At 39.1% G+C, this 130,699-nt stretch overlaps 2 long non-coding RNA genes across 4 annotated transcripts; both read left to right on the top strand.

Moving 5' to 3' along the window:
- The first annotated feature begins 10,366 nt into the window (after positions 1–10,366).
- On the top strand, positions 10,367–46,458 carry LOC125326371. Of its 3 annotated transcripts, none has more exons than XR_007203789.1 (3): positions 10,367–10,420; positions 18,498–18,560; positions 46,242–46,458. It is a non-coding gene; the product is annotated as an uncharacterized LOC125326371 (long non-coding RNA). The 3 variants fall into 3 exon arrangements; XR_007203790.1 differs by lacking the exon at positions 46,242–46,458 and adding an exon at positions 26,421–28,285; XR_007203791.1 differs by lacking the exon at positions 46,242–46,458 and adding an exon at positions 19,503–19,615.
- Positions 46,459–51,926: 5,468 nt separating this feature from the next.
- Positions 51,927–63,771, top strand: LOC125326807. Its single transcript, XR_007204011.1, has 3 exons — positions 51,927–52,132; positions 53,330–53,438; positions 61,081–63,771. It is a non-coding gene; the product is annotated as an uncharacterized LOC125326807 (long non-coding RNA).
- Positions 63,772–130,699: the final 66,928 nt, after the last annotated feature.

Consider the following 130,699-nt stretch of genomic DNA (forward strand, 5'->3'; position numbering starts at 1 on the left):
CGTTTACATAAATACTCGTTGGAATGGAAGAAGTAACTCACCCTTGTTTATGGTCCAGATGCTTATTATACTGCTGTGCTCTGTTTCTCTGCTATGGTTTACTTCTAAGGTACAATGGCAAGAGAAATACATGGGAAAATACATTTAAAAAGCTGTGTTTTTGTGATTTCTCTCCTAACTGAAACCAGGAAATACTAAAAATATCACGTGTATGAGGTGGTGTTGGAAAGCCTGATTCCTAGAAGAAATCACTGCAGATGTATGTGGCTGAGTTTAACTTTTGGGATTTCATCTTCAATTACTCACCCTTTATACATAAATCAAAATTACATGCATATAGTGAAACTACACAAAGACCATGGGCTGGGAGGCAGAAATCTGGTCCCCTGAACCCTCTTGTTTTCTTTGTATGTAATAATTACAAAAGCCATCTCCCTGTTTGAGTACATGAGGTGAATGAGCAGAATACTTGACATGAGCCTTCAGGCTCACAAACAGACTTTGAAAGACAAAACTCTTCAAATCCTTCCTTAAGGAGGTAGATTTGTGTGGCTGGTATGATGCATAGCTCTGTTTCTGGTGGTTTTCTATGATATTTAAATGATTAAAATCAGCCTGTTGGTATCAGGCTGGGGCCTTGCTGCCGAAATGCTCTGGCACGCTTCCTTCTTTTTCTTCTCAAACTCCCTCAAATAAGTTGGCTTATTCTAAAATCCAGAACATGATTTCTGAACTGAAAAATTTTTACCTCCTTCTAGAATTTATAGTCTGCAGATGCAATATCCATCTCCATTGCTTTGACTCGCAGAGTATCTTTTCTTAAAAACAATTTACCTTCAAAGTTTCTTGGTAGTATTCGTACCCAGGGTGTCTTTTATGGATCTGAGTGTTTTGTTTTGGCTGGTAGCTATTTCAGTAAACAATATAGTTTTTTGCCACCTGTGTCTTTGTTTCTCTGGTGATCATGCTTTCAGCTAGTCCAGAGATTTCCTCAGATCTTTGAGTTTCCAAGCAACCACTTGGTTAATTAATATTACTCAGCTGCACAGAAGGAGTAATTCTAGTAATTCAAAATCACTTTGCCTAACTGGAAGAAAATTGTCTGGCACATGAGTGTTACATCTTTGGCAAATAAAAGTAAACTTCATAAGTTTAAAAATCCTTATTCCATGTAAGAAAGGTTGAGGTGCTGTGATTTCATTTTGAACAGTAGGCTACTGTGTCTTGTCTTAAGATGATCTGACTTGCTGATGTTTTATATTTAATTCCCCTCAAAGCAAAGGACTGTAGTAAAGAAAGAGACTGGACTGGAATGACAGTACCCACCCTGTTCTTACTTCAGGTAAAAAGCATTTTTACAGTGAATTTGAAGAGAAAATGTAATGAAAGTCTTCAAGAACTTACCTATTTTTTCATAAAATCTCAAATATAGACATAAATGTTTGCTACAAAACACAAATCCACCCCTCATAGACTCTGCCTATATTTTCCTAGGAACACAAGTAATATATTATTAAATAACCCAAAATATATTTCTTGGAACTCATAGGAGGCTTGTTAGTTCAAAGACCTCTACAGAGCCAACCTGCACACTTTGTTGTTTCATGTTTTTCAATCTTAGGCAATGAAATTAATAACTGAGAATAAATTAAGTTACTAATAAATCTTCAAAACATCTCCACTCTTCTGATTTTAATTATGTAATTGATAGCTGTGCAGATCAAAGATTCCCCTGGTACTGATATAGTTTCTACAAATTAGTGCTAGGACAAGATATGCATATGTGTATAGAAGAACTAAAGACTTGTTTAAAAAATGGATGCAAAAAAGATTTATATTACATTTTTAATCTATTTCCTAAATCATGTTATTAACAGTGGAGTGCAAATATTTATGATTAAACATAATTTATTCTGCCAGATACCTGCTGATGTTTTAATTCTTGAAGGGAGTGATTTGTCATTTTCTAATATTCTGTAATTAGACAATTTTAGTGAGGAATTATATTTCATTACCTCAATTTGGAATTAAGAAATGTCCTTTATGTAAGATATACCTATGAAAACTTACCAGGTTATTAAAACTCAGAGCTAACTCAAAAAAGCAGGAGATATAGGTAGTGAGGTTGAAAGAATTGTTTGCTTATGTTAGGAAGATCAAAGAGAAGAGGCATTTAAAAGCCCTGTTTGGCTTCAGGTTTGCAGATGTAGAGACTGAGAGGGCTGTGTCACATACAAACCTTTCTAGCTGCACATGCAAGCCATAAACCGTGTTGCAGTTTGAACATTTAGCTTAATGTGCTGCAAAAGAGAGCACTTAGACATTGCCAGATAAGTCCTGTATTTTAGGTCGTACTTACCTCGCTTGGTTTTCTTCATTGTTTAAAGAATTTAATGGTTCTAGATGGCCCTCTCCCCAGATTATAGAATTTAGGCTTTGAGATTCATAGCTCTCACTAGTTTTGGGGTGCTTTTAGGTTCACATGGGGATCTGGGAGATCCCACTAAAAGTGTGCCCGTCAGACCATAATATCTTGTAGCCAAAAAAAAAAAAATTACTGTTTGGAAACTGGGAGCAAAAATTATGTAACACAGCATATAAACCCCTGAAGATAGTTTACTTAGGATTGTTAATGGTGTATCTGAGGGAGAGGAAATAAAATTTAAGAGATAGGAAGGAGAAGGATGTGAATTGCTAGAGCACAAACTAGACTTGGAACATGAAAGAGTGAAACACTGTGCCAAAGTAATTAGATGATATAAGCATAAGGCAGGAAAGTCAGCCAGCGCTTATCTTCATTTATAAATAACGCTTCTGGACACTTCTTCCCATCCCTTTTAGAGATGAATATTCTGCTGTAAACCAGACCTGCTCTAAACATCAGAGTCTCACTTAGCCTGGATTAACCTGGTGGTTCTCAGCAGGATGCAACGAGGTCAGAGCAGCACAGTATGTCTCCCTGTTTTGAACACTTCAGGTGTCAGTACTCTGGGGTTACATTTTTTGATAAAGTTTGAACAGAGAGCAATAGGAAAACATGAATCCTGGTTAGTCCCCTCTCATGAAGGAAACTAATCCTGCTGAAGTGAACACAAAATCTGTTTTTACTCAACTGTAGCAGAAGAGACCCTCCAAACATGAAACAGGAATTTGAACAAATACCCCTCATCAACTCTGAAATTTTCAAAGCTAATGTGGGGTCTGGATGCCTTAAAGCCCACTAATGGGAAAGGGTTATCTGTGGTCCTTATGAGGCTTTGGAAATGTCTCCTGCAGTGTTTAACTTGACAGGAATCACTTGTATTTGATGCAACATTTCAGCATGGCTCAATACCTTACTTTGCAGACAAAGTAGCTATCTTTTTCCTAAAGGATTAATACCACAGACATGATTCTTTATTTTGCAGACAAAATAGTTGGTTTTTTTTCCCCCCAAGGAATTAATACCACAGACATGATTTGGTTCAGAGATTCCCACATTGTGTTGAGATGACTGCTTGCTGGGGACTTAGCCCGGTAATCTATGGAGAAATTGTCTGGAGCAGCAGGATTTTCTAGAATTCCCTTTTGATAGCAATGACACAGATTGTTAAAGTGACTCTACATGTTCTTTGTCAGCTACTCCAGACATCTTCCCCTTGCATTTACCTCTGATTGGCATTTCCATGGCAGACATAAGTAATCTTCTGTTTGAAGTATTATTTAATGTTATTCATTTAATATGCCTTTATATTACTTTAAAACTGGCAATAGGAAGGAATCCCATGATCTAGAAAAATTTCTTTCTAATGGAATGTGGCTATGGAAGTGTGACGCCTCCTCAGCTTTTATTTAATGAAGATATTAATGGCTCAATCAGAAAAAATACAGTCTTTCAGTTTGGCATCTGTTTTGTAGGCACAAAAATGTGTACATAACATTATTTTATTTGACTGGTAATAATATTTGTAGCTTCCCTCAGAGCTAGAAAGAGACCTTCAAAAAGCAATGTTCTTTAAGTTTTCCACTGCCACCAAGTCAGATATATAAACCTAATGTTCCTAATTGTGTTAGGAGACGTACTTCTGTGTCTGGGCCTTTTGGTTTTTGGTTTATTATTGTTTTCTTCTTCCAATCTAAGAAGATTTCTGTATTAAGAAAATACACAAAGTATTGTAGCAGGGCAAAGTGTTATAACAAAATAAGAAATTCACAGAAATTCATTGCTATTTGTATCTTGGTTTTGATCTTCAAACTTGCTCCAAATCCTGCGAAGTGCTCAAAATTCAAACAGGGCATTTTTCCCAATGAACTGAGTTTCATAGAAAATGTAAACTGATAAGATGACTGATAATATGTTCCTACCTACCTGCTTGTTTTCTGAAAGATGTGGTTTTAAACCACAAAAGAATTTATCCCAATAATTAATTCTGGTAGCTAGAGAAGAATTTTTGTCTCAGTTAAGAAGGAAGATGAGAAAGAGATAGAATCTTAATATTAGGCTACTTTTTAAATAGAGACAAGACTTTTTTTTGTATCCAGCCCTTTGGCTTGTTTAATTCTATCTGATTTTAGCCAGACCATTCACCTGGGATGTAACAGCTTGAAGCCTATAAATTGGAAAGATGCAGGAGGTTCTAAAGGCCTTGAAATACAAGTTGTCTGAATCACCATAAGAAGGTGCTTGGAGTGGCTTGTCTTCCAGTGCAGCTGCCTAATCTGAGGTGGTAAGAAGGAGGGATAAAGTCTGTGCAAACCTTGTCTGATATAGAAATGCAGCCATAAGTTTTCAAATGATTTCTCGTTGTGGGATTACCAAAGTGTGTTATCCTGCAGATGCATAAAAAGAGTTGAAATAATCACGGAGAAATATATGACAAAATATAATCTCTTTGCAACAGTCCTGGTCAACCTTTAATTACTTCATTCAATAATTAAGGACTATCCTGAGAATCTGACAGAATTTTAATTTAAACTAATATTGATCTTTAAACCACAATGAACTCTGCTCATAACCAAATAGTTAGAAGATCAAGCTGAGAATCTCAGCAGCATTTCATTAAGAAAAGCCTAATGCAAAGAATTGGGGTTTTATAATGTCTATGATAAAACTGTATTTTATGCTTAAATGCTTGGCTTGATTTCAGGAGTGGAAAGAACCCAATAGTGTTTCATGATAATAGCATTTATTTAGAATGCCACTTTTTAGGCAGATTCTACTCAAAGTCTTAGTTGCAAATATTATCCTTTTTATTTTTTGGAGACGACAACCTAGAAGCTGTTGCTATTTCATTTTGACCTGTAGATGTTACCTTAATTGTCATAATTTCACATGTAATTTAAAAGGAAGAGTAATTTCTAATGGCAGAGAAGTTGGATTTATTCTGTATCTCTTTTTAAAGGAAGCTTACAACAGGAATTGTGTACCTCGGGCCTTCTTTCCTTATTTTTCTTCTCTGCCAGTGTTCTTTTTGATTGCTTGGATGCCATATGGTATTATAGCCCTTTTATCTTTTATATGACTATCACCTGCAGGCAGTTGCATCTGAGCTCCTGATCCCTGACCACAGCTTCTCCTAAACCTCTGTGAAGCATCAAAAAGATTTAACAAAAGGCCAGAGAAATGAGTGGGTTTTTTTGTTGTTGTTAAAGGATCTTCGTTGACTGTTCAGGTTATCACCGCGCTCATAAATGAAAAATGTATTTATTGAGTTTTGTCTAGTCTCTTGGGCTAGTGCTCCTTATACAGTAATAAATGTCCTCTGGATCAGACCACCGTGGTAGGCTTTCAGTTGGAAATCATTGATTCCAGCAACTCTCTCAGGTTCAATAATCTCAGTTTAGCTGCAGTCATTTTCTTTATTTTGTTATATCCAGCAGCACATACTGTACCGTGGTGCTTTGCAAGTTGAACTTGATGTGAACTCAGGGGTGATATCCTGCTCCTTTGGGGTGGAATTCTATTAGAAATAGTGAAATTCTAGTAAATGTGAGTTGCTATTAGCTGTGCTGGCACTTCCAAAACTAATTAATGTTCAGTAATTCTCCTGCATTCTTCAGTCATTAATGAAAGAGGGAGCAAGGGCTATCAATTGGAAAATTTGTTAGGACTCCATAAGGTTGACCATTTTTGGTTGACCACCTGACAACTTTCTGCCACTGAGCAAGTCTGGGTCGAAGTTGTATCTTAACAATGCTTGTTTTTCTAAAAATATCTAAGAAAAGTGTAGCAACCACGGTGTTTAATTGTCTCATGCCAGCTGGATCCAGTTCCAAGCTCAGAACTCTTGCTCCCTAGCTGAGCTTCAAGGACAGTTCAGCAATGGCTCGGTGTGATCAGAATTGTCTCTCACCTCCCTGGGGCAGTTCCCTGACATCCCTGCTCTGCTGGCTGAGTAGTCAGAGGATCAAAGCCCATACAACTGCAATTTTTGTAAATCGGGGATATGGACCAGGGTATACGGGTCCATCTTTTTTCCAGGAGAGAGGTTTTGAAATGTAATGACTAACAAATATTGGCAATTTAGTAGGACTGATGAAAGTATTAGTTAGACCTGCCTATCCTGCTCATGAGTTATACCTGTTTGAGCTGCTTGTCTATTCCAGTCATAAGGTATAGGCCAGCTTGTTTTGCCTCTAAATATTTGTCCTAAAACACACTACAGACTGCAACCATTTTGGAATCTGCATGTCTGGCAGCTTAGATTAGTGTGATGGGGTCAGGAATGAATTGTTGGGTCCCCACCTGGGTGCTTGGTCCTACTATTGCTGGTTTGCATCCTCACTACCCAAGGCTACTTTGAGAATTATCATTTTAAGTGATAAATTTAAGTACAACTCCAAAGATGGTTGTGCTGAAGGGAAAATTTTATGTTAATGAAAAATATGTTTCTAAGATACTTTCCCATTGTGCTTAGTGTTGGAACGTTCAGCACTGGAGGAAAAATGAAAATAGATATATTATTCTTACCCTAACCCTTCCCTATATTGCAAGGAATCTGTTACTTTTTCCACTTGTTCTTGGACTATATTTATAAAACTATCATATAAAGGTACCACAATAAAACACTCTCCAGCTGACAACAATCTCTTTCTTAGTATTATTGGAGATTTTCTCTGATATGTTGAACTTTGACAAGACTATAACTGAATAATACTGGTGACATTTCATTCTTCATTTACTAAAAGAAACAGAAGAGGAAGGGGGCCAAGTAATTATTTTATCTTGTGTGTTGAAACAATACATATTTTTATATGAGAGGCTCTCTCATGTGACTTTCTGCTTTGTATTATCAGAAGCACTGAATCATTTCCCTGGCTTTTCCTTTGCAAAGCATTCTTGTTTTCTTGTTTAGACCGTTCTCAGAGCAGTCTCTCAGATTGGAGATTCATCTTGGCTGGTATTAGTCCAGTTTTAATGCTGTATTTCAAGGCAAGTGTCCTGGTTTTTATGATATAAACTCTTGAGCATGTCCTTGGCAAAGCAGGTATTTCAAGAAACCAAAACCCTTTCACACTGCAAAGTTCTGTTTAGTTAATGACAATCCTCTCTTTGTTTCCTCTTCTGAACCTTCACTAGACACCAAACATAAATAAAGCTCTTAACTGAAGTTTATGATGTGGTGGTGGCCTAAGATAAGAGAGGCAGCTTTGAGTCCGTCCTGCGTGTGCCTGGTTATCTGAATCCAATGTGGAATGCATGCTGAAATGGAAGAGACTTCACAAAACTTATGTTGCTTGTTCCACAAAAGGGTGGGAAACAATCCCTGAGTTTTTTCTTCATCTGATTTAATGGGATAGCATCATGATTATTTCTTTGATATTTCCAATACTGTACTTTTCCCTGAGAAGCGCATGCCTAGACATTTCCACTGGTGTTTCCTTTCTTAAAGCACACCTACTCCAGTGGATGAAAACCTGCTCCCTATTGTAGTTACTATTGTAACTTTAAGTAGTTTGATTCCAAATATTATGGGGAAAAACATTTTTCCAACCTAAAATTTGATTTTGTAAAATGGCTAAATTCTTCATTTTAATGTCAGGAATAAACAGTCTTCACATACTTCAGACCCCTGTAGTTATTCCAGAAAACAAAAGTAAATGCGCAAAAAGACATGTTATACTGTAATTGTTTACAATCATTAAAGAAAAAAATCAAAATTGAATTGTGCCTTTTGAAGGAGGCTCACTGAACTAAAGCTAATGCTGGAGAATATTCATGTAGACAGGACAGTGTTAATGTGTCTGTGTAGGCAATACTGTACATCTATCTGTCTGGATATATGATCATGAGCTGGAGATTGTTTATTGTCAAAGGCTGAGTGGCTAATAAATGCTGGCAATGGCTTGGATTCACTGGAATGCTGCACAGCTGCAGCATTAGTCAGACTTTCCCTTTTCTGAATTCCGTAATCCCTTCAATATTGCATTAAATATGTTTTCAATATTTATCTGGATAAAAATGTGCTGAATATTGCAACTGTTTAATTCTGATGTTTGTCACGTAGAAAATCTATGTAAGGCAGAAGGTAACAACGTTTTTATTGCTAAAACCTAATGCAGCTGCTTCTTGTGTCCTTTGCTCACTTGGAGCCTTGTGCTTGGGCTATTTACAGCGCTTGGTAAACCTTTGCGATCCCTTGGAGGTGGAGGCATGTCAGAATTCCTGAAGCCAAATTCAGACCTTAGTGCTTGGCTGAACTCACTGAGCTGACCCGTCACCCTACACAAGAACCAAGAGTTCCTATAGATTTCAGTGTCAGTGGAATTTAGCAGATGGATTTTGGATTTGTTGTACTTTATAGACCAAATACGGGATGAGCCAGGAGTCAGAATGGTTTATTAATATGTCACTATAATTTTATTAGTTTTCCTAAATGATTAGCCAGTCTATTGTTAGCTGATCTATTGTCTTTCTCCCAGTGTTTTTTTGAAACAATTTTTATCTATGAACCAGATTATTTGGATAACAGTGATTGCAATTAATGATGTGGGAGCAGGCAAATATGCTCCCCTTATGTTGTGGGTTCAGAATTAAGGCAGGGAATCCAAACGCATGCAGTTCAAGTTAACCACATGGTCTAATGCAGTCCTGGTGGTGCTGAAGCTTACTGTGTCCATGTGTTTCCACCAGCAATTACTTTCCCAGCTGCTGTTGGAAGAAAAAGGGAAGCTCACCAAATGGAATGGCTTGTAGGCACCAAAGATAACCCATTGCTGCTTGAGATGGTTGCTTTAGACATTAGTCTGACCATGAAGCAAGTGGGCTTGAAAGCATTAGGAATAGAGAAAGTCATTAAAATATCATAATCATATTCAAAGTATTTTTTGTGCTTTTTTTGCCCAGCTGTGTTAGTAATAGCTTGGTCAGACTTAAGCAGAAAGCCTATTGAATCCATTAGCTGTAGGTCACTGATTCAGGCAGATTAACAGCAGCAGAAACACGAGTTAAGTGCGGGGTGAGTCACTGGTGTCTGTCTGGCTACTCCTGGCCTTCCCCTGGCACTTAAAGCCCATGTCAGTCACTTCTTGGCAGTCACACTGGCACCACTGTGTGAGGGGGTCATGGAGACTAAACCATCCATTCCTCCCGAAGTGCTCCCTTAAGGAAAAGGTGGGAGTATGTCTGGGAAGCTTGAAAGAACGTTGCTCCAGATCTATGGAAATGTGGAAAGCTTCAGGAAAAAGAACTGTTAACACAATTTGGGGCATAGAACAGACCATGTTTGACTGAATTATTGTAAGCAGACATTGAAACGAGAATCCTAGTATGTTGAAACTCCTGCATAACAATCTGCAACATAAACTTACATTGCTTTGTTACATTATCTCCTGATGATGAAGTTTTTTCATCTGGTCTCTTGACAATGACTCATTGATGAAATATCTTATGTGATTCAAATAACCAGAAAAATTGAATACTAGTTTCTTTGTTCAAGAAGGAAACCCACAAAAAGAGATGAAAAGGACATGAGCCTCGTTATCTGTGTTTGAATTTTGGCTTTCCAGTATTTTCAAGTACAAGAACCAGTTTCTCATCCCATGTCACTTCACAAAACATTGATATACAGTGTATCTTACCTACCCGGTCTTCGATCACTGTGTCACTATCTGGTCTCTTTATACAAACCAGTGATTTTTTCTTTTAGTAATACCTCATTATGGAAACCCATTCCGTTGCAGGCACTGCATATTCCTGCAAAGGAGAAGAATGGCGGCTGTAGATCTGCTCTTGGTAGTAAAAATGTATAGATATTTTGTTATATTCTCACAGATTTGAAAATCACAGCACAATCTAACACGTTTCTTGTCTGGCAGAATAAATTGCATATTAGTGGGTTTTTTGGGGGTTTTTTTTTGGTTATGTGGTTTGATTGTTTGTTTATTTTCAAGATCGGTGTAAAGAAAAACAAGAAGAAATCCAGGAAATGGAGAATATTAGGTAAATATCAGATGAGCATGACTACTTGTGTTGTTAATTTAGCCTCACCATAGCATGAGAGGTGTCTGATCAACTGGAAATCTGAGAGATTTAATGAATAATTATAATAATTAGAAAGATACATAGAATCTAAGTAATACACATATTTCCCCCCACCCTTGGCAGATCCCCTGTGCTGTCATCACAGTTGCAGCTTTTTGAGACACTTCTACATCACTGACCCCTCTAGTAACGTCACAGACCCAAATCCACACGGACTCTTTTGCTGCCATGTCACATTTACTTAATTGGTTTTCGACTGTCACACCACAGCTGCTTTTGATATTGCCCAACCAACATTTTTCTCACTCGGCAAACATGTTTCACATTATGTTTACTCCAGATCAACAGGCATTCATTTTTCTATCAGATGGAACTTCCAGCCCCTAGTCTCAAGTGCTGTAGGCTCCTTTCTCTCAGCTCTTGCTTTCTGGCTGCATAATATTTTTCCAATCAAACGTTGCTTCCGGCCTTTACTCAGAAGCTAAGTGCAAATCACTGTGAGATATGTGAAATGAAGTTTAGGTTATTACTGAGCATTGTAGCTTTCCTTAAGGCATCTCTTCCCTTCCCCACACAAATTTACATGTTAATATTAATCATTGTCATTTGTTTACGGTCAAGGAGACACTGACCTCCACTGGGGTTACAGTCCTTGTCTCAAACAGCCTGTTTGGCAGGATTTGCTGTTTTTCTATCTATGCTCCTATTGTTTGGCTCTTTCAGCATGTAGCAGAGGCTGGGAGGGGGCTCCTTCTATCCCAGGATGGTCCATGGACCCGGGAAGGAGTTCTCTGCGCCTTCCCAGTGTGGCCATGAGGGTGCCCTTTGGAGGCTCTGCTTAGGCAGATGTGGCATAGCTTTGACCTCAGCTGAGGAGCACACCAATTATTTAGTTATGGAAAAATGTTGCACAAGAATAACATGGAGGAATTTTGTGTCACAGAAATGCTGTTATTCAAAGATAGGTATCTGCAATGTTTTTGTTCAGTTTGAGGCCACTTTCACAGATACACAAAGCAGCTGGTCTGCACCTGGTTTGTATCTAAAAAACCCTTTGCTCATGAATAACTACAGGACTAAAAATAACATTGCAGGTCTAATCTACTCACACTCATAAAACCTCAGCTTTGCTATAGGTTCCCTGGAATAAGGGATGAAGCAATTTTGTCAAGTTTTAATGCAGAATAATTTTATATTTACATTATTAAAAGCAGAGTATAAGGCCAAGAATGTGTATAGCCAGACATTGTTTGAGGGGTTTGAAAACACAATTTCATGTTTATTTTTCTGTCTGGAAGGTGGTTGATAATCCTGACAATCACCCCACAGTCTGGCTGTTAGGTTTGCAATGGCAGCTGTTCTTATTGCCAGTCTGGATCTTCATTAGTTAGACTCAAGTTACAATTAAGAAAAAATAGAATATGTCTCATAGCAAAAAGGAGATTCCATGAAAATAAAACCATTAGGGTTAGATACCTTCCCACAGAGATGTTTTTGTAGTGTCTTATTTTTGGGTTTGTGTGTCTTCTGCTCTTCCTGACAGACGGAAGCAACAAGTGTATAGTCACTCTAGTCAATAATGTAGTCCTCCAATGATTCCATTTTCTGTGACAGCAATCAGAAATAAAATGCCTTTTTATTGGAGTCCACCTGCTTTGTTTAAAATTCTGATAGCAGTTTTGTTCTTTTTGCTTTTTTGCACAATCCTCAAAAACATCTCTTTCATCCTGGGTATGAGAAGGAAATCATGGACTTAAGCAGAGGTCTTTAATATGAGAACTACATTTTACTTGGGAGAATAACATCATGTGGCAGGGCTATGGCAACAATAACACCTCTACTGCCAGAAAACACTTAACCTGGGTGGCTCAGCTGGCCCCAAATATTTAAGAGCATTTTCCTTATACTGTAAATTCCCTGTGGTACATTATTTTCTACTGAGAGCTAATAACTACCCTGTCTGTAAAGCAACTGGTCTTAAGTTTATTAGCCTGCAAGACAGAAAAAATAACAGACACATATCACTGACATTTAACAAAGATATCTTTCATGGGTTTCTGTATTTTTTCATATGCACCACACGTTTCTCTTCAGTTAGAAAAACACATTTTGAACCACATTCTGAGTAACTTCTTACAAAGCAAAGCACATTTTCCAAAAAGTCCGTAATGCTTCACTAAATACTGAGTCCCTTTTAAGAAAGTTCTGAAGGTTTTTGCAAAAGAAATAACAGGTCAGCTTCCCCTGGGAAAGCTGTTTCACCCTTGCCACAGCAGCCATACTCTTCCTTGACATCACCCTGTTCCTGCGCTGAAGTGGAAATGGTTGCACAAATGACTTTTGTCTGAAAGTGATTTCTCCAGACAACATAAATCCCCATCTACACTTCCTTAAGTGCATCTTCTTGTGATAACAGCAAGTTACACCTGAACTTGCCAAGGTCACAGTAAATCACAGATACCATGGAAAAAATGAAGGAAAAAACATGGCATGTTTGGCAAAAAATATTTCTATTTTTAAACTGGACTCTGCAAGTTTTGGAATGTGTATTTCAGCGTGCAAAGAATTCAAGATATTGCCCCTCCCAAGTGAGTCAGCTTTTGGTTTGAGACATGTGGAACTTCAAAAGCTGAAGCTGAATGTTGAGAAAGTCCTCCTTGGGGGCCTGGCACTCTACGGAAGTCATGGCAAATGTTTTGTTACTTGAACGAGAATGGGAACAAGCCTGGGATTATTCTTTTTTAAAGCCCACAGAGAAGTCCAAATACTGGTTGCCCTGGCTAGTAATAAGAAAAATTCAAAGGAGAACAATAGTTGTACATCCTGGAATGCCAATATTAACATCATGGACTACAGTCCCAAGTTCTCAGTAAAATGAAAAGCAGAGGGTCTAATTTTCTTTTTATGTGACCCAAACACACACAAGGTTGCCCAAAAGCCTGACTAGTTGGTACCTTAGAGGACAAGGAACTGGGATAAAAAAAATCCAGAAATGATCTGAGCTCCACGCTAAAGGGAAGCTTTGACATGTCAGAACGTTAACTTTATTTTTCTGGATGAGTGGCTGTTGTTAATTTATAGAGGACTTTTTTGGCTGCCATACTTGTGGAAAAAGCATAGAACATTGGGAAATGTTTGCAAAATGTGGATGGTAGAACCTTGGGTTTTATTTGGAGAGTTTCCCGGGCATTACAGAAATGAAAGCTTTTATATCTTGAATTTGAAATAAGATGGCTTTTAATGAGCTATTTCAAAGTGCCACATCTAGAATTTAGCATTCAGGGTGCTTAGAAAAATTTGCTTGTCCCTTACAATCTGCCAGGAGAGCAAAGTTTCCAAACAGCAAAAAGGATTTCCTAAGATGTTGTGAAAATTCATGTGAGAAATGCAGAGTAGGATTCCACACGGAATTAACCCACTGAAGATGTTCCAGGCAGCCTTATAGGATATATCTGCCATTCCACATTCTTTAATTGCTGCCAGATAACACAGTACATCTGGTATTTCCCTTGTCTTGGGTTATTTTATGACAGCACCAATTTCAGGCTTTGGAGTATCCTGCGTCACAGATTCTGTTTTACCTTAAAACCGTCAAGGATCGTGGCGATGCAAACTGTTGTAATGAATAAACACTGTTGCTATTTACAGTATTTTATCTCTGGATGTGACCCTTAAATTAAGAATTATTGTCTGAGAGAACCCAAGGACAAATATGTACATATTCATAAATTTCAGATAAGGGCATGTTGGACGTTGAAAGCCTTTGCATTCTTTTTCCACAGAGAGCAGTAGCAGCAACAAAACTGTGGTGCCTGCAGAATTGGGTGGAGATGTGTTCCCAGGTTCATGGGTGTCTTGTCCCCTCCACTTTGCAGCAGTTACTTCAGTCAGTGGAGGGTTTCTTTCTCTAGCACTGTAGACTCATTTCCACCCAGCTCCTGACTCTGTGGCAGACAATGACAGGAGGAGAAAAAGGGTATTTGGGTATATAACGTATAAAGCTTCTGCCCACCTTTTTTTCCAGTTTTCTAAGAATTTCTCTTTTTTGTGGTTTTTCATAGGCTTTCAACAATAATTTTGAAGGTCTACTGATTTAGAATTAAATGTAACTGGTACTTTTTCCAGAGTGCTTTGAGATTATGGTGCCAAGTTTCTTCTGCTTTATGTAGTCACTAAATGAATGCAGAAGAGTTTGCATCCTTTGGCCCACTCAGGCAGAAGTAAGATCAACACAGCTGGGCAGGAGAAGGTGTCAAAAATAGCTTAAAATCTGAGGGGCTGGTTCTTTAGAATTGAGAGTTCATCTTCCATCTCTTTGTGCTTAGAGGAAACATTTGTGTGGTTGACTGGAGAAAATTTACAGATCGTGGAGGTAAACTTGGGGCTTCCAGTCAGCCCTGTGTCTGTCTGCACGTCTTGCTCACATCCTCAATCACACGTGATTGATGTGTGCTGCGTTAATTGTGGGTAAACAGTCCTGTATGTGTGGTTGGCCAAATAGTTTTGCTTCAACCAGTACACATCCTAGGCCAATAAAAAAATAACTTAATACTGCCACCAAGCACAGTGGTTTCCTGTAAAAGCTAGAGAATGCAGTTTGTAATTTGAAACTGTTGTGCAAATGCAGACATGTATTTGTTGAAGGGTTTTCCCATACCATCTGAAGGGGAAGAAAAATACAAATTTTTGGATGTTTCCCAGTTTGTTTTTAAAAATTTATCATAGTCTTACAGTCAAAACTCTGAACTTTAATAAAAATACAATTCAGAGTTCATAAATTTATTTCTCCTTTCAATTTTTAAAAAATTTTTGCTTAATTTATCCCTTTTTTAAACTTAAATTGATCTTTGATAAAATGCCACTTATGCTACCTTTAGTGTATAAACATAAGGACTACGGGCTTGAGTTCCAAAATTCTGAAGTTTTAAATATTTATTCAGATGAGTCTCTTTAGGAGAACATATTTTTAATTAACTTTTTGAAATGCTAACATATGGCAAAATTTACCCGTTGAAGTTCAGCAGTCTACTTCTATTCTTTTTTCACCCTCTGAGAAAACGAAGACATTTAAAAGCGCACTGTTATTTATATATATTTATACTATCCCTGGCCTCTGAAATGGGCCAAAATTCATGCAGTGCTGAGTGAGTGGTTATGGAATCCAATCTACATGGAAAAAGCCATAGAAAAAGCCTTTACATTTGAGAAAGGCAGAAAAAAGATCTAAAAATTTTAGTGATTCTGTCTTTTGGTGTCATTGGGCAGTAAGAATTTACACATAAACCCCTGCTGTGAGGAATCTATTTTCAGCTTTTAGCAGGACAAGGAAAATGGTGTGGGCTACAGTAATGTAATATTTACCTTACAGTCTGTATTTTGTGGCATTTAAAACATATTTGACTGGTTCTAAAGGAGCACTCTGGGTTCCCTCAATTTTATCATTACAGGAAAATAATTATTCCCTAAAATTGGGAAAGCTTCAATATCCAAAGACTCTTGCCTTGATTCTACTTGCAGTAGAAAAGTTTATAAAAATATGTGTCATAGTTATAACAATTTTCTTTTCCCACAGAATTGTCCCATAAATGACATTATCACTATACTTGGAACAGCAATTTGCACATTATATCTGCCTAAAACAATTTGGGACATTCATTTTCCCTCACTATTGTAGTCTGTAAATGGAGTGACACCATGAATGGGAGAGTCTATAAATGACTGCTAATTATGTGGCCAGACTGAGTCAATTGGGATGAGTTCTTATTTTACCTTAATTGATAACTTCAGTTCTTACCTGACACAATGAAATAATTCATGATGACAGCAACAATTAATAATAGGATAATATAAATTTTAAATGATACTTCCAGGGTTTATACATGTGATACATGAAATTTATATCATGATAAATTATCTAGGGGAAATGATTTCTTTACGTTTTTTTTCTATTTTTATTTCACAGACAGGAACAGCAAAAATAAGTGCATTATAGGACAAATGCTGCTGACAATGGGATAAATAACTTACAAATAAACTCTTTAGTCTCTACTTAAATTGGACTGGGTTTGAATTTAATTATACTTATAATGGAATATTAATATATATTTATTTTAAACTAAAAATGAAATAAACACATCATAACCTGTGCTTAAGATGAAAAGTCATCTATAAATTTTACTCAATACAGTTCAGTTTGTTACTGATGTAAAAGCCAAGTTGTTAATTTGAAAAGAAGAAAAAGAATTGCACTTTTTTGGATTTAATATGGTTTCAGGAACTTCAGGCTTGTTTATGATTTGTTTTTGTCTGATAAAAATCTAAAAATAAGTATGAAATAGGATAAAACTTTTCCATATAATAAACTTCATTTAGAGGTCTTGTGCAGGCTGTACCAAGATGAACCTATAACTGAGCTTCTTGTGATGACCAGTAAGGTAGAATATTTGAAAGGTTTAACACAAAACCAGAAGATGAGCAAAACAAACCTAAAGAAATCCTTAACTTCTAGGTTCCTAGTCTCCTGCTGTTCTCATTTAGGTGTGCTTCAGCCCAGGAAAAATGTCTTTCTCACCAGGCACTTTAAGACTAAGATGTTTACGAGTGCTAGCATTAGAAGTGCATGCAGGCAACACAAAATAGCTGAGATGAAATCAATAACTTTCAGAAACTGATAGTCATTTTTACACCAGTAATAAGATCAGTTATTTTTAGGATCCATTTAATACAGATATTTACAGGATAAAGATATTATGAATTGCAATGCATTACTGGTAAAAGCTGGGTATATTTTTTCTCAAGAAAAGGCTTCTCACAATAAGTAGATACAAATATTTGTATGCAAAGACATTTCAGAGGAATTGTAAATTGGATACAGTCTGTACTAAAGAAATTAGACTCTTCTTCCCGTCTAGGACTAATAGAGCAAATCCCTTGAGGCTTTGTTTGAACAAATTCATCTCGTGTAACAACTCTGAAAGTGAAATCTCTCGAAGTACAGGAAAAACACCATAGACACCACAGAGCTCTTTAGTCCCTTCACTGTTAGACCTTTCCTGATTTACTGCTGGACTAAACTCATTAACTGCTGGCTCTGTAATAGTCCCCAAACCAAATTTTACAACTTCCATTTCAACTTCCGTTCTTCAGCTCAGCGTTTGACCCACTGTCCTTGTTAAGTCCACATGAGTGCTGGCTTAATTTCAGGGGGAATACTGGGGCTTTTGATCTTGGGGAGATGGGGTGAGTTTTGCATTATTTAGCGAGCCTTACATCATCCAAAAGTATTAATGCAAAACCTTAGAAACAACAGATTCCTGGGAAAATAACAGTAATACTCTTCCGTCAAAAATCAGATTCATACCCACTATTTAAATAACCTGGTTTCTGACAGAAGGATTCTCTTATTAAAACACTGTAGCACCAGATTCCTCAGCAGTCTTTCTTCCACAGACCAATTTCTTTTGTGCTTGCCTCCACCTACGCTGCCACACCAGTGCAAATTATCATGATGATATTCTATTTCAGAATGGCATTTGTACCTTAGGAAATGGAAACCTAATGGAAAAATATTTATGGCATATTTATATGAAAATGGTCTGCAAAAATAACTGTAAACAAAATCTTCGAGCCTGGGTGACAGAATGATTTGCACTCCATTTAAATAGGATTTTTTTTTTTCTAAATTGATACATTGATATTTCCAGCTAATGGAAAATATGTTATTTTGAAAGTTATGTGAAAGTTAGGAGCGGGTTTGCCTAAGAAGTCCAGCTTTAGGACTAAAATGCAAAAATGCTTTGTTATTTTTATTTAAAATTCCTTAGTACTGACAAGCAGGACTTTGATAATGGATCTGGCATGTAGAAAATTATAGTAACTTTTGCTACAGAAACCATGAAACCAGATTACTTTGACCTGAATGGTTGTTCAAGACCTCATCCCTACCCATTTTTAGGAAATAAAGACATGGTGGTTTATATCATTAAGTTGGCTAAACTCCAAGGTAAAAACTTATATCTTAAAAATATCTTCACAGATTGTGACCAGAAGTTTCCTTTTTAGCAGTGGAAGCACTGTACAGAAAGGATGGAAGTAAGCGGTGAGTAAAACACTGGTTTGTGTTACACATTAACATATGTCAATATCAGGTGCTGAGAGGTAGATCTGAGGAGTGTAATTGAAAAATTGCCAGAAAGAGTGAGAGTAAAAAGCAAGAACTGTATATGTAACCTGTGTGTCTATCTGCATAAAGATAATTATCAACATTAAATAACACTAAACTTCATATTTCCATGCAGTGAGGGCACAGGCTGACTCCCAGCCCCCGCTGCACGTGCACAGGGATGCTTTGTATTAGAAGAGCCTTTCCTCCCCTTGGGAACAGTCAAGGTCTAATCTCATTTTCATTACAGAATTGCAGGGTTTATGTCCTCTCAGTCCTAGTCCTAAGCATTTTGTGCAGCTGGTGCCAAGAGAACTATTTGACTAGGAATTGTTACTGCTTTATGGATTTCCCCCTCTCCTCCCCCACACTGATAAAACTGACTCCATATAATTTATTAAATATTAAATAAGTATTAAATAAGCTGATAATTTGCAGTGATAGCTATACAATACTTAATGATACCTAAATCTCTTCTATCTAAGGTGTTATAGTTACTAAGAAAAAAATGAGAACACAAATAAAAATATTTTTACCAACCTCACCTTGACTATGCAAAGAAAGAACTTTGAAGCAGAGCTCAGTTTATTAACATAAAAATTTTGAGGGCTTTTGTCACATAATAATCCTCAGCAATATTTTTTTTTCCTTGTAAACAGTAGCAAGGCCCCTGGGGATCTATTACAGAAGTGAGGGTATTATACTGCATTTCAGTGCATCTATGTATCAGTTTTTGTCATTAGTGTTGGTCTTTGTTGGTTTGTGGCTCAACAGATTTAAACTTCTGAGACCTAGAATTAGGGTGTTCTCTGTAAAAAGTTCTCACCAAAATACACAATTTGGCTGATTTTGAATTTCTGGCTTTGGTTGCTTTGGTAGGGATACAAATATAAGAAGAAAAGACCACCAAAAGAAGTTGCATCAGCTAGAAAATAGTCACCAGTTCTCTCAATGCTCCCTCTTTTGAGAAGTAGGATAAAGCTCTGAAAGTGGAAGATCATCACGTTGTGTTTTTAGGTCTGTCTGCTCACTGGCAGTAGCTTAGGCAGCAGAGAGTCCTGTGATGCTTTCCAAACATCACTTTGTATGTCATCCACCCAACTCTTTCTCAAATAGTTGGTGGGGAAGTGGGTTATACAGTCAATTTATATGATGGTCATTAAGAAACTTATCTGTTAAATTTTCATATTTTCAAGGAACCAAAGCATGTCTGTCCAAAAACATAAGCAGACTATTTCATAGAAGACCTGACCAAGAAAATATTATTCCTAAGTTATGAATTGTAAAATGGAACAATGAACTTTGTGCATGAAATAAGATCTTGTCCAAGGTGGAAAATTTTGTGGAGCTGGATATAGATATAAATTTTTACTGTATCAATACCTACCACATCTCTCCTACCTATCTTTTAGTGGAATGCATTTATTTTATGTCCTAGACTTGGGTGGTTGTTTAAACCCCGCACCCCCCCAACGATTCCTCAAGAAATTTACACTCCAAATGAAGCCACCATAGGACATGAAAATAACAAACAAATGGGAGGGTAGGAAATTAAATACAGGAGGTAAAGTAAATAAAAATATAGCACCAGAGCTCCAGCTGCTGGAAATTAGTGTAGTCCTATTGAAGTCTATGCAATTACACTGACTGAGCAATTGCTTCACTACTTTTATTTATTTTACCCTTTGTTCTCTCCCTTCGTTTGAGCTTTGAGTCAATTTAAACTGAGCTGAATTAACATCCGTGAAGAGCAGTCCTAATGTGAATCCTGTTATGGGTCTGTGGGGAGAGGGAAGGGGCAGGGTGGGGAGCTTCTGAGGAAGCCTTTCAGAGAAGGGAGTCAGTGTGTCCCGAGACTATGGCTGTGCACACTCTCATGTTTGCTCTGTGTTTGCCTCCTTTTCACCTTTTTCCCCCCCCAGGGGGAGGTCTCACTTTTTGTGTGGGTAGGAGGATGCGACAGGGCACCACATTTTCAGGGAAGGCAAGCCAGCCATCAAATAAGGTATTAGCAGAGATGGTGGGGTCATAGCCACACTCCATAAAAACACAAAAATCAAGTGGTTTTCCCCTCCCCAAGGATTTCTCCAGCCTGGCCTCAACCCTGTCTCCAGTGAGCCTGAAAGCAGAACTCAAATGTCCATCACTGTGCAGGGTGGGTAGTGAGTGGACCAAATCTGAACTGTGGCATCAGGAGATCACCAAGAGGAAAAGGGAGATGAGCCCATAGGGAATGCATGGTGTGGGGTGGCAGCTGTGTAAATTATCACAATAGCGGGGAAATAATGGTGACTGCAAAGTTATAGTTTGTAATAAATGGAGTTTTTTCTGAGTTGGTTAAAATGGGTTTAAGGTAATGGTGGGATTTTTTTTTTTTTATAATGACTTTTCTAATTTTAACTTGGAAAGCAAAATTTATCCTTTTTGTTAGAGCTCCATGAATAAATTGATGACTGTTTTGGAATTCATTTCCAGTACAAATGACATTTCTTATCCAGATTTTATTTCCTGTAGTTGTTGTACAATAATTCTCTCCTGAGTCAGACTCGATCCATTGCTCATTCAGTGCTTAAATATATATAAGTTTGTACATCATTGCTCATAAATACATTAAAAGAACATTAATCTGTGAAGTTCTATGAAGCAAAGAGTGTTAACACTAAGTGGATTTGCAGTTCTAGTTCATATGCCTTTTGCATTAAGGTGCAGCCTTTAATTACATGTTCACACATACTCTAGACAGTTTCCTACTTTCGTCTTTTCATTATTCACTGCAGAGTCCTTTCTGTCTTTAAGGCTGGAATTAAATGTGGAATTGTACATTTACTTTTAGCTTCATTTAGGATATCCATCAATGTACCAGCGAAGTACCTGGAGAATATTAAGGCGTTTATCTCCTTTTGACATACAGGGCTGTTATTTCCATCTTACAGAGGGAGACCTTTAGGAGAGGAAGAAAGGTGTTTAATGATATCAAGGCAGATTTAACCTGGCTAAAAAAAAAATAAAGAGAGAGAGAGAAAGAGAAGATGCTTAGAGGACAGAGTATCTTAAATTCAGGACTGATCTTCATTTCCTGGGATGAAACAGCATCTATTTAGAGGTGTGTGTGTTTTTAGTAGAAAAAAAAGCAACTCAGTCTGAACAAAATGCCATTATCTGCAAATGTAACAATGTCACTACACAGCACTGTGAGGGATTTGGCTGAGAAGAATTTTTTACATAGATGTTAACCAACTGAGCTGTCAAGCTGCCTTTTCTAAAGCTCAGTCTCAAGGGATGTGGCTGTTGCTGAGGTTGGCCATGAGACTGAGGAGCTCATTGCCCTCCTGCTGATGAACACTAGAAATTGTGGACTTCCTGACTGAGGTCACAGCCCCATGAGCTCAGGGGGTTTTTCAGACCCAAATGAAATTTCACAGTAGAAGGGAAAGGCAATTTTGTGACCTGTTTGGCATGACTCTCTCCATGCCAAAAATTGAAAGGATTACTGCAAACAATGAAAGTGTTGAACTTGAAATAATTTTGTATGACATAAAGTATAAGACAACCCAGATATCAAGGTGTATTTTAACTACTAAAACACTTTTTCACCAAATATGTCTTCAGCTATGTGTAGTGTAATAGCCTTGGTATCAGATGCCTAATTCAAAATGCATTTCACTATTGGGACAAAAAGCAGAAAATTATTTATAATAAAGAATTCTAGAAAGCAAACCAAGATAATATTTATCATTAGTTGTCCTGTATGATCTAATAGTCTTTTTGACTCTTCAGATTTTTTATTAGATAGGTAATAAACAAGTATTTATTTTAAGCATCAAACACTCTAAATTTGAAGGGAAAACTTGGATATGCTGTTATAGTAAAAAGTGCTAGTTGGTGAAGTTTCTACTCATGTTGAAATATGAATTGTAAGCATCCTTCTTTAAATATATTGTCTCAAGATTTTATATTCCTGATGGTCTTGTGTTACTCTGCCCACCATATATCTGTGAAGAGGTTAGTATTGAAAATCATGTCACTGTAGAGGGTTCCGATTTTTCATTATTCATTCTCAGTTCTTTAGTATTACAGGTGGAATTATAGTCAGATACTTTTGTTGCCTCCATGAAAATGGAGAGATTTAATAAACCTTCTTTTCCTGTGATGTATATCTCTTGCAGAGAAAGCCACCAACTTGGTTGCACGTGTGATAATTTAGTAGAACATACAACAAATAGTAGCTATCGTGCATGATGATTATCAACACAACCTGGCAGCAGCTGAGGATCTAAAAGAGTGTCTTAATTCATGAAATATGTAAACAAAACATTGAGCTTTATTTTACATATGGATCCCCTACACATTATTTTCCCATTCTGTTGAAAACCATGATTATATCTGATGTGTACTAATGGGAAAGAAATGCATAATCTAACTGTAAAGCAGGTGGAGCCATGGGTTTTTCACATGTGTGGCATTAAGTAGAGAGGAAAGTGGAGCAGTGGTAAAAATCACAGAATCACAAAATTGTTAAGGTTGGAAAAGACCTCTAAGATCATCGAGTCCAACCATAAGTCTGAGGTTTTGGTGAGGTATGGAGTGAGAGAAAGAGAAAAAAGGTGAGGGAAAGGGCCTAGGAGGAAACTCAGGAAGGGAAAGTGAAAGATGTTATCTGGTTGTTATTGGTATATGTGTCCCTTTACTCCAAAGCCCTTTTTGAAGCTGGCAGTGATTTCACGGCTTTCACGGACCCGTGACTGCGATCAGTGACAGTCTCGTGCTTCTGCAGAGGATTTTCTTTCGTATGACAAAATACCCAGCGGGAAAATGGTACTGGAGAGCCAGGTGTCAGCTACAACAGTGCTCTGTTTTCATCCCACGTGGAGATCTGCAGCTCCTGCTCCTTGCAGCCAGCCCGTGGGCTGCCCTAATTGCTAACATGCTCCGGTAGCCGTGTGCGGCGTGCCAGGAGTGAAACCCTACCTGTGATCTCTGAGAGATAAAGTGCAAGGGAACAAATGCATGAAGTAAAGCTTCAGGAATTCTAGTAAAACCAGGTGAAAACTAAGAGAAGATGAAATGAGAACTAAAGTGAAATTGGGCCTGAACCTGAATTTTGAGGCACATGAAAATATATTTCTTCTCTCTCAAAAGCAGAGGTGTGTGGAAGAATATTCTGTGCCCCCCTCCCCCCCCCTTATTAGCTCTGTTCTTTTCCAATCAGAATTACAAGGAAGTGGTAGTCTTCCTGATTCAGCCTGGGAATTGGGAGAGTTAAACTTATTTTAAAATCCCTTGAGGAATATGCAGCAAATCTGATGCGCGGATTCATGGAGCAGCTGCAGAAAAGCACACTGCAGGCTTGGTGAGCCTGGTATCCCCAGCACACATAACATGCAGAGCTCACTTTGTACTTGGGTCAGCTGTGTGGGTACCTGGTGCATCAATCTGGCCAGGATCAAATCCTTGTATCAGTGGGAGAAGAAATATTCTGTAAAAGTCAATACTAGTTCGCATGTGAGACTAAGAGTGCCCTGATTCCCTGATGTGGTACAGGTTGGATCATGTTCTGAGACTTATAGTTTGTTTTAGAGCCCTAGCCAAATTTGGTTTTTCTCATTCATTACGAAGGTGACTCTTGGTATCTTTTAACTCTCCAGGCTTTTCTGGAATGCTCTTAAATTCTTAGTTTTGATGCTATCTGGCTGCAAATAAACACTAGCTGTGCACTGCTTTAAGGAGTGTTTACTTTTGTCTGTAAAGCTACATCATATGGGCAGTCTAATAAAGTTCTGTCTCCAAAACAGTTTGATTTAAAAAAAAAAAAAAAGAAAAAAAAAAAAGTAGTTATTGAGTTTTTGGTTGATTTTGCTCTTTTACGATCTGTAGGAAAATAGCTAAGAAAAACGTTCTGGAAGCACATAAGGGAATTGCTGAGGAAATTCTATACTATGGGTTGTATTTTTAATGTATCAACCCCAAAACACAGAAAAACACAGATTTCTTGGTTAGGTGTTGATATTTGCATCTCTAGTTCCAGTTTGTTTCTTTGCTCGTCTCCTCCTGTGGCTTATGGTGGCCCAGAACACCATTTGTAGCTTTCCTGGGAAGGAATTAGAAGAGCAGAAGCTTGGTTATCTTGCTCCAGTTTATTGGGGAAAATTTAGTTTAAATGTTTGGTATTTCATCTCAGAGCAGTATAGGAGAAAAATCAGCTCTCTTTGGCCTCTCCTTACCTTTAATGCCAGCACAGTGAAATACTGCAGTTATGTAGCATTAACATAATAGTAATGTAGGAAAGAGACATGGCCTTTGTACATAAAGTACAGTTCAAATTATTGAAATTATGTTTTTTCTTGCAAAGAAAGTGAATGTATTGTTGAATAGCTCTCCAGTATTTTAAAGAATTAAACCTCTCATTATTGTCCTCAATAACATTAAGCTGGAGCATTGATTTTATAATTAAGTGGCAAACTCCACTTTTAATATAATTTTTATTAACTTTTTTAACTTAAAACTTTGACAGTCCCAAGGGTACTCACGTAGGTCACAGTTAGGTTAATACAAATGATAAGTCTACATTACTTTTAAAGCATAAAATTAAAATTATTTTTCATTTAATAATGAAGAAGAATTGTATTGCTTTTTCCAACTGACACAGCTGCAGAGAGATATTCTTGAGAATAAAAGAGAGAAGAGCACATTTCCTAACATTTCACCTGTATTGTGTTCTAAATTCTCTTCAATGCTCAGTTACCAGGGATAACTTTGTAGTGTAGGCAGCTTTCATATTCACTAATATGATTGTAATCATCATCACTTTAATGAGATAGCTGCAGAATGAGTTTAGTCCTGAGGGAAACTGTCTATGTGACAGATATCAGAGTTGTTTCCATGGTGCAGAGGGAGTTGTGTATCAAAATATAGCATGTCTCTCGAGGAAGGCTTCTACTAGTGTAGGTGGTTGCATGAAACGACAAAAAGTTTGGACAGTTTCAGAGCTGTATTTTTTATATTAGTGACATTTGACAACAGTACGTGTTCCAGAAAATTTTATATAAGGTAAAGTTTGGCTGGTGAGTTCTGCCTTTCTGTCTGATGTAAGCATATTAATCCCATGGATTAATTATTTATGGTCCGGCCTTTCTATAAAACTACTGTTGTATTTCTATTTACTGGTTTTAGAACACTGTCTATGTGGGTGGGCAAAGTGATACCGCCGTGCTTACCTCCTGTGCCAGCTGGCCACCTAAATGTCTGACTGTGTGTGTGTTCAACTTTGTTCAGCTGTCACATGACATGAAGCAGGGCTGTGACCCTGCTGATACTCCTGCTTGTAAATGTAAGCTCAGCCATAAAAATTGCTGTGATTCCGTCAACAGTAGGCTCCTCTGCGATGTTTTCTGAGCTCCTCTGTTTGCTGAGAGTAGTAGAAATAAAGCTTTTCGCATCTAGAGGAGTAAAATGTATTTGGAATGGGACCAAAAATTGTCATGGTTAGAGCTGAATGTGAAAATTTTTATGTCTTGCTTATAGTGTACCTAAAGGGATAACAACTATTGTAAAGCCATGTTATTTTTCAAACCCCCCACTCCTCCTTTCACGTTTCATGTACTTTGCTTAGAGGTGCACAGAAATGCAGAGTTTTGGGGCTTCTTCTTGTTTGGTGTGATAATCTATGTTAGGCTTCTACTGAAATCCTTCTAGCTGGGGAGAAAGAACACTACGATGTGTCTAAGCTCCTCTAGCATTGAGTGCCAATGCTGCGTTCCAAGGAATCACTTTCTACTGGTGTTACATCCTTCTCTCTAGGAATGTTTGGAGGTCACCATCAAGAATTATGGCTTGTCTTCAGCAGGGACATTGCCCTCTGCAGAATACAGCAGATAAAGGACCAGAGGACAGAGAATGGAATGGGCTTTCTGAGGAACTGCTGCAGCACACTTGACTTGTCTACATACGCTTTCTTAAGCATTTGGTGTTTGGCTTTTCATACAACCTTGAACAAATATATTTTATGAAGACTGAAATAATAACATCTGGTGTGCAAGTACAACATTTTGTGACCAGATATTAGAAAGAACTGTACAGAAAGAGAGAGAACAACATACTGGCAAGTGTTTTCAAGTACTGCTACTCTTCAGAACCCTCAGGATTGGTTCCCCACAGCCTGGAAAGTTGGAACCTTAGGGCTGTTATCCTTGCTCTCACTGCTTCAGCCTCGTGGAGAAGGTCTCCAGCAGCAGCACTTGGAGACCAGCAGAAGGCAGAAACAGGAGGAGCTAGAGAAAGCATGGGATAAAATTAGCAGAGGTACCAGCAGCAAAACTTCTCTGTGCCTCTGCTGGCACTTGCACAGGATGAGCCTCTCAAAGGACTTCATGATACCCTGCTGAGTTCACCTGGTGGACTTTTGAAAATTTAACTTAGTTTGACTAGAGGCTCTGAGAATTGGTTCACAAAAGTATTTCTTCTTTCCCTATTCCCTTTTCCTTTCTCCATTTTCCCTTTTCCTTTTTCCCTACCCTTCCATTATTTCTTTCCTTCCATTCAAGCCACCACAGGGACAGATAGGGCGCCAGAAGGCTTGAGCTGCCTTGCTGTAAAGCTCACCTTTGACTTCAGCTCCACTTTTGGCTGCAGGGCACTCCTGATAAACTCACTGCACACCAGCACCTGGCCTCTCATGTGGGCAATAGAATCGCAGGATGGCTGGTTTGGAAGCACTAAAGTTGTTTACAAAACCTCCTGCTTATCTCTGCTGGTCTTTGTAGTCGATTACACTTAAATGGGTCTGACTGGTTACACCAGCACCAAACTGTTTCTGGCTGTTTGAGTCCAAATAAAATAGACAGCAGGCATAAGGCATTTTTTCTCAGAAAATAATACACAATTAAAAAGAAAAAAAGAAAGCTGAATAATCTAGAAGTGATGTCTCAATTTTGAAATGTGATGAAGAATGACAAAATAATCTGGAAAGAATTCAGGAAAGATATGCTCAAGTTAAAAGTAAAGTATCATGCAGTGTTTTAAGACTAACCTCAGGGTTCCTTGAGTAAAAGGTAGGGGTATTTATCAAAGAGAGATTTCACTTTATTTTGGATGTGATTTGATTCTCTGGCTTTGCTGTAACACATAAAAGGCAACTTTCTGTTTCGACCACAAAGGCCACGAGGTGTGACTGGAGGCAACAGCTCATTCCTTTGATTTCAGGGAATTGAGTCAAGGGATTTAATCCACTCCTTAAAGGTGTTCAGGAATAGTTTATGCCACCTGAGGTTGTGCTCGTTCCCAGCTGGTGCAACAAACAAAGGATGTACCTCCTCTTACAGATTTCTTCACTTAGATGAAAGTCATAGGGTGTTTATACATAGAATTACTGATCCTTCTCATTAAACATAGTTTTTGCTTACATCACTACAGAATTCCTGTTTTTGTTATCAAAGTCTTTTTATTCCTAGAATCAGCAGCGAAGCTTTCCCTTTGTATTCGTTTCTAGAGAAGTCAGGGATGTACAGGGTACTGGTATTGGCATAGCAGATATTCCTATTTATATTTATATACTTTTACATATATATATATTTGTATTTGTATATTGTGGTAAATCATCAGTGGTGAAAGAATATTTTTGGGGAAGCCTTGATATTGGGGAGCCACTTCATCTCCTGTTTCTATGTCTAAATGTGCTTGTTGCTGTATAAACATGTTAAGAGCATTAACTCTGGCATCTGTGTACTGATTTCATTGCACACTTGCATACAAATTCTACCAAGACATATAAAGATATGTAAAATATTTGCAAAGAAACAAAATTCCCTTTCTGTGGAGGTCCATTACTGTTTCCTTTTCCCAAGAGTAATAGTAGAGAAACTTCCATGTCTTTAAGTAGTAATCGGTGTCTCAGAGTCAGGCAGGAAACATTTTGAAATTTACTCAATGAGATTTTCCTCTCTTTTCTGTATTGTCTGCTATTTGCTTTATTTTACTTGTGTTTTCTGTTTCTCTTTTTTGGGAAGAAGACCAGACTCCTCCTGCCTAGGCATGATGACTCCTCATCCCTACTTTTTGCCCTCTGTTTCCCTTCCCTGCCCTTCCCAGCTCACCTGCCACCCCAGGGCAGGCTGCCACACTTTTGTCCCGGGGGCAGTTTGGTTTATGTCAGTCCCAGGTCAGATTTGGGCAATCAGTGTGTGACTTTCCGGTGGTGTTTGTGGATCCATGGTGACTGGATGATGCTGTCATAATGTGTTTCTCATCTGTTGGTCCTCTCAGACCCTTCTTCAGAGTTCAGGTCCTGATCCCGATTAGTTGCAGCAATCCTAAACATTCGGGTCTGGCTGATGATTGCTGCGGTTCTGGAGATCGGGGCAGCTCCTGGGGGAGTGCTGGGGTTTTGTGGTGCTGCTGCTCATGGCTTTAAACTCCTGTGGGACATTAGACATGGAACAGTGGGTGACTGCAATGGGCTTAGAGTCTTCTCCAGGACTTTTAAATGCTGTTTGGCATTAGGAGGTATATCCTATACACTTTTGGAGCCATAGCTCCTTTCCCTGCCTGAATTCTGCCTGTATTCTGTCGCTCAGAGTTTGATGTGAATTAATCACTATTATCTAGCAATGGAGAAATTTAAATGCAGACAATAGACCCATCTAGCTGCATTGTTTCCCAGTGTTGTCACTGGGCTGTTATTCCATTTTTGATTTCTGGTACGCAAAGAGGCGGCTGCCTGATCAGACTGCTAAGGAAACAAAAATATCCTAATTGAACATAGATTTCAGGAAAGCTTCCACTTGTATTTCTTGACATCAGCTCTTCCTCAGTGTTTAGCTTTACTGCACTCTGCTTCTGAGTAATGATCAATCTTTTGTGGGTGGAGAAATGAATCTTTCATATATGAGGTTTGAAAACACCTTTGAAATCTCTTGAGAGAAAAAAGCAGCAAGTAAGCATGAATGTATTCAGGCATTGGAAATTGAAATGGAGTTTCAGCATGTGTTCACAAGAATAAAATGGCTGAATTGGTAAGTGTTAAAGACAAATATAGCAGAAATGATAATGAAAGAAAAAATATTATATAGGGTCGTCTTAGATTATCAATGGGACACTTGGTGTGAACTGCAGGAGATACGTTCTTAAAGAGATTATGGAAATGTATGTCCCACCAGAGATTGCACAGAATCAGGCACTTCATTCTGGACCCCACAAGTTTCGTAAAATTACAAATTTAATAAACAAACCATTTTATGTCTCTGTAAGAAACTTAGAGGGGATTTTGAAAGTCAAACACTGGAGACCCTTGCTTTGACTGTGGTGGTAAAAGTAACATCTGCCTCAGACATTTTAACAACAGACTGTTCAGATCATTCTTTTCAGTTATGGTAGGGGACTTGACAGACATAAGCCATCCTACCCCTCTTTTCTACACTTCTATCTCTCAGCTAAACTAAACATTACATCAAAGCACTCCTATCAAGGGCATTTAGATTTAATTTTACCTTTCTCTTTCAGATGTCCAGTTCATTACAATAACTTTTGTGATTTCCTAATTAAAACAATAACACAGAAATAAAAGAAAAACAATCATTTTTTTCAGGCTCATCCCTGGGATGCAACAAAATCTTTTTTGTTCTCCAAATCTGAGACAAAAGGCCTGTCAGAAATTTCTGCCACATGCATATTTACCAGTACAGACCCAGGACCCTGTGAGATGTGGCTCTGAGTGTTACCCACAAGTAAGTTATCCCAGTGATTCTGGCATTTGTGCTGCCTCTTCTTGTGAAGAGTCTCCAAATCATCAAGGAAAAAGCATTTACCCCCAGGATGGGTAGTCAACACGAGGTCATAGAACAGTCTTTTTCTTTTAAAAACATGGGATTATATGTCCATGATGACATATCCCTGGGGTAAATGCAAATAAAAAGAACCAAGAATCTTCATTGCTGCTTCAGTCAGTGAGGCTCCTTCTTCTCCCACTGCTCTATTTCTTTGTCTCCTCTTGGGCATACAGCTCTGCCCAGTGTTAACCCACCACCAGAGACCTGCCATTTCTTCCAGGTTTGCTGATGTCCTTCGTGCCAGGCATGTTTGATTGTAGGATTCTTATGATTCACAAACTGTTAGAGGAGCTTTATCTTCTTTTCATGCTTTCAGTTTAATTTCATTAAAGATTTCAAGTTCGCAGTTGCAAGAGTTTTGTGAAAGCTCTACTCTACAGGATTTCCTGAGGAAAGTTAAAAGGCAAGTCTCAGACAAGGCATTCAGAAAACAAAGCCAAACAAGGAAAAGACAGAAACAGCTTGAGGAGCATCGAAAACTATGTTTTAGTATGTAAAGATAATAAACAATAGCTTTCAGGGTCTTATCATGATGTATTGTCTCTATGTCAACACATGGTCTTTGTAAAGTGGACAAAACTGGTTTTATTAAAACATCAATGACAACAAATAATGCATTTCCTCAAATCATCTCTTCTCCTTGTCAGAACTCATTCTGCCCGGCAGGTGTAGCCCATTTACTGCAACAAAAGGTGAAAGGTCTCATGTTGCGATTGTGGAATCTCAGGGAGACAGCACTCAGCTGAGCACTCAGTCGTCTTCTGTGAAAGTCTGAGAAAGTTTTCCTTGCAATCTGCTTCCCAGATTTCCTGCTGCATTCACAGCTGTATTTAGCATTATGGTGGCTCATGACCCTGTTTCATGTGGAAAATATCTACTCCACGACAAAGAGGTGAAGTAAAGAGTTTCTTTGGTGGCTGTGGGGTCCCTTGAAGTTTCAACCATTGGAGTATTTGTTTGTTAACTTTTAAACCTCGTGTTTGATCCAGAGTTACAGATGCCTATGCTGTGTCCATTTTAATTTATTAGAGAGACAGGCAAATACTCTGAAAAGGTCTCTAATCTTTGACATAGTTGATGAAATATTTATCTTGGTACCCAAAGTTGTTAGTGATATTGTTTCCAAGTTCCAGGGCATATATTTAGTGAAGCATCAAGAATTTGGTCCAAGAAAATGATTAATTATGGTCCTAAAGTAGTGCATAAAAGCCACCATAGGAGTTAATTTAAACTGGGTTCACAAAACCCCTTTAGTGGTCAGCAAGAGATTGCCTGGAGATACAGAGAGCATTAAGAATATTAAGAGGGTGATACTCTTAATATGATTCCACTCTGGAACTTAGGTTCCCTAAACTGGATCCCAAACCCATTTTCTGAGGTTAAACTGCTCTTTAAAATCCTCAGCAGCTTATACACTCTTCCTTCTTAAGCACATGAACTGAGTGATGCTGTGCTGGATGACCAGCAAATGGTCAGTGCCTCCCCCAGTCCTGTGCTCCTGAACTGATGTTCCTCACAGAAGGGCTTCACAGTCCCCTACTTTCCTGACCTAGTGGCACTGTGACAGCTGTGCTTTTCTCTGTTCTTCTCCTCTTCCTCTTCCCATCTCTTAGTCTAAATTTGAAGTACAGGTAGCTGCAGTATTTTATTTCTATTTCTCCCTACTCTTTGAGCTGATGTAAATATTTTCATTTGTATTCAGTCTCCCCAGTTCTTGGAATGACATGTTTTGCAGCCATCCGTACTCAGGACATTGGAACTGATCCCCTTGTTTTCTCATCAGGCTCATGTCCAGCCCTGGTAAAAAAAGGCAAGTGATCTGTGTGCCACTATTTTACCTTATTCATACTCCCGATTCCTCCTGAGTCCAGAGAGGTCCAGAGAGGAGTGAAACACATTCATACAGTGATTCATACAGTTTACTTTTCCCTCAGAATTACTGACTCTGGGGAAAACTAGCTATTATTTCAGACATCTACCAGATCATTTTATACAAGTGATGCAAAGCCACAAAGAAAAGATTTTCGTGACTCAAGAAGCCTTGATGGTGACATAAGCCTGCTGAGGGTTTTGCTGCTGGCCATCCTGATGGTGGTTTCATTTGATACCACAATTCCTCACATATATTAATGCTGGAGGGACAGTCAGGACCAAGTGACTCACACAGCAGAGAGGGGAGTTCAGCCTGGGAAAGGGTAAGGGGCTTTCTCTGAAAAGTGCTGATGTGGCAATTTAAGCTTCATCCCATAATTTTAGTTCTTTATTTCATGCTTTCACACTCTTTCATTTCTGCCATATCCAGTGATCTTGGGACAATATTTTCTTTATGCAAATTTTCATCTGTACAGAATATTAATCTCTGCCATTGGCATTGATGGACAAGAGTTAAAGTTTCATTTTAAATATAAAGCTCTGTCAGAGCACACTTAATTCTCTGCTGTGTTTATAAGATAGTTTTACTTAGTGAAGTAAATTGTAAAAGTTGCAAACTCCAGGCATGCTAGTCCCTTCCATTGTGTTGGTTTAGGAATAACCGTGTAGGAATAGTTACCTTTCTTCCCAAGATACTGTAATAGCGGGTATTTTGGTGCAAGGTTGTTTTACCTTATTGGATTTCAACTTGAAACAAGAGTTTGTTATTATCTCAAAATAAAGCAGTTATTTATTACCATAACCAAAATGAATCCCCTACAAACAGTAGCTGCCAGCTGGTACCAGGTTTTAAAACTCTTATAAATTGAGATTTCCAATAATTTTGGCAAAAGCCAAGGAGACTCTTATTTTTTTATATGCTACTCTGCCTGTGGGAATTCACAGGGATGCATTCCACCTCCAGTAGAATTTTACATTAGGTCACAGGTGTACAGCAGACACAACCAATAAAATAAAAATCAAAGCTTCACAGCTTTCAGGCATTATCCATTTTTCATAGCTTTCAGTGCTGGGAGGGAGGGTGTGTTTTAAACCAATATTGGGCAAGATATCCCGTTCACTTTCAGATGAAGAAGTGACCAGTTTTAGCTGATAAGCACAGGTTATCTCTTCTCCAATTGCCTGAGAGGGAGATGCTGCATCAATGCACAGGTTAAAAGGGCAGTGGGAGTCAACCCAACAGGCTCATCTCCAACACCATCCAGCCAAGTCCCACAGAGAAATAAATCTCTGCACAGAAAGCAGATACAGGCTCAGCGTTTCCTAAGAGACTGAGGCTGTGATTCCAGCTCGCCTCACCCCGGGAAAGGTCCGATCCCAATTTCTGCTAAAGGTTATGGCTATCTGAATACTTCCTAGCTCCAGAGTTAAGATAGTGAAAAGGGTTGTCTGCTCCCACTTTGTTGTCTTGAGAGGAAGGGTGTTAGTGTATTTTTATTTTCTGCAGTCATTTCACCGCTGTTTTCTCCTCTCAGTTTCCACACCGAGTACCAAAAGAGGGGCAGGCATCAGCTTTCGACAGCTTTATAAAAACAGGTCAGCACATATTATTTATAAATTGTTCAGTGAGAAACTGTAAATTAGCCAGAATTTTAAAAAGTAGATTGACAGGGTACCTAGATTTAGTGTCTGACTAAGTGAACAAAATTGGAATTAAAATTGCCTGTGAGTAGAAAAAAATCAACATTCACTTGACTGCCAGCTATTCAATGTTTGCTTTTTCCAAATTTCTTGTTTTCTTTAAGCTTCCATTAATTGCTTAGTTAACGTGAGCCACTTCCAATGAAATAATTGGTCAAGAATGCCCCAACAAGGGCTTTTCAGGTATTTGCAGGGGTTTGAGTTTTATTGTAGTTCATACTGTTTAGCAAATCACAGGAGAGAGAAGTGTGGCTGCTTTCTCCCAGGAAATGTCACACCAGTAAATTAAGCAGGGCTCTAAAAGGAACTGTGTTCTGTAAAAGAATATTTCCATCGCCCTTCATGGAAAGCCCAGGCCTCAGCACCAGGGAGGCACAGCCTGTGAGTCATGGGGAGCTGCAAGGAGATTTTCATTTTGAAAATGCACTCTCTCTAAGAAGCACAGCCTGGGAACTGATAAGAGCAGGAAGGGAAAAACAACCTCTGGAGTCTGGGGAGGAAAAGGGAAAGGAGGGGCAGGATTGGTGACTTTCACCTTTTAAAAACAGTATACTGAGATTGCATTGGACCGCTTTCTTTTCCCTGCTGTTGCAAATCTACACACAAGCGATTTTTTCCCCTACCTTGAAGTTTGCCCTCCTTCATTAGCATGGAAAGGTGATCATTATTCAATCTGACAGGGACACGGACCCAAATCTGATCTAAAACATTTGATAGTGGTCCTCTTGTAAAATACATGATCTGTAAAATAACAGCTGCAGTGATTCTACAACAAATATGTTAGTGTGTTAGAGGACTGGGACACAAGTGTGTTTAAACAAATCCAGTGAAGTTATCATGGGAAACTGAAGCAAGTGAGTCACCATTTTCCTGATAATAGTTACACCAATTCATAGATAAGAGGACTGGAAAGAAGGCCCCTCTTTCATCCATAGTTTATTCACATGGTTAATGCAGAGAGGTGAATTGTTGTAGGATAAACTCTGATGTGATGTTGTAGGATAAGGTGATGTGATATGCTAGCTTTGTTGCTCAGAGTGTGTGTGCAGAAACATGCATAATGGTGTGCAATTTGGGGCAAACACATGATGTTTAAGGTTCTGAAGGAGAGAAGTGAAGACAATGATAAATTTATATAACACGTATTCTGAAGGCAGAAGGGAACCTGTGAACAAAGAGCTTTGTGCTCTCAGATCTAAGAATTATTTGAAGTAGTTCCTCTGGCTCAAATGTGCAGAGATATCAGGCAATTGAATTCAAGATCTGAAGCAAAGATGTCCTGATGGCTCTGGACTTTGAAATGTTGTACTTTACTGTGCACACAAGTGGTGTAGATGCCTTCAGCAGACAAATGTTAATGTTAAGGAAAAGTAGTTCTAGTGCCAAATGTTAACTTTAAAGAGAAGTAGCTCTGGTGCCAATAGCAATAGAGACTGACATTAACAGTGGTGATTTTCTCCTTCTTTTCATATGTGGAGCCGTATGCAGAAGCGTCAGGCTGTGTGTGAGCAGCATACAAACCCCATTATACACCACACAGAATCTGAGAAGCCTAGGAACAATTTTAATGAAATGACAACAGTGTCCAAGATCCTAAAAACACAGATTTTTGCTTCCATAATGGAAATGAGCTATGGGCTGGGAAGTGGATGGCTCCAATTCTTCCGGACTTCCAATTCCTTCCACGTTTCCATGGAAACATGACACAAACTGTGCACATACCTTATTTTTGATTAGCAAAGTAAACAGGCACAGTTACTGCTCAGCTTCAGTGGGTATGTCCTACAAAGACAATTTCAGAAATGTCTAATTTAATGGCAGCAAAAGTTAATTAGGGGATAAAAAGGCCCTGATGCTGCTTGATCTACCTATTATTCTGAGTTTCGATAATGCAAGCTGGAGTCAGAGAGGTGGTCAGCTGGAGTTAGAGAGATGGTATAATGAGCAGTGCCCCATGGTGACGGTAGAGGGGTTTGAACTGCAAATACAATTTTTTTGGTCTCCAGTCCTAGGGATAGTAGTGGTGGCCTTTCTATGGGGAAAGACACTGGTTCATTTGTAAGGAATACACAGTGAAAAGGTAGGACACGAACCTCGTGTAGATTTCATCTTTGTTAACCCCTGTCTGCTGTGTGTTTTCATGAGTCTCCACGTGGTTTTGATTTCAGACCTTCAAAATATATTTTGAATTCCTTCCCTGGCCTCCTTTGCTAGACCTTGTTATGCAAAACAGAAAATATTTCCTGAGTTTATATCTTTGTCAGTAGCTTGAAGTGAGGAAAGTCCTATTCAAAAAGCTCAGCACTTGTAGGAAAAACAGCTCATTTCTGATTGTTTTCCATGCCAGTGTATCTCTTCTCTCTGCTTGTGGCCCAGAAAGTCTTGCACTTTTGTCAATGTTAATTGTTTTCCTTCATTGCTCTATTGCTTCGTTTAAACCGTTTAACCTACGCTGAAGTTGCATCTCATTAACAGTGGCCTTGTGTAGCCCATGGCAAAAGGCTTTGTGCACACGTGGTTAGCAGTGTCACACACCCCAGGGATGAGGAAGACCGGCTACCAAGCCTTCTTCTGGTCACCTGGTGCCTGCCCTGTCCAGAAGAAAATTTTTCTGACAGATGAAAATTGTGTTGTAAACCCAATTTTATTTCTCTCAGCCTTCTCAGCCCTTGCATGGTGGAGCAGGGAATGTAGTGGGAAGCCAGCAATCTCCTAGGGCTGCTCCATATGAGCTATTCTTGGCTGTCAGAGATGTCCCTGTGGCTGCCCTTGGTCAAGCTGAGGCATAAAGTAGTTCTCGAGTCATCCAGGGTTTGAGAAACAGCAAAGTCTATGTGAAGCCCACCATTTCCCCTCCATTCCACACTGAGAGTAGCTGGGGTGGACCAGAAATAACAGTAGCAGGTTGGGTTTCGGTGTGTCTCCATTAGATCTCCAAGTGAGCCACTGCTAAGTCAGAGACCCAAAATTTATTGCTTTAGCACTCCTATGTGACGATACATTTGGGGTAATTTTGCAGCTCCGTCTCAGTGTCGAATAAAGCCTGGAGGAGACTACAGTGACCTGAAAACTGCCCATGGGTGTGCTGCAGGGAGGAGAGGGGAAGCTAAGGTTTGGAAGAGAAAAAAAAAATGATGAAAGAAAATATGAGCCAAGACATAAAGTCTCATTTCGCTCCCATGTGCTAGTGCTTGAGCAGACTATTGTTCTGGACTCAGAGATTGGTTCTTAATTATGTTGAGCAGTGAATGGTTTAAATTACAGGCGCATAGTTTGGTGAGCACAGAGCTGTTAAGAATTTTGGCTGGAGAGCAGCTGCAGGGCTGCTCTGAGGTCTCAGGAGGTGGCTGTCGCTGGAGGTGCTCTCCAGAGTTAGGAGGCCTGCACGCTGCCACCTGAAGTCCCATGCTTGAATGCTTTATCTAAATCTGCCCTTGTCTTTATTCTGCTATTTCAATCTAAAACAAAACATCTTGTATTTATTGTATCATCGCATTTATACACTACCATTTTGGAATCTCCTGTGGACATCATCAGATCCAGATGTTTGCAAATGTCATCATCCATACACTAAAATGATTACAAATGGAGATATATTTCTGTAAGCTGTTGCTGCACAGTGAAGATTGCCAATTTCCACTGGCTTGGAGGAGACTTTTCTTTTTAATGGGGTAGGGATAGCCCCAAGTTCAATATTGCAGATTTTTAAATTACACATATTGTTGCATGAAGCACAAGTGGTTGCAGTCTCTGTTCACTCATAAATTTGGACTGATTTCCTAAGAGGTTACTAATTTTAAGATGTGGAGGACGATTTCAGCATTGGGATTACAAAATCTGATTACCTGTCTTTATCTGTAAAGAGTGTGATGTGAGTTCATTATGCTCAATTATGATCAAGGTATTAAAAATACAATTCATTTCCAGGGAAGAACTGTTTTTCCTTCAACACACTCCCTTTGCCTAAATTGTCTGACAACTGCACTGGTATTTATATGTACTGTACACAGCTCTGTCTGGCTTGTGAATGAATACTACTGCCCTCTGCTGCAATGAACGCACTCTCCAGTCTAAATGTACACAAAGTATGGGGAAATAATTTGTATGGATGCCCAGACAGAAGCAGAGACACACCCAGCACCTCAGAAGGGGCAATGGTTTGTGCTGACCTCTTGGTATTGCGCTGGATGTCAGGGCAAGATGGAAGACTCTACAGCAGGGAAAAGAAAACACGTATTATAACTTGGTCTTATTGTACCCTAATTAGTAAAGTCAAGCTCCATTTTAGATTTTCCCATCTCTTTACTGATTTGGAAACAACAATAAGAAGTCAGAGATTCTAAATTCATAGCTTTGGCCACCAGAATGATATCACAGAGCTAAAATTTTAGGTACTCTCTTCTGAAAATGGCAACTCTGTATTAGGTACCGCAGCTTTCAGACACAATTAACAAAGTTAGTTATGCACTCAAGAGTGAGACTCTTGATCCAGGATTCTGGGGGAAAGGTTACCTGGTTTGACTCTTGGGAACACAAAGGAAAATCTCTGTCTTCCCTAAAGCTTTGTGCTATGTGAACATTGTGTTGTGGGAAAACCCTTATTTTTGCTAGGGAATTATAGTCCTGTAGTTTCACTGGGATGGATATGTCTTGTTCTTTCTCCATTACAAAAAAAAAAAAAGAAAAGAAAAGAAAAAGTAATTTTTATTCAGGAAATAGAATGAGAAATAGTAATGTACATTAGACTTTACTTTGGAATTTGAAGAAGTGGTGCTTCAATTTTATTGAGTGGAATGGAAGTTTGGTTTAGTAGCCTGGCTGATGTTAACAATTTCAGTACCTCAAGATATGAAATTTTTTAAATGGCTGAAAATTGAAAGTCAAAATAGATCCAAATAAAGTTAATATAGAGTTAGATTTTTTTTTTTATTAGCACATATTATGTACTATTTCCAGTGTATTTTCTTATGAATCTTGTGATGAATCTATGGCAAACTCGTGCAACTTCAATAACTAAAAAACTCAGCAATATGAGGAGCTGCCAGATTCCAAAAGCAACTGATCCTTCTAAATTGGAAGAAATTGGAAATGGGGTGTAATAGTTATCACAATTATATGTGCCATAAAGATATTGTTTTCATGAGTACTTACTGCCAGGTCGGCCAAACTACGCTCAATAAACTCTGGGCCCAGGGGACTCATGAAACTATTCTTCATGAGTGGTCTTCATGTTGTTATTGGACAAGGTACTAAAGCTCTTGGGGGGGAATGGCTGTTGATACTGAGAAAAATATTTCATTTAGCATCATATGTATGCATCATACAGCGCTGTGAGAAAAGAGCTTGTGTCAATATATTGTTGAAGTAATACTATGAATATACTGAAAATCATATTCAAGGATAATTGAAATTAGGAGGATAAGAAACATTATATAATAATAAGAAATTATCCCTTGCTCAATTGGAGCTGAAGTAAGAAAAACAGAGGTTTTTGTGCCTCTAGCATAATTGATTAAGTCATCTTTTGGGGAGTATTCGTCATGTGACAAAATGAAATTGCCCGTCATGTCTTTGCTGGAGACTTGATTTCTTTCAGTTGGTCTTGGGTAGGAAAGAAGAAAAAAAAAACCCCAAAAAAGTTCGCTGAATCTCTTTGTAAACTCTTAAGCTTAAAGACTCAAGCTAAACCCTGACTTGGGTTTTCTGTTAATCCAGCACATGATTTATTTACTATAAACAAGCCTGAAGCATGGGAAATGGTTTCCAGAGAACAGAACATGAGTTTTCTGAACAACTTGAAAAATCTTTTTGTAGTGAAACCTGTGGATTGAAATTGTTAAAGGATATTTTGTTTCCAATTTAGGTATCTGGCTTGATGGGATCAGTCGGTCTTCTCAATCCAGTCCAAAAACACGAACCACTGAGCATACATACATTAATCAAGGCTTATGTGTTTAGTAGCTCAGAAGGCTGTAAAAGGAACATTTCTTTCCTTTTTGGACACTGAAGCACAAAAAGCAGGCGAACTGTGGTTTCCTCTCACCAGCCATGAGCTTCCTGTATTCAAGTAATAGTGATGGTGAATTGGGTACTGCAAAACTTGGCAGCATTGTTCTGGCTCTACAGGTCAGGAAAGCTGCAGAATTTGGTAGGTGATTAAGGAAAGGAAAATTCAAATTCCTTTGATTCCCCTGCTTTCTTTGAAAAATGCCGTCTGAACAAAGGACTTGAAGAGCTCTCTAAAAAAGACTAGTATATCTTTCCTTTATAACTATGCATCCAAGTTTTAACTGGAGAAGGAATTAATTTAACCAGCAGGCTCAATGACTCACAAAGAAATGGACGTGGACATTTTGAAAATGATCTGCTCAGTGACAATTAGATTGAGACATCGCTTCCTGTGGCACCAAAAATTGTAGTAAAAGCCTTATTCTGCAAGATACACTAGGATTGCACTCCAGGAGATGGTACAGTAGATTGTAAACATTGCTTTTAAGAATGAAACACTTAGTCTATGCTGATCAAAGTAAGATAAACAATGTACAGTTTAATAATTTCTTTTTAATGAAAAGATCTTAATTGAACAAGACTTTTTTCTGTAAGATCTACAGAGTTCTGCTAGGCAGTCTAAATAACCATCATAAGAAGGCAGCCTTGGTGGTTTCTGAAACAGTTGATAAAGTTTTTTAGCATCTCTTCTGTTGAGAGAATAATATTGTTTCTCTGCTGTAGTATTATACCTGAAATATTGCCAGATATATTTCCGCATGAATCAACGTTTTATTGTCATTACTAGGCAATGTAGAATTTTTAGTCTTCCCCTCTTTCTTTCTCTGTCCTTCAAATGCCGCCCTCCCAGTTATTTTGGACTATTTCTTGCACATAAATGCATGATTAGAAAAAACATCCAAGGTTGTGTACTAGTGCATAATCTGTTCAGTAGAACCATAATTCTGTTCCTTCCATTTCTTGTCCTGCATTGCTTCATTTATTCATGGAATTTTGTTGCCTAGCTCTGAAGAGCGTGGTTAGGAATGCAGATATAAAGCAAGTTTGATGCTTGGACCTTTCTTCTTTTTAAGTGACCACTACCTTAGAATTTTGAAAAGATTGCAGCTTAGTCTTATCTGGCTAATGAATGTGTGAAACCGAGCTGGGAACGAAGCACTAAAATTCACCAGTGGTGTACTCACCTGTGTGGGTCAGTAAATGTGACATGAAATGGAATGTTGGGTGTCACATACAAGGCATTTGGGACCTCAGGTGGCTGTTGGGCTGCTCTAGGAAAAATGTGTAAAGTTTGCACTGGCAGATGTATGTGACTCTAAATAAGTACCCAGACCTAAGCTGGGTAGAAGAACTTGAGCTGTTCTGAGAGTGGTATGGAGCAGAGAAAGCCTGTAAGTCCCACCACTCTGGACTTGCCCAAGGCATGTTGATGCTCACTGAGGATCAGTTCTGACTTCAGCTCCTTTTGTGATGCCAGCTGTTGCACAAATGCTAAACCCCCATGTAAGCATAGGGCATAAAACTGATAGATTCATATTTGAATTAAGGCTGTAGGGGGATTTCAGCTTAATATTTAAGATGAAGTCAAGTATTTGTACAGGAAGCTGGCCATTTACCTTCCTGTTTATCCCTCGTTACTGCCTGGTTGTATGCGGCAGACATCGAGTTGGCAAACTGCAGTTTTTCAGAATTTTTAAGTGAACTTACTTTGGCACTAAAATACTATATTGCTTCGTTTTGCATGCTTGAGTTGTACAGTTCCTGGCAGTAAAAATTGCACTTTGGGTTTTTTTGTATTCATTCTACTTAAGAAACTGAAATCATAAGTGGTTATGTCTCTCCTGGAAAACTGTAAGCCAAGTGCCTGATTTCCTCTTTTTCATACATCACCAGAAGGTCTCCACTGACCTCCAGTTAATAGGATTCTGTTGATGTAAAAGTGGTGCAAGAATGGACTGAATCTCAAATTTTTGCAAGTTTCGTTGAGATTCATCAGACTTGGGTCTAATGAACTAAAGTAATTACGTGTATGTTTGGCAATATTTGTCTCCTGATTAATATTTTTATGTTCAGATGTTAGATTACTTACAGATGCTTTCTTTTTGCTTATTTAGCAAGTTTCCATTTTTAAGTGATTTTGTGTAATTTTGCAAATATTTACTAAACATTATAATATTGTCATTTTACAGGTGGGACAAAACTGAAATGGCTCACTTAAGTTAAAATCTCACTGCACTGTAAAGTGCATTCTTTCTTGTTGTTTTTAATTAGCATAATGTTCTTCAATTTAAGGCAATTATGCATTTTCTTGCAGATCAACTGCACAGAAAAACCACTGCTAAGTTCTTTGCTTCCATTACAGTTTACAGGATTATTCCTAATGCCATAGGGTAAATATTTTAACTTTGTGTTCAGAAAAATGAAATAGTAATCATCAGTACATCTTATACAAATATTTGGATTTGTCCATTGTAATACCCTACAAAGTTTTACTAATGTCAACGTATAAATGCAGGTTGTTAATTTATTAAGATCTGTGGCAGCCTGGTTATTTAGCTGGTGCTTTTGTTAAGATATATTCTGTGTATTTGAGTGATTAAACCAGCACTAAAATCACATCTCTCTCTATCAAGCCTTTCAGGTTGAGATCATTTGGGATTCATTCCCAACTCCACCATGTTTTTTTCACTTGAGCATTAAAATGTCAGATAGGAAGAAAATAATTTGCAGCTGTCTTGGAACTTGATTCACCTGCCCCTGACATCAAATTTATGCCAGCGCAACTCTGTTGAAAACCATGATATTACTCTGGTGTTATACTGGTTTAATGGAGTTGCAAATCGGGCCTTAGGGGGGTTTCTTGGTTACTTCTAATTTTCTGATTAAAGCAGAGTTATTGAAACTCATAAAATCCATGGAACATTGTTGCTCTACTGTGGGCTATCTGCATCAGAAACCTCACTTCATTCTGGGCCTTAAGCAAATTCCCAGCTGGCCTTAGCTCAGTGAAGGTACATTCAGTCAAAGTTTCAGCAGGATTTTTATTTTTCAATTTGCATATTATTTTAACCACATTCCAGAGCCTTGCAACCACAGAGGTTCAAAATATTCCATAGATTCCGGATTCTTAGGCAGATGTGAGGCACCATCTCCAAATTCATGCTTCTCTTTCCTACCTCATCATTCCTCTTCATGCAGCCAACAAAACAGCAGATTGCTACCCAAAATATTTTACAGGATCAACCCTTTGGGCAGGAGAATTTCTTATTCACTCACTGTCTATGGCCTGTAGGGCTCAGCTTTCCAGCACAGCGTCCAAACCTCCATTACAGCAAGGAGATAAAGGAATGCAGAGAAACAGAAGTGGAGAAACAACGAGGGGAATGACTACATGGAATCATTTCATGTCTCAAAGAAGGTCCAGTCAGGTTTGGTCTGACTCATTGCTATGGTTTGTAGCCCTGTCTGTGCCATTTGGCAGAGGGAAGGGGTCTGAGGGTTCAGTTCTGTGTGCAGGCAGTCTGGGAAATGCTGATGGCCTCGAGTTCTGTAGATTAGTGTAGTGACTGGACCCAAGGAAACGGCAGGAAGCTGAGTCAGGGGGGATTTAGGTTGGATATCAAGAAAAGTTTTTTCGCCCAGAGAGTGGTTGGGCACTGGAACAGGTTCCCCAGGGAAGTGGTCGTAGCACCAAGCCTGAGAGAGTTCAGGAAGTATTTGTACAACACTCTCAGGCACATGGTGTGAGTCTTGGGAATGTCCTGTTCAGGGCCAGGAGTTGGACTCGATGATTCCAGTGGGTCCCTTCCCACTCAGGATATCCCATGAGAACAGAAGTAGTCTTGCTACCTTTACTGCAGGGGCAGAGAGGTTGTTTGCTTCAGGAAAGTCAGTCTAAAAGAACTCCTGAAGTGTGCTGTGCTTTCAGGAACAATATCATGCATAACTAAATGAGTTTTTTTTTGATTATGCTTTAATCAATATCTACAATCCAAATGGCAATCAGAGAGGTCTTTTATTTCCAAAGAGATTAAAATTTAGCAGTGCAGAGACCTAGGAAATACAGAAAAAACCCCTCCAAACAAAACATTTAGGGGGGAAAGAAAAAGAAGAAAGAAAAAAGCTTATTTAATTTCAGAATAATTCTTGGTATTCTTAAAGCTCTGAATGAAGATTTATGTTGGTCTTTCTTGATCCAAACGGGTTACCTCTCTTTAATAACAAAGCTTTCTTTGAGAATGTTTAATGCTTATTGCTGCTGCCAGATACAACCTCCCACTTTTTCAAGGTTTTGAAATATACTGGGCAGTTCCTAAGCTTTCTTTGGCATGTGGAGGTAATTCATGTGTTGGACTACAAACCAACTGCTCACCCAAAAGCGCAGGAGGCCCGGATGATGTAGATTAGGAATAAACAAAAGGAACTGGAAAATTCTGTAGAGGTAACATTTTAATAACTGTGCTTCCACGTTATATGGTGGAAAATACCTTGTGAAAAGGGAATAGTCTGCAGAAGATCCTCTGCTGTTTGCTGTAAAAAGGTTCGTCCTCTTGTCCCCTTACATGTGTACTCAACAGATAACACAGGAAATGCTAATCCCAGTCATCGGCTGGTGAGAGGGGAAGAAGAGGAGGGAGGCTTAAGTAATAAATCTGGGTCACATACTCAAAGAACATTGGCACAGCAATGGAGGCAGATGCCCTGCTTGAGAGAGGGTGTTCAAGCTGTATTGCATCACACAGAAGCATCTTCAGAGAACAGCACACATGGTGGGTTTGTTCCAGCATTTAGCATTCCTGCTGGAGTGTCAGGGGCTGCAGTGCCCTGGAAACACCCTTTAAAAGCCCCAGGCATAATTGCTGCCCTCAAAACTTCGTGCCAGTGCTGATGTGAATGGAGGAGATTCCAGCAATATGCCCATTTCCATGGAGTACATCGAAGAACAATGGAGCAGAAGACAAAACTTGGATGAAGCCACCCCCCAGGAAAGCTTTGGTTTTGTTTGAAAACTGAGACAAAATGTACAAAAATGAATAAACTGAAATGGCTGTAAATAGCCTATGAAAACATGCTACAATAAAATTGTTGAGAATTCTTCTTCATTATCCCACTTCACATTTGAGGGGATGACTGGAAAAGAGGATCCTCTATTTTTTTAAGAAATCCACAGGCCTTACAGCAAATGAACATGTTTTCCAGTTCAAATATTATGAGTATTTTTTAATGTTTGCACAGACTTGGGATTTCTGAGCCCATGAAATAATCTGCAAAAAGATCCCACTTTTTTGCTTTGCTGAGACTCCCACATGGCACGGAGCGGAAAACACTTTGCTGTGGCATGTTTAATGGGTTGCAGAGTAGGCAGTGTGTGGTTCCTTAGAGCAACTGGGATGGGAGAAGATAAAATACATCCTGCTTTCCCAAAGCAGATTGTATGACTCTGTGGCTACCTGAAAGGAAAGACCACTTCCAGTTTAGCCACACAGACGTAATCCGTGTGTATTCTTAGACTTATGAGTGGCTGCATTACCGTGCAATTAGTCTGGATTACCGAAATGTGGGATAAGAAGGGGGGAAAAAAGGTTTGCTTCTCATTATTTTTTCCTCTGAGCATTCATCTGCTTTACTCAGAGTTTCCTATACCTGATTCTTCGGTGTCTGTGGCCACCAACAGAGTTTCCCCCAGCCCTAGCAGTCTGGTTTGAATGTGTGCGCTGTACATTCTCCTTGTCCGGAGGGCTCTGGTAAAGGCATTTATCTGTTGAATGACGTGCAGACTGCCAGATTCAACAGATGACAGCTTAAGCACAGCACTAGTGACCACCAATGGTGTGGTTTTTACTTTGGGATCCTGCTTTTTCTTACAAAAAAAATATGTTGCCATTATTGACTTTTTTAAAGAATTCTTTTCTCAAGCTGTTTCTTGTGTTTTGGTGTATTCTTCTGCTCTGTCCCATATTAAGGACTGATCTTGATTTCATGTGTCCTAATTTCATGCTGCCCCTCCTCTAGCCTTCAGCAGTTGCTTGTGGTTCGTGCAGGAGTTTGGGAACAGATGTGACCAAACAGGCACAGACACAAATAGATGATGCTGACTCTCTCCCTCCCTCTCTCTCACCTGTTGGCCATTTGCTATCTCTGATACATTTAAGACATAAGGCAGTTTGGAAAGCACACAGATCATGACTCCTTTTTTTTTTTCTTGCCCTTTTTTCAGGTGGAGGTCTGTACTGAGGGAAGACAGAGACAACCCAGGGACACAAAACAGGCAGATGGAAAGCACAGACCGGAGTCCTCCAGCTTTGGTTAATTTTGCTATCAGCAGCAATCTCATCATGTGGGTCCTGCTCATGGGTGCACTGATTTGGGAACTGCTTGGCAGCATTGTTCTGGGATGAATACGGTCCTGTACTGATGAAATGGAATGCAGTTCAAGGCAATCTCTTTAGAGGTGTCATGCTGTTCCCCTAGGAAGGGTTTAGAGACCCAGGAAATCAAAAAGTCAGATGGATGCCAATGGGTAGAGGGCAAATGCATTCTAACACAATTGTGCATATTGCCACAGTGGTCCTTCACGGGGATTTTTTTAGGAAACAACATATGCAAAGATAATAACCTCCCTGCTGGTACTGGCAGATATCTGCCTTTCTGACAGACTCAGATTCATTCATATGCACAACAGGAGGGAAAGGATTATTTCAGCATAGTTATTTTCTCTCCTAGTTCACATCATCCACTGACTATGTACAAATAGGAAGGATGCCAAGTTGTTTACAAGAAGATCAGCAATGATTTGAGCCAAAACTATCAGTCCAACTGCCCTCAAACCGTAGGGATTTTCTGATGTGGCTATGACTCCAAAAGCTGTGACTCAGCTCCATCTCCGTGCTGGAGTGAGTGTCAAAATGAATATTTAAGCAAAAGCCCCATTCTAAGTTGTACAGAGAGCTCCCACTGAGTGCCAGACATGAGAAATCACCCTGACTCTGTCAGCATAAAACTTTCAAGACACAGGTAATGTACATCATAAATTTGAGCTGAGAAATTCTCTTTTAAGTATTTTTCCTTTGAAAGTCTTACTGAGCTCCTATCTCCTTCCCCTTCCAGACCACCCGCAGATACCACCCACAGACCAGTCACCCCATGGTCTTTAGAGGTCATCTGTCATTCTCACTATCTTAATCCTGAGAGCATAGGTGCTCAGTCAGAAAAATGACTTTAAACAGGTGCTTAATGTCAAAAATACAATTTGTATCATTAGAATATTATTAGAATGAATATTAACACCTAAGTGTTTACTTCCTGCTGAGTGCTTGGATGTTGACTGTGTGTGTAATAACGGAGGGATGGCTCCAGAGAGGCATGGAGATTGGACATTTGAGAGGAGGAGTTTTTGCTGTAAAGAAAGCAACAGGAGGTACAACATCAGCTCTGAAACACCAGCATGTTACCAGGAATGTTTATATAAACACTCAGGCCAGTATCATCATCCAAAACGAAGCTGTGAATCAGGGTATATTTTAACAACATTTTCAGTTCTCCTTGTTGTCTTTTTTTTTTTTTTTTAATCCTCCCTTCAGATTATATATTGTATGTCGGTTGAAACTGATTGAAACTGCAAAGTAGATGAGTGGTAAGGAAGAATTTTCCAATCAATCAAAATGAAGGAAAAGATTTTGGTGATTTCTTATTATATTCATCCTCAGTCTTACAGTGATGTATTTTTTTTTTTTTTAAGTAGTCTTGAGTCTGACAGTTTCATGCTGAGAGAGCTGAGACATTCACCTATGCCTTTATTTGCTCTGGCTTTGACAATGGTCACCTCCTCTTCTCTCCCTTCTCTGATGCTCGCTCAGATGCAGCTGCCATACGTGATCCTCCCTCCTCATCACTCTGGTTAAGGTCACCTCTCCACTGAATCCTCACACTGGCTCATCATTGGCAGTGCTTGAGCAGCTTGCTGCTCGTCCTCAGCTTCAAAAGACAAATTCAAATTCACCTATTCCTGATTGTTTGGTCATCTCTCACACAACTTGCATAACACCTTTGTTATGGAGCTGCAGGTCTCTAACATTTTGAGGTGTTATTCCTGTATTGTATAGTGAGCATGGTATTTGAAGGGTTATCTTTCAACAGCCTTTCTAAAAATGTACTTTCTCCTCATTTGACTCTGTCCTTATGACTCTGTGCCTCTAGGTATCCCCCTCTAAGAAGAGAAAATTATTTTTGATTTGGAATTCATTGTTACTTTTATTTTTTGAATTTGAAATGCAATTTAGTGATGCTCATGACACACACATGTCTTAGGCTGACTCCACGATATTATTGCTGTTTATTGCTCCTGTCATTTTTGATTTCCCCTTCTGTTGCAGCTTTCACTTCTTGAAGCTTGTCTTAATTTCAGACCCGGATCCCACAAATTACACATCTGCTTACCTTTAGTCATCTGCATATTCCTGTTGATTCCACTGAGAATACACACACACTTTAAATTAACCACATGTGCAAGATTTTTGGAACTAAGTCATGGGAAATGTAGTGTACTTGTTGTTATTTTTCCCAGCTTCCACAGCTAGTGGCTTCTGCAGGTGGTCAGACCTGCAGAGATTTAAAACCCACTGTTGATAGAGAAAAGGCAGTTGGCCTGAAATCAGTAAGATTTGAGAAAAGGTCTTGACAATATTAAGAAGAGAAACTTTTTTTGCAGCAATAGTAGTGGTGTGAGCTTTCATAGCAAAGGTTGCTCCAAGACAGTAGGGCTGACAAAGACCCAACATTATATTCTCTTCTCTTGAGGCTATGCTCAGATCAGAGACAGTTTCCCTCAGATAAAGTTTTCCTCCTTTCCTTATGTAAATCAGTGTTGTTAGAAGCATGGGGCAGGAGGGATAGGGGAAGTAGTAATTTGTAATTTTTGTTGGGGAAACACCCCCAGCATAACTGATGTTGTGTTGTTTGGCAGTTGGGAATGACAGCAAAAAAAAACAAACACCAGAAGGACTACAGAAGTTTCTGGGAAAAAACAAGGAGGAAAACCAGACTGAAGGGCAATCTGTACTGGGAAGATTGACAACATTATGATAATTTGGTTTTCTTATTTTGTTTCTTTACTTCATATTTAAAGTATTGCAACAAGGGCTGAAAATAACTCATATTTCAGTTTGCATTAAGTGGTACTGTAACTGTAATTTAATTTAAAAAAAACAAGAAAGAGAAGTTATAAGTTATGGTATCTAAATCACATGCCACATGACAGCTGAAATTATTTGAATTATTTCAAACTATTACAATAGTTACAATTATTTGAAAAAAGATACATTTTTTATTTTATTCCCATAAATGATACAAGCTAGCTGTGGCAGAGTAAAATATGAGAGAAAATGAAAACTGTAGGAAGACAATATACTGAGAGCTTAAATTTGATTTAACATTTCATTCCTCTAGAAATGCAGCTTTCAAAACATCATTCAAGATGTATGGAAATTAAATATAATGTTTAATTCTGGCATACCTTAAACACAGGTCTAAAAATAGCATCATTCCCAAAAGACAGAAATTCTGAGCTACCACCGTCTCTGCAGCTCTGTTGCCAATATCTGCATTGTTTATTTATCCTGGGAAATCTCTGTGAAGGAGCAGGATCTCAGGGCAGCTCAGATGCGGCCAGATGGGAGGAGGTGGGAGGTCGAGCTTTGCCTCCAGCGCATTCTTCCTGGCTTTCCCCAGGAGGCTGCTCTTGGGATGACAAAGCCCCTGCGGCTCTGGGTCCCTGGTGGGAATAGGAGCCCAAAAGACAGAGAAAAAGTGAGATAAGAGAGAAAAGCAGAGAGAGCAAAGAGTGTAGCCTAGTGCTTCCTGGCATTGCATCCTGAAAAGAGCCCTTCAATCTCAATCTTCTGCTACACAGAAGGGCATGAGGTGATCTTAGCTTTGGAAATTGGGTAAATTAGATAAGCTAATTCATTTTTCTGCTAATTTAGAATCGGTTTTGTTTGCATTTGATTTGCCAGTTTTATTCCTATAATCTGTTGGTAACTTGATACCTTTGTGTTTTAGAAAAAAAAATATTTCCTCCTTGTCTACATTTCATCTGTTAAATAAAAAAGCAGAAATTCAGAAGCAGCATAAGATCCCACAGTGGTGAATGCAGTGAAGACCTGTAGCCAAATTTTTTCACAGCCAAATTTTTGTCCACTCCTCTGCTACCTTGCAGGCAGGGCAATAGTAATTAGTATGGTCTGTTCTTTCTTCAGAGTATATTGATGTTTCCTCTGCCACAATTCACATCTTTTCATTATTCTTTGGATACAACACTCTCTGCAAACCATCATTGTTCTCCCTGATATGTGCTAAACATTGACAAGGAAACAAAGAAAATATGCTTGTTGAAACAAGCTGACCTCTGGTGCAAGAAGAGCAAATAAGTGAGTGCCCTGGGATATGTCTTTTGTTATTGCTAATTGTTTTTTAAACGCCACAAGTCTCCTCTCAGTTTGGAAGACAAAGACCCCTCCAGTGCTACATCAGACTGGGGGCAAGACCAAAGAGCCACGTGCTTGTCCATACTGATAAATCCATAAAGAGATGAATCAGGCTGCCTATGTTGATAGCAGCTCAGGTTTTACTGGAGCTGATGGGGTTTGGAGAGTTTTCTTCAACCCTCAGCACTCATCTGTATCATGTGTCAAGGAGAGCTGACTGTCTACTCAGATATTAGGTAGTACCTGAAAGTATTCAGCTATTTTGGATGGTGTCTGGAACCTTCCTCTTCATAAAACTCATCTTCAACAAGGCCAAAGAATCTTCCTGTGCTGTTTATCCAGAAACTGTCCATGAGTCAAGAAGTTCAGAACAACCAACAGCGTGAAAATGTAGTTAAAAATGCACATGGATGCTGTACAGGAAGAGGTCTTGGGAATTGTGAGGCTTGACAGAAAAAAAGCATCTTGCCCCAAGTTAAGGGTATTTGAGAGGTTTGTTTAACCTTCATTTTAGCTATTTGCACAAAATTCCATGTTATTATTTACAATACCATTGAATCAAAATGTGAATTTGCCATAGCAGCCCAGGCTTCAAATGGGGCCTATGTTGCTTCCCCCAAATTACACCACCTCCTTAAAAAGGAGGAAAGAAGAATGCACTGTGTAACCTTGAACTCTTGCAAAATGCTGTAAGCAAAACATGGCTTTAATAAGCCACACAAACAATTCTTAGAGTACGTTTTATAAGAAAAGATTGCAATTATAAAATAAAAATTATAAAATTATAAATATGTAAATATGAAAAGAGCTATTTCAGCTTAGTCCATTTTTCAGAAAAATATTAGCACTGGGGACATACTGGCAACAGTAAGACCAAAGTAGGACATTGACATGATGTGGGTGAGGATTTCTGTGTCACTGCCTGGTTTTTTTCACCGTGAGGAAAATAAAACAGTGACAGGTCATACATTCATTCATGCATTTTATTCTTTCCATTCAATTCAATTCGCCAGAAAAATAATGAAGCATCCAGCAGATGACATGGTTGTACATAAATAAATATATACTCAAATCCCCTGCTTGCAGTCACTACCCACTAACAAAATACCAGAGTCAGCTGGATTTCTGGAAAGCAGAATACATCCAGAAATTTTGCTTAGGTTATGCAAAATAATGCTTGTTTAACTGTGCTTTGAAAGTCTCATGTGGTTGTACATGTTTGTGTGAGTACCTGTGTGTGTCTGTTGATGTTATGTGATGTAAAGCACTTGGACTTTTCACGTCCATTTCACTTTTCTTCCTGTTGTTCTCAGGTAGACATTACTGACAAGATTTGTCCTAAGCACACATGAGGTTTTCTGTTGTGGATATCAGTTTTATATAACTGATGCACATCCTTTTTTTTTCTTAAGCAGAGTTTGAAGAGGTTCAGCTGCATGTGTCTGCAATGAGAAAAGAGCTGTACTAAAAAGGACAGTCTTCTCACCTTCTTCACAAATTATTTCCTGTGATTTTTTATTCCTATGATTCAAGCAGCAATGAAAATAAGGAAAAAAACAGCTATTTCTTACTATTTTTAAAAGCAAGTCAAAAACCCAAGCCTTGTATCTAACAAGTAGTACAACAGGTGAGATAATCCATGTCTCTCCAAACACTTCTACAGGTGTTTAGGAATTTGTTTTCAGTAGGAGATAAATGGGAGCTTCTTCTGCACCTAACAGAAGAAGCAGCCCCAAACCTCTATTTATTAATTGCTGCACTGCTTTTACAACACAGCCCAGTGTAAAGGATTAGAGGAATCCTGGGGCACAGATTCACTTCTGTGCGTCATTAGTATCTGAGCTAATAGTATGGAGAGAGGAGAAATGCAGCTTCACAGCTTGAAAGATCAGTGGTGAGACCCACTTTGGACCTTTTGATGCAATCCACATTGCAACACGAGCCTTTTCTGGCAGTGGGGGATGCCTGGATGCCAGGGCTCGGAAGAACTGACTGTTCCTTGTACACACAGGCACAGCAAACCTATGGTGGACACACCAGCCCTGTTGGATATCCCCAGAGAGTCAGGCTGGTCCAAATCACCTGCTTTCGAGACTTTTGTTCCTTGTGAACAGACTCCTGGAAATCTGAACACAGTATTTTTGCAGATAATGCCTGTCTTTTCCACTTTATTGCTAGTTGTCTCTTTCAGGATGTTCAGCCTCCAAGATCAGCTTTCCATTTGCAATTCATGATATTAGCTGGAAAATTTACAGGACAAAAGCAGATCTTATGGATTGGCTTAATTCCACTATCCTTTTTTTAGATTCTTGTGAGTTAAGGAAAACCACAGAAGGTTTGAATCTTGTTTTGCTTTTTAATCTAAAGATACTATTTGTTTTGGCTTAAAGGGAGTTGTGAGAAATACCAATATATTTAAAAGGAACACATTTAAGTGCTTTCTAAGGACAGCAAGTGAACCTTAGCAGTGAAATCCTGCTGTATGTGAGGTTTTAAAATTGCAACGCACAAATGTTTTACTGGGATGTAGGAATGTCCAGGAATGTGTGTAGTCCAGGATGATATCCAGGCAAAAATAGCTAATGCATAAGGAAAAAGTTATTCTCTAAATTTAAAGAAATCACTTTATACTCACATCCGAAATTTCTTGTGACATCACACACCATGAAACAATGAAATCTAATAAAATTGTTCACTTCAACAGAAGTTTTAAAATATGTTCAGAAAGACTTCACCTCTGCTGCCTAACTTCAGCCTTGAAATCTTAAATCTGACAGTTGGTCACGTCTCTTTTACTTCTCTTTTACTTCTCTTTCTACCACAGAACAGCATCTTGGCTTTGCCTTCCCAGCCTGAATCAACCATACCAGCTCTCTGAAATGCTTCATGTAGAGCATCCACCATATTCACTGGAAAACACTAGAAGTCCTGATGTAAGTTTTCAATAAAATAATGAAATTAGATCTTAGTGATCTAGGAACAGTGGACATTTGATTTCAGAGCTCCACACTGCCATGGCTGCAGGCAGTATTATTTCATAGTTTTCAGAATATGTGTAACTCAGGAGTTACTCAGAAACATAAACTGCAATTCCTGGAGGTAAAGTGAAATATCCATTAGTTGCATATATCAAGATGTGTCTACTCAAAAAGAATATACATTACAGACAGATACTCCTGATGCCTGACATATGGTTTTCTTTTGGGGAATCAGTGCTGTGTAAGTATTAAAAAAATTGTTCCATTCTCAGCTTTATGCAAAGGCTGAGTCTATTATTGTCCTTGGTCTTCACAGAGTAAATTCATTAGTATGAACTGTGCTTTTATTAATGCTAAAAGTCTGAAAAAAACCCCAAAAAACTAGGGCTAAACTCAATGATGCCTTGTTGTACCACTTGGAAAAATTTGCTTGTCCATCCTTTAAGCTCCTTGTGACGAAGTCTCTCTTTGCAGCGGTTTCAGATTGTGTACAAGACAATAGAAACAATGCGGGAATACAACAAATTCTTAGTGCTATTAACAGTGCCAGTGGATGCAGTTCCAGTCCATGTCATTGCAAAGTGTGTCCAGATGCTGCAATGATGCATATCTTGTAACTGCTTATAATGATAAACAGATAATAAAGGTTGAATTAAACAAGTCCATGGTTTTGGCCTTGCTGCCAGCAAGTTCTGGAGTGTATGTGAAATAAACCATCACCACAGCTAGCATTGGTTGGCTCTCTACCATCTCCAAGGACATTCAGGATGTTGACTCACTTCTGGGAATGGTCCCTCTGGGGCTGCATTTCAAAGCACTGACAGGTTGGTGCAAGTTTTAATGTGTAATGCCCAAACCTCTTATGATTTGACAATTTCAGATTCGGTGGGTGGCAGTTCAGCCCTTTTTTCAAAATGCAGAGGAGAGAAGGGTTTGTTTGAATGGTTTTGTCAGAAAATAATTGCAGAAGATTGGCCAGTTCCAACACAAGACCCAGGCACAGCTCTACTAGGTACCTAATAGGAGATATAGACCTTCCTCCTAGTTTATCATCCATGTGTTTATTTATCTCATGATGTCCCATGCGTCAGGCACTACACAGACCAGCCTCTAAGAAAAGTGGTATATCAACCCTGGAGAAAGCTTTTAAAATCTATTCAAGTAGAATTCATTTATAAAAACCAGTTTAGCGTTGAGGAAAGAAATGCAAGGTAACTGCATGGTAGGAATTATGTTGGCTGTGTCAAAGGATTTCCTGTGTGTTTCTTAACTCTCTGTATTTCAGGTTTCTTCTGTCAGAAAATTTGTCTGTTGCTCTGAGACTATAGAGGACAGGGTTTCCACAGAGGTGTATCAGTGCCTACTTAATGGTAAAGATGACCATCAGTGCTTCATGAGCACGTGATGCACTTGATCATAGGCTTTACTGGAGTTCCTAATGAGGCCCAAAGATCCTGTGATGGAAGGTGTAATGACATTTCAAGGGGTTAGCGATAGTCACTTGGCAGTATTCCCCATTTTCCTGCTATCTTTGAATCACAGCGAATGAAGTTAATTGAAATTAATTTCTGATATGGAAATGTTCCTTTCTGTTAAGGCTGGGTGTTGATGGGTAAGAATATGTTACCATAAAGGGAGCTAGAAGGCAGTTGAATGAAACCTTAGACAAAAAGGAAGGGTTTTTTTGTGCTAAATGACTAAAACTAAGGCACTCTGCCAAGGCATGCGTGCATCATAACTCACTACTTATTTGGGTGAAGAAATGCCCCAGCATTTCCACTTCCAGCACACTGAAATATCAGCCCTGAGCCATCAATTATCCACAACAACGTGCCCAGGACTGGTGCTGCCACATGCACAGTAAAGCCTGCTGCCCACAGAGGCCCAGTTTTGGATCTGGGCACAGGTTTCTCCCAGAATTATGTATTTGAATGTGTGTAACACAACAAACTGCATCGCAATAACTGCACAGTTCAAAACTTGGCACTGGTGCCTGCTCTTTTTCCAAAGTCAAGTGTAAAGTCTTAGGGCCCTATTAATGAAAAATCCATCTGATGGCTGGATCAGAGAAGAAGGAGGGCCCCAAATTATGAGCAGGATCTGTTCTAAAAGCCATGTGCTCATGTAAAAATGTGATGGAATAAGGGCATGGAAAGTTCCGTGTGGATTTCTCTAGATGCACAGAGATTCCTGGAATGCACATAAATTTATATGTTGTACTTAGAGACATGGTGCAAAGGGCCACGAGGCTGTAAATAAGTTTCCTTGCAGCATGAAGTAGGGAGATAAACAGTGACATGTCAAAAGCCTTGAAAAGAAGGGCTGGGGTCAAACACGATATCTAGCAAGTCTCAGTTTTCTTAACCCTGCCTACATGTTTTTATTTCTACAGCGTGAAACCAGCAAGTCCTGTTTGACATATCAACCGTGCTTCCTAAGCAACCTGGGAAACTGTTAATGGCTATACCTATCTGAGTGCTTGACACAAGCTGCAGGCATAGTCAGCACCTGTTATTTATAGAAAAGCCAGTGAAACAGTCCTAAAATACAGGACTGCAAATGCGTACTGGAAGGACGTTTTACTTCTCAGGAAAAATAGTTGTTTTCAAATTATCTCAGTGAGTGGATATACTTACTTTTATTTCTTTTTACTGTTGTAATCAAAGAGCTCAGGAAAAGATAAAACTGAAGAATATCAGAAAATATCTCTGTATTATTATTATCTCCATCCTTAGCCAACTTATGCAAAGCAGACTCTTTTACTTTCTGCAATATGTTTAATTTCCCATTGACCTGGATGACAATAACTTTTTAAAAGTTTTGTGGGGTTTGCTTTTTTTTTTTAAATAAAAAAGCAGTCTGCACTTATGCTGCTTGCTTTCTGCAAGGTGTACTTGTAGTTTAACCAGCTCAGCTCCCTTTCTCTCACAGCTGCTTGTGTGCAAAGACTTTGTTCACCATTAACCCCCAGTGTGATGGGGTTTGTAAAAATGGCAATGCAGAAGTCATGAGATGACTCTCTGGGACGATTTGGCTTTTGTAAGGCTGCCTTCAGAAGAGTTTTTCCTCCTCAGGAAGTTCATCATCCTGTCAGGAAAGTCACGGAGAGGAATGAGGCCAGGTCCTATGGCAATTCGGGATTAAACCTTTAATCCTCGGACTACTTGAATGTGCCATAATTTATGCCATACCAAAGCTCCTAAATTATGTCTAAAGCAGCTCTATCCTCTCATGTTCTCTTTAGTTTTAATGTTTCTCATTAAAAATGATGAAACATGAGCCACTCTTACTGAAAACTCATCTTTCTCATCAACAGGAAAACCTCAACTGTTCTGTACATGAAACAGTCCACGTGATGGCAGGTTTTGGCTTTTTCCAGTGTGAGCATGGCATGGCTGATTCAAGCAAGAGCATCCAGGATCTACACAGATCATGCAGATCTTCAGCATTGCTGATGCTGCTTAGATTTTACTCGTGATTACGAGGACGAATTTCAGCTCTAGAAGCAGAGTTTCACATTATGTCATGGCAGCAATGCAGCCAAATGCTGCTGGTAAAAATCAGTTTAATGCTAGGGAATTAGTTGTGTCCAAGTATAAAGGCCTTCAACAAAGGAAAATGAGAAATAAAGCACCTTTGCTCAGATTTTGCTTCCATACTCCCAACAGTCTTTACACAGCATGTGTGAAGGAAGAATCTTGGGAGCTGAGAAATGCAGGGCAGTAGAAACTGTTGTCATAGTCATTGTCTTCCATATATATCATGTTCATTAAGTGACCTATTAATTTCTGGTGCCAGTAGAACAGAGGCAAGAGAGTGAAAAACTGACAGTCTGCCTGAAAGAGCAGTCAAAGAGAAGGAAAACAAATACCTCCAAAGCTGTAAATACATCACAAAAAGTTCAGAAAAAGTATGTTTCCAGGGCAGGAGTAGGTTTCAATAAAATTATGACTTTAGCTCTGGACCATAATTCAGTTAGAGCACAAGTGGTTGTCATAAAAATTGTGTATATTAGGAAAAATCACTGTTGTCTGTTTCAAAATAGGAATAATACCTTCTAAGCATCTCAAATGTCAGGTTTTATTTAATAAACTTGGGTAAGAAATACTCTGTATAACCACATGATGTTTGTAGAATGTTGCTATACACGTAAAAAATGCTGTAAACATAAGGGGCTTTGTGTGTGTGTTTCTCTGTGAAAAGCCCACTCCATCCTCTGAGAAAGTTTATCATTGAAAAGACAAGATAGGTTACAACAGAATGACATAAAGCCCAGCTCTGCAAGATGTCACAGAGCCTTCTCTCTTGCTATCACAAGGACTGCAAATTCCCTGAAACAGGCACTTAAGCACTTTGCAGGAGATAATATTCCTTGCATCCTTAACATTTTTAGGAAGCAGAATGAGTGTGTATTTCCATGTACAAATGTCTCAGACAACATAGCTAATCTTGTTTGGGGTTTATGTGGGACAGCAGGATAGGTGAGTTCCCTTTATAGGAAAGCTATGAAAAATGCAGAGCTTTGGAAGGGCTCATCTTGCATAGGGGATAAGAGTGAGGAGTTGATGACATTTGGGTTTTCTACTAAATGCAGCTGCAGGCAGGCTGGGAAGCTGCTGCTTTTGCATGTGCATTGAGGAACACACATAAGTACATTTTTGTCTCAGTTACTAGGTAGGTGTTAACAAAACAGCAGAGCCATGTATGGAATTGGTTTTTATCTATTTTTAGTCCTCCCTTGCACAAGGTCTGCACATTCTGTTCTGTATGCTGCCGACGTTTCAGCTGTGGCTCTTGGTACAGCTCACACTTCTGTTCTAAAAGCGGCTCAAATATTGTACCACTGTTGTCAGGAGGTCCTAAATGGAAAACAAAACAAAACAAAACAAAACAAATAAATCAACAGTGATAGAAAACAACAACAACAACAACAAAACAAACAACAGCACTCTTCTCTTGCCATCTTGCAAAACAAGATCCTTCAGGCATGATTTATTAATAAAACTGACTATGGACAGTTAATGTACATCTGGATCTAATAAACAAATGCACAGCTAAAATACCCTTTTTTTTTTTTTTTTCTCACAGGGTTTAAGTAAAGTAATTCATCTGTACTTTAACAAAAGCTTTTATTTCCACATGAAGAGGTGGGCAGCCATTCAATTGGACATGACTGAGATTGTTTCAGTCAGTTAAATTGCCCAATATTTTCATATTACCCTGAAAAAAAAAAAATAGAGAAGGTCATGTGTGTGCCATTTTGACCTAAGAAAGTATAAGCCTCTACCTACAAGATGTATAACATATATAAATTTATATACAAATATTTATGATTCTATTATACAGAGAAAGTAATACCCTTGCATTAACATGACACATCACAACGAATTAGGATCATAAATAATAGAAAGTGCATGTGGAACAAAAAGTCTGGGGTATTCTTTACTCATCTCTGTAGCCTTTGTGGGCAGAAAAGCTCGTTTTGAAAGCAGATGCTCCTGTCTACTGTAACAGAATTGAAGTTTTGCAGTGGGTGTTCACTGCTTTCAGCTGGCAGTGAGGATTTTTAGCAATACCTCCCATCCTTATTTGCCCAGATTTTGATCCATGAGTGTCAGTAGAAATGGGTGGACACGTTCTTAAGGAAAAAGCTCGGTAAGAATTTCTCTCAAGCATGTGTACAATATTTCAGTACCTCTAAGTGATGCAAGTCAATAGCACTACTGGCACGTTTAAAGTAGAACACGTGTGTGATTGCCTGGAGAACTGGAGTCCACAATTTTAATTCTAACAGCGGCTTAACTCTTAGTGTCATACAGCTATCAGGCTGCTTTTGTTTTACTCCATTGTTTTGATGTTGGAAGCAGGTCATGATCCCTTTAAAGAAGCTTCTGAGTTAGTTTAACATCACTGCTAAGCAGCCCAGCAGAAAAACAAGCACCGTTGTGGAGTTCTTCCAATTAATTTGGGATTTGCAGTTAAATGCGGGTGTCACAATTTAATGAATGAATAATTCATAAACCATCAAGAGGAATATTTCAGTGGAGGCGTTTCTTAAAAAAATTTTTTTTAATAGTGTCAAACATATGCCAAACATTTACAGGATTGTTAGCAGCAAGTGGCTGAAGGAAAGCTGAAAACTGCAAATAAAGCAACTTAGTTGATGTGTTGTTTAAATTCTCAAATAGCAGCTGATGACTTCTCCCTTTTCAGGGAGAATATACTGACTTAGTTACATCCTAACAATCATTTTTGTTTCTGAAAATCCCTTACAACAGGAGAGCAATGATCTCTGAAGGAGATGGACCAAATCAGTAATTTTTTCTTGTTCTGGAACTTCAAACTGACATTTTTTCATGCAAGAAATTCTGCTAGAGCTTGCAGCTGTAGGGGAAAAATAAGACATATTTTTGTTGGCAATTGGCATGACTCTTCTTGCATGTTATTCATTTTCTGTAAAGGATAAATTTTTAGGTTAAAGAAAGCTAATTAAAAGTCCTTTCATCCTTTTAGTTTAGCTTCCACAAGTTGTCCAGTGATCAGATATGATGACAATTAAGAGAAGTGGCATAACAAAGGGATATTTGTATCCATCTGCATGCAAAGCTAAATGGGTTAAATACTGACTGCACTGTCTTTACTCTGCCTAAATCTTCCCTGGAGGTGACACACAAGACCAAGAATGATTCAGTGGTCTGATAATGGGAATTCTGCATGCCTCCAGCCAGCCTTCCTTTGTGAACCAGTAACTAAAATGGATTGCATTTGGGCACTATATTTAATTTTTCCCATAATTTATTATCTGACCTTGGCTAGTACCCCAAACGTATTTTTTTTAGCATACCGTTTTTATGGTATATTGAAAAAGTCTGCAATCTAGCTTTCCCTGCCACCCAAAATGAAACTAAACCTATGAGTAGTATTTAAGAGGACTACTACCACTCAAAGGACTGTGGTTGGAGAAGTCTTCCTTGTTCCCAGACTGACATTCCACAGAATTTCCTTAGGTTATATTTTACTTCCTTTACCATAGAGCTCAGTAACTGAGATATGACTATCTGAGGTATATGAAATACCAGATCCAGTTCCTATTTGATGTACCTGAAGGTACTGAAATGCTGCAACACGTAGGATGTGTTAACTGCTTCCAGCCACTGCTTAGGCATCTGGTGATCACAAAATCATCTGATGCTCTCATGGAAGTTCATTTATAATGAATCCCCAAAAATGTTTAACATACAATTGCAACACTTTATGTTACTTTTTACTTAATAACCAGAAAGAAACAATCAATGATTTTATAGATGAATGGACCCTTTTTTTTCCTCTTTTTTTTTTTTTTTAAAAAAAAGTATCTTTTGCATCATTTTCAGTTTTGATTGCTTGAAGGACTAAATTAAGAATGGCAGGTATTTTAGTGAGGGCTCAGCTAGTGGTATATCTGGAGGTGTAATGAAGCACTGAGGTATTCTTTCCCCTGAGAGTTGAGAGTGCTGGCTGCTACAATACCGTACTTCTCCAATGCTTGACAGTTGAACGGCTTTTTAAAATAATGTCAGGAAGCCCCGAGCTTTTCTACATTCTCCCTTCCTTTCAGTGTGCCAGATGCCCTGGCACCAGAGGGCCTTTGAAACCTTCTCCTGTTTCTTCAGCACCTGATGGTGATTGTTTGACTGGAGATTTATGGCTGGCCTGAAACTCAAAGCTTCCAAAGAGCTGAAGTTACAGAAGCTTGCAGTGATGCTGAATTCCCTGGAGTGGTGGTGCTATTGTCATCTGACGGCTGCTGAGCAGTGAAGTGAGATGGTAATTTCTGCATTCCAGTGGTCGAGAGCTCTACCACCAAAAATACCAACAGGACTCAAAAGAAAAAGCTGTTTAGAGATCTTATATTCCAGACATGTTTTGTGTATGTTTGAGCTCTAACCGCATCAGTGGCACTGCTGGTTTTAAGTGAGTATCTCCTCTGATAGTTTATCACAGGCATAAGAACTTATAGAATGGAGATTCAGTTACTTATCTCTGGGGGGAAGCAGCCAGGAAACCATGATCAGGAAAGAAAAGAGACTTCTGCACCTGCTCTCATCCCATCAGCACTGAGAACTGACAAAGCCAAAAGGTCTGCGGGGGCATCTCTGCAAAATATTTGTGGCCTGGGTAGTGTTTTCTTCCATGGAATGTCAGAATCACAGAGTAGCTGAGGCTGGTGAGCACCTCTGAAGATTGCCTAGTCCAATCTCTTGTTCAAGCAGAGTCAGCTAGAGCAGACTGGACCTTGTCCTGTTGGGTTTTGAATATCTCCAAGGATGGAGACCCTACTAACTGACCAGAAAATCTGTGCCAGGGTTTGATCCCTCTCACAGCAGAACAGGTTTTTGTTATGTTTCAGAAGGAACTGTCTGGATTTCAGTTTGTGCCCCTTGCCTCTTGGCCTGTCACTGGGCACCAATGAGAAGAATCTGTGTCTGTCTCCTTTGCTCCATTAGATATTGATAAGGTCCCCTGAGCCTTTTCTCCTCCAGGCTGATCTGTTCCAGCTCCCTCAGCCTCTCATGGGGAAGATGCTCCTGTCCCTTCATATCTCTGTCCTTTTGGAGGCTATGGTTGCTGCAGCATTGCAAAGGTCTTAAATTACACATAAAGCTGTAAACCCCCCCTTCTCTGTCCCCTTGATGCCTCTTCATCCATTGTTCTTAAAACACAAGTGGTACGGGAGAGCCAAGAAAAAAAATGCAAGTTCTTTGTAGGAACAACTTTGTATCTAACGCTCAGAAATTGAAGGTTTCATTCCTGCTTCATCCTTTAAAGTCATGATACGACATTTAAGGTGATGCTGCAAAATTACAAAACAAGTGTTCCTGCCAATGTAAATAAAAGGGGAGATAAAGCTGGAGATGATTTATGTCTGTGGGAAGGAGAAGTTACTATAGATACCTGAAAGGAGAGCCATGAAGCTTTATTAACTGACATAAAAATATCTCATCAGGGATAAAGCTCCCTGATGTAATAACAGTGAAAAAGAAAAATTTATTCTGAAGGTGGAACTAGTTCAACATCTGAACAATATTTTCAAACTGTGAAATACTCTCTGGGTAGTGATTCTTCCTCTCATTAGCCTTTTACTCATTATTCTTGCTATTACTACCATCATCAATGTCCCTATTCAGAGGTAAACCTATACTGATAGTAATTCCCAGACATGTAAGAAAAGGATTTATGTGGAAAAAGGAGGAATTAGGAAAATCCTTTGGCAGCAAATGTCTTTTTTTTTCTTAAAAAATAGAAAAAAAGGAGAATGGTGGAATTACACTGTCAAACAACGACCTCAAACCTGGGCAAAGATGGAGTATAATTTATTTTGTGAAATGCTAATAAGTAATAAGATAGGTAAAATAGAGATTAGGAATGTCTTTGAGAACATTAAATTATGTTATTAAGCCTTGAATTATCTCCTTGAAATTTTTAGGAAAAGTGCATATGCAGTGTTGCCTAGCTTTTGGGTGCCTTATATCCTGGAAACATAGAATGTTCCAGCATAGTCCTATGCATAAAAGTTTTCTTGGTTTTGTTTTTGTTTTGTTTGTTTTTTCACTAACTCAAACCTTAAAAATTATTTTTGCTTTAAGAATTTTTTTCAGTTTAGCAGGTTATACTGAGAGGAATGTTTTTACTGCTATTTTATGAGTTCATAAAAAAGTTTTATAAGACAATTTTGAACTAAAGCATCTTCAATAAAGCATAAAGTAATGACTTTTTAGGATCAAAACTCTATAAATAATAGCTACTTCTACAATGCCGGTGAACAGGTTTAATGTATCAAGCGTGAACATAATCATAATACAGACCAGTCAGTAAAAGAAGGAGCCTTTTACTTTTTCATGGTCAAAAAGTGTAAATGTTGCTTTTTCATAGCTTTTGACTTCTGCTTTCTCTCTGTTTAAGAGGATAGGAAGCTGCATTATTAATAATTGATCTTAGAAAAACAGAAATAAAATATTTTTAGTTTAAAACCAATACCTATTTTCAGGTAGACTGTGTTTACCCAATCACTTTTTGTGGTGAGTTTAACACAGAAGATGGTAGAATGCTTTTGAAGATAAGATGCTTAGAAAATTATCCCAATTTCTATTTGTAATGCAACACTTGTGTTTCACGAAACTGCATCAAGAAAAATATCCTTTACAATTTTCTGAACAGAAACAAAGTATGACAAAAGATGCCCCATCCCTGAAGTGTTCAAGGCCAGGTTGGATGAGGTTCTGAGAAACCTGGCCAAGTGGAAGGTGTCCCTGCTCACGTCAGGGGGTTGGAATGAGATGGTCTTTAAGACTCCTTCCAACCCAAACCATTCTGTGATTCTATGATTTCATGATTCTACAATATTATAAAGGGTATTCTTACAAAGCAGGTAAGTTTCATGGAGATGAAATTTATACCAGGTCTTTTAAAACCTGTGTTAAGGAGAAGCAGTCCTTTTGGCACCTGGAAAGCCATGCTGACATCTGAAGCCACAGTTTGCTTGTGCTTGCAGAAATTGGTGCAGCTCTTCTCTTCACTTTGGCAGTGTCTAAGTTACCTTGCAGCAAATGAAAAAGCCTTCATTTAATTAATGGCTGGCAATAGTGCAGTTGTGGTTTCTGAAGCCTGAAAAGCAGAGAACCAGCAGCTCCAAAAGGAATTATGAAAATACCTGAACTGCAGTACAGCTTTAGCTGAAACTGGGATATTCATATATCATCCATATACATGAAGGATTTGTCTGAAAAATAATCACTTTCCAGTGCAAACAAATTGAATTAGCATGGATTATTACAAGTAGGGCTGTCATAGTGACTCACTCAAAGATCTATTGAAACAATAATTTGTGACTAATATATCCAATTATTTGCTCAGCTATAGTCGTGACAGTTCCAACCCTTTGTGTTGCTTGAAATTGATGACTTTAATGGTGCTAGAGATTAAATTTAAATATTAATTTTAATATCAATTCTAGATATTTTAGCAAAAGTCATTAGATCATAGCAGTGGAGAATCAAAAAGCAGATATATATTTGTAAGAAAGTCCTATATCTTTCCTTAAAATATTTTAAAAATTTAAAAAGAAATGTAAAAAAAAATTAAAAATAATCAAGCAACAAATTACTCCTTTTATCTTCTTTTGTTGACCTTCATGTAGAATGTAATAAGTTGCTGAATGTCCATAGCAAGATTCTGAAGAATGATTTTAAAAAATCACATAGAAACATATTCAGCATTATTGCTATTTGCACATTTTAGTAGGATTTCTGTGAAACTCTACAGACTTTTTCTCCATTACATTCTACAGAAACTTCTTGAACATGCATATTTGATTTGATATATATTTCTACATGTATTTATATGTGTTCTTTTATATAAATATATTTGTGTGTTTATGTGTATTTCTATTTATGTGTATTGCCTTGAGGATTTATGCTGGAACTTATTTGTTTTAAGAGATTAAATACTTATACAATAGTCATGAAAGCCTTATCATGGACCCACTCACCCTCTGTTCACTGCAACTGACTTCCAAGAGAAAACAGAGGGTAACACAGAAAAGGTTTATTGTAAAGAAATACTGCATTTCATTAATCATATGAGCAGTGTTCCTTTGGTTAGAGCTTTAGTGTCCTACAGAAAGATTAGCTGAGTATAGAACCTATCAGTCATGAGCTACAAGATAGAATGGCTGGTTTTCTCATTTTGTCCTCTGTAGACAATTGCTCTTTTTCATATTATTTACTCGAAGAAGTACATTTTCCTCTGGCATCCTGACAGATTAGAAACTTCCTTCAAGCATATGGAATCTTGTTTCTCCATTTCATCTAACTGCTGCATGAAAAAAGAGCAATAGTTGGAGAGTTTTTCCTTGGAGAGGGAATTTTTCTGTCTGCTCATCTGAAAAAAGCAATCTCATGATGCAAGAGATTTGTATGATAAACACTATTTGGAATGAAAAATTTAATGAGCACAGATATTATCAGAGTTGTTCTTTATCCCCAAGTGAAGATTAATGGCATGTGTTTTGTATTTCATGATACACTTTTTGAGAACTCCTAATTAATGGAAAATACTTCCATTCTCAGAAATACGCAGTGCTTGCTATTGAGTAAGATTTTGTGTAAAACTAATGTGATTTGAATAAATATTTCTTGGCTGTCACTTTGAAGTTATTTAGATGACCTCAGCTGGTACCTTCATGCATTCAGTACTTGTTGTTTCAAAGCCTTTGCTATCTTCAGGCAACCTCTCGTATCTACGGACACCTTAAAAACAAGGTGAAAAGCAAGAAACAGAAGCAAACAGCAATGTTTTGCTGTCAATATCTAATAACCCTACTTGTGTAGCCATTGGGTGTTGAGTTCAAAACAGTCTCTATTTGCTAAGTAAGCCTGAGATCATCAAATGGTCCTCTCAGTCATGCATTCCTTTAGGAACAGTTTGCTTTTGTTCACTGTTGGGTTGTTTTCCCCTTAAAACCAGAGCCATGTTTTTTTAGATCATATCTATTTTCTGAATAAGCACAACATTACCAAATGTTCCTCTTTATTACGGGTTCTGAGAATGAGTCGATTACAATAACAAATAAGAGAGTTTTTTAAACAAAACATCAGAGAGTGACAAAGTGATGGGATGAGTTAGAACAAATCTGTGCTACTGACAACACAAATAAGGATGTGGGAGCTCAATTCAGGCAGACACAGTTAGAGCATGAGGAGAGAAAGCTGTTATGAAGGTCCCCTCCTAATCAATGGACCACTTTTCTTTTGAATAAAATCTATGAAAGAAATGGAAAAAAAAAACCCCACAAACTACCACCTAGGAGTATATTTTATGCCAAAGCAACAGGGTAAGATTCAATTTTTTACTTTCATATTTGAAGAACATGACTTTCCTTAATTACTTTTGACAGAGCTCTTAAAATCTCTACTTACATTTCTAATAAGTTACCTTCTATTGCTTTAATGTGACAAATCCATCTAGGATTAATCAGAGTGATGCTGTTCATGGCATCAAATTAGGGTGTATTTAGTTCTCTGGTTATGCAGTATGATGTTGTGAAGGTCTACAAGTCACTCCTTGCCTTGACTGGTGTCAGAGTACACAACAAACTTCACTAAAAAAGCTCATCTAACTCACTTTCTGAAGTCCCTCTTACTTGCCATTGATGGTGAAGAAGTCCAGAAAAGTTAGTCTAAAACATACTTGCTTATTTCTAGGATTTTCAAACTAATTTGGCAAACCATGACCAGAAGGTATCGAGGCCAAAATGACTCACATTAAACAGACCTTATTTCACTGAGTGACTGACTCATTTTGAAAAGTCCTTCAACCACCTGGAACTCCACTGAAGGGAAGTGCTTTGTCAGGAATTTTGTCTGCTTAAGATAGCTGCAACCCTGGCTTTTGATAACATGGGCACAACATCAGTCAGTACCTGGATACCAGATAATTGGAATTATCCACTAATCCAAACACAGCAAATTAAATTGGTGTGTGCATGCACACATGAACACACAAAAATGGGCAATACTTCACCACAAAGAGTTTAAAAATTAACAATGTTTCCCCTGGTTTACTTTCCATTCAAAATGTGCTCCCTTGCTAAAACCACTCAGTTAAATCACTACCTGTGGCTCCTGTATTTGGGAGGAGTCATGCTCTGCAAGCTGCCCAAGGAAAATTATAAAATGTTAAACCTGTACAACATATTCCTTTATTTATTCTGTGCAGTGCTCTTTTATAGATGCACCAAACCCAGGCTTCAGGGAGAAAAGATGGTGTGAGTGAACACTACAGCAGCGGGACATGCAAAGTTTTCAGGCAGGTTGTATGGTGACAGACTGTCACAGCCATAGTGGCGATTCCTCACAAATAAAGTATGATAGACAAGTTGCCAGTGTATATCTGCAGGAGAACCATGCTAAATTTAATCTTCTCTCCTACTACATTCTATTCCTAAGCCACTGCCTATAAAACAGCAGCAGCAGCAGCAGAGAGAGCCATTAAAATACAGCAGTGTAACAAGAATTTCTTTCATGAACGTGAAAGGGTGATGCAATCCGCATCATTCATCAGACAAACAATGCCTTTCTGTAAATAATTGTAATAGATACTCCCAGACTAATAGAAGAAACAGAGGGTTAGGGAGCAAGATAGGATTGAAATGCCCTTTTATCCTCACATTTTCAGAAGGAAATCTGGAGGTCTCTCAATCCTCAAATGGAATGAAGTTAATGCTTAAAAACCAGTGGTTTTTTGTTAACAGAAGAAGCTCTCAGCTTCCTAACAATATACCTACTGGAAATTAAAAACTGGAAAAGGCCTCCTATATGTCAACCTCCTCTTTGGTGCAAAAAGAGAGAAGGCCAACCTGTGGCCATGCATTGTCCCTTGGCATCCTGCTGGCTGGCTTCCTGGTGGTACTTTTAGAAGAGAATGATTATTGCCTGGTCTCTGCCCTGGAGCTCTGCCCTGCCTTAGGCTGCACGTGGGGGATGAATTGAAGTTAAACAGACTGTCTAGCAGGAGGCAGACCCCACCCGTGGAGCTGCTCTTGGCCACCAGTCACTGCAGTGTGACAGCAGGAGCAGAGGAAGCTTGGAAAGCTGTGAACTGCCCCTCTGAGACTCAAAAACACCTTTATAATAACTCTGGTTTTCTATCACCCTCCTGCTGCGCAGGCTAATGGAGGCTGCTCAAACAAACAGAAATATTTTTATGGACTGTGAAGTCAGACTTGTGCTACAGGGCAGAGAAATAGGGAATATTCGAAAATGGGGAAGTTTCACGAAGCTGCAGCTGATTATCTGTTCATTATCACGTTTTCCAGCGGTTTCTCTCGATAAGTGTGAAAATGTCTGAAGTGTTGTGGTTCTTCCAGCTCTTAGTCACTGACGGTCATGATAAACTGCATGGCATCTCCCTCACTCTCCCAAACTTTCTCTCCACATTTACGCTAGCCAATTTGAGGGCCATTCTCTGTTTGCAACAAAGAGACTAAAGCTCCAGGTTATGTTTATGGAGTGCAGCCAGGAATACAGAGGGAGGAAAGACAACAGTCATGCCTGGGAGTTTTTGGCATTAAAAGTCTTACGCAGGCACACAAATTACTGATAGATATTTAATTTTTTTTTTAAAAGATGTTGTAACCATACCAATGGCATTTTATCATCAAAACACAAAGATGTATGTTTCAGCAGTGATACAAAAATGCTGACTGATGTACAAAAAATGTAAGAAATCCTTTAGTGTTTGAACCAATCCAAAAGTCATAACTTTTTAGGTTTCTTTATGTGAGTACTTAGAGTAGTTGAAAGTCAACAGAGTCAATCATAAGAGTGAAAGTGCTGTGTGGCTTCTCTTATGCAATTTCAAAACTGATTTTTGGAATATAACTAAGCTTCAAAGGACAGAATGTCTGAGCAGTCGGAATACATAATACAGGGTATATATAGAATCTTTGGCTGAAGCACTACAGCTTTATGCAGTCTGAGATGATGGAAGGAAAAGGCTCTGTAGAGCAACCATTGAAGCAAAGTCTACATTACTTGAAACACACACAAAAAAATGGATTTTTAAAAGTGATATGAAGAAGCTAAGGCATTTTTTTTTCCAAGCTAATCCATATTTTTTTTTTCCCTAAATGCAACTCTGAGGCATGTCTTTGCTAAGCAAAGTTCCTTCTCTCTGCTCTCACCCACAAAATTCCATTCCTATAATCTTTAATTTGTGACAGATTGACATTAGATGAATGCAGAATTATCACTTGAATTGACTGAGCGACAGCAGAATTTGCTGACGGATTAAATTATCTTCATGCAGTCTCACACTTCTGCATGGCAGATACTGCTGCAAATGAGGAGATATTTCTCAGGGATCTGATGCAAGACCCTGTGCTAAAGGAGCTAAGGAATTAACACAAACAATGTGTGTTAGGCAGTATATAGTTTGTATAGCACACATTTTTCAGACTTTCTGTACTTTTCCCTGTAAGCCTCATGCTACATTTCTTGCGTGCTCCTGCTGAGACAGACAGGCTATGGGATTTTCCCTCCTCCACCCCCTACCTGTCAAGATATTCTTTGTTGAGCTTCGTGTCATGTGGCATTAGGAAAGCTTTGTTCTCAGAGCTTAATTCTCTTTCTCCAAGTCTGCAGCGGTGTGACATTTACAAACTAATGCATTTGCCCTTTAGGTAGCCCCTAACAGAAATCCCGTGTCCAATAGGAATTACGGATCATTTTGCTCTGAGAAGGAGTTTCAGCTGTGCTCAAGGAAATTCAGAAATAAACATGTACCACAAGATTTAGTCCCTTTTTCAGCAACAGCTTTCACCATGTATGCAACTGTTCACTTCTTCCTATTAACGTGTATGTTCAACATAACATTTATGGTTTAACTGAGGAGTAAAGGCTTTCTTTCAGTCCTCTAATTAAAGGTTGTTTTAAAAAAGTTTGATAATAAAATTAATAATATATTTCTGTGTGTCAAGGCCAACATCAGCCTCATCCAACCAACAACTTGTCCCTTTTTTCAATTGTATTTTGATTCATCTATTCACAACTACTCACTTTCTTCACCTGAGTTCTTTTGTACTTCTCTGAACAACATGTTTAGAACATGCTACTGGTACTTTCTTTGTACCAGTATTACTTTCTATTTAAAACAGGAGCCCTTATATAGCAGTAATTAATGAAAAAAAAATCCCACACAAGCTTTCAGTTGGCTATTCTGACAATATTACTTACATGTATGACATAATGCTTTGTGTCATTAGAAATTAAGAAATGAAAAGGTGATGCATAGCCAGAGAGAAATTCCTAACAGTGTTCTCTTCTACATAATATCATTCCCAAAACTGAGAAAACAAAAAAGAAAAAATTGTTTTATTTTAAAAATATGCAGAAATAGGATAGAGGAGTAAATCGTTGTACAAACAAATGGCAATGCTTCTTGGGAAATTAAACACTCTGACTGCATTTGAAACCTAATTGTTTGAAAGAAGAAGCAAACTGTGTTTAACAAGTGTTTATCCACAAAGCCATGGTGAGTCTCCTCAAACATGATATTAAATAGCAGGACAGCTATTAAAGATTGATTAATTGCTGTAAGTACATTTTTTTTCATTTGAGGGTTTGGATTTATTCCTCCTTGTAAATGCCTCCTAGAAAGATCACTGTAGAATAAGTAGTTTATGTCTGATTCTTACAACCCACAATGCAGAATGACGACTTGTGATTCAACTTCCAAGTAACCTCCATATGGAAATCTTCCTTTGACGTTTTCCACTGATTTTTTGCTGAAAGAGCAATTGGCAATTTTTTTGCTCTTTTCTGCTGTTACAGTAGAAACTCAACAGTAGGTAACTACTGAGATTTTTCCCCATGGTGGAAAACGCTCAGCTTCAAAATAAAATAACAAAGGTCTTGTAAAAATGGTCTGTTCAAATAAATCACTAGAGCAACGCTCCCACAGCATTTCTAGGTCATTTGTGAATAGCAATGTTAATCAAGCAATATTAAAAAAAAAAAAAATCATTCAGCTTAAAGAGAACTTCCCCAAAGCCATCATCAGGCTTGGAAATACTGTCTCAGGATGCTCTCTTGCCTCAACTGAGCTTCCCCACCCCATCCCGTGCAACCATGCCGCCAGCAGAAAAGAGCCGCTACTTCCAGAGTTGTTATGACATTAAAATCCCTTCTGGTGATTTGTTGTAGCCACCTATGAGTAGAGTAAAACTGCTGAGGCACAAAGCTGAGCCCTCTCCTGTGACAGCTCATCAGTATAAAGAGGCTCTTTGGCCATGCAGTGATGGATGGCAGCTCACAGCCAGTCTCAGGTTTCATGAGCTGAAACGGACAGCTCGGACAGAAGCACAGCTACTGTGGGAGGAGAACAAGGTTCAGCTGAGCAGCTGGTTAGGATTTAGGAACCTAAAAGTTAGACCAGCATGTGTTTCAGGTGCCTGACATCAGCCTGAGTCTCCCTGAGGTTGGAGTTGCCATGCAACTCTGGTTTCCTAAGACCAGGCTTGTGTGAGGAGAGAGGGACGCGGCGAAGTGGGGATCCAAGGCTGCTCAGTTTTGTTTACTGTTGTGGGTACCCTGACTTTCCTGAACATCTCCTTGCATCTATTGTTGCTGCTGCATGTTTCAGACAATCATCAATAGGCCTAATATGTCCCCACACTGCCACAGATGAGGTCAGGCATTGGAACATGCTGCCCAGGGAAGTGGTGAAATTACCATCCCCAGAAGTTTTCAAAGGTCATGGGGATGTGGCACTTCAAGACGGGGTTAGTGGTGAGCACGCTGGTGCTGGGTAAGTTGTTGGAGTCAATGATCATAGAGGTCTTTTCCAACCTTAACAATTCCACGATTCTGTATTTGTGCATGCTTGGTTTTATAAAGGTACATTTTTCAATGAAGAGAAGAACTTTTAGTGATGACGCAGAGACTGTTAAAAGTAACATTAAAAATCTGCTCAGGATTTACCTCCCAATTCTGTTGCCCTCACTAAACAAGTCTTGTTTTAAAGCCCTGGTGACTCAGATGGGAAAGAGAACAGGAACAATGCGAGAACATCTTGTCCCCCAACACAGTTACTCTGGTTCACGCTCTGTGAAAAGAAGTAAGGGATGCAGAACCCTCAAAGGGTGTCATGATGCTTTTGGTGTGACTTTTGGAGAAAGAGGAGATGTAAACCACAGTACTGATGCAGGTATTATTTAGTGCTGCAATTATGAGGTTTTGACCAGTTTTATTTACTTCTATAAAGATAAAAAACCCCAATAACTTCTTAATAATTAGCATTCACTAATTATTTCCTCCATATAAATATACTGTCCTTCAGATAGTCTCTGCTCCCACGCTTCAGATGAAGACTTTTCCGCTCTGATAACGCTGTTTCCATTCTCTCATTCATTCATATGCACATGCCATTTGGTATCAGTTTTCTGTTTGATGGCACAATAAAAGTCACCTAATTAGGTAACAACGACTTAATTTATTAACTACATCCTTGTAAAACCACAAGAAATTTGTGAGACAGGTTTACTGCTGATGTTTTACTACCGTTTGCTTCCATTTCCTTCAGTTGTTTTTTGACCCTGAGCAACATTAAAGGTAAAATTCTGATCCACTGTGGAAATCAGTAGCGAACCTGAAATGACTTTAAGAGCCTTGGGATTTCTCATCCAGATCTCCGTACGGCCATAACAGGAGCTGTTCTCACGAGAAAGCTCTACTCAAGCAGCCCTCTGTGGGCAGTAATATTTTATACACAGGACGTGTGGATACACTCCTCTTTTAAACAAAGTTGGAAGAACAATAGCAGTCTAAGTCAAGCACTCGGAATATGGGAAATGCTGGAAGGGAGATTCTCCATATAACTTCATTTCAGCCCCCTTGTGTGCTTTAGTAGTCAAACCTATTGGTTCCTGGGATATTTTTGTTTTCCCTCAGACCTCACTGAATCACAAGGACTCTGACAGAACAACTCCAACGTCCCTCCCATCTCTAATGCTATTTAAAAACAGTTGAGAGAACTATTTATCTTCTCAAAATTTATATCATGGCACTAGTCATTTCTTCAGTGTATTTATCCTCACAGGACTCATTATTCTCAATTTGCTCTCAGAAGCTGGATATGCAGAATTAAGAATGTCAGGGGTGATAATTTAGGGCATAGGCGCTGAAATACCTATTCCAAAATATCAAGACCCTGGTTATTAGAGTTCAGCACCTCATGGCAAAAAAAACCCCCAACTCTCAATTAAAAGGTTCAGTGACTTCAGATGTGAATAGGGTCCCCGATAGTGTATGATGTTATGTAGCTGAGCTCAGTTGAAATGATATCATACTAGGAGCCAGTTAGTTAAAGTAGGATAGAGTTGAGCAGCTTCTCTGTTATTCTTAGTTAATTTTACAGCCTGTCCTCTGAGTGAAGTGGTAGAAATGTAAGTTTTGTGCAAACAGATCTGTAGAACCAGACACCTTGTAAATATGTCGTTGTAGAGACAGTAATTCTTTTAGAAGAATGAAGCACCTGTATTACAGAAAACCCCCTCCAGAGTTCTCAAAAATTCTTGTGACTCATTATTTCTTCTTGTGGGAATATTTTGACTCTCTAGAGTGCCTGTCTAGCAATTAAAATGTGTTTCCCTTACCCATCCATTTGTCAATATATTCTGCTTGATAAGTATTAAACATGGCATTGACTGGACACGTGATGGATATCTAAGAGTTGGCAGCTCCTCCTCCAGCAAATTGGGATATGGAGATGGCAACAAAAGTGTTCCATTTGCCTCAGGAGAGGTCAGAGAGGTCAGCCAGGATGCTGATGGGAAAGGACAGCTCTGTGAAATCTCAGTGTCCTGTGGATGTTCAGCCTTAAATATGCCATTTCTGAAGATCCAGAGCTTCCCAGACACCTGATATGGATACTCTCAGCTTCTGATGTAGGACCACAAAGAAAAGATGGATTTGTTAAGGGCTATTACCTATAAATATCTATGGTATTTCACATATAATGATATATTTAACATTTAAATGCAGAGTTGCGGGATTTTTTTATTTTCTATAAACATGTCACTGAAGTTTTGGAATGAAAGATCTACAGCAAGAACTGAAAATAAAACAAAGTGAACTTTACTAAAGTACTTTCCTGAGTACTCAAGCCAAGTGAATTACAGAAAATAAACATGTCATAAGTAGCATGAAGTAAATTAGATTATAATAGGATTACTGATATCGTTTATGAACAAGATTTTTTTTATTTTTACCAGAAATGCAAGGGAAAGGAATGCAAAAATGAAGACCAAAACCCCAGTCTCTGCACAAATACAGTTTAACATGCATTTAACTCTCACACAACTGGATGGTCCCTTGGTTTGACATTTGGGTTTAGATCTTCAGGACATCTGAATGCTGTTTAGTTAAATGCTGTGTAAGGGTGGAGAGGAGGAGGATTTAAAGGCATTTATAATGAACATGATCTTGATGTTAGATGAGTTCACTTAAGGGTAGATTAGATTAAGGAATGGGAACCTGAGTCCACTCCCACAGAACTGTCAGCCTATATCCCTTTGACATTAGTAGGAGCAGAGAAGTGACCCAGTAATTGTCCTGCAGAAGTCAAATAAATATGTATACAGTTTGGATCCTGTTTATCATAATCTCTTTTTATTTTTGGTCACCAGCTCTCCATTTTCTCAGACCTGACATTCTCAGCATGAAAGATGGCATCATAAGGTCTGAAGAGGCTGAACATAGAGTAGCCTCCCTAGAATGTAGTGTAGCACAGATGCCTTCAACATGTCACCCCTTCAATTCACTACTGAGTTTTCCCTGAACCTTGAATGTAGTCTAACCACTCATTTCAGGCATCTGGGTAAAATAAATCTTAAATTGAAAGTTGACCTCATCAGCAAATGTCATTTATTTACATTGGATTTCATCCGTTCGAGTGGCCTCTGTGTACGTATTAGAGGATGAACAATTAAAGCCTTTGGTTCAGAGGAAGGAAGGGCATTGGAGGTCGCCAGCACTATGTATCAGATTTTAGCCAAGAAAACTTCTTTAAGCACGTTATTAAATCACAAAAATTACAGATTAATGCTCCACTAAGAAGGCAAAAAAAATGCTGAGCTTGCTTCTGGACTGTTCGCTGATGCACGGGAAGTAACGCTGGAGACTGGAGACAATTAATCTTGGGACTGAAATTGAAGGGGAAATATTTATGTGAAGGACCCTTAAGACACATTTCTCTAGGTCTTTTTTTAACTTCTCCAGAAGTTCTTGTAATACTCAGAAAAGTCTTTTAAATCATATTTCTTGTCTCATACAGCTGTAAAATTATTTTGTTCCTCTTGGATTGCATAGAGCAAAAATGTCTTCAGCATCAATAAGAATTTGACTACAGGGCTATTCTATAAAATAGCCCTTCCCAAACTTTTTTCCACTCAGTGAATTTTCTAATCTCTGGGGAGAAAATAATGCAGGTAATCTTACAAGGTACTATTTCTGCTCAGTGGATGAGCGGCAGGATTGGGGTGGTGAATGACCGATGCATTTGACAATAACACTGAACATTTTTTCAAACTGTCACGAGGGAAGTTCCAAAAACTTCAGATAAGCCTTGAAGCCATTAGGAACTGGCTCCCAACTAAGCCTACAGGTACTCAAACCACTGGGTGGGAATAAATGTGTGCTTACAGCATTTGGATTTTTATTTGCTGCTGACTGCCTCTGAGCAGGCCACATGTGGAGATCCTGGAGGGAAGAATATGTTAACTGAGTGTGATGATGAGCATGGTTTTACAGCTCACTAATATTCTGCATTATAAAAATGAAAGAAATTAACATCACACCAGTTAGAAGTCAAACTTTACAGGGAACAACAGAGGCATGAGAGACTCTGCCATAAGACATATGTGGTGTCTCTTCAGGACTGGAAAATGACCTTTTCACATCAACAAGTTATGCAAGGAAGACATATCCCAGAGTAGGCCTCGTTAGCAGAACGAGGAATTGAACCCAAGTCTGATTCCTCTTGCTCTTTGATGACTTGCTACCCACAGAAAGCCAACAGATAAAGAAAGGCTGGAAAATTTAGCTCATTTTCAACCACGTGGACTTGTTCTTCGACACTGTAATCGTGGTAACTGTGAGTAGGTTAAAACAACCAAGTACTCCCCTCTGAGCTGCCATAAGCTGTTTTGCTTCTGAGCCTCTTTCTCTTTATCATATGTAAATCAGAGAGGTTGTGAGACTGCAGCAACTGGAAGCCTACAGGTAAAATAGACATATTTGGATAATCCTATTAAGTAATAGTGATAACAACATTTTTCCTGAAGGCCCTTCTGGCACTGGAATACTTTGGAAAGCCAATATATTAGTTTATTGTGTAACTCTGTTAGTCTTTTTGTGCACTATGGCTGCAAACCAGCTTTCAAACCTGAAAAAGTATGTTACTCTCAGTGAAAAGGATCACTCAGAAACTGAGTTCAGAGGCTCTGCCCTCAGTTCATGTAAGTCACCAGCTACTAAACCATTCTCTTCCCTGTCCAAATGTGTAAGGTCTTCAGTAAATAACAACTTGCTCTTTGTTCTTCTTAGACTGATAAAGAAGTGAAAAAAATCTTCCAGTCTTTATAAAATAGACAGGTTGCTGGCAGAAATCCTGACAGTTTCTTATACTGACCTCTGCTCCAAAAACTAACCCTAAAATGATTAAAAAATAGGAGAAAAAAAGATTTAAAGTTTCCTTTATATCAACTGAAAACAAACAAATCCTCATCACTAACTTCTAGGCAATATGTAAAGGACTCCTGTGCATGTCAACTAGACACAAAATTGCTGTCAGTGCTAGAAAATCTCCTGGACTTTATACATGATGATGTAGATGTACATGAAAGCCACTTGAAATCAAAGGAGTTTGAGAACTGTACAGTTTGTCCATATAAACATCTCTGATGTGCAGCTAAAGCTGAGAATGCACTTTTGGATTCAGTCTGTGTTCAAGCTTTTGAAGAAAGCAAAAAAGCAGTGAAGAGCTTCAGGGAATTACTGTAGTTGTTTGAGGCTTGAAGCCAACTCATCTTTAAAGTGACCTAAAACCTATTCAGTCTCTCATGAGATACAAGTTTTCAGAACTCTTCTGTGGCTCTCAGATGACACAAAGTCAACTTTCTCAATAGTGAAAGGAATTTCCAGGAAGGTGTGAACATGCATCGTGTTAATTACATCTCTAATTAGGACACAGCACATGCAAGTACAACACAGGATCTCTCTGTCCCAGCACAACCAATTTCATGCACTTAACTGAGCCCCAGTGTGTACCAAACCAAAAAGGAGTACAGAATTTAGTGGCTGCAGATTATCTGTCCACAACGTTTATATAATAGCCAGAATTAAGCAGCAAGTAACTACAGCATTATGTGCATGAAAGCTGCCACAGGCAGATCCCATTTCAGCTTAAGCACTGCTCACATCTCACATGAGCAGGTCTGAGTGTTCTGTGGAAAACTGAAGGTGTGGAGTCCTGGCCCCACAGACACACTGGGAAATTTGCCATTGGTTTAGTGGAGCCTTTATCTCACCCCAGATCTTGAAAACATTTGCTAGACGCAGTATTTCCCAATGTGTTCTTTGGGGCCAGGCAGCACACTAAACATTCCACAGCTTCAGCAGGAATAGCTCTTGTGGGGTAGCCGCCCCTTCAGACACACTGGAACAGCCTGAAACTCCACCAGAAAGGAGCTACAAATTGCTGCTCTGGTAATGGGCATAAAGCTCCATTTTCACCAGGCAGAGGATGAGCCATACTTCTCATCTTTTTACTGTTGTGAAGAGAACATTCATAATGATGCAGCAGCTATGGATGTAGCTTAAAGGAGGAGAGAGTAAGGAAAGCCACTTTCTCCTTCATAGAATCACAGAATGGTTTGGGTTGGAATGGACCTTAAAGATCATCTTGTTCCAAGCCCCCTGCCATGGGCAGGAGCACCTCATACCTCTCTATTGGGATAAAGGAGGGCATTCATGAGGTTTTCCCCCTTTCACTCTAAAGGTATCAATTTATAAATCACAATTCTTGGCTGAATAACTTCTTTTCCTGTACCGTTATAAATAACTTGTAAATAGATATCAACAGATAAGTATATAAAAAGGAGAACACCACCCTTCTTCCTTGGTAATTTAGATTTTAGAAGTATTTTTAGCTAACTCTGTGGAGTTCTCTATTTAAACATTGACTGGTATATCTCATTCATCATCAGAATTTTATGACAAACAACAGAGGTGTCCCTGGATACCTGTGAAAACTTGTGATTTATTTGTTCCTTCAATTCTCCAGTGTGAATGTAAATACACCAACCCCCTCAAATGCTCATGGCAGCGAGTGTTAGAGCAGCTGTTAAACAGCACTTAATTAAAATAAAATGCTAACTCTACTCATCCCCCTGTTCTCCACACCCCTTTTTCCTCTTAGGAAACTTCAGTGAACAGGACAATCAGACACATGGCAAAACAGCCATGCAAAAGCCACTGCAACTGCAGAAGGGAATTTAGGTGTACCTTGCCTGTCAGTCCTGCACAGTCTCAGGTTCCATTTATGCCCTGACCCTCTGATTATTATCCAAGCATCCACCAGAAAATCCTACTTTTTCAGGCATCCAGCCTTGATTTCATTTGATTGACAGAATATAGATTTCCAAGATATTCTTGGATATATAGAGGATCTGTGGCTGCAGCATGTGCAGTGGGAGGGGGATGTATGAGGTAATCAGAGACAGGGAAAGCCACTTTCTCCTCTCGCATGCATGTGATGGGATCAGTGAGCACAGCAGTGAGATGTTTCTTGTTTCTCCCAATGCTTCAACTTTCTCCCCCTCTGCAGGGGTGTGTACCAGGATTTATGTGTGTCCACAGGGCTCTGCTCCTCTAGAGGGACATGAATTCACCATTTTTCTGTCTGCTCAATGTGCATATTTGGGAAGCCTGAGTTTTCTGAGTTGGTAGCTAAGAGCAGAAGCACAGACAAAGGAAATAATGTTAGGAATTGGGAGTGGATTTAGAGAAACACAAACTTGATCTGCAGTGCTCCCAAGTACCAGTAGTGAGAGAGAGAAATGTAAGAATTATTTGTTGAAAGGAAAAGAGCAATTCTTAACTATAATTTATTCATTTAAGTCTAGTAGTTTTCTGGGTCAAGACACATCTTGAGGAAAGTGAGGGAATTCAGACATCTCATGGAGCAATCCTCCAAAGTGCTGGACAATTCAACTTGAATGTTGAATTCAATTCAACATCTGTGTTGACTATCTAGTCAACATAGATGACTAAATCCCTACCTGGAGACATTTTGAGTCAGGGCATCTCAAGACAAACCCATCGTTCTTAAGGTGAACACACGCTACCACTGAATTCACTGCTGGAGAAAAGGTATTAACCCAAATCTCATAATAGGCCGGAAGGGTTTGTCCAACACTCACTCAAGATAACAAATGACTCTTCTGGGAGGGAATACTTATTGTAGAATGAAACTCACGGTGTTGTATGCCAGATGCACTGATCAGTCCTTCTTCTACTCTCTCACCTACAGTCAAAAAATACTGCATGTAAGTCTGTTAATAGCCGAATGTGGGAAAGGCAAGAGATACCGCAAGGAAAGTGCTTGACAATGAGATTCATTCTCATTGAGATTGTAAAGTCAATATATATTTTCTTAACACACATTTCATTCCAAAGGAGTAAACTGACCATTCAGAGTTTAAACAACAAGCTGGGAAAAAATCACCCCGTGACTTTTTGTTCAGCATGGCTTAAGCATATTGTTTGAGTCAAAAATTTCTGATTTGGGGTGGGTTTTCACTTCTTAATTTCCAACAGGAAGCGGAAAGCAACCTCACCCAATATTGTTCCTTTGACTATGTAGCAAACAAGGGATTTGAATTACTCCATCATGGTGCTAAAAAATGGGTATAGGCTCTGATGTTACCACCGGCAATTTCAAGTATTTTCAATACTTGCAAAGAAAATAGATCTGGATTTTAGTTGAAACTTGGGTCAATCTGACAAAAGACAGGTAATCTTTGTGGCTTTAATGCATACCTTTGGCCTACATTTCAAACAAATATGAGGCAGCTCGAGCTTTGGATTTAAGTGGTTTCATATGTCTCTCAAGTGCAGGTCATTTTCCTTAAATTTCATTTGAGAGTCTGAGTTTTCTCAATTCTGAAAGTCAAAGTTAAATTTAGGGGTGTGAACCCATCTGGACTAAAACTGAAGGAAATATTGGCACAAACCTCAGCAAAATGAAACTGCCAAAACTTGAAACAGCTCTGATATATATATATCTACTCGGAAAGACTTTAATAAAAGTCAGTAGTTTTTCAGAATAATAATCTATTTAATATGGTTTATTCAAATTTTGAGGGAAAGGAAGTAAATTTAAGTTGCTTGTGGCTTTAGGAATATTTTGACTAATTTAAGGGAAGAGAAATTTAAAAATTTAGTTTTTTTGCTAAGCTTTTCTGCATGCTAATCAACCACAGATGAGGTCAGGAAAAATTAAGATGCATTTGCGCAGGGAACAGAAAGCAGAGAGAAGAGAGGACTGGAAAGGAAAAATCAAAAGAGAGAGGACAGAAAAGAAGCCTAACATTAAACAGACTTTGAAATCCATTAAAATAGAAGTCATGAATGTCTGAAATGGAAGAATTTTGATGGGTATTGTTAAGTTTGAAGCAATTTTATGGCTTGCATAGGTTAATTTGCTCGTCATTTGAACTGTGAGCTTAACCCATGGTAAAACATGAGACTGAACTGGATTATTAATGTCATGAATTCTTTCTATTTCAAATTTATTTGTAAGGGTTAGGGAGCATTACTCATATTATAATAATGCATAAACCAATACTATTTGTCAACCACACAGAATTTCCCAAGTGCTCTAAATAGCTGTTTAAAATTAAAGTGGATTGCAGGGAGTGAATAGGCTGTCTGATAAAGCAGTGTATGTAACAAACAGCTCTAACTGAGCTTTTTTACCAAAAAACCACCACCCTCCTCGCAAAAATGTCTGTGTTATAATGTGACCATTGTTTCTATGGCTAATTACTGCTGTCTATGCCAGTGGGAAGCCTTGCTGTAAAGCAGCAGGAGTGTGCACCTCCCATCTACATGGACTTTTTGGATATATTGTATAAGACAAAAAGAAAAATCTGGGGGGAAAAAAAAAAAAAACAAGCCAACAAACGAAAACAAAGGTCTAAGTTTATTTTTCTGGGAACAAAATCAGTGGAGTACATAATACACTCTCTGTATCTGTTGAGTACGCTCTGATACATGAGTTACTAATCATGGATTGCAGTGTCAATGTGATAACCAGGCTCATGTGCCTGGTGCCCCTCAAAACAGCCCCTCTGAACCCTGAACCATTTCCAGATTGTTCAAAGACAAATGTGTTTTGATTTAGGCCATTTTGATTTCGTGCTTAAAAAGTATTGTTCCATTCCATAGCTGAGCCAGTCACATGGCCAAAAGCTTACAGATAGGCAGAGGAGAAAGTGAGCAACACCTGAATGAAGTACAAGGAAAAAATACATGGAGAAAAATTAAATTCCCGTCATTGGAAACAGAAATATTTTAGAGATTTAAATGTGTTTGTTAGAACTTGGAAAGATATGCCCACATAGTCACAGAAAGATCACACACTTCTTGTTCTTCAAGCAGCAGCAGAGGTCCTCAATTTTACCTGTATATTTATGGTGTTTGTTCTCTACTGTATCTCTACAATAGCACTGGCATAATGGCAAAAAAAAAACTCCTCAGAATGAGCATTTCCCTGAATAGGCTTCATTGCAGTTGGAATTTGAGACAAACTTTCCACGGAAAAAATAGGGGGCGAGACTGAATCGTTTTAAAACATAAATCCCACAGCAGTGAAATAAAACAAGCCTTAAAGGCTTTAAAATGGAAATGACAGAAAAGCTGATCATTGAAATATAAACCCTGTTTTTATGTTACTTGTATTCATTTAATTATGTATGAAATATAATTTTGAGGGGAAAACCAAGAAGTTAATAATATTACAAGACCATAGATTTTAAAAGCTGCCAATTAAAGGAGACACAAATCATCAGCTTTACCAATTTGTTTTGATCCCTTCCTGCTGACATCAACATAAATGTTGACATAAACCCTGTTGGGAAAAGGAATAGGACACACATAGAAGTACAGAAGTTTAGCAAAATTCCTGAAGACCACAGAACATATTTGTTTTAGAATTTAACATATTTTTCTTGAGCATGCATTAAACACATATTTTATAGTTCATTATTAATTCAATTGTCTCACTATTCATTTTTTCAATGCAATCTTCTGCAGTGTTCTTTGTCATAAACTCTACAATGTTGTTGCTTTTTGATCCAAAAGGAAAATGTTACTTTTGAAAATATACTGCAAGTAATTATAAGTGAAAAGTTTCTTCAAAGTTTAAAAATGCTACTTCTAATCTGTTAAAACTTAAAGCAAATCAAGTTTAGCAACCTAGATGATGCTGATAAGAGAAGATACAAGGAAGGGGTGATTAATATGATTCTCAGAGGACTATCTTTGAAATCCTACTGTAAATAAAGTTAGAAAGAATTACCCCATTTTTTTCCATTCCAATCCCTTAGCTAAAGGTCTACCATAAATTTCAATGAACTAGTTTGAAAAGGCAGAGATAGTAAGAAAATTGTCCAGTATAGTTAGTAATTTGGGTCTTTGTATACTTTTCTTTCCCAAATGTTAGCTATCCTTATTTTGTCCCAAGCAGTAAAAAAGAATAACCCTCACACACTATTTTTTTATGATTACTACAGCTGTGCAGACTCATCATGAATATATATCCTCTTATAAAAAATTCACTTACCTACAGATTAGCAGCATTTTATTGAGTTTAAATGCCTGCTCACCCTGCACTAGCAGCCTTTTTCAAGGCTAAAATGTTTATCCAACAGTAAAGGATGGTATGTAAGCCATAGAAGATGACATGTTCCCTGAATATAAGTTCCCTGTTAAACGGATGAATAAGTATGTAATCAACAAATCAGCTTCCTGAATAGCTTGGTGAGGTTGGATTAACAGAAGAGAATTTCAAAAAGGAAAGAGCTGTAGTTCAGTACTTAGTGCAGGAAGGAGTTTATAAAGAAAAACAGAAGAAAAAAGATAATAAAAAGGATGGAGAGGAGATGAAATACATACTAACAGCAAAGTGATAAAGGAGAAATGAGATAATTACCAAAGAAGAGAAGAACTTGGGAGTTTTGAGAGGCAAGAGCAACAACAGGAAACATGGAAAATTGTGTGAAAGAAAAAAGTGAAATAATCAGAGACCCACAAGGGGCCAATTGGTTTTTTTTCATTGATATGTACAGTGAAAATTGCAGTTGTCCATCTAAATAAAAGAGTCATAAATGTGGCTTTAATTCCAATAACAATGGATAAATACTACAGTCACAAGTGTAATTGTCTGTCATACCACTGCTGTTCTGCTCAGCCTAGGTTAGATGTCTCAGAAAGCTGTTTAAAACAATACTGACTTCTATTTGCAGTTAATATACTGATATAGATGTATGTTTATTTTAAATTGACCAAAAATGCTCTTAAAAATAAAAGTATCTTTTTAACCTCACTGCCTGGTTGGCAATGGCACTGTTATAATACGTGCTGGTTACTTTTCCTCCAGTGCCAGCAGAATTTATTGGAAGAGGAAGGGCTGTGATAGAGATCATGCAGTTTACAGCCTTTCTCCTCTGGCATAGCCCAGAATAATCTAAAAACTCTAATCCAAACAGCCTGACCACAAAGCAAGTGTGGATTTCAGATCACACTCAAGGAATGGTATAAATCTATCCATTTACTTCAGGAGGCTTTCAAACACTTTTGAGTATCCCCTCCGGGATTTTGTAAATAAGCCTTTGAGCTATGTTTTACATGGAGAATATTATGGAGACTTGCTTTCCACAAAAAAAAAACGACCCAGGCTTGACTTTATGCAGTCCTGTGGCAGCTGATGTCCACTGAAACACACACATGAATGAAGGTGTGGAATCTTTAACAAGTCTGATACCCTTAAAAATGACATTTTTCTTCCTCCATATCTTACTTTCTGCATGTCTTCACCGTGGGCAGAAATGATCTCATCCCTAAAATTCTTTGTTTGTATATGAAAATATTAGATATTTTAGGCCTATTCCAACAGTATCTCAGCATATAAAACTGCAAATAAAATCATATACGCCATTTAATTTTGATTAAAAGTGGGAACAGTGTGCTCGATGATGTGCTGGAAACCTAAAACATCATATCTCATAGGCTTTGGCATATTTCTTCTCATTATTTTCAACCATACTGCCCATTTTCCATTTATGATTTTATAATCTCTGTAAACCATCAGCTCAGATATGTTATCAATTATGGAATTAATCCCAAATCCACTGATGTGCTTGGAAAAATTGCTCTGATTTGAATTAATTTTATATAGTCTTATAACTGTAAGTGTGTGACTAATTGTGTCAATTCTTTTGGCTACTCTTAATATAAGCCTTGCCATTTTTGTTGGTAGATGATGCTGTTATGGACACAAAAGGAATGGAAAACACAAATTTTCCCCAAGGGACACAAGTAAATCCCCCTGTTTCTGTGTTTTGTCTTTCAAGGTGTTTCTTTAGATGAAGGAAAAGTTCTTTTTCTCAAACTACAATAAGAAAATTGGGAAAAAAAAAGTATGTGAATTTGCATAACTGATTTTTAGACAAAGTGTCAAGTATTTATGGTTGACACTCACAGATCAAGGTAAAAAAAAACCACAACAAAAACAAAATCAATCCAGACCCATGGCAGATAAACAAGCATAAGAATGAAGATTATAATGTATTTCTAGGTAAATTATCTTGTTTCATTGTGTTCTGTCCCACATCTTTTAATCATTCATGTAATCTAGCATTATGATTTTTAGTCATCATATTGTTGACATAACCAGAGGAAATTATGCTCAAAAATATTAGTGACCTTTCTTTTTTTGATACAAAGAAGATGCTTTTAACAGTTGCCTAGGAAGGCTGAGTAGCTGACTAATAATTGCTTGGAATTTAAATTGAAGAAATACAGAGTTTACAACTCTCCTGCTGAGCTCTCTCTGGGCATCCCAGTGCAGCCACTGTAGTCACCCTTTTAACCATACTATTTAAGGATATACAGGAATTTTGGCTGATTTAACTAAGGTAGCTTATTCCATTTTATTTTTTCTTCTAATATTGCTTTGGTATCCCACATACAATGTGTATTTTTCTTCTCCTCCAGCATCTGATATTCTAGTTAAATTAAAAAGAAATTAATTCCCACTGTGCCTAATTTTCAAAATGAAGCTGAAGAAAAGTGCTTCCCTTTCACATCCCCATTATGCTAATGGTGACTTTGGGGAATCACCACAGCAAAAGTTGGGAAGTTTTTGTGGAAAACAAAAAATCCTTTGCCAAGTGTGTGGGATATGCAAAGAACCCTTGCAAGTGAGAAGAGCTGAGCAGAGATAAAACTATTTTTCACTGAAGGGATTCTTTCTGCACCAGGAGAAAATGATCAGCTCAGGTATGGGAAAGCAGGGAGTGGAAAAACATCTTCATATAGCATTCAAACCTAGGCTTTTCTTCTTCTTCTCCATCTGTTATTTTCCACAAGAGGATTTCATTCTCAGTTATGAAAAACAGCTAATATCCAGAAACTCAGCGTCTTAACAGCACTCACTAATGTACAGACTTCTATCACACACCCCTGCTTTCTTTCCTCTTTCTCACCAGAATTCCATTTCAGCTGCTCCCTCTGAATTTCATTTATTTTAATTAGAACCTACTTACCTTACAAGACTTTCTTTTGTGGAAGATATTTTTGGGCTTTGGTCATAGTTGTTATCTTCTTTATGCCTTCTTAGCTTTACTATAGCATTTTTGACATAGGATTCCAGAGCCTGGGTTTCAAGCCTTAAATTAATTTGGAAATTTTCTTCATGGGGTTTTTTTCCCTTTTCCTCATTAAAAAATAATTAATTCCTCTCAGTTTCCTTTCAGAAAAGAAAAAAGCAAAAAGGATATTTTTGAGCATCTGAGAACCTCTAGAAAATCAGCTTTTATAGTGAGGTGACGTCCAAACAAGCTTTACCCTTTCCGTGGCTTCTTCCTTCATTCTTGTATTTGCTGTTTATAATAGGGCATTTATTTCTGCTACCATGAGCAGGGAAACATTTAGATATAAAGGGTCTACACTGGTTAAAATAATTCCTCAGGTGGTTCTGTTTGTCTGGAGACAGGTAAGTGGCATGAGGCTAGCAGATTTTCTTCTTAATTTGTAGTGTAATTCCATTTTAAGGAAGTTATAGAGGAAAATTCAGTTCACGTGTACTTTACCAATACATCAAAAGAGTTTCAGCTACAGCACTTGCCAGCTTCACCCTACCAGGTTTTATTTAAGGAGGAGCTTTCCAAGTAATTTCATTAGTTCCTCTATCTAGATACATTTGGAGAAAGACAGATGAAAAGCATTCATTTCTCCAAATTTTAAACTGAAGCTTTTTACTGCTGTGACCCATAGCCACAAATCTGACAGCTGCTAATAATCAGTCTGTCAATAAAGTGTACAAAAGTTCAAGCTGATTCTGTTCTAAATCACAAAATCACAGAATGGGTCGGGTTGGAAGGGAACCCAGGATGCCACTGGCCTTCCTGGCCACCAGGGCACTGCTGGCTCAAACCTGTTGACTTCTGCCACAGACCTAAAAATGATTGACTAAACAGCATGTGTGTTGAAGAGTATCAGCCTAATAGCAATGAAGTAACCTGGAGTTTATAGCATTTTTTTGGCTGGATTTGAATATGGTATCCAGATCAGGGGGTAATTCAATCTGAATTTCATTTCATTTGAACAGAAGTTTCAAGAGCTGGAGACAGGATAAACAGCTTATGGTTTTTTCTCATCCCTATGTAGTAAAAGAAAAACAAAAAAAGTCACAAACACAAGGCAGACCCCCAGGTCCCCCTTTTAGTTGTCAGATTGCATGTTCCAGAATTGCTGGCCCTGTCTGAATTGGTTCAGTTACTTTTTAATGCATCGTATTTAAAAGAAAAGAGAGAAATATGGATCTCCCTGCCTTGATAGAAATAGAGTCTCAAAGTCAGAGGCCATTTGTATCACTGAAATCTACTGAAGTGTATCTCATCAGGTTTAAATTCTTCTTTTTTAATCTCTCCAGCTCAGCTTCACAGATTAATCTCTGCTTCTTTTATTCTAAAGAAGGAATAAAAAAAAAAATAATAGGGGGAAAAAAACCCCAACAACAAAGAATCTCAACTATTCATCCCATATGGGTCTTTGTCAAAGCTTCTGTATGCTCTAAACTTCTGTAAGAATGGTACACAGTCATCAATTCATAGTCCAAAAGCATAAGAAAATAAAAAAGAAAAACTTGGGAAGCTTTGGAAAATAACATAATGAACTTAGGAAAAAGAAAAAGAAATAACTTGTGCTATGTTAAGGACATTAAAAACCTTTTATTTGACATTATAACTAAATCACGTTATAATTGCCATCAGTTAAAGCCCCACATGACATTTTATCCTCCATGGAGAAAAGTATTCTTTCATTTTATGCTCTCTCTTTTTTTTTTTAGTCTCCAAACCATGATCAAAAGCTGTATATCTGTCAACTTCAAACCATATCTATGAATTAGAGTAAGAGAATAGAAGCCATCACCCCTGGGAGTTTTTCAATGAGAAAGAGCAGATCAGAGAAGTAAGATGGAAATACATACACATACTTTCCAGGATCTCTGGCTTTAAATCTGCATGATAATTTAAGTTATTAAATGCACAGAGAGTATTAAATCATGGTGGTTTACTTAGAAGCGTTTTTAACTTTGAATACATGGGAATACAGTGCCTGATAAATGCATTCATCTGATAATTCTTGCTGATAATTCTTGAGATGTGCAAGGAAAATGGAATAATGGTTTGGTTTTAGATGAATTTAGCAGTTTGTCCTAGTAAACCAATCCTATGCAGTGAGAAAGGACAGCACTTGGATTTACTTCCCAAAAATTCCATACCAGCTTGGTATCACAGAAGGGAGGATATTTCAGAGTTGCTTTGCAGATATAAGTTACTCACATTTTTTCATGTGTACATTTTTTGTGGTTAGAAACTTTCTCTCCCAGGAATGGCTAGAAAATTCCATAAAGGGTTTTCATTGGAAGCTAGACATCCCTAATGTAGGTCTGTGGCTACAAAGAGGACAGAACTCTTCTCTCCACAAAGTTGCCATGTAGAAGAAAAGATTTTATGGTGGGTGTTCCTTGGAAGAGTATGATTGATTTTGAATCTTCCCTTAGGAGGTAACACAGAGATTCAACACTCCAGGTTGATTCCATGGGCAGATTGATTTTTCTGAGGTAAAAACCACCTTTAAAACAGTTTCCTTCTTCCTCAGAACCAAATATTAATTACACATTAGTTCTAGTATATTTTCTTGTTTTTATGAAATAAAGAAAATAACAAAGAATTTACTATCTTTTTCCTCCCAATTTACCTCTAATAGAAGCTAAAAACTCCTGAATTTTAGCATCTTCTGAATGAGCTTGAGTCAACAGATAGGTGCTGTAAAATTATTTGAAACCAGTAATTCCTCGAAGTAACAGAAGTGATCTTTGAATTATTTTGGGTGGAAAGCTTGAGAGGCCTGACTATAGATGCAACAAAGCTGGTAGATGGTGTTTTCATGAAATGATAAAAAGTGAAATGTAAAAGGGACAGTGCTGAAACACTCCAGCAGCAGGAAACACTAATATTATTTTGAATAAATATCACAGAAAGAGGGTTAACAAGCACGTGGCCAAGATATATGGATTTTTATAAACTTTTTATAAGAAATCAGGCTAGAATATTCCAACATTTAAAAAAATTTAAACCAATGTCTCTTTACAGATAACTGAACCAGACCATGCCTGCTTGATGTAAAATCTAAAATATAGATTCATATTTCAGCAAATTCCTCTCTAGAGTTGCATGTATTATCTGTAGCAGATGTTGCCCGTGTGACTGCCCACGCTGTTTGTGTTTGGCTGGAGTGAACATTCACAAAAGCGTCTTTGTGCCACGTCAGAGATGCTGTGCACGCACAGAGAGTTGCGCGTTTGAGCTTCTCAGAGCAGAGAATGAGGGTAGAAGGCAGAAAAAAACCCACCAGTAGTGACTGGGAGAGAAACATGGGGAGTTAATATGTGGTTATCACTGCAGAGGCTTCCCAATCAAACTTGTCAAATGTGATTAGATGATGGCTTAGATCTTGCATTGGGTTCATGTTTACCACCTTCCATGGGTTGGTAGGTCATTCAGATCCCTACCTCTCACCATGAGTTCATAACTCCTCTTTTAATGATGCCTCATTCAGTGACAACAGGCTGAGGGCTTAAAAAAAAGCCAAGTAATAACAAGAGTCTCCTGAAAACAGTGTCAGGACAGAACCAAACTCTGGGTGATATCTGGACCAAATATCACTGACTTAGTAAAATAAAATAGCAGACAAGAAACCAAGTGTGTTGTTCTGAAGCGATGCAGTTGCCTGTAAAATAGTTACAAGTTTTTCATTATCACACAGTCATCATCAAAATATGTGCCTTGGCTTAGAAAAGCAGCCCACCAGCGAAATAAAAAAAAGGGAAGGGGAGAGAAAAGCTCTTTCCATTCCTCAAATTCAGTGTCTTTGTGGTTGTGTCCCTGGCTGTCAACACTTTCCTTCCCTATTGAAAGGTTATTAGAAAAACAGTGTTCTGCCAGTGCCAGTGGCCTCAAGAGCCTCATTATATCATAAGGATAACCCCAGGGTGAACAGAAAACCTAGACATGGAGTGGCCATTGAGTCCTTTATAGCCAGGGTATGCACACATGCTCCAGCCAAGTTTACCAGCAGATGAAGCTCATGCAGCAGCACATAGGCAGAATTAAGAAAAGAATAAGAAATTTGGCAGCTTTAATCAGTTTCTCTAGGAAAATAAAGCCAAGCGCAGGCAGGGGAAATGATCTGGACCCAAATTCACTCCCTGTATTCATTTTTCTTCTGGAGTTTTGTCTTCTGGAGGGGGAAACTGGAGGCATCAAGACCCATGAGAGGTGAAAAAAGGGGATGAAGATAGACTCATTGGAAGCTTTCTTCATGAGATAATGAAAGGTCTTGTGGTCATATCTTAACCCCATCCCTTTGGAGAAAAAAGCTTAGAATGCTTTTATGGTTTTTTACTCTTGGACTAAAAGCCTGCAGCTGTTTTGAAGCTTGACATAGTTCTAGCATATAATTAATACCATTTCCATTTAACTCACCAGCTAAATCTTAAACAGAATGCACAAGCTGTGACATATTAGTGAAAAGAAGCAACGCATATTGGACAATTGACTTGGTGGTGGCCTTTATGCTGTGCCCTGTTGGTGTGGTGTCTGTGGTTACCATTTTTCATTGGAGAAATGTCAAACAGTTCATGGGCCTGGCAAACATAACTATCACAGGCAGTCCTGCTTCTGCTGGCTTTCATCTTGTGAAGCAGTTGTGGAGTATCCATAAATTTATAGGCATACATGGGACTTACACTCTGCATACATCCGTATCGATTTTTATAGGAATAGATATTAGGATAGAGATCAGGTCAGGTCGCCGTCTGGGACATCACAGAATCATAGAATGGTTTGGGTTGGAAGAGACCTTAAAGACCATCTTGTTCCAACCCCCTGCCATAGACAGGGACGTCTTCCATTAGATCAGGTTGCTCAGATCCCCATCCAGCCTGTCCTTGCATACTTCCAGGGATTTGTAGTTTATCTCCACCAGGTAGCCAAGTAACAGGGAAATTAGTGTGCTCCAGAAGCAGCTGGTTTTAACCTGCCTTGGCTACCTGCTTTCCTGGAAGTCACTCCTGTCACTGCAGTGTGGCTACACCCTTCAAATGACAGATTCATTGTAAATACTAATTCACAAATGTGCAACTTATGGCTTATATGAATTCATCTCTATTTGGCAAAATTGTTTTCTGTGGTCATTTCTGTCTCTCAATTTTTTTCTTTAGTGTATTAATGGGAAACAGTCATGGAAAGGAAAACAAGCATTAGTAAAATATTGAGTAAATAGTGCAACTTTAGGGTTTTTTCATTTTCCACATCTCTAGACAACCAAATTTACTGTAAATTTCCCTATGTATTTGAATCACAACTAAGGTTTCTCCAGTGAAAGCTTCTCCTAGCAGAATTCCTGGCTGGTACAGATTAGAAATACCACTTAACGTCATTAATCAGTTCTCACCAACAGCAACCAAACAGCTGGCACAGCGTATATCACTGGTAGGCAAATTTGTAACTCCTTTGCTAAAAGCAGCAGCAAACCAGGACCTCCCAGTCAAAAAAGGAGGGATGAAAAGTATATCAGCAATACCTTCCACCACAGGGAAACTTTAAGAAACTTACTGAGGAGAGTTTGTTGATTTCCACTGTTTCTTTTGGCATTTTTTATTGTGAGTGTACTGTTTGAGAGAATTTTTCCTCTTTCCAAACCTTTGATGGGGCTATGTCAGTGATTGGGTCTTGCCCAGAATGCAATCAATGCGTGCAAGTACAGCTCTGAGCTATTGTAACCACATTATGCTCCCCTTATGTTCTTTCCATCAGCCTGCTATAATGCGGCTGCTGGGCTTTCAGTTGCGATTATTAGTTTTGAAAGCCTTGAAGGTGTTGGGCCTGGCTGGATTTTAGACACAGAGTAACACAATACCTGCTCTTTCAAGAATCTGCTATCACTTCTGAAATTGGCAGGTGACGGTATTTTTAACTGCGGGGGGCACTACAATCCCCCTGAAAACTGATTCTACTTATTCCCTTCTAACTTTTAAAACCTACCTCTGTATCTTTTCTTTAATTTCCAAAGGTGTTCTCAGATTGACTACTGTTGGCTCTATATTATTACTCCCCTCTCCAGTAGTTTTCATTATTTTTCTGACTGGATCTCTTACACTGTTTTTCATGTTTCTGTCTTGAGAACCTGGCATTATATTTTCCTTTCAGTGTTTATAAATTTGTACAATTTTTGCTCTGTTGTACATTATCGTGAAGACCAAGCAAATATGGTATGCTGAAAATGATGTTTGGATTAGGTAATTAGGGATTTTCCAATATTGCCTTCTCTCTTGGGTTCCAATATAAATCTATATGTTATTTCAAACATGAATTATTGGAAGTATTCAGACGTGTAGGGCTTGAGAATTGACCCTCTTTACCTCTCTGCTGCCACAGTCAGAAAATGCCTCCCTGAACAACCCAGCCCACGTAACTGCCTTATTTTAAATGTTTATTGGTCTTTAGTGTGAGGCCAATACTGGCCAAGAATGACAAATGTCCTTCAAACTGTTTATGCATGCCTGTTGCACACAACAGAGCTGGCACTGCTGACTTCATTTTTTAAGTGGTCTGACTCCTGAGCTCCAAATGGATCTTTTTGGTTGGTTTCTGGGTGCAAGCTGGAGTAGGATTTGAAACAAATGATTTCCCACAAAGAAATGAATTGAGAAAGGCAGTGTTTGTCAAGGAAGCCCCAACATCTGGGAAAATACACACAGGTTAGCTAGTTTTACTTGAAACAGGGAATATGTAGCTTTTGGTTTGTTTGTTTTTTTTTCCTGTGGCAGAAGGTCCAATTGGAATTTTTTGTTGAGAAGTTTCTTATTACATCATACAAATTTTCAAATTTAGCACAAAATTAAGGAATCATAGAAATATTGCTTGGGAGGGACTCCTGACCACAGTCTACTCCAACCTCCTGTCCTGAACAGGACTAAAACCAACCTTAAATTGAGTCAGAGGTGGCTTTGTCCAAACAAGCCATGTAAACCTCAGAGGAAAGGCAAGTGTGAGCAGCCACAAGTGGGGACAGTAGGTATCACCCACAAAATTAAAAAAAAAAAAAGGGAAAAAACCCCCAAAACAAAACCACCCAACAACTTATAGAACACTATCAGCAAATCAGCCCTTTGCTACAAGATTGTTCTCTCCACCCCCTCAGCCTCTGGGAAATGCTTTTTCTACTGAAAACCACAGATTTTTTTTCTTCTGGTGTGCCACCATTTTGCCGCCAAGAAAAGAATGCAGCAGCAGCACAAAGTGGTTACTACTGTTTTATTAAATAGACGTCTTCATAAATCCCAGCTGCTGACCATGTGTTCCATCTTTTCATGTCCAAACTCACACTCATTTTAAGAAATTCTGAGCACTCATGTGAGTAAATGCTCCTGCAAGTCCCCAGGCTTTATATCTGCATTGAACATAAACCCTCAACATGTGACTTTAGCCTGAAGTTCTGTTGAGCATGACCCTTCCACTTCATAATTGCTCTATGTTTTTTCTAAAAATGAATCTGACTTTAGAAACTGATCAGATGATCATTAGACTATTTTACTTGAGCATTATCTAGCATAGATAATCTGTGGAGATAAACGAGGAGCTAGAGATTTCAGCCTGTAATCATAGCAATTTGAAGGGGAAAGGATTTTGCCCTGACATCTGTGGCAATGCAGGATTGGAATTCAGAGGGAATGATGGAGGGAAAGTAGGGCTTTGCTAAGAAAAGCCATCAAGCTTTTCACAGGGCTTTTGGAGTGATGGTTAAAACCCAGCAGGCATGACATTAAACCTAATATCTAGCTAGTATTGCTTGTGAATGCTAACAACTGTTATCCCTCAGGAGTTGCACAGGAATTTCTTTTCCTAGTTAACTTCAGTGGAATTTGGAGGAGATACTTCGTAAGGGGATTTGATCCATTTATTAGTTTAACATTTCTAAATCCACCTAAAGTCACCAAATCCTGTATTTGGATACTGCCTCCCCAATGAGAACAGGAAGAGAACTTTGGAAGTTGTGTTGTTTTGACTCTTGTATTAATATTACACTGTAGACAATTGTGAGATCTTAAAGGCAACCTCAAGGAACTGGCAACGAGCGACTGAGGTATGAGACCCTGAGCCTGAGGAGCTGAACTGAACTGTAATTCACCAGAGCATCAGCCACAATCACAGGAATTGTTCATTTAATCCTTCCACCTATTGCTCAAAAAGGAGAGCCTATTCCAATCTTATCCTTGCACGTACTCAATGAAGTCATGTGTGTTAGGGCACATCAAAGGAAGAATTGAGACACTTAGACAGGGAGTCATCTGCAGGCCTCCATGGCTGGAGCAAACACAGCCCCAGACAGCTCCAATGCCAAAAAAACCTGCTGCTTTTAGTACCCCAAAGAATATAGAAGGAATATGAATGTATATAAGGAAGGGAAATCACACAGTGCAACACTTGTGTAATCCATTAAATGATTACCTGCCAGCTTTCTAATACAGTAACAAGCAACTCATATGATCAGAACATGATTAAACCAGACACTCAGTACTAGCAGGGCTTCTAAAAGAAGGGAGATAAAAGTAGATTTCTCCTGGGAATAGGCAAAAAATACTGAGGAAGAAGGCTACATTCATATAAGTGACAACCAGACAGAATTTGCTGTTTGTCTCATGAAAATTATTTATATGTAAGGGCAATATTCTTCTTGCAAGTTGAAATACTGGCCTTGAGAAAGGGTTGGTTAGTAAAATGCAGCAAAATTCTTCAGAAAGCTATTTACAGATCTGTTTCTGTACTACTGATATCTTGTTTATATGCCAAAGACTGAGGCATTATGGTTAAATTGACCACTACAAAAGATATATTGAAACACTTCATACCGCATTATTTTCAGCAGGATTGATTTAGGATAAAGTTGAGTGTTGGATCTTACAAGGAAAATAGATTTTAATAAGAAAAAAGAGGGGAGAGACACCCCTTTGATTAATACTAGTAGAACTAAAACTTGGCCAGGACTCTGTCATTCTGTGATAGTAGCAGGGCTAGAAAGGTTTGAAATACAATATATTCTGAGGAGAAAAACAAAACATTTATACAAATGGCTGGTTTTGGTTTTCAGTCTTAGAGTGAGGTTTCCAGCAAGGGCACTGGATATTTGTTGCAGCATGACCCATTGCTGGAGCCCCTGGGGACAATGACAATGGTGTAGGATATTTCTCATCTCCTGTGGAAAGGTGTATCCACCAGCCTGTTTCTGACTCCTAGCTGTGGTGGGACAAGGTCACAGGCACACAGGGAGTAGGAGAGCAGCACAAAAGCTTGAAGGGAATGAGTTAGGGCATGTTCCAGCAACTCCATGGGGACCAACTTCAGTGGGGACTTACCAGCCTTGCTCAACGTAGCCCAAAGTTCTAAGCAAGCTTAGGTCTTAACACCTCTGAATTATAAATTACTGTGTGAAGGAATAGCTAAAAGCCCACATACCAACCAGTCTAGGTGAGGTCGGCTTCGGATAAGGGATAATGAAGTCCAGCCATTTAAAACAGCTCCTTCTGCTCCATTCTGAGTTATTGCTATATTCTGGAAAGGGAAGCAATTTTCTGGCTCTTCAGAGTGGCGAGGTCAGAAGTACACAGAGACAAAATAGTATCTAAATGCAGTGTAAACTTCTGGCATGTAAACCAGGACTGAAATAATTTAATGTGGATGCAAGGCAAGGACTTTTCATCTCCTCATTATTTGCCAGAGAGGTTTGTAAAATATGTGACTATTTGTCTGCCAAAACCGTGTGCATCTGTGACAGAAATCCCATTATGTTGTGTCTTTTTTCACATAGACTGACAAATACAACCTTCCTCATTGCTGTTCCTATAACAAAACAACTTAAATTGGCCAGTATTTTTTGAAAACCTGAGACAGCTCCATATCTCTTTTCATATTTAAAAAGAAATTGAAGATAAATTTTTTTACAAATATCTTTTTTTTCTTCTTAGCAATTATGTGCAATTTCACTAATTAGCTCTTATTTTTAAGAGAAGTGCAAAGGAAACAGTAACTTGAGTTTAACTAATAAGCTGAGATAAATATTTTTGCTTAAAAAGAGGAGAATCTTAGACACTTTCCTAGAGAAATCTAGCTCTGGAAAACATGTAATTCAACCAAATAGCTATGGTTTAAAAAAAAACCCCAAACAAACAAAGAAAAAAACCTAATTTTGGGGGATCCCCTTTTCCATATCTTTTCCTTTCAAATATGGTTGGACAACAAAGCATTACTGTCTTACTTGGCTCATGTTAAACCAGATCAGATTTCAGTCTTGTTATCTGTTTGCTTCTAGTTCTCTTACAGACATGAAAGATTTCCACAACTTGCTTTTGAGACTGTTGTTTCTTTTGCGTCAGTTTTTCAATCTTGAAGCATTTTAAGCATGAGCACCACTGGCATTTGCTTGTCACACTGGACTCCCCGTGTACACTCATGCAAATTTGTTTAGTCTTGAGGTAGGACTGAGGAGTGCTAATTCCTTCTATTTTCCTGGTGTGCCCTGAAGAAGAGCCTGATTCATGAACAATTCCTTAGGTCCCTAGAAGGGAAATCCCTCTAAAACAGATCATATCAGAAAGCACAGTTAGAACTGCTGTTAACCCCCAGCAAATTCCCTGAGACTTGGCTGACATCCTCACATTCCAAAAATCTTTAAGAAATTTGTTCTCTCTTCCCCTGCAGAGTAATAACTTGTTTAGGAGACCCCTCATATGAACCAGATTAATAAAAACAATAGACAGATCTTTATTTATTGGAAAAACTGAAAAACACAGGAAAAGAGGTGCCAATATAAAAGAAAGCTTAGAAAATATGAAAAAAAAATTGAAGGAAATGTGTGTCCTGTTAACCCTCCCTCATTCTAGAATAACATGATTTCCCTCTGTAGGAATTTTGCTGAGATAGAAAAGGTTGATACAGAACAACTGGGCACTGCATAGGGGTGTGAAGGCTCTGGAAACAGCATTTTTTTAGCTGAACTTAGCACGGGTAATTTCTAACCAGTGATTAATAAAAAATATTAATTAAAACATAGCTTGCACGTGTGTGTTGCTACCAAGACAGCTTCTAATAGTTTGGGGTAGTAATAGTGCAACATGTTTGTTTCTTTCAGGTATGCAGTGAGCACATTCTGATTACAAAAATAAACCCATCAAATCCATAGAACTTTTTGTAAAAAATGACATCTCTGTAGGGGGGCAGTTTTTCATCAAAGCTGCATTTTCGTATCGCCATCAATAATGGTACAATTGACTTCAGAATTTCAGGAGACTCCGAAGTGAGGGTTCCTACCTTGCCTCAAAATGCAAATCCCACTCCAATTATTATGATTTGGCTTAAGGTTTTGGGAAGAACAGCTGGACATCCAAAAGATGCAACAAAATGTGGCTTGACAAGAGAGAGGGAGGGTGTATAAAAACACACATGTGTAATTTATACCAGGAGAGGAAGTATTCCTGTAGCGCGTATCAGACCTCTGATTGCACCTTTCAAACTTATTGCACCATCTTAATTTTCAAGCTTCTAGCTCAAAGGAACTGGGAGAGGTATCATCATCTTTTTTTATTTATTACTTCTTTAATTGGGAACCATTTCTCTGTTCCTTTTTTTAAAGTGATTTAGTGTTCGAATGACAGCAGAGACTAAGCGCAGTCCCGAAGAGAAAAGCACTGACAATCAGTTGTTGTTGGCATCATTCTTCCTGCTGTACAGGAGTTTAACTAATGTATCCAGTTCTCCTGCTCTTGGAATAACAAATTCAACATGAGAAAATTGCTCGGGGAACTTATGAGCCAGAGTAACAACGTACAAGGCGAAAGACTGAGAGGAATCTAAATGAAGATGGTAATCATTAAATGATCCCTTCTTTGAGGGTTTACATTGGAAAGCCTCAGCTGGCTCAGATATTTGAGCCAAGCCCCTTCAGCGTAAAACTCTCTGGTGACTGTGAGGAAGCTGCCGGTTTACCCTGGAGTCCCTTGAGAGAAAGTAGAATGTAAAGGAAAGTGGGGTTTTTTTCAAATGTTCCTGAAGTAAGTTTCATAACAGACCCGAAGAGGTAGCAAAGTTATTGTTCCCACTTGGCAGATTTGGAACCTAAACCACTAAGCAATGAGATCATTTCTGTGAGATCAGGCTGCAAGCAATAGCCCCTGCCATCTTACCGTGGAGCCCTAGCAAACAACTTCATCCCCACAATTATTCTTTAAGGAGAGATGATATCATCCCCCACTTTATAGCCGGAGAACCGATGCCCAAAAGATTTAGCAGCTTGTTGGAGATAGTACAAAAGTTCTTTGACAGGTTTGGAAACTGAAACCAGATCTGCCAAGCCTCAGTCTGATACCTTAAACACATGCCCGTCCTGGTTCCTGTCCTACTGGCTGTTACTTGAGCCAATTTTGCCTGATTCGACTTTAAAATATTGACATACAGAATATAGTCTGCTCATTGCATTCATTTTAAAGTAAGGTGCAGTAATGTGGCTGGTGAGATAGCAGCAGCAAAGGCTGTGACAGTCTACAGCACAGGTGTGCATGAGGAAGCAGAATTTTAGAAGAAGTATGTCCAGTACCATATGTGATTCCATCAGAGCTGCATACCAAGGGTGTATGCTACATACAGGTTCTCTGATTAGACAGGTCTGATTGCTGCTGGAAAAGTGAAAAGGACATTTGATTCCAAAGAGAATCTCTGTAACACACCTTGTAGATCTCATCCGACAAGGAAACAAACAACAAAATCCAACAAACTACTCAGAAAGGGGTTTTTGGTTTTGGTTTGTGCCTATCACAACAAAACCAACATGATGGAGGAAACAATCTCTTCCTCTCTTCCACCTACCCTGTCCTCCCCCCAGGATCCCAAAGGTTTTCTGGGAACTTGCCTTCATAGCCCAGTCAACAAATGTAGAAAATCATAAAGATGTCTTAATTGAAAAAATAAATTACTCACAGCCAGTCTGGGCTATCTCAACCCAAACAACAAAGTAGTTCAGTTTATTTAGGGAAGACAGAATAGTGGAGAAAATTGTTATCAAACCACAGAATGACTAACCAGGGACATCCCTGCTAAGAGATTTACCTTTCCAACACAATGGCCTGCATTGTTTGTTCTGGTCTTTATGCTCACAGAGCAGTGTGAGAGAGGGTGTGCAAAGTTAGGATAAGGCACTTCAATTCCTCTGTAGTTCTGGTGCCAGTCAAGTCATCCTTTGTGCATTGCCAGGGAACTCTCTGCATGTTCCCTGAGCCACTGCAGCACCCAGGCTGACCGAGGAGCCGGAATTCTCTGGGCACACTACCTTCTTTCCTGGTCACATTCCTGGTACTGTAGCAGTGATGAAAAGCATCTGCTGAGGTTGTTTCCCTGAGACCAGAAAAGACCCACTGAACCATGGCTGAGCTGGATGAATAAACCCTGTTTGTGCAATTGTTTTATAAACTTTCAAAAGCAGTGAAGGAATTTTTTTGTCATCTTGCTTAAAAACTGGCAAAACCAAAAGAAAACAAAACAAAAGGAACCAGAAGCAGGTACAAGTGGATGTAATGAGAAATCCCTCTGACTTTATGATGTGCATCTTCTCATGCTTTCTGAGATCAGTGAATTGCTTTCCTCTGGAAAAAAAATACTGTCCCTGGAGGGATGATTTTGGAAATCTCTTTATTCTTTTACGGTTTGACGTCCGGAATTTGGTGGCCAGCATTTCTTACCAATAAAAGAAATGCAATTAATTTTATGAAATGCTATGGAATTATCATTTCTATTTATCGAACAGTCTCAGTAAAATACTATGAGCAACAAAATAAAATCTGGGGGAAATTATGTAATTTAAATAGAGCCTATATTGCAATCTGTGGTAAATTCACATCAAGCCTTAATCTAACTTGAAGATTCATTACCAGTTCATCATGCAGAAAAAAACCCCCAAACTCTACAAAGACATGCTGTCCTTTTACTGCAGTTCACAAAATACGTGATGAAAAGCACAGGGTAAAAATATGTTTACGAAACTGCTCCACATAATCCACATGAGCAAGTAATACAAGTATCCATAAAAATGAAGGTCAGAAGAGAATTGTTTCCCAGAGTAATTTGTCTGGCATCAGCTGACCCAGGACAACAGATGACTATTCAGTGTGCTGCCTCATATAAAATTCAACTATTTCCCAAAATCTAGGAGAAAAAAAAAATAAATAAAAACAATATGAGGAAGCAATTGATATTATCATTCCCCCATTGTTCTCTACCCTGCAAACCAAAATAACTCCAAGGACAGTATTAAATCCTCTGGTAAAATATCAAGACACAAGCCTCCAAGAAGCATTTTGCTACAAAAAGATAAAAACTAGAAAACATTCAGAGCACCACACAGTCTGTTTTCCCAGAAACAGCTCTGGCACTTAGGAGATTGTCTTTGGTGGCAAGCTTCATACACCAGCCATGTCAAAAACATACAGGCTAGAAGGAATTCTGCTAAGCCCAGCTGGGCTCCAAACTTACATCAGGATGAGATTTGCCCACAAATATTTCTTCTTTTCCTAAGCCTTGCCTTCCCTGGGAAGGAAATCCAGGCATCCAGAACGAAGGTGTGGAGCTGGGGCTAGACCTCCAGCAGCAAGCAAGACCTCAGGACATCAAGGGACACGTACCCACCATGTGCTCCAAGTTAGGCACCAGCCGCTCACAAACATTCACAGTCGACAAAAACAGAGCATTAGACCACCTTTCTATAGCACCTTCTTTGGCCCCCAGTTTGTCCCTGGAAAAATGAACTTTTTGGTCTCTAAAGGGAAAGTGAAACAGGTTCCAGGGCAGCTGGGAGAGAGCCAAACGCGAACCTTAAATAGGCACGTGCGATGCCCTCGGTGCAGCGAAGGGTGCGGACGCGCTACAGCCAAAACCACAGAGCCTGCATCCTGCCAGGGCAAGCAGGATTTCTGACAAGATTCATCATTTCTCTTGTTATGATCTAGTCCTGCAGGCATTTCATTTTAATACAAAGTAAGCACTTGTGATGATTAAGGGAAACGTAGAGTTGGATCACTTTGTTGTTCGGTGGCCAGTCATAACACAAAATCTGCTGGTTAGTGCAGAAATACGGTGTTCCAGGCTACGTGTGGTTACCGTCTGCTCCAGCATCTGGGCTGATGCAGGGAGCTCTTTGACACAGACCAACAGAGCTGTTCTCTGCCTCCGTCAGCTCCCTTCTCACTGCTGCGACCAGCGCTGCACATTTTTCTCACAGAGACTTTATATGCCTGAAGGAAATGCAAGGGTTTATCAATAAGGTTCATATGGGCCACTCTTGTCTGTTGTCATCGAGGCCCAGAGCACATCCCTCATCCTGGGGGTGGCCCTGACACACCCCATGGGAGAGGGGATGACCTCTTCAGGGCACAAGCCCCTCCAGATGCTTCAGTGGGATTTCACACCGGGGATCTCTCCAATGGGAGCATAAAAATCCTTGCTCCTGCTGTCACTTCCATCTTCATTCCTGCCCTTTCGAGGCTGGTATCCATACATGAACTGCTCTTTGCTGTTTGCTTATCCCTTCCCCTGTGCGAGCTGCAGGACCTACAGTGCAGACATCTGATTTGAATAAGTGTCCAGAAAGGAGGCTGGAAAACTGGCACAGCCATGCACACAACAGCAAGCTCCTGGGCAGGAGACAGACAATGTCAGCGGGTTTCAGCCTGTGCCGCCTAATCAAAACCAGGGAACAGGGAATCTGAGCAAATGCTGCTCTGCACACTGTCCTCTGCACATCCTCTGCTCGTTTCTGAGCCGGTTCCAATGGCATGCCCAAACCCACTTAACCATCAGTATTGCCCTGAGCAGTGACATCGCAGTGACTTTTTCAGAGAACAAGGCACTTGGCAGACTTGTTTCACAACCTCTTAATGACACGTAAATGGCTCCTCTGGCTGTTTCCATTTGTGATGCAGCTGGCAAGAAAAGCCCGAACAGCACTTGAACATGGAAGGGGATGATGAAAGGAAACATTTCCCCTTGGCAGTGTAATTAATACCTAATTGTGTTCAGTGCTATCATTTCCATTTGTATAGATGCAAATAAATATCTTTATATAGATAGAAAATTCGTGGGGGAATATAGGTAGAGAGAGGGGAAAAAGAAAGATTTGAGAGGTACTTGAAAAGTAACTTTTAACACTTCTGAGAATTCAAGCTGAAAAAACAATTGAAGGGATTCTTACAGCTCACAGTTGACAAATGGATTTTTTAGACTGAATTAATGCTCTGCTTTCGTATTCACTGTCTGCACAGCCTCCAGGAAAAACACAAAAAGGACAGAACTCCAAATTCTGCTATGATAACCCCAACGTGATTCTTCTGCTTTCCTCATGCTTTCCCTTTTATATTTTCTCAAGTTCTTTTTCATTATTATTGTTCTGATCTTCTTGCTCTTGGTTTGGATCCCACTCTGCAGTTCTTCCTCTTATTTCCCTTCCTGGCATATTCAATGAAAACACGCTCGTTTCTCCACTGCCACTTTGAAATCAGGAGAGCTGCTTTGGATTGGCCTGAAATACAGATGCTCCTGTAAGTACGGAATGAATTCCCCTCGAGATGTTTCAGTCCTTAATTATGCTTCTACCTCCTGTTATCATCTACAAACAGGTATTCCTGACAAAAAACTCCTACAGTGCCTGGTACTGGTGTAATACAAAAAGACAACTCGTTCCTTGGCTGCTCTGTGGCTGGGTGAAGGTGTTAGATGCTACCCACATGTAATATATATGAAGCAGTTTGGATAGACCAAATATACACCATTTGTTTTTCCTCTCTGTGGCTGGTGAAGTGATTTAAGCCTTGTGTAACACCTTGTTTCATTGAAACAGGAGCTAACACTTTGAGATGGTGATAGATGATAACCTTTTACATGTAAATGTATACTTGAACCCCCCCCCCCCCCCCCCCCCCCCCAAACAGCGTGTGTTTTTATACCATTTCCCCCATGGGAAGAAAGTAAAAGCTCTCAGTAAAAGCTTTTCTTATTGGGAAAAAAAAAAAAAAAAGATATTTGGAAAACCTTGGGTAAGTACTCATTTATACTTTAGAAATACGTGGCCGGTGTAGGTGTTGATGGTGCCCAGGAGTTAAGAGGTATGTGTTAATACCACTGAACCTGCAAGATACTGCAAGTTGTTTTTGGGAGTAGAAGAGGAGCTCAGATTTAGGAAGGCAGACAGCCCCAGTGCAGACGTGTGGGCAGCACAGTAGGCACTTTGCTGAGATTCATGATGGCATGGCAGTACCAAGGAACTCCCCTTTTTCCTTCCTAAGTGTGTCCAAATAAACCGTAGGGCTTCAGTTCTTCTCTGACACTGTTAGGGATGGATTTATTCTTCCTTCTCATTCTTGGAAGCCAAGCAAACACAGACAGGCTGAATAGATTTCCAGGTTCACTAATGACCTCACAGGAATTGACTAATGAAATCATATCTGTGTCTTTACTGAAGAAAGACAGCCCAAGCTTACACAGATCTAATTATTGTATTTCTTGAAGATAAATTGCAGCCTTGATGGCGTCTTGCAATCAGTTATCAGGCAGAGCTCCATGGGCACCAACTTTCATTTTTCTCCAGTACAGTGATGTACTGCCAATATTTAACAAGGGGCTCCCACTAAAATTTCCCTATTAATCTGTTCTATGCCCTTGTGTCCCTGAGGTACACATTCTTGCAAGGAAAGAAAATAGTAATGAAGAAAATCTATTCATTTATTTTTACATTACTGTTTAAACATTTTCTGAGAGTCACAGCCAAGGAGGAAAATAAAACCACTTGGCAAACAAACCTCTATTATATGTACTTTTGCAGGAAATGTTTATACTTCACTTCATTCCTGTTTAAAAAAAAATGAAGGAAAACAGAAAAAAAAAGCTGGAGCACTTATAAAGTGCTGTTTGACTTGTGATATTAAACTTGGTAGCAGCAAAGATATGGAGTTGCCTTTCTGTGAAAAATCGGAGAATTCAGGAAAAGCATCCTTTTGAAAAGTCTGAAAAGGAACAAAACTGGTATTCTCAATTATGGCAAGAACAGCAACTGGCTGGGTGGAGGGGAAGAGATTCTTCAGGCAACGAAGTGATCACAACATGACTGTACTGAGCAATTCCATCCAGTCCGGTGCAGTGGAGGAACATACAACTAAGAAACAATAAAAGAGGCTGGACCAGTCTGTATTTTTAAATAGAAATAATTCTGCTCTTGATTTTGTACAAGGGCTGGTCACTAGATAATATAGTTACAAGAGGATGAAAAGAAATAGCCTGATTTAACAAGTACCTAAGGGGTGCCACAGCTCCAGTAGTGTTAGGAAACCATCCCAATATTCCTTTCAGTTTGGCTGCAAAACCTTAACAAGGCTTTCAAGGAACACCAGGGATTTGCTCCAATGATGTGCACTTTTCTCCTTTTTTTGAACCAAATCAGACTGTGTTTTCAAATTGGCTAATCTTTTACTTGAATTTATCTTAACAAGTGACCAGAGATACATTTTTAGGTTTTTATAGATCGATTCCAAATGTGAAACAATTGCTACTTTATTTTTATTGTTGGTGTAGGTGGTAGAAGTGTTAATGTCCTTATACAGATTATACAGGAAACTGAAATTTTGATTCTTTAGTAATTAAAAAAAAAAAGTTTTGTTTTTTTTTTACTCTGAAGTGAAAAAAAACCTTATTTCACTTGAAAGTTCAGAGCTTGCATGAACTTTCTTGTTATTGTTCATGTCTTACTTGACTTTTTCAAAGAACTGATGTGAAAAATATTGGGATGACGTGACTACTCATCCCAATAATGAGCCCAGCTTCCCCACCCCAATAATTAACAAGTAGCCACCCGTTATTAAGCAGACCAAATATTTCAATAAAAGGTCCTGCTGAGTTGTCTCTGTTCTGAAACAGATTTCACTTCAAAATTGAAATAATGAGGTTCCCCATAACTGATAAGGAGCCCAATCAAGCCCACTGGGCTGGGTTCATAAATCTTAAGTAGGGTTTAATTGCGAGCAGAGTTTTCCTGACAGAGCCAATAATGGGGCCTTTTCCTCTTGCCTGCTGACTAGTTGTGGTTCCCATGATTCCAGTAAATCTCTGCAGACCTGCCTGCAAGGAAAACAGTTTGAAGTTTAGACATCACTTGAAAGGGAATTTGAGGGAGCTGCGAGAACCATGTCCTGATGATGATGGCTGTTGAACATTGGGGACAGACAGCTGAAAACAAAACACCCAAGCAAGTAATTAGAAAGACCAAATCACTTCCAATTAGGCATTTCAACAGCAATTTTATGTGGTCCCAGAGGGCCATGCCTTTTGAAAGAAGAAGATCACCTCTAGAAATGTACCCTTTCCCTTACCTAGTGGAAGCATTTGAGCAAGTGGAAGGACGTAGAAGGAGCAGACTGTGATAAGGTGGGACCACATGCAGCTTCTGCAGTGGGCAATGTACTTCTAGTGCTATGGGAGCATTCACAAACCCTTTGATTACAGATATTATTCAAAAATCCAGATGTGGCCCTTGGGGACATGGTTTAGTGGCGATCGTGGTAGTGCTGGGTCGTCGCTTGGACTTGGCAGTCTCAGAGGTCTTTTCCAGCCTTAACCATTACATGATTCTGTGATATCCTGATCCCATCTGGGGATACCAAGAGCAAGATTTAGTATGTGAGAGAAAAAGTCATGCTGAAATAAATGGGATTAGCCAGTGTTTCTTCTTAGCAAAATCATAACTCTGACTGAGTTGGCACTTCTGTATGACTGCTCAAACACAGCAGTAAATTGGCTTTAAAAATTTTTGGACTGGAGAGACTGGTAACTGAAGCACTTTCTGGATCAGAGAAAAGTCAGAACTCTAGAAATTCAAGTCAGTCAACCACTCAATGCGGAGATCTTTGCCTCTGTCTTCTCTGTTAAGAAATAATGTAGGAAATAATGTTGGTTATTGTCAAAATAAAGGTATCTAACTGAAAAATCCTATTCATACTATCATAGACAAACAATCAAGTTGTCTCATGCTCTTCAAAAGGAAGAGAAACAAAAAGACAGGTTCTTCCAAAAGAACTCAGACTTAACAAACCCTTCAAATACATTTTACAGGAAAGTGATACAGCAGAGGTTTCACTCTTTTCTGTACTGTCACCATTGTTTTAGAGCTACCAGAGTGTGGAAAACAAAGCTCAATGAAAGCAGTAGAAACACAGTGAAAGATATCTGAAAACTTTTGTAAGTTTTACTGTGTATTAGGTTGAAGACTTAAGATTAATGTGTACCTCTTACAAAAACAAAACCATGGCACATTCCATCTTTGCAGACAGTGTATTAGATTTTAGCTGATTTATTGTTGTGCTGCGTGGACTTGAGGGAAATCACTGGGCTGTGGTGTTTCACAGATTACGCAGGGTCCAAGCCAAAGTATTTGTTATGAAAGCAACCGTTTGCTAAATTTGCAAATCTTTATGGGCCCTTTGTTGGCGAAAAGCAGATTCAGTCCTCCTGGAAACATTCCTGCTGTACAGTGAGGGGCTGGAGCACAAAGGTATACCCACTAAACGGTGAGCCTTGTACCACATACCTTCAGCGCTCAAAGCTGTTGCATGTCTAACACATACCAAACTCATTTTGGGAGCTTGTGTTTTACTGGGTGGGATTCCAGTGAGCTCAAATGAGCCATGAAAAAAAAAGCAAACATTATGGAAAGGCTTCCAGTTTCACTGGAAATGTAAACTGTTTACATCTCCCCTTTCAGATCTCCTGACTAACCTATTTGTTTAATAACCAAGCCCCAATTTTCAGCCTCTGTTTGTAGTCTCAAAATATTTGAGGCTCTTTCTTCCTGAAGTTATTAGGACTCTTGTCAGTAATTTAAGTATGAATAAGAACAGAGAGTGCATATACAGTGAGGATGCTGGAAGGAGCTTCTTCATATCATGTGTGTGCGTGGTCTCCATTTTGTGAGTTTTACAAAGCATTTTCGTTTCCACATGCCATTTCTAGGATTTTGCTGCATATGAGGAAAAAGTTATTTTGTATGTCCATTTCAGACTTTGAAAATGTCCCTCAAGCACTTACCAAGGTGTGGTATGTGCCTTTCATTTTCATTTTGAGAGAAATTCAAATTCCTAGATCTGCCCCCCCACCCCCTCAAAATCTCTTCAGGATTTTCTTATGGAATAAACATGAAATAGAACAGACAGAGTGTTTCCTTAATGGTTCTTCACAGCTGACTAAAGGGAAGGCATATGTCTAATCTATCCACTCATACACCTTTCATATCCAATGAGCCAAACAGAAATTATTCCTGCAACACCATACCTTCTAAAGATTTCTTCAGACCTTTTGTCGATGATGTAATTACAAAGGTACATTGGAATTTACTGAGTGTCCTCTCAGCAGTGGAAAAGTCCTGCTGTCTGTGAATCCTTTGGTGGCTGTGAATCTGCAGGAATGTCTTTGTGCTTCCCAGAGACTAAATGTACCTTTGGCTTGAGGAGTGTACTCAAGCCTGAAACTATCTAACTTTTGATGAAAGATGAGCATGTAAAGAAGTGGAACAGAGCATAAAGAACCCTGCTTTTGCATAGAGGGAAAAAGAGAGTTGTGTTGGGCTTGTGGAAAGAGCATGCACAGTAAAACTCTCCCAGCTTTGTATTTAAATCCTCCCCTATGCACAGGAATGAAAGCATTAACTAATCTACCTCATGTGATGTTTAACATGAAAATTAACTTCAAAAAAGGACCCAAACTCTTTGGTGATTGCCATTTTAGATCACAAGCCAGAACATGAGGCAGCAGGATGATATTCCAGTACTCCAGAACGACATCTCTGGTTTTGCCTTCCCCAGAAATAGGCCACCACAGCTGCACTCAGTCACACACTCTGACATGGCCGGTGTTTGCACACACATGCACTACTGCCCCTCTGAGCATAATGGCAAAAGGCAGACTTAGCTGGTTAATGCCATAAGATAATTTAGCTGTGTTCATTATTTTGATGTAGTGTTCCAAGCTGTGAGAGGCTCATGACCACTAACTGCATCAGAAAGAAATTTATGAGGTCAAATGAACTTTAGCACCTGAAACAAGAAATCAAAATATTAAAACTTTGCACTAAGCAAAACTTCTCTTTTTTTCCCCCTCAAAAAAAGTATTTTTAATGTAGTTGTAGGTATTGCAAAAATAACTGAAAAGGACATGAGATAAATCTGGTGTGTCATTTTTCAGTTTCTTCTACTTTTGATTGCACAATTTAAAAAATTCCTCTGTCGCTTGCCACGTGACATTTGTGTGATATCAGAGCCACCTTAAATCACATCAGAGTTAACACTTGAACTTCCTACAAAGCATAACACTTAAATTTATGCAAAAGATTTCCTCATCTTTACTTAATTCTGGCCAGCTAGCGATGTTTTCTTCCAGGACGAAATGTTTAATCTGTCACAGAGTCATCCAGTTGCATTATAAATGGTTTCTTAAATGTCAGCTCTGTCTTTTTCTTGCTGCTTTGCAAACCACAAATATTTGTAATATGTTTCAGAAGCTTTATTTTTTAGGCAGCTTCTGCTACAGTCTTTAACCTTGCCATTTGCTTTCCAAACGTCATGCTGTTATCAGCAGGTATTGGTGTGTAAAGTCTCACTGCCATCCTGGCATAATAAAGAATAAAGACAAAGAATGGACAGTCTGATTAATCCAGGCTAAATCCTATGCAGATTGCAGAAAACACTGGTGCAGTTGCTGGCGCAAATGTACATCAGTCTCAGAAGTGAATCTCCCCAAGACGTGGTTCATCACTTTACACAAGGAATCTGAGACTCAGATGGCAGGGGAAAGCTTACACCAACACTTTCCTGACCCCTGAGCAGATGAAGAAAGACCTTGAGATGTTCACAGCATTGCTGGAGTTCACCTTATAAAGCAAACTCCTCAGGAACTGAGCCTGAAAATCAACACCCTCCCTCACAGGAGCTTTCCCAGAGCACAGAAAAGTGTGGTAATAAATTAAAGATGTAACATTGTTTTAAAAGAGAGAGGGAGTTTTAGCTGACAAAGCACAGAATTTTGCCCATACACTTTGCCTAGAGTCACTTGGCACACCACTTGAGTGGGCCAGCACAGCATTTAATTAAAAAAAAGCAAGGAGAGAGAGCCACAACCACAATTCTCCATGCCTGGATGATGCAAATTATTTATGTATTCTTTTGTGGAACCTGACATCCTCAGCCTACAAACAGAACACTTAAGTGGCTTGATTTGTTGAAACAGTGTAGTGTTAGTAGAGCATTACATAAATATGAAGTAAGTAGCTCTCCTAAACTTAGTATGTCTTGAAAGAGAGTATGAAACTGAGGATTTCCAATTCCCAGATGAGCTGCAAACCATTTCTCACTTCAGCTGATGAAGTTCAGTTCCATTCCTTACTGTTTCAACCCAGCAGGAAAGAAATGTAATTTCAGACAACAGGGACAAATTCACAGTTGAGGAAAATAAGTATGCAGCATCATGGACCCTCTGCTCTGCCTTTCTAAGTATCCACTAAGATTTGTGGTTCCAAATACAGTGGAAAAAATAAAGAGCCCTTCTTGCTTTCTGCCTTGTGAACAGTGGAAGATCTGGCTTCCACATGTTCCTGTACCACAGTCAACTGGAAAAAGTTGTAGGTTATTTTGTTTGTGTTTTCCTTTTGTGGGACAAAAACTGCAATTGAGAAAGAGTGTTTTAGAAACAGTTATTGTCCAAAAGATGAAATAAAACTTCCATGAGGTGCCTTGGAAGTGAGTAAGAACACCTTTTTTTTACTGTTCTTGGCAAATTGTCTCTTCCAACCTGGCATTCTGTTTCAAGCAGGAGAACTGCAGACCCTTCCTGAGCTGTGAGCCCTCACAGCGAGTGTGTTCTCTGCAGCCCTCTGGAAAAGTGGAGTCCATATAATTCAGAGGAAAAGGCTGTGCATGCTCAGACAGGACATTTACTCAGCATGTTGGAAGCAGCCCCATAGAGGAAATCCCATTTCCATTGTGCAGGTGTAATTCTTCTCATTTTTCCTCCTCCTCTGACTGTACCTTTACTGCTCTGTATTCTTTCTCCAACCCCAAGCCCGTCTTCATTACTAAAACCACTTCTCTGATCCTCAGCAAGCTCTGTCATTACCAAATCAATCTTCCTAATCCAAAATAATTTTTCCAAGCTCATTTTGGATATCCACAGAATGCTTCTTGATCTCTGCAAAGAGATGATTCAAAGAGCACAGAAAAGAGCCATTTTTTTCATGAGTAAATTTAGTCCGTACTTCAAAACCTAGGAAATTTTTGCCCGATCTTAACCAATGCCCCTTCCATTTCTCACACAGATATAGATTACTGTAACAATCCCCAACACCCACCACGACTTTCTGACTCAAAAGTAAGTGCATTTTGCCACAGCTGATAATAAGGAGGCCTTTGGTGTTTGGTATCATACCCTTTGGACTTTTCTAGGTCACCTCAGTGTTATTAGGAATTCTGAATAAATTTTACATCCCATACCTTTTTAGACAGCAATTTTCTTTACAGTGTTTTCTAATTTGCTTTATTTACGCCTCTGGTAGCTTTATTTCAAGTTCTGGACAATGACTTGTGCCATTGTAACTTATTTGAGCATTTAGAACTCACCCCTAAAAAAAAATAAAAATAGAAGCATTCTAAGAAACTAATACTGTACATGCTGTCTCCTTTTTAAAAAAAAAAAAGTGCTACAAGAAATATTAATGCTTCAAATGGGATTTTAGAAGTCTTAAGAGCATGTAAGAAGTGCAGTGCTCTTAACTGCAAGAAGAATAATTTCAATTTTATCTCTCCATTCTTTCTAAAGAAAATTAAGTTCCTCTTTAATTTTAAAGCCTGGGATGCTGCCAAGCATTGGTGCCCATTCATTTTGCTGAACTTCCTTTTATGCAGTGTATTATTTCAGTGGTGACTATGTCAACAGATTTCTGTTGTCCTCATTTTATTCAGCAGAACAGGAAACTTTTTTTTCTCTTTTGTATTGTATTTTGAAGGTTTCAGTGTTGTAAACGCAGCTTCAATACTCAATGTGCTGAACCAGTAACAAAGGGTAGATGTTAACATTTTAAACACTGCAGGTAAGGAACAGGAAGATAAAGAGGCTATCAGATTTTGCAGCGCCTGGTGGACTAAGAGTAATGACTACAGCTACAAAAGATAAATTGGGTTCTGTCGCAAATGGCCTTGAAATATGGGGCCCTACACAACTGGTCAAAAGTAATTTCAGGGGGTTGGTGGTTTAAATGCATTAGCAGAATATTCAATGCTGGTTATTTTCTTTATAATATTTACTGTTCAGTACAGCTAATGCAAAACACTGCTAGAGTCACAGTGGGGGGATTTGGCAGCCACAGAAACTTGGAGAGTCTAGCAATTACAGTTTAGGAATGTGCCATGCACACAGAAAGAAAAAATGCTGTCCTGTGTACACATATAGGAGCGTGAACCCAATCAAGAATTACTATTCCATCACCCCCATCTACTCTGAGTCAATGCGTTAGTTTTCTAAAGACAGCAGCACTTCTTCATATTCTTCACATTCTAATAATATTTCCAGCTGATAACCAATACACAACTGAACTCTATTCTCTTTATTTCCCAGAGCAATTTATTTTCCATACACCCATCTTTGCCATTCACACAGACTTCATTTTCCACATGAATCAAAGACTTGGCTTGAGTATCAGTACAGGTAATATTTCAGCAAAGTTCTAGGAATTTCCAGGCTAAGTCATGCTTGGCTGGGAAGGCTTGGGCACAAGGTATTACTGATATTTAGCATCCTTCTAAGAAGTGCATGAAAGAAGAAGGTGGAAAATGAGAAAAAAACACCTATTTTAAGTAGCATTATTTGATGCGTATAAAATCTGAATGTCTGTCACCGTTTCTTGAGACCACAGTTTCTTTCAGGAAGAGGTACTTCACAAGGTGAATAACAGCATGAATAAAATTCATAAAGTCATTTTCCCAGCAGGGAATGGAAAAACATAATCTAGGAAAGACTTTCTTCTGAATGATGGCAATGACAGTGACAATGAAAGCCCTGGATATTGGTACCAGCCCAGAAAAGCATGTAGCACTCATAGAGCATTTTGAAAAGAAAACAAAAGAAAAATAAATCCAGATGACAGTGCTGTGAAGACATGAGCATTTGAAGGATTACCTGTTTGCTACTAACTTCACAAGCTCAGTGAAACTCAAAGACATGCTTTTGGAGTAGGCTCTGCTGCTCTGTCCCACATCTCACCACATCAGTGATGAGAATTTGTTCATTGGTGATTCTGCGGTAACACCAAAAAAGGCATGAGCAATCTGGGATGACCAAGGACAGTGGTAACAGTTGGGTTGGTGAGACCTGGAGAGATCATGACTCCAAAAGGTCCTGAGCTTTAATTTTTAATTTTTTTTTTTTTTTATTTTAAATATCTATTGCATCTAGTTGGATGCAAGCACAGCTTGGAACTGCACAGCCATTTTTGGGAATTTTATATGCAGAAGTGGAGAAGCCAAAAAGATGAAAAAGAGACTAAAAGGCATTTTAACATTTACCAGCATCACACTTTTAAAAGAAAATGTCTGAGTCAATAAAATACATGGATATCCCATAGAAGGCAAATAGGTTCCCTCTGGAAGGGGACTTCATGGGCAAGACCATTCACCTGTGAAAATGTGCTAAGAAAAACTAAACTAAGATACAAAATGTCAACTGGATTACATTAGATGAGAGCACAATTTCCCACTTGGCAGCTGGTAACTGCGTGTATGATTTGAAGGTGGTTTCTTATTTGGGAAGTCACGGCTGCAGAGAATACAGAGCCCTTCCCTTTCCCTCAGCTCCAAGACATGAGACTGCTCAAAGCCAGTGCCCTTCCACAAAAAAAAATTCTTCCTTGAAGTGACACAGAGAACCCAGTTTCTTTTGGATATCATATACCATTCACATTTGCTGAGCTTTATACTTGGAAAAGCTCTCATACGGAAATCACTCACCCTTGAGTGACTGCATGGTCCTGCATGGGGGGGCTGCCATTGACCCCATTCTGTGTGGCAGACAAAGCTCACACAGATAAGGGAAAGAGCGTTAATATGTGGAACACTTTGTCTAAGTAGCCTGAAAAGTTCCTTTTCCCCTTTCTCATGCACAGCTTTGTCCCCAGTGCATAAGTGTTGATGATTTAATGGATTCTGAGTAGTAACTTTGCCACACTCAGAGTTGTAAGCAGTGGTAAGAAACACAAGATCAATTTTAATTCTTACTAGAAATGCACACTTCACACATTCATTGATTAAGGATCATGAAGTCTTACAAGGAGAACAAATAATACCAAAACCAGACTTCTGCTGGTTTTTGCTGGGTTTTTTTTCTTCAGTTGTGTTCAGAAAGTTATCCTTCATTTCAAGTTTCAACTGTATCTTGAGTATTTCAGACAAGTTTTGTGCTCACAGAGTGGAGCATGGACCACGCCTTTAACTGCAGGAGGGAAGGTTTGTTGTATAACCGAATAAATAAGTTGTGTCTTCTCCTCAGGGAAGGCAGTGGATGAGCCCATTCTTGCTGTGCATAAAGCCCAACACACTGATCTATCTGTGAGCAGCCGATTTGGCTGAGAAGGACAGGGAGGATCAAGTAATGTTTTAGATCACGCTTTCAGGCACTTTGAAAAGGTAACAGGAGGTTTTATTCACCCAGAGAAATCTGTGGTTATTCAAGTAACTGAAAGCATTTGAGGCAGGAATGCCACACAAAAGAGAAACATTAATTAGGCTGATCATAGCACTGTAGATCTATTTTTACAAAGCCCAAACACATTTATACATAGCTGTTCCTTTGAAGCATTTGAAGGCACCATTTCTTTCTTCCTTATCAGTGTAATTGACGTCTTCATTCAGCCCCAGCCAGCTGTTGTGCGAATTTTTAATCATTTGATTTCTTTCGGGGAAAGGCTTAGTCTTTTGAACTCTAGGAATAATTATTATTGCAAAGCAGTTTTCCCTTTCCAAAGGGACTGCTTTGGGGTCACCACTGCTTCCAGGCTCTCTGGGCAGGAGAACAATGAGGCTTTGTTGGTGCTGGAATGCTGTCCCTTCCAAGGGGGCTGGAGCTCTTTCTTTCTGCGCTCGCCTCCGCATGTTGAAGTGAATTGTGCCAAATCAAAAGGCTTTAAATTAGCACTTCACTGCTGGCAAGTGCCTGGAAGTTAATGCTAAATCCTAAGGGGCGAAGAACCTTTTCTATACCCTTATGCCCAGGTATACTCTTCAGAGTGTAAGGTGGTTTAGGAACCTAAACAACTCACTTATGGTTTTTTCCTCTCCTCGTTAAATAAAATTTTTAAAAAGCATAGTTTGCAATTTTCAGCTAATCACCAAACAGAATATGTGTTGTTGCATTTTGTGAGAGAAGAACAGGTATATTTCTGTTTGGGAAAAGTCTAATTTTCAGTGGCAGGACCAAGGATTCTTATGGAAGAGGGATGGAAGCTGTAGAAAAAAAACCAGGAGTGCTGCTGACAGTAGTAATCTTGCCAGTAAACGATCCAACCAACTATCAGACATGCAAATGGACTTAGCAAATCCAAATGACTCTATAAGCCTGACAATTAGCATAAAAAGTAGATTTTTAACCTTGCATCTTCACTGCTGGTTCAAAAGCTTGGCATGTAATCTTGAGCCATACAGAATCTCTCTTTATCCAATCCCTTAATAGAAATAACAATTAATTAAAACTTATAATTTAAAGTGCTCTTCTTGACTCAGTGAATAAGTGAAAATTTTTTTTTTTTTAAGTTAGAGGAATCACATCTTCATGATTTAGCTTCACAAGAACTTTGTTTTTATAAAACACTTTTACACAAAGCGAGGCAGAATCTGCTTGCAGGAGACCAGAATTGACACCTGCTTTGCTGCGCCCTTGGTTGCTGTACACTGGAGATCAAATACAGATTAGAGCAGCCTTGAGGCTCAGCCTTAATTTCTACCCTAGCTCTGATAACCAGAATTGCCTCACCCAGTGACTGCAGTAGGGTATTTCAGAGCAGAGCCTACAGGATGTGTGACATCCTCTGATCTGCCAATGCCCAGGCCAAAAGCAGTCTAATAAGGGTCTGTGTGAGGAGTGAGGGCTGCTCACATCTCTGAAGATCAGCAGAGGTTTCCATGCCATGGACAGCACCAGCTAAGTCCCAGTCAGCAACACTGGAAAGGAGCTCTATGGTTTTCTTACAGGTACAGAAGATACAGAAGATCTTGTGAAGCACATAAATCATGTTTGCATCCTGAGCTGTGTCTTTAAGGGACGTGCATAATGCACGTGACAACACGATGGGGTGGAAGGAATGGCTGAGAGGCAGCATCAGAGAAAACGCTGCAAGGAGCAAAAAAAGGTCAGGGAAACCACACGATTCCTTGTGCTGCACAGCTGTATAGAGAGTACATAAATAGGCTCCTAGACACTAATTGAACTCAGAAGTGTAGTTTGAAGAACATCGTGCCGGGCCAGAGACAGAGACACTGCTCTCATTCATTAGCGCCCAGCACAGCCCAGTAAACGTGACATCCACTGGGTTCACGGGCCAGGGGAACTCTGCGATTTCTAGGCACAGATGTCTCTATTTTCCCCTTGGTCTGTTTACCTGACAATCACAGCTGGTGAAAGGAAGCCCAGTCAGATGCTAATTCCAGTCAGGCCCTAGGGAATATGAAGTTGGTGGGACTGCTGGATTATTGGATTCTCCACTCTTTTCTGTGTAGAAGGCAGTTACCATTCTCAGGATTCCTCTTCCGTCTTGCAGTACTTTTTGGTTGTTGTTGTTTGTTTTTTCTGAAAAGCCTGACCCGGTCTTGTCCTTGACAGCTTCTTGGAGAATGTTATAAACCCCCAGTTACACATCTCCTCTGCATAGGAATGATAATAACTGCTGTTAAATTTTGCTACCCCACTGCACAAAACATACCAGCCCTGATGAAGTGCAGACATAAAACTAACTCTCACAACCCCAGAGCCGTAAGTAAGCAAAAGAACAAAATGGGGTTTTAAAGTGCACAAGCACTGCCTTTCCTCAGACTGTGGATTTGTGGAAGGTGGAAGCCTGCGCAATGTTGAGCAGCAGGAGATGCTCTGAGGTGCCTCAGCTGTGGGAGCAGAACGTGTTCTTGCCTGTGTGCCTGATTAAGGTTTTTGTGGCCAGATTGCTAATTCATTTGATATTCCTAATTAGAGCTACATATAAATTGCTAAAACACAATTTGACTCCAGATACATATTTTCCAATGTCTGGTTTACCAAGACAAGAGGGTTAGCCCTAAAACAGAGAATAAATTCAGTTCAAAATCTTTTGTAATTTTAAGACTATTCAAGACCAAAGTTTAAAGTTAGAATTAATATCTTTTTTCAGTCTTTTCTGATAAGAATAAAGGGGAAAAAATGGGCTTTGAGCAGCCTGGTCAAGTGGAAGGTGTGCCTGCACATGGCAGGAGGGTTGGAAAGAAAAGGTCTTTAATGTTCTTCCCAACCCAAACCATTATGGAATGGGAATTCTGTGACAAAAACGTCTAGACTATGAGTGAGATCTACTATAAAGAAAGACCCAAAATTTCTTCCATGTAAGAACAGCAGCATATGGAGAAATACAGGTTCCTCTGCACACAGGTAGAAAGGATTATATTAAAAATTAAAGTTATTTTAAGACAAATAAGGTCCAGGTTTGAGAGACACAAACCTAGTGTGACACTAGTTTATCTTTTAGGCAAATCTCTCTGCCTGCTCTCCCTGTTGTGGCTCTCAGCTGGTTTCTAGGTATCTTCACAGTAGGAGGTTGGAATGGGAGCATCCATTTTTTCTTAGCAATTCAACAATAATTGGTGCTCAAAATAAGCTGTAGGTGCATGGCACAGTATTGTGGCATTTGGTTAGTTTTGGAATGTTTTGAATCCTAGGGCAGGAGTCACTTGCCTCTCAACTAGGTCCTCAGTCTCCACCCTTGAAAGTGGGAACAGCCTGTACAGTCCAAATCTTTGACAAAGGTCCTAATTTTAAGTAGGTAGATGAAAACTGGAAAGGAAATGCTAAGTGTAAATTAAATCCAATACCCCACAAAATGTCTAGAGTCCTACTGATGTATATGTGACATGTTCTGAGGAAAAAAAAATTAGAGAAGAGCGAAGAGGGTCATCCACTAAGGTTCATTTTTATAACCTTTGTATAAGATTTCTGTTTGAGACTGAAAGTACATTAAACAGTCATGGTCTGTCAGTGACCTTATATTTAAGAGCAGAGAGGTAATATGGGATTATTGGTAACACATTATTTTACAGGGCATCAATAACCATGTGTAAGAAATTACCATAGAATTACAATGTTATTACATGGTTATTTGTGGCTTTGCCAAATGCAATGTTACTTGATCATCCTTGGATTAATGGGGTGTTGATCGGGTTTGGTCATTTACCTCCATCCTGGGTCATAAACCTGATGTTAGCTGAACTAAGTTCCCAGTCTAGCAGTCATAGCATTTAACATTTCTTTCCCTCTGAAAAAAAAAAAAGTTGCTGTTGGGAGGTCAAATCACAAAAGACTCTGATTCTTAAATGCGGAGGTTTTCAAAAAGACTTCATCAAGACCTTTTCAATAATTGCATGTTATTTTATATTCCCCACAGTCTGTAAACAGATTCTCAAAGTCTGGAGATTCATATTTTCCCAAACTATTTGGATTTTTCCATCAAGAGAACACTGCTGGCCACCACCTTTCCCTGCATTGTAAATGGCTCACAGACTCAGAGAAAACTGGAGATGTTTGAAATTACCCTGAAGATCATCAAGTCGAGCTAACCCAGCACTGCCAAGCTCACCACTAAACTATGTTCCCAGCATGAGGAACACTTCCAGGGATAGCCACTCCACCACTTCCCTGTTCCAATGCCTGACCACCCTTTCACTAAAGAATTTTTTCCTAATATCCAATCTAAACCTCCCCAGCACAACTTGCAGTTGTTTCCTCTCGTCCTGTCTCTTGTTACTTGGGAGAAGAGACCAACCCCCACCTGGCTACAACCTCCTTTAAGGTGGATGCAGAGAGTGAAAACATGCCCCTGACACTCCTTTTCCTTAGCCTAAACAGCCCCAGATCCCTCAGCTGCTCTTCACCAGACTTTTGCTCCAGACCCTCCATTTGCTGGTGGATGCTACAAGAAACTATGGGTGAGCCAGAAATTTAGACCAATGCACTGCCTTTGTGCATTTAGAAATTTTTAAAAGAAACATCAAGCTATGGACATGAGGTTTTGGCAGAGAGGCTGGCTGTAGCCTCTGCACTTTTAAACACTGACAGCAGCAGGCTTTTCCCTCCCTGCATTTCTGTTTTCCTAGTCCTTCTCCTAAGGTTAAGGCACACTGAACACAGCCCTGACACTGGCTGTTTTCATTTCTTTGTATGCAGAGATCAGCCACAGAGCTCTCAGCTGACCAGGCCTGAGAGAAGCTTAAATACTACCCTACAACAGTCTAGAAAGTTCACCACGGTGAAGGCTTTCTGTTCCTTATGAGTGAGAGTTTCAAGGAAATTTAAATATTTTAGGGTAGATGCAGAGTTGAAATTCCTATGTGCTTAGGTTGGCTTTATTGGTATCCCTCACAGCAGCAATAAAAAATAAAACAATTTCAAAAAAAATGACTGAAATTCTAAGAGCTTGACCTTTTCTTCCACCTCTTCGAGTAATAAGGGAACATATTGTGGTCACAGTGCCTTATGCTCCGTTTGTAGTCACTGCACAGAGTTGTAAATCGAATATATTGCACAGTCATGGTCATACATAGCCCTCATCTGCTGGTCAGCAAGGGTCACCCCATGCTTAGTATGACCCTTACTACAGTCTGACATGTGAGAAAGTATTTTTTTTTAATCAAGGACATGCTGTGAAAGACTAGGAAAGGGTAAGAAAGAATAAGCAACAAGGGTTCAGTAACACACACAGTCCTCACGGCTTTATCCCGCTCTGCCACTGATTCCCCCTGCCGTCTTGAACAAACTAACTCCTAGATATCTCAGTCTTCCCCAAATCCCAAATGCAATAGTAGTGCTTCCTGTGTCCATGAGTGATGGAGGGAATTTGTCAGTATCTTCAGCCCCTTCAGCTTCTCAGCTGAAAAGTGCTATTCACACACAGATTATTATATTTGGAGCTAAGGGGGATATTCGGCTGTATGGGCTGTCCATAACTGAGATGCCTTTTATTCCTTGCTTGAAATGTAGAGCTCTGAGCTAACTGAACACCTTCCATCAAAGTGACTGTCATTTTTCCATATTGATGCAGCTGTAATTCATAATTTCTTTTCCATAATCCTATGAGGAACCAGAAAGGGTAGAGGAATTCCCACAGCCTCTTTCTCTGGAAGCTGCTGTCTCCTCAGCCAGGGGGCTGCTGTGGAGGGCAGGGGCTCTGGTAGGACTGGCAATGAAAGCTCTCATCACCAGCTTTTAATCAAACCCACCAGCCCTCCTGTTAGAGGACTGTCTGTCAGCAGCTCCAGCAATTCAGCACCCAAAGTGCTCCTTGCTCTGTAGCCTAATTCAGGAAACAACTTTTCTTTAGGAGTGTTAACATTGGCATCCACTACCTCATTCCAGCTTATATTTTAGCAAATAATTTCTCTTTCCTTTCACCAAGTTCATCCTCAGTGGAAATTAGAAATATATATTGCCATACTCTTGAAAATTCCTGAATAAATCAAGGGCTGGGTGATTTGAATTTATAACAGCACTATCCATCACTCCTTGAGCCACACAACACTTAATCCTCTGTCTTTCTTCCATCTGAAAGTAACCTTGGGGATTAAGTACTACTGGGTTTAAAATCACCTCACCTTTCTTACGAAAAATATTTGTAAGAAACACTGAAAACATGACAATTTCACTGACATAAATTTGTCATTCCAGACACGGAATATTTCGACCCATTATTTGCATTGTACAGATCTTGAGACTGTAACACAAAAGAACATACGCAGTTTCCACAACCTCTCACTCCTCCCAAAATTCCCTGTTTAATGACTTTGGGTTTGAAATTGCAAACCTCAAAATGTCAAGGCATTGCTTGCTGGTGTCACCTGAGTAGAGGGCACAGGGATTTGAATGTGGCCTGAGCAGATTTAAACCCCACATGCAGAAAGCATTTTATTTTGTATCCCAATTAAAAGAGAAGAGAATAATTTTGTAGTAGAATTCTAGCTCGATAATTAACTTCCAAATATGGGAATTAAAAAATAAAGATGCAAAAGAAGAAGAAAAAAAGACCAATAACTTTGGATTTTTTGGTGGTTTTTTCCTTTTGGAGATCAGGTTAAATAAAAATTTTTAAAAGTTGAACTGTAAGTTAGAGCTCCTTAAAAAATAAATGCATCCATAAACACCAATTACAATAGGGCAGGAAAAGCTTGTTATTATCCCAGACCTCCTATGAGGGAAGGATCACCTGCTTGTGCTCTTTGCCATTGTGTAAACTCTAAATTGCCTCAAAATGGCTCAGCAGACCCTAATTTATATTCTATGATAACCATGCATTGAGTTCAAAATTCACCAATATTAATGTCAATAAAACTATAGCCAGAATTATATGCAGAATTAGGGCTCCAGCCTGGATGAAGTCTGTTGTAGTCTCTGCTTACATTATTTTCCTTTCTGGGAGAAAACCTTCATCTGGAAAAGGAATTAAAAACTGCATGTCTTGTAATGTAAAAATGGAATAAACATCAGAAGACATGAGGAAATTAAGCAAAGAAATGCACAGAAGTTAAGTACAGTTTTTCATGGAATTCCCTGTAACTTCATATAATAATAATTATACTTCATAATTTCGCATAGTGATAAATAAATATTTTCCTCAGAAAAAGTAAATATTATTATTTCTTGAACTCTGTGTAAAAAAAAAGAGGGAAATATCTAAAATGAAATCCAGGCATATTTTATGTTGATTGCAGTAATAAAATCTCAACCTCTGCAACCATCAGAATCAATGTTACTGTAGGGGTCTGACCCAGAATTCACTGGAGTCTAGGGAGAGATTTGTCCTGACTTCAATGGGCTTTGGATTAGGTTCTGCAGGAACAGCCAAACCCTGAAAAAAATTTGTTCTGCCAAGTTCAAAACCAGATCTTTGAATACAAATAAAACTGAACCTCAATATCATCTCTTCTTGCAATAAATTCTTCTAAGTTCATTGGGTAGAAGGAGCTGAGATTTCACAATACCTAAAAGCTCAGTTTCCCACATTCCAACAGAAATAAAGAAACCTGATGGGGCTTTACTGGTTCCATCTTTTCTGTTCTCCAGGGAATGCTGAAGACAAGGCTCCTCACTCGTTGGTGAAACTCACTCTCCGTTCCCACGTGAAAGTTGGTAGGAACCTCTGCCACAATTGCAGTTCTCAGGATGGGAGAGGGATGAAAAATGCATCCTTCTCTTATTTGGTTTCCTCAGAGATTATGGATATAAATCCCATGCCCAGATGGAAGAGATGCCTTATTTTTTTTTTTTTACCCTCTCCACAACTTCTTGGCTCCCATCACTGACTTGGAAGTGAGTTTTATTTATTTGGGGGAAGGTGTAGGCTGGACAGTCGCGGTCGTATTTCACGTGTGTGCAGTCCTATGACTTTAATTGCTCTGCTTTTTCCGCTCATCATTTCCCTATACATTCACTCATCACTGCAAAGCCAATAAATCCCAATAAATCCCTTGGCTCTGTAGCATATTGAATGCACTTAAGAGTTCTCTAGAGAGGACTGGCCAGCCATCACACCTCCCTGACTGCCTGCTGTCTGCTTCATTCCCATCCGGCATTTGCAGCCCAGTGCTGGACTGACACAGCCACGGAGATGGGCTCTGGAGTGGCTGGCAGGTGGCCAAATGCAGGTTTATTTCAATATTACAGCCCTGATTAATAATGTGGGTCAAGGGATTCTGGGGGGATGGCTGGTGTCTCTGTTGCTGCTGGTGTGAGGTTTAGGGCTGGGTTGGAAAAAGAGTGATCTTCAGATTTTAATAGCATTTTCATTAGTTTAAGAGTAACACGTATCATATCACCAGGCAGATTTTTCTAAATAGCTCTTCCTGTGGTATTTCTCTGCCAATAGTACATTAAATTAAATAACGTCATGAGAGCTCAGTCACCTGGCTCACCATGATACACAAACAGTTTTATTTAACCAAACAGGGACTTCTGCTTCTCCTTCATGTGTCACAGTTAAGTCTGAGCATCACCTGTCTCTTATCATATATGGAAACCTCTGCAAAGCAGCAAACTGCAAGGAAACCTGCAACAAATCTTTCTATTTTCAGGAGAACCTAATACTGACTTTTCTTCACCTGTATCTGACAAGACAATGTCTTGATTTCCTCTAAAAATTTAAGCATGTGAAGAAATTATGGAAAAGCAACCACTTGGTTTCTTCTCCCTCCTCTTCATTCATTCATTAGCTGTAACTAAAACTCATAGCTCACATTCACTCAGAGTAAATTGTTTTGGGGGGCAATAAGAGCAGGAGAAGCTCTATATAAGGCTTGTGTGTCATTTGGTAACAGAAATGTGTCGGGAGTATGACAAGTCAGTTTTTCTGAGAAAACCCACTGTCATGACTATTATTTTAGTTGACACCAGAAACATGTATAAAAATAAATCCCACACAGGATCTCTTAAATGTATGTAATACTGCAGGTCCATAAGCGAATACAACACCTGGATTTAGCAGTCATAATCCCTACATCTCTTCTGTTTAATATATGCATATAAATGCATACACACACATAGATTTGCTGTTTTAAACACAGGCCATATTTAAGCTTCCTTTCTGCGTGTCGGGACAGATGGATTGAAGTCACAGCAACAGTAAATATAATGTTTCTGTCTGGTTAACATGAACAAATATCTCTGCATGCAACGTTCATGAGTCAACTTCAATGCACTCAGCAGAGCAGCTCAACAATTTTACCAGCTCTGATGTAACACAAATTTAAAATACATGGTCACTTGCTAAAGAGCTGCGGAACAGATGACTCTTCCCAGCTAATGTATTCACTGTCAACTTCCCCCAGTTTAGTTGCCAGCTAGTTTCTCCTATCCATCAAAGATGTTTTCATTAAAACTGATTAACTGCTGAAAGCAGAGTGAAAGGGGATACCAATGATTTTTATTCTAAAATTAGCTGCTTTTGTATTTTCACGAATGTGTCATTGGTTTCACTCACAACTCTTTACTTCCATTTCAAAAGCAGAACCCAAACATTATGTATAAGCCAAAAAAGGTGGAAATAGTGGGAGAAGAATTCTGATTATGAGCATAGCCCCTTACTTTCCCAATACATCTGTAGCAGGTTTCTGTTACTTGCAAATTCTAGTTAAGATCTTTTTCTCCCAAGACCTACATATTTGTATTACCAAGCATTAAAAAGCACTTGAGAGTCTTTTTTTCTTTTTTTTCCCCTTGAACAAATCTTACCCAGGAGAAGATATAACCATCAGTTTGAAGGCACTTTTCAGACAGCCCCAGGAGAACAGTGAGGTACCTAGGGCTGCTCCCTGCTAATGCTGCCGGTGTTCACTGCCTGACAGACCTCCTTGTTCTTCCCTCATTTACTTGCAGATAACTCCTGCAATAAAAAGAAGGTAATTCCTATAGGAAAAGACCCTTATTTGGTTAAATTATACTGGTTGGGGGGGGGGGGGGGGGTGTAACATGGAGGCAAGCAGTGCACTTTTCAGGAAATCAAGATTTTTTTGTGCAAATAGCCAGAGAAAGCATCCTCTTGACAGCAGATTGCTTCTTCCCTGGCTGCATCAGACTGGTGCAGTACTGGTGTGTCCTGACTGCAGCTGCTGCTCAGCACTGTCTCTGACACATGGAAGCAGCTCCATGCAGTAATTTGCTCAGAATTAGAAAGAGGAAACTCAGAACGACACAGCAGACAGAGATGATGTCCAAATGTTTGGAGAAAGAGAGCTTCTTATGGGGATTGAACTTTCTGTAACTTGGTTTGCTGTGAAGATTGCTGATTCACTGACTTTTATTATTTTAATGTGTCTCTGTAAAACTAACCATTTATTAGGAGCCAAATCCGCAGCTGGAATAAATTGTCTGATTTATCATCCTACCTTCACAACACCCTTTTTGCTCCGGCCTTTAGTGTTAAATCCCACTTCAGCCTCATCAGTAAAAGCCTTTCCCAAGTTTAAGTGCTGGAGGTACAGGGAGGAAAAGCTTTTTCCTGTTGTTGCTGATACTGCTCAGAGGCTTCGCATGGATTTTTCAGGCTAAGGATTTAATTGCAATGCTTAATCTGAGTTGTCTTTAAGTCTTGGATGCTGTTCATTAGGCAGATATTTTCTGCTTCTTCTTTCCAAAACTTAAGCATCACAAAAACAAGACTGTATAAGGCTGGAGCCTCGAAAACCCGCTCTAGGCAGCTCAGGGAGACAAGGGTGTTCCTAGAGGAGGTCTCTAAAACCTGAAAACAGTGCTTCTAGGAATCTTTGCCAAAGCACTTTGGAACTTTTTTCTACAGATGTGACAAACAGGAGGATGTGACTGAAAGAGATTAAGAAACAGAACGTTCAGGACATGAGATACTTTTACCCCAAACAGCCTGACCAATTAACAAAAGAAGTATAGGATATTTGTTTTCTGAAGTGTTTAAAGTGTCGGAGGTGCTTTTCCAAGGCAGGAATGTGCAGATCCTGCCCAGAGACCCACTGTATCTGTCTGAGAGGCTTTCACCACCCTCTGCATGGTGGGAGCATTTCTCTCTAACATTTCTCTCTGCAGAGCAATCTGGCTAAAACAGTTTTGTCACTATTTCATTCCTTTTTATACTTCAAGGGCTCGTAAAAAATGTGACCAAAAGATTCACATGAAAAAATCTTGCCTGACACACAAGTGGGCAGCTACATTTTTCTGTATTAGAGTGTATTCAGAATTTCCTCCATTTATTTTAATCCTGATTTTATATAACAAAATGCAGTAAAACATCTGTTTATTTTTTATTTTATTTTTAATAACAAGAAAAAATTAACTTGATAAACTCATTTCTCTATCTGGATTGCGAAATGCCGCATATATTCAAGAATTATTTTTCAGCCAGTCAAATTGCTAGCAGAAAATCCTTCATTTTTCTAGTTTGCTTCAAAAATCTGAAATCAAGTTCTCTCCATATTTGCTTTATGCAGTGGAACACATCACTAATTTCAGATGAGTCTCACAGGTACTTGGGGTATACTGAATGTACTTTTAATCAATGGGTATAAACTGAGGTATTTGATATTTCAAATCATCCAACACACAGGCTTTATTTCTTAACTTTTTTCCTATGCAAAGCCCTTTGCATCTCTTTTTTTTGTGCCCTTTCCCTGACATTTTTCCTCCCACAGTTTCATAGCTTTTTTAAAGATGGTGTGTCTCTCTGCATTTGAGAGAAAATCACAATTCCTGTAGATTTACTGTGGTATAAACGGTGGGAATGTCAGAACATCATCATCTCCTCTCAAGCTACTGTCCTTCATCCTCCCGAATGCTTTGGAAATTACACTGTTTTCTGTGGTTAAGTCTTATCCATGTTCCCATTTGACGCAGAAACAAACAAAACCCAGTTATCTCTGGTGAAGCCCTGCAAATTACAACCTTCCAGCCCAAAATGATAACTTAATCTTCCAGGAAACAGCACAGACAGAGAGTATTTGAGCTTTGGGGAATAGTAGCTCACTGTGGCATGTGAAGCCAGAGCTTCATCCCTTCACATGTCCTGGACCAAAAGATATGTGAAGGGGTGCAAGAGCTGAATAATTTTGCTTGTGATTTTCACACTGATTCACACAGAAGGGTCTTAATGCATCTGGCCTCAGATTTTCACTCTTGAAGATCTCCCCGACGTAAAGATGGGGTTAATTTTCCACTTTTAGTGCAATAAGAATGTTGGATTAAGACACTAGTGGAGCAGGTGTTGGTACCAGCTCAGGGACGCTGCGGAGGGGATCTGCTGCTCCCGTAACTCGGCGGTTGTTCCTCTGCTGTGGAGGAGCAGCTTTCTGTTCCTGTTACTCTGGCTGTTTAAACATAATGCATCCCTGAACTGAGGGAGGGAAATTGCAGGCGCTCAGCCGGCCCTTCCTGGTGCACAATGGCAGGAAGACACTGCTATGGGTTCTCTGGGGCCTGTGTGGCCTGATATAACTCTGCCAGAGAAATACAGTGAACCTGTGAGGCAAAGCCCCACACAATATGTCAGCTCTCTGTGAAAGGACAGATAATGCTGGATATGGTAGCAGCTGTGCTATGAAAATGTCTTGTCTGCTGGTAGTAAATGCTGCCTAATCCTTGGCATCTTCATGCATAAGAGCCATTTACCTTTAGCAATTGACCATTAGTCTTATGTATTCACGTTTTTTTCTTCCCTCATGTGTCATCGTACTGAACAACTCTGCCTGAGAGAACACATAACCACGGCTGAGAGAGCTGGGGGTGTTCAGCCTGGAGAAGAGAAAGCTCCAGGGAGACCTTAGAGCCCCTTCTGGTACCTGAAGGGGCCACAGGCAAGGGCCTGGAATGACAGGAATGGCTTCAAACTGACAGAGAGTAGTTTTAAATCAGATATTAGGAAGAAATTCTTCGCTGTGAGGGGGGTGAGACACTATAACAGGTTGCCCAGAGAAGATGCCCCATCCCTGGAAGTCTTCAAGGCCAGGCTGGATGGGGCCCTGAGCAACCTGGGACAGTGAAAGGTGTCCCTGCCCATGGCAGGGGGTAGGACAAACAATGCTTAATGTCTCTTCCAAACCAAATAATTCTATGACTCTTGCTGCCCATCTGAGAGCTCATAACACTTCAGATCACAGTCGCAAGTGGTTTTTGGGGGGTCAAAAAACATCACTGAAACATCCAGAATAAGGCAAGTGATTCCAAATCCTTTCAAGTCTCAGTCCCCTGCTCCTTCTGACACTCAGTGACAAATAGTACGTGGTCCTGCAATTAAAACTACTACAGAGACAAAGCAAACAATCCCCAGGGCCTGTTAGAAACATCTAATCACGACAGAAAAATTGCACCACAGAAGTATGCTAAACAAAACACTTATTATGAATACCTCAAAAAACAATGACAAATGCAAGGCTGTAAAGATCAACAATAAAAATTAAAAGCAAAAAACCCTCAAAACAAATGTCTCCTAAATTAATGACAATATTTATAGAACAGATCTAAGCACAGACCTAATATTTAGCTTTATTTAAAATTTGGCTCCCAAGAGAATTAAAAAAACAGCTGGTATTGTTGATCTAATAGCGCCATGTCGTCCCAAGCAGACGGTGTAAGGACTGTGTGAGGTTCAATGTCAACAAGCCATAGACTTGGAAAGATTGAGTTTACTATTTTATTTTATGTTGAAATGTTGTGCTGCAATGAGAGTGGAATTAGATGAAATTCTAGAGCAAATATACAGTTTGAACCCTAATTCATTTAGTCAGTTTAAGAAAAGGGAGAAATAAATATCACCCCGCTCAGTACAGCCAGCTGAACTATACACTTCAACATCCACAGAGAGCATCAGCTGGCTTGGGAACTTTGTCTTTTAGAGTTCACTTTGTCTTTCAGGAGGGATCTGCAAGACTGGATTAAAAGCAACACAGCAATCCTGATTCAGTTCTTCATTAGTCACCTATAGAGAGGAAGCAGTTTCTTGTCTGATTTTTGAAAACCTGGCAAAAAATGAGCTGTCTAGGTGCTTGTTTGTGGATTATAATGTCTAACATTTGGCAGTGGAAATATCACTTAGGATCCTTTCTCTTCTAAATAAATATAATTCAAACCATCAACAAAAAACAAACTCAGGAAAGCATTTTGACCTGCTGCAGTTAGCCAAAATGATGATTATCTCCAGTGTGACAGTGTGTTCTATGAAATAGGCTGTTCATTTACAGCTTTCCGCTACCTTTCTACATGCTATACCTTTATTCAGTGGTCCCGAGAAAATGTCTGGGGCTTGTTCAGCATGAAAAGACTCGTGTGAAAGCAATGTGTCTAGCTGAAGGTGTCCCTGCTCATTTCAGTGAGGTTGGACTAGATGACTTTCAGTGGTTTCTTCCAACCCAAACCATTCTGTGATCAGTGAGAATTAATGAGGACGTTGCAATTGCTTTAAACAACTCCATAAACTGCCAATACGTATTTATATTCCCAAATTTACACACACATATATTAATATGATGCTGCTGAAAAGCTAAAATGTATTTGTTGCTGCCAAAGCTGATTCCATACTACACGCAGAGAGCTCTACAAACCCCTCACACATCTAGAGCTTGTGGAATGTGTAGGAGGGCAGGAGAGCAGCCAGCTCCCCCAACCAGCCCAGCACACATATGAAAAACACCCAAGGGACTCTTTGATTTGCACAGCACCCGGGCAAAAATTATTGGATTAGGGTGACAAATAGGATGAGTGGGTTGAGCCGTGCCCTCTCCTTCTCATGTTAAGGGAAACAAAGGAAAGTGATGGGTGGGCCCCTCCAACGCCCCAAATGCCTCCTCCTGGAAGGATGTTTCTTCCCTCCAGCTTTTCCAGCCTGGCCCTTTTCCATCTCATGTGGAACAAATGTCAGAATAATCCTGACACGGAAATCTCTTAACCACGCTCTAAAATCTGTCTGCACATGGGAGGGAAAAAACCCAAATATCTGACACATGCATCAATATGAGACTTCCCTAATTGACAGAAACCTGTGGATAAATTCCCTGCCAGGAGTGTCTGCCCAGGTGCATGCCCAACACACTCATTTGACATACTGCCTGCTATCAAAATCTATCTAACATGCCCCTTTTTCATCTTTATTCATACTGAGAGCCCATAATCTTTTACTAAGAGGAATTTTTGTAAGAAATAACAAGAAAAGTACTTCCTAAGCCTGTTTTACAGGGAAACTTTCTCTTTTGTTTCCAATCCTTGCATATCTTTATCCCCTCTGGAATGATTTCTCAGTGATATATGGTGCTAGATGCTCTTTACCATCACTTTCTTGGCATTGAATTGTAGTTGGTTTCGTTTCTGACACATCCGGTTGAACAATAAAGTTTTTGGAAAAATTTGAGCCCTGACACACAGGAGCTGTACATAAATTTCCTTTAATGTTCCTAACGGCATCTTTTGCATTCAGGAGACCATTTAATATCACCAAACTTCTTTTTTTTTTTTTTCTTTTTTTTTTTGACTCTTCTACCTTCTGGACGAGGTCAGTGAGAGTAGCAGAAAGCATGGAAAATCTCTGGGTTACATTTCCTATAATACCCTTGCAAACCAAAAATTTAATTTTTTTTGCTATTTGAATAGAGAAATGGCCTCTAAAATAGCTTAGAAACTGGGTTTAGCCTTCATTCTTCAGCCTAAAAGTCATGGATTTGGTCCTACTTCAGGAACAGTTGCTGATTCATATAACCTCAGGAATGATCTGAAATTTCGCTCGAAGTCATTTTTTCAGGTCTGATAACGACTTCAGTGTATCTCGATATAGAACCTGCCATATTTGCTGTAATATGACAGAGAAATTAATTAGGGTAACCCTAATTCAGCCCAAACTTTACGTTACAGCACAGGGCAAGCCTCTGAGCCAGATCCAGCTCCCACCTGGTGTCATGGAAGATGTTTCCATGCAGCATTTTGTTCTTCTCTGGACAGCTGGCACCATGCCTGCCCCCTGCACACTGAATATTTTTAATATCAAAGGTCTCCTCCTCCTTGCTAGATGTTGGACCACGCAAAAGCCTACATTTGCTGCGCACATTTCTAATGCATAATTTAAAAAAGATAAGCTAGCATGTTGCCTGTGAGCTGTAATTAAATCAGTAATTCCTTGTGGAGTTCTCATTAAATCGTAACAGTAGGAACAGTCGTAGCCCGAGGTAGTCCTTCCTGCCTGCAGTTTTATTTTGGTTTTCTGCACATCTGCTTCCTATTGTGCCTTTTAGTACTAACACCTTGAGCATGAATGATTCCCCTAGGCTTTCTGGCTGGCCACCTTGAGATTGTTTTTCTCCTTTTAAAAGGAATAGTGAAAAAAAGATCCCCTGACCTAAATGATTCAGTTCTCCACAGAGCACTACTGTCTTCATGGAACCTTTGTGATAGGTCATATTTACATAGTTAATCCTTAACGATGGGAGTTCAGTGCTTCCTCGTGAGTAATGCTGCACATCACACGAGAAGTACAATTTTAGATTTTGTTTTTTGTTTTGTGTATAAGCCATAAATTTTCTTGTCTAAGATCCTCTGTGTGTGTAAAGGCAGGATGGTCCAGCAATATAAGCTGACTTCCAGAGATCCAGGCTCAATTCTCTGCCCTAACACAGAGTTTACATGAAGGCAGAATGGCAGAATTTGTCTTTTCCCTTTGTTTAGGTCCCTATTCCCTGAAAAAGGTTAACCTGAAGTTTGGCACTGGTGACTCACCAATGAGGACGTGGAAAGTGTGGTACTTCCCAGGGCAGGCACAGGAACCAGCCCTCAGGGCTGGCCACAAAGGAGCAGAGGAGCAAGGACACATCTGAGCAGCTTCCTCCAACACTGCTATCTGGACTGGACTGCAGGGAGGTGTTCAATGTATTAAATC

Source organism: Corvus hawaiiensis, chromosome 5, assembly GCF_020740725.1.
Source record: "Corvus hawaiiensis isolate bCorHaw1 chromosome 5, bCorHaw1.pri.cur, whole genome shotgun sequence".
NCBI lineage: Eukaryota > Metazoa > Chordata > Aves > Passeriformes > Corvidae > Corvus > Corvus hawaiiensis.